The sequence below is a fragment of the Cavia porcellus genome, unplaced genomic scaffold (genome assembly GCF_034190915.1).
Source record: "Cavia porcellus strain 051 isolate PalLab524CR breed Dunkin Hartley unplaced genomic scaffold, mCavPor4.1 scaffold_39, whole genome shotgun sequence".
Taxonomy (NCBI): domain Eukaryota; kingdom Metazoa; phylum Chordata; class Mammalia; order Rodentia; family Caviidae; genus Cavia; species Cavia porcellus.
Genome location: NW_026947522.1, coordinates 1,874,265 through 2,018,443, shown reverse-complemented (window position 1 = coordinate 2,018,443; position 144,179 = coordinate 1,874,265). Strand labels below are relative to the sequence as shown.

General features: G+C 38.6%; 1 protein-coding gene and 1 long non-coding RNA gene across 2 annotated transcripts; one reads left to right on the top strand and one right to left on the bottom strand.

Moving 5' to 3' along the window:
• Positions 1–9,816: 9,816 nt before the first annotated feature.
• On the bottom strand, positions 9,817–30,618 carry LOC134474820 (uncharacterized). Its single transcript, XM_063243615.1, has 7 exons — positions 30,598–30,618; positions 21,631–22,052; positions 19,864–19,903; positions 18,503–18,686; positions 16,894–17,067; positions 11,939–12,168; positions 9,817–11,146 (listed from the first exon to the last, which is right to left on the bottom strand). The coding sequence occupies exons 1-5, from the start codon at positions 30,616–30,618 to the stop codon at positions 17,042–17,044; spliced, it is 693 nt and encodes a 230-aa protein (XP_063099685.1). The 3' UTR covers positions 9,817–11,146; positions 11,939–12,168; positions 16,894–17,041.
• Positions 30,619–36,271: 5,653 nt separating this feature from the next.
• Positions 36,272–127,815, top strand: LOC134474823 (uncharacterized). The gene is made up of 7 exons (XR_010045702.1): positions 36,272–37,346; positions 40,139–40,308; positions 61,413–65,945; positions 75,384–75,557; positions 76,956–96,198; positions 102,253–102,439; positions 124,764–127,815. It is a non-coding gene; the product is annotated as an uncharacterized LOC134474823 (long non-coding RNA).
• The last annotated feature ends 16,364 nt before the right edge of the window (positions 127,816–144,179 follow it).

The window sequence follows — 144,179 nt, the reverse complement described above, 5'->3', positions numbered from 1 at the left end:
GAATCTTATTGCCTTCAAAGTAGTTGCCTATACCCTCAAACTTGATACTATCATACAGAATGGAACAGAGTGTAACCAGTCAAAACAAGGTAGTGGGAGTATTACTGGACTTCAAAACAAGTTAATAGGAAATCAAATAAAGTTACTATTATATATCCTGCTAATTTTTTTTTAAATTTTTCCCCTTAATTAAAAAAACCATAAAAATATCTAAATAATTTTTTAATGAATAAGGGAGAGATTGAGATAAAAGAGGACATAACAATATAACAATACAGGTCAAAGCATGACAGTTTCAGCAACCTAGTGCTTCACCACCAAATAACCAAACTTAATAGTAGTTACCATAGTGTCTGTCTTTTTCCTTGAAACATTTGAATAAAACTTCACATACTATAGCTTCAAATATTTCCATATCAAGAAGCCCAGAATAAAGCCTTTCCAAATAATAAGTGAAAACTTTATAAGGCTTCAAGGCCACATAATGGGGAATCATGATTATCACGTATTATATATTTGAATCATTAATTACATTAGGGAAACTATTCAGTATTCACACATGCGAGATTGATTTATTTCACTTATGAGTATGGTCTCAAGCTGCACCCATTTATTGATAAATAACTCAATGTGACCTTGTTTATAGATGAGTAATACTCCATTGTATAGAAATACCACAACTTTTTTATCCATTCCTCAGTTGATGGGCACTTGGGTTGTTTCCAAGATCTGGCAATTACAAATTGTGCTGCTATAAACATAGGTGCACATATATCACTGTTGTATGATGCTTTCACTTCTTCTGGGAATATGCCTAGAAGTGGAATAGCTGGAATAAAAGAGACTTCCAATACCAGCTTTTTGAGAAATCTCCAGACTGACCTCCACAAAGGCTGTACCAGTCTACACTCCCACCAAAAGTGTAGGAGAGTTCCTTTTTCCCCACAGCCTCTCCAGCATTTGTTGTTGTTGGTTTTCTGGATCCTGGCCATTCTTTCAGGAGTGAGATGATATCTCAGTGTGGTTTTAATTTGCATTTCTCTAATGACCAATGATGATGAACATTTTTTCATGTATTTCTTTGCCATTTGTATTTCTTCATCTGAGAAGTGAGTATTCATCTCAGATGCCCATTTTTGGACTGGATCTTTGAATTTTGGGGGTCTGAGTTTTTTTAATTCTTTATGTGTTTTAGACAAGAGTCCCTTGTCTGAGAGAGAGTTCACTAAAATCTTTTCCCAGTTTGTGGGTTTTCTTTTTATTGTGCTGGAGATTTCTTTTGACATGCAGAAACTTTTTAATAAGAAGTGTCCCAGTTATTGATTCTGGGAAGTATTTCCCGTGCGGTTTGAGTCCTGTTCATGAATTCTCTACCTACCGCTATGTTTCTACCCATTTTGTCTCCCAATAGATTTAGTGTTTCTGTTTTAATATTCAGATCTTTGACCAATTTAGATTTTAAGTTAGTACATGGTGGTAGACATGGGTCTAGCTTTAGTTTTCGGCAAATGGAGAGCCAGTTTTTCCAGCACGATTTATTAAAGAGACTGTCGTTCTTCCAGTGAACCTGCTTGGCTCCTTTATCAAAGATAAGGTGGTTGAGTGTGTTTGTAGTTGTGGTTGTATCTTGTAATCTATTCCATTGATCTTTGGCTCTGTTTTGATTCCAATACCATGTTGATTTTACTACTGTTGCTTTGTAGTATAACTTCAAGTCAGAGATTGTGATGCCTCCTGCCTTTCCTTTGCTGCTTAGAATTGCCTTTGCTATTCTAGGTCTCTTCTGGTTCCAGATGAATTTTAGGAGTGATTTCTCTAGATCTATGAGGTAGGATGATGGTATTTTTATTGAGGTTGTATTGAATCTGAATTAGAGTTTTGGGAGAATGTTCATTTTCACAATATTTATTCTTCTTATCCATGAACAAGGGATGTCTTTCCATTTTCTGAGAACATTTTCAGTTTCTTTTTTTAGTGTATTATAATTTTCCCTGTATAGTTCTTTCACTTCTTTTGTAAGATTAATTCCTAAATATTTCATTTTTTTGGTTATTAGTGTGAAGGATGTGGCTTCTCTTATTACTCTGTCAGTGAATTTGTTGTTGGTGTATAGAAATGCTATTGATTTTTCAGAATTGATTTTGTATCCAGCTACATTACTGAATTTATTTATTATATTTAAGCATCTTTCAATGGAGTTTAGTGTATCTTCTATGTAGAGTATCATTTCATCTGCAAAACAATGATAATTTAACTTCTTCTTATCCTATCTTTACCCCTTTTATTTTTTGCTCTTGCCTAATTGCTGTGGCTAGTACTTCCAGTACTATATTAAGCAGGAGTGGTGATAAAGGACATCCTTGTCTTGTGCCTGATTTTAAAGTAAAGGCTTTCAATTTTTGGCCATTTAGTATGATGCTGGCTGTTGGTTTGTCATAAATGGCCTTTATTATATTGAGGTAAAGACCATCTTTTCCAATTTTCTGTGAAGTTCTTATCATGAATGAATGTTGGACCTTATCAAAGGCTTTTTCTGCATCTATAGAAATGATCATGTGATTCTTACTTTTGGCTTTATTGATATGGTGGATTACATTTATTGATTTACGTATGTTGAACCATCCTTGCATTACTGGGATGAATCGCACTTGGCCATGATGTATAATCTTCTTGATGATTTGCTGCATCCTATTTGCCAATATTTTATTGAGGATTTTTGCATCTGTGTTCATTTGGGAGATCGGTCTATAGTTCTCTTTTTAGTTGGGTCTTTCTCAGGTTTTGGTACTAGAGTAATATTTGCTTCCAGGAATGACTTAGGAAGGATTGCTTCTCTTTAAATTTCATTGAATAGTTTGAGGAGTGTCGGTATTAGGTCTTCTTTGTATTTCTTGTAGAATTCTGCAGTGAATCCATCTGGGCCTGGGCTCTTCTTTGTAGGTAAGGACTTAATTACGTTTTCAATTTCAGTAACAGAGATTGGATTATTCAACAGTTTTACATCCTCTTCATCTAGCTTTAGTACCTCATATGTTTCTAAAAATCTGTCTATTTCTTCTGTGTTATCAAACCTTTGAGAGTAGAGGTTTTTGAAATAGGTTTTGATGATCTCCTGTATTTCTATTGGGTCTGTAGTGATTTCACCTTTTTCATTTCTTATTGCATGAAATTGAGCTTTTTCCTCCCGTTTTTAAATAAGGTTGACTAGGGGCTTATCGATTTTATTTATTCTTTCAAAGAACCAACTCTTTGACAAGTTGATTCTTTGGATTGTTTTCTTAGTCTCTATTGCATTGATTTCTGCTCTGATTTTTATAATTTCCTCTCTTCTTTTGGCTTTGGGCTTGAATTGCTCTTCTTTTTCTAGCTGTTTGAGGTGTAGCATCACGTTATTTATTTGTATTTGTTCTGATTTCCTGATGTGGGAACTCAGTGCAATACATTTTCCTCTCAGGACAGCTTTCATTGCATCCCACAAATTCCGGTAAGTTGTATCTGCATTTTCATTTTCTTTTAGGTATTGTTTAATTTCTTCTGTGACCTACTGTTTACTCAAGAGTGTGTTATTCAGTTTCCATGTGTTTGCAGGATTTTTGCAGTATCTTTTATCATTAATTTCTAATTTCAGAGCGCCATGATCCGATAACATGCAAGGGATGATTTCAACTCTTTTGCATTTGTTTAAATATGTTCTTTGAGCTAATATATGGTCTATTTTAGAGAATGATCCATGTACTGCTGAGAAGAATGTGTATTCTGATGTTGTTGGGTAGAACATTCTGTATATGTCTATCAAATCCATTTGTTCACAGGTGTGATTCAGTTCTGTTATTTCTTTGCTCATTTTCTGTCTGGTTGATCTGTCCCTTGGTGTCAATGGTGTATTAAGGTCTCCTGTTACAATTGTGTTACTGATAATTTGAGTTTTCATTTCTGTTAATAGTTGTTTTATTTAACTGGGTGCTCTGGAGTTTGGTGCATATATATTTAAGATAGTTATCTCTTCCTCTTGGAGTTTTCCCCTAAGGAGTATGTAGTGATCTTCTTTGTCCTTTATGGTCATTGTTGGTTTAAAGTTCACGTTGTCTGCAAACAGAATGGCTACTCCTGCTTTTTTTTGGATTCCTACTGCATGAAGTATTGATTTTCATCCTTTGACTTTCAGTCTGTAAGTATCCTTCTGGGTTAGATGGGTTTCCTGTAAATAGCATATGGTTGGATTTTGTTTCTTGATCCATTCTGCTAGTCAGTTTCTTTTGATTGGTGCATTGAGACCATTTAAATTAATGGTTATTACTGTTAAATGCTGGTTTATTGTTGACATGTTATTTCTGCTGTTGCATCTTTATCTTTCTGTTCTGTTTAATTATCTGCTTTGCTTAGTGGGTTTTTTCTTTTTGTTTCTAAACTGTCTTTAAATATTTTTTGCAGGGTTGGTTTGGTGTTCATGAAGTTCTTCAGCTGTTCTTTGTAATGGAAGTATCATATTTCACCATCAATTTTGAATGATAGTTTTTCAGGATACATCAGTCTAGGTTGGAAATCATTTTGCTTTAGGATCTGGAATACTTCACTCCATGCTCTTCTTGACTTTATTGTTTGTGCTGAGAAGTCTGCTGTGATTCTGATAGGTTTTCCTTTATAAGTGATCTGTCTTTTCCCTCTGACAGCTTTTAATAATCTATTCTAGTGTTGGATTTCTGGGACGGTGATTATTATATGTCTGGGTGTAGTTTTATTTTGGTTATGACTATTTGGAGTTCTATATGCTTCACTGATCCTGATGTCGGTTTCTGATCGCATGCTTGGGAAATTTTCAGCTATTACTTCTCTAAATATCCTCTTGACATCCTTTATGTTGTCTCCTTCTTTTTCATTAATCCCTATCATTTTTATGTTATTTTTCTTTGCATCATCTTGCAGTTGTTGAATTGTTGTTTCCTGATTCCTTGTTATTTTTAAAAGATCTTTCCTTTCCTATTCACTAGCTGCAATCCTGTCTTCAAGGTCTGAAATTCTATCTTCACTTTCATTGAGGCGGTTTACAACTTTCAGTGGAGTTTTTTATTTCCTGTATATCTCTGTGCATCTGCATTATGTATTCTCTTTGTTTCTTATATTGCTCATCTAGGGACTCTATCTTTTTGTTTAGTTCCTCCAATTTTTTAACTGTGTTTTCTTTAGATATATTCAGAATCTCTTTCATTTCTTTTATCATTTCTTTTATCATTTTACCTGGAAGATTATTTCGAGTTTGAATTTCTTTAAAGCTTCCTGGAGTTATTTGTTAATTTCAGTAGCTATTGTGTCCGATATTTGAGGTGAATGGCATACATTTTCTTCTATATACATTGCTCCTAGGATTTCTTGAGATGGGCTGCAGGTTTGAGGTTGTAATTTGGTCTTTTGTTTTTTCATTTTCCTATATTTCTGTGTTTCATGTGTTATTTGAAAGCTTACTCAAGGTCTGTTGGAAATCCCCTTCTATGTTCGCAGCTCCTGAGACTCTGGCAGCCCATTACCCTAAGTCACTCGGCCTGTAGAACCAATGGCCCTCTTCTGCCTGTTTAGAACTCCATAGTTCCAGATAAGTTGGGCTTCAGGGACACTGTGCGCCCACCTGCTTGTTGGAAGCTCCACAGTTCTCCAAGCGCAACATGGATGGGGAGGCGGATGTAGATGCCTCAAACCCACTTTTCTACTTCACTGCACCCAGAAGCCTGGAGGGTCCCCAACATTCTGGGCTTTGGGCAGAGTGCGCTTAGCACTCACCACAGGTCGCGGGGCCTCTGGAACCTGTGATGCTCCCCTGCTTGCTGAGATATCCACACTCCTCCAGACACATGGGGAGGCAGATGCAGGCGCCCCAGATCCGCCCAGCCACTCCTGTGCACACCGATGGTGAGGTGCAGGAGTCCCAAATAGGCTGGGCTCCAGGGATAGCATGCGCCCGCCTATTTGTTGGAAGCTCCACAGTTTTCTGAGTGCTGCCAGGATGGGGAGGCGGATGTAGATGCCTCAAACCCACTTATCTACTTCACTGCACCCGGAAGCCTGGAGGGTCCTGAACAGACTGGGCTTTGGGCAGAGTGCGCTTACCACAGGCCGCGGGGCCTCTGGAACCTGTGATGCTCCCCTGCTTGCTGAGATATCCACAGTCCTCCAGACACATGGGGAGGCGGATGCAAGCACCCCAGATCTGCCCAGTTCCTCCTCTGCACACCAATGGTGAGGTGCAGGAGTCCCAAATAGGCTGGGCTCAGGGGATAGCATGCGCCCGCCTACTTGTTGGAAGCTCCACAGTTCTCCAAGCACAGCCGGGATGGGGAGGCTGAGAAGTGTTTTTTAAAAGCAATTTTATTTCACTATAATTGACATACAATTAACTTACTGGTTTAAACTACAAAATTCAATGAATCTTGACATGGAACAAGGATATAGCTCAGTGGCAAAGGGCTCCCTGGCAAGTACAAGATCCTGTGTTTGGTTCCTGGTACCCAAAACAAAACTAAAGCTAAAAAAACAAACAAACAAAAAAAACCCTAAGAATCTTGACCTTCATGAGCCCCTTGAAACCCCTCACCCCAGTGGAGATGCATACATCATTTTCACATTTTCTTTGTGGCTCAGTGTAATTGCTTCCTTCCATCCTAAGCAATGCATCTACTTTTTGTCTCTGGGAACCAGTTTTTTTTTTTAGAGGTGCCAGGTCTGTAACCACCCAGGATTGCGGGGGGGGGTGTTATTTGATTTTGTTTTTGTTTTTGTTTTGGGGGGAGCTGGTAGGGTTTTCAATCCTCATAACCATGTTAGGTTTCCTGTGTGCTTATCCTTGTCAGTGGCTGAGCCATCACATCACACTGTGTAGATGAACCACAAATCCTCATGTGTCCATCAGCTGAGGCCCTGTGTGGTGTTTCCAGCTTTGACCTTAAAAATGAAGTTGCTGCAGTCATTCTTGTGTTTGGATGGAGATAGCACTCATTTCCCCTGGGAAGGTACTTAGGTGTGAGGTTGCATCTTACAATTCTTCATGTTCAGCTCAGAAATTGTGTATCTATCTTTCAAAGTAGTTGTTCAAAGCAGAGTTAAGATTTCTGGATCTTCCTGTATTTTGTTTGTATATTTTTCAGTCTTTTTGACTGGATTTTATAAAACTAACCTAAGGAATGGTTTTTTTTATTATTTCTAAAAGAATTTATTAATTCTAGAATTCTATTCAACATAAAATTCAGCACTTTTTTGACTTTGGATAGAATTTTAAAGGTGGAAAACCCCCAAAATACTGTATATACGCACATATATAAATCACCTATAATCTTAGCATCACAAATCTTTTGCTATGTGATGATTAATCTTCATTGTCAACTTGATGGGCTTGAGAGCTGTCCAAGTGACTGGTAACGTGTACTTCTGGGCTCATCTGTACGAGTCATGGAGGAGTGACCCTAGGTACTACATCTGGTCTCTGGTACCTTCCTTCCTGGCACTGTCCCTCCACTCTGCTTCCTGGCCACCATGAACTGAGCATCTTTGCTCCAGCACACCCTCCTGCTGTAGTGTCCCTGCCTTGGAACCATCCAGGACTGAATCCCCTGAAACCATAAGCCAGATTAAACTTCTCCTCTTCTTAGTTGTGGGTCTTGGATTCTGTGTCCCACTAATGGGAAAGCTTGACCAGGACAATTGTTTTTATTTTCATATATATACTTCAACCTATGCAGCTTTTGTAGAATTGACCATAATTAACCCTTACTCTGAGGTCAGATGTTTGAACTGTTTTCAATTTTTTTACCCCTTTAAATGAAATGTTTACAAACATACTGTTAAATGTATTGTTTCATGATTTAGAATTTTTGTGACTAATGGAATTAGATTATCCTAAAATGTAAATATTTACTTATTTTTTATGTTTGCTTTTATATAAATACCCAGAACACACAAATCCTTAGAAAGCACAATAGTGGTCCATGGCTGAGCATGGGGAATGGAGAATGACAGTTTAAGGAACCTGGGTTACCACTGGGGATGGTGGAGGTATTCTTTGCCAGGCATGATGAGGGTCTCATAGGCCTGAGTCATGAAATGCCACTGAACTGGGTGCTCCAGGACAGATGCTGAATTGTAGACTTGAATCTTGCCTTAATAAAGAAAGAAGCACAGAAGAGGAGTCTCCCTACCCCCACCACAGACATGCAGAGTGGGAGCCCCCTGAGGACAGTACTGGTCATGGAGAACTTTCCCAAACGCTTCTTCTCCTCTCTCTTCTGCTCAGAATGAAGGGATCAGGGACTTGTTACTGAGTGTAGGTAAAGAATCAAATGTGCAGTCAGGAAACAGGAGGCTTCATCTGTAAATTCTGTCCTTTGAGTGATATATTGGATGTATGTTATGATCAGGACCTGGGAGAGCATTACTCATCAAAAAATGAACAGAGAATTACAGAATTGTCCCTGAATCCACCCATCCCTTCTGGCCCCTTTATCACCTCTTATCTACCATCTAAAATATGTTAAAATATGCACGATACAAAATCCATTACCTTAGCCAGTGACCAGTTCAGTGTCATTAAGAGCATTTACCTTGTGCAGTCATGAGCACCATCCTGCTCCAGAACTTTATTTCCAAACTGCAACTGTGAACCCTCCCAGCAATAACTTCATTTCCCGTCTTTAAACCCCTGGAAACACCATTCTACTATCTGTCTTATGAATTGGACTCTGCTGGATAATCACATACATGTAATCAGATAATATTTTCCTTTTCTTTCTGTTTTATTTCACTTAACACAATATTGTAGGATACATATATAGTACCTGTTCATCCATCCTTTGGGGATTATTTCCATATTTTGTTTCATGGGAATAATCCTATTGTGAACATGGGAATGCAAATATCTGCTTGAGCTCCTGATTTCTATTAAGGTCTATAAGTAGATGTAGAATTGTTGAATCACAGGATAATTCTATACAATTTGGAGAGGACAGCTATGCTGTTCCCTACAGCACTGAGTCCATTTTACAACCACACAAACAGGTCATGAGGTTTTAGTTTCTCACTTTGATCCTCTGTACCAGGGACTGGGCACAGACTTTAATCAAGTTGCTGGCACTGATCATGCATCTGGGAAGCCTCAGACTACACTTCACTTGATGGGTTTGTGTGGTACATGGGGCAGTATGAACAGAGAGGGACTGGACCCAACCTGCACCCAGGTTAGGGTCAGTTCTGCAGTGATGAGAACTCTTTAGAGACTGTCCCCTTCTACACCATGGAAACCAGTAACCTAGTGACCCACGCCTTGCAGCTCCCCACTACCCAATGAAGCCCAGATGCCCCACAAAGCTGGCCTTTGCAGGGTGAGTGTGTGGATGCTCCACTTTCTGTGTTTTAGGGGAAAGAGCTAGATGAATCAGCTCTTGCTCCTACGTGACCAGTGGAGCAATATTTGGCTGAGTCCTGAACTTAGTTGCTGACTTTCACAGTTCCCAGGGAACTGATGTTCAGTCTGGGATCTGCCTTGGGTGAGCTGGAAGAACTAGACTGTGTTCAAATGCCCTGTTCATGCCTGGGGCCCCAGTGAGTGCCAGAGGCTAGATGGGAGAGCTGGGGATGTAATCCTCACCCCTCAGTTCTCCTGGATCAGTGATAGGAAACCTTTTAGAGACCAAGGGCCCAAAATGCAACCAAAAGCTCACTCATTTATTATAGTGCCAACACTGCAATTAGACCTGAGTACTGACCTGAGGTTTTAGTTAGGAAAAAGAACTCATCCATTGACACATTTTGCCTTTAAAGAAAAACACAATCACAAAGTTTTCTATGACACAAACAAGTTTTTACTTAAAAGTGACAGTTAACATTTGGTATGCTTTCACAAAATTAATGATATCTTTGCTGGTGTATGCATACTGATAATTTGTCAAAGGTTGGCTCATTCTGCATTAGTTTCAGAGGAACACATGCAATTCTCAAGTCATCTGTTAATCTGTTTCATGTATCAGATTTAATAAGCTGAAAACAGTGGCCCACAAGCATAAGATGATCCAGAGTAACACAAGAATTCACCAGTGCTTTCATTGACTTAATTTTTTTTTGCTCTTTTTGAGACAGGATCTCACTATGTAGTTTAGTTTAGACTGCTCCCCAGCTCACTTTACAGCCCAGGCTGGTCTCAAACTTGCACCAGTCCTTCTGCCTCAACTTCCTGATTCCTGGAATTACAGGCATGCACCACCATGCATGGCCGATTTTAAATTATTTGGCAGAAAGTTCCACACTTCAAGGATTTTGTTTTTCACTTTAAAGATAGTAAAAATCAAACAAACCAAACAAAACAGAATAAACTCAATCAAAACAAAGCAAAAAACAAAGCAGTGAAATTGGCACAGAACTTCAAAGCAAGATATTAGGAAAACAATAATGGCTACCACAGTTCATCTCATTATCTTCACAATTGCTGTCCATTCCACAAGATATAGCAAAATCAAACCAAAAGAAAACAATAAAACCCATCAAACTGGAACACTGAAAAAAGCAAAACAATCAGAATGAAACAAAACAATGAGAAAAATATTGGATTTCAAAGATAAGATAGAAGAAAACCTCCCATATTTGCTATATTTCATTATGTTATCCTCCCAATAGATGCTCAGACCTTTGGTCCCAGACCTGCAAAGTCAAGCAAGCAATACAAGCATTCAGGTGCTTTTTGGACCTCAGTTGCTATCAGCTCAACATGTCCGCAGAACCAGCCAGTTGCTTATGGGAGAGAGCGATGCTGATTCTCAGCCCATGTGCCTGTGGTCTCACAGGAGGAGCTGACTTTTCTCTTCCTGGACCCCGCATGGCTTTTAAAGCTTGCCAGAGAGCTTGGCTGGTTGTTTTCTTGGTGGGCTCCTCCTAGGCCCATTATGGCCCATTCTCGGGAGAAGCTGAGTTTTTTCCTCAGGATTTCGTTTTCAGAACTGCCAACTGTGCTGTCCTTTGTCATTCTTTCACACTCTGTCTTCTCAAGTGTTGCTCATTTGTCATAGAAATTATTTGTCCAACAGGTTTTTCTTGAAATTCCAATAATTGTATTTCCATATTTCCAAATCTAACCAGTGTTACGATGAACAATCAAGTTCTTCAAATTTGGCTTTATCTGGAGAAGAAAGAAAACACAGGGTGAGCTGGCTGTGTTGGCGCATGCCTATAATCCCTGCACTGAGGAGGTGAGGCAAGAGGATCTCTGCAAATTCAAAACTAGCCTGGGCTACAAAGTGAGCACAAGGTCAGCCTGAGCTGCACAGCAAGACACAGTTTCAAAAAACAAAAGCAAACAAACAAACAAAAAACTCCAGTGTTGTCTCCATGTCACAGAACTGTGAAAGTCTGGTACTAAGATTCTCCTTTGAAGCTACTACAATGGTAGCAAATTCTTTGTAGGTTTCCTGATGGCTTGTGGGATTGTCAGCAAATGTTGTAGAATTTTCTAAATGCATACTTAGAATTAGAAAATAATTCAGCTGCCTACTTTCAAGATCTCTTTCAAAAACCTGCAGTGTTGGATCAAATGTGTTGATATTACGATACATTTTTTCACCTGTTTTTCTAAACTTTGTAGTTTTTTGTTTAGTACACAGAAGTGTAGCATAAAATCTATGAAAACCGTGAGACTTTTATGTGAGGCCACATCAGTGACCTGTGGATATTTCTGCCATTTTTCATCCTAAACAGCCTTATTTCATCCAAGCAGCTGCAGATCTCCCCGGACACGTCAGCTGCTCAGCCATGGGACACCATTGTACCTAAGTAAATCAATACACTGAGCCATATTTTGCTATGCACAATAAAATTTAAAATCAGGCATCTACAGGAATATTTGTTTTAGAATGATAATTACAAGAACTAAGAGACTGGGAATAGTTCCAGTTTTCCTTCTAGAAACTCTCACCTTTCAGTTTCACCAAGTTTAGCAACACTTTTGTGGTTGGTGTCAAAGCGTCATCTGACACTTGATGTACAGTACCCAGCAGTTTCACCACACAGAGTGCACAGTGCTGTCCCACTGTGTGCAGTCACTCCAATGACTCTCTTCAGGCCTCCTGGGGTGATCTCTGCCATGTATTTTCAGTTTTGTGCTTTTTTTCCTCTTAGTCATTTTTTGGTTTTTAAACTTCATGTCTATGAAAAACATAAAAGTTTTTTAAAGGTAAAGCACCAAATACAAACCTACCCCTACAACAAAAATAGCTAATACTATTAGTTAACACTAAAGAATTGGGTGTTACCTGAATTCACAATCTATATCAGTGATTCTCAGTTGGGGTTCCTCTTGAATTTTCTGGCCATCAGCACAAGGAAGCAATGTTTTACTGACCAGCATCTTTTGGCCTGCCCTAAAAAAGGCATCTGAGTGCGTTGCCTACCTTGTGGGCTTTTGCTAGCATCACACCCAGGCCAAGCAAATATATCCTTGACTTTTTTTCATAAATTAGTCACACACAACTAAACATGATGCTGTTTATATATGCCAGGGGGACGGCATAACATTAAAAGTGTCTCTGTCTCTTAATTACAACCTCTTCATTAAAACTTAGATATTAAGTTTCAAATTTTCATAAGAAAACTCAAAGCTAAAATCTTGCATTAGTAAAAATAGATGTACTAAAACTCACACTTAATACGAGCAGAGTCAAAGGCCAAGGGTAAAGTGCCCTGTGTTGACAGGCAGAGAAAGATGTGGGGCAGGTACATGTCAAGAGGTGCCAAGGAGACCAGCAGTCACCAGAAGAGCTGAAGAACAAGACTCCCTTTGTGACCTCAAAGGGAGAATGACCATGTTAACACCTTGATTTCTGATTTTGAGTTCCCAGGCCTTTAAAGAACACATTTCTGCTGTTTTAAATCATTTGGTGTGTGGTACTCTAAGCTTTCCCTGGGAAGCTAATATAACAATTCACTGTGTGTGAGGCACTGCACCAAGTACTCCAGGTGACAGTGGGAAAGTAGCAAAGACCCTTCAGTGGGGGAGGCAGACTGTCCCCCTCTGTCCTTGGTGTGAAGTGAAAGCTTGTTTTCCCAGTCAGTGCCTGGTCAGGCATCATAGCTCGGCTCTTTGCTCATCTCTCTGTCAGCTTTCACACTTTGACAGCCCTCTACCCGGTTTGCAGTTAGATTTGGAAAACCTGAGATCTTTTGGGTCACCACACAGGCCATGGTGATCAATGCCTATGCTGAATCACGATCACTGTGGTCAGTTACACACCTGCACACCTATCTTCCCTCTAGGTTGTGAGGACCAGATGTCATGGGTTACTAAGTCTAGCGCCCTGCACATGCTAGACAAGAGCTCTACCACTGAGCGATGTGCCCAACACTGTCAGGGATTTTTAACATCACTTGTATTATTTAGCAAAGTGCCTGGCACAAGTGCCTAAAGACTACTAAAGAAACAGGTTAAGAACAAAGCTAACTTGGCATGCTACTACATGCCTGGAGAGCCAGCTGCTCAGAAAGCTTAGGCAGGAATACCATTTGACCTTATGAGTTTAAGGCTTGCCTCTCAAAAAAAAACAAGTCTCAAATAAGCAAAACAGATCACTCTGAGGTTATGAATATATCTATCTATCTATATATATAGATAGATAGATAGATAGATAGATAGATAGATAGATATATCCACTTAAAGAGATGTTAGGAGTTTCATAGCCACAGAACTGTAATTGCCCTCAAACTAGCAATTACCCAAAAATACATCAACCTGTGAGTAGAAGAGACTGGCCAGGAGAAGGGACAAATCAAGGTGAGACTCAGAGTCGTGAGAACAAATACATCTGTAACTACATGAAACAGGTCATAGATGTAATGGCTTGTGGATGGATCAATGTGTAAAACTCACAAACATAAAGATAAGTGAAAAAGTCACACACACCCTCAGAAAACACAAACTGTAAGAGCACATACAGGGATATAAATGCACATGCATATGTATAACTGATAAAAACAGGACAAATTATTCTCTGGATAGTATTTATCTTGGGGGAGGAGAGGAGAAGCAGCCAGAAAAGAGGATAAGAGGTGGATGTTAATTTCATTTATGAACATTCATTGAATTCAACATTTTCCTTTCTTATTCCTTGTTACCAAAGCTTCACTTTCCTAGCTGCCTTCCTACGAAACTTGTCAAAGTTGACTCGCTGCTCCGTCTCCACCTCCTGGCCATTCTGTGAACTACAATGCTCTGCTAGAGAGAGTTCCTGACGCAGCCAGGCTGAGTGAGAGGGATTCTGGTTAATACTTTGGGCAGAAGACAAAGCCAGCCAATCAGCCAAGCCCTTCTAGTGTGCAAAAACCAGTTTAGGGGCCTTTTGTTCAAGCACACAACATCTCTCAGACCCAACACCCACATGTGCACTCAAATAGAGTGGGACAAATCCATCAACCTAGTCACCTCCTTCTGATTGCCATCTCTCCTAGGCACCACAGATCTCACTTACAAGTGCAGTTTGCAGGTCGTAAATATGAGGAGATATCTTTATCGCACTTTACATCTTAAAAACACCCTACACTCTTGGGAAAACAAATGTATTTAATATACTATGAGGTTAGCAATAATTAATAGCAACACTATGTAGAAACTTTAACATGTATTTACTTAGATTTTACTCATAAGGCAAAGTTTAGATTTTTTAATAAAATACAGAATTTGAGGATTAAAGGACGTCTATAGAAATCTCGTAAATATAGGAAGCTATGTTAATGACCATATATATATATAGACTTATTACCCAATACAATTGTATCTCATTCATGTAGTAGCAAAATGCTTATTTAATAAATCCCAGTAGATGTAGATCAAGCTTTAAGTGCCAGGACCAACTTTAAAGAGATGTCTAGATATTTAACGGCTGCTTAACCTTTACATGTACACTGTGTGACAGAGAGCACCTGCTATTTTTGTATGCACTAAACGTATGCAGCCTTAACTCTGTACCTGACATTCTCCTGATCTCAACAACAATTTTCCTGGGATGGGGACAGAACAACCAACCACCAAAGCAGTGGTGCAGCTGCTCCCAGAGCTTTTCTTGTCTTGGTTCATTTAGGAAGTTGCCACAGTCCTCTGGGTCGCTCTTTGGGCCCTGTTTGTGTTTTCAAGAACTTTCTGACAATATGGGGACCATCGTAAGAGAGGCAGGAGCCACTGTGAGGGGTTTAAGAGTGGAGGAGAAAGAACTCCACATGCACCTTGGAAAATTAGTGATGCACAGCTGCAGAACAGGGTCAGGTCAGGGCGTTGGCAACACTAAGAGTGAGCAGCAGATGGAAGGGAGCTGCTTCCTGACCCAGGCTAACAGGATGCTTGCAGAGGGCAGGCCAGGCTCAACAGGCATGAGCTGTGAGATGGTGGAGGATGAGGACCCAATCAGATGTTAAGGGTGATCAGAAATCAGGGATGGAGGCTTATGGCCAGCTGAATTAGCAGGACACTTCCTAAGATTGGATAATGCAGATACCTGAGCCTGTCACAGAGTACATAGCAATTCTCCTCCATGACAAGACAGGAAACTCTACACAAGGCCCAGCATGAGTAGAGGTCCCCATCTCCTCTTTGTGAAGACTCCTCAGACCCTGTCAGGATCCTGACTAGGGTTTGGGCAAGGAGAGAATATTTGTCAGACACAAATGCAAGTGACACATGCCACTACCCAATACAATTCTTAAAAGTCAGGGCTGTGAAACAAAATAAAACAAAACCAGAAAGCTAAGATTAAGACTTCCTGAGGTAAGTCAGGAAATAGCTGTAGGAGAGTAGGCAAACCAGCTGAAGGTGATACTGCAGAATGTTCCTAGATTTAGAGAACAACTGAAGCTCTTCACCTCCTCCTCCAACACCCCTCACCCAGGAATGTCTTTGTTAACTAACAGTCAGATGCATGTGTGACTCAGGTGTCTGCCTAGGCAGGGAGCTGTCTCTGAAAATAACTCTGTGGGAATCCCCTGCAACAAACTTCACTGCATCTGCCTTATGGGGCTGCCTTGAGGAAGTGCACCTGAATTGCAACACTGTTTCCCATGTACTATTTTTTTAGACTTCTATTTTTCACAGCTGACACTGAATAACTAGTAAACATTCTTTTCCCTCTGCTGTTAAGAACGGCAGTGTCCCACTGAGGGGAAGGAAGTGCAGGCAATGTGAGTTAGACACCACTGTTGGCCCATGAGAGATGCACACATGAAAATTGCTTTTTGTTTGTGTCTGTGATAGTTTGGATTGTAATTGTCCCTCAGAGATCCTTGTGGTAGAGGTTTGGTCATCAGCCTGTGGCACTACTGGGAAGCCAGCATGAAAGAATGTAAACACAACAACATATACAGAGCCTGGATGATAAAGATACAATTGTTCTCTCTGCTTGCTGCCTGCTGCTGCTGATGGGCCGATGTCTGCCTTCCTGCTGTCTCTGGGGACCTCACAAGCAATTTACCCCTTAGCCTCCTCAACTCTGATAGCTATAAAGGCAAGGGAGTAAAGTTCCCTCCAGCAAGGAGGGGGTTCTGAGTAGGATACCCACGAGGCAGTCTTTGTCTAGAAGTTTTAATGGGTTTAGAAAAGAGCTACCCTATGGAAGACTACCTACTTTTCAGGGTTCAATCTATGCAGTGTTGTGAGGAATCACTCAGAATGCTTCACATTTCAGGGATATCTAAAGACAACTGAGGACCTGACCCTGGTTGTCTGCATAGGCACACAGTGGGATATAGTTATGTGACCATGACTTAGCACAGGTGAACTTGTATGCACTGGATAGAACTCTACACAAGAATGTAAATATGAGATAACAACCTGGGTAAGAATTATACAATAAAAAAACACAGTGGTTCTCTGCTGTGCTCCACGCTGCCTACCTTTGTTGCTGATGTCTTGAACATGTACATTCTCTAATCTTGGGACCTCACGCATGAACATCTTCCTTGAGTCACCGAAGCAGGCCAACCAGTGTTCACACAGTGCCCATGCACAGGCCATGTACCCTCCAGCCAATGGCCTGCCAGATTATGCTCTGGAAAGGTCTGGAACAGCTGAAGGACAGTCAACAGATGTTTCGGTAAGGTCCCTGGAGGATCACAACTCAGCAGGCTCCATTTTGGACTTCAAGATTCTGTTTTGGGGCTGCTGGCCTTAAGGCCTAGTAGAATCCTAACTCCTATTTCAGTAATTCCTGTTACAATGATGTCAACCTAAATCAGTCACCCTGGAACCATGTCTACAATAAATCATTAATAGGAAAAGGGACGCTAAAAATGTACAAACAATAGTTACCTTTCTACACAGAAAAAGTGCAAATATTTCTAATTTTTTCTCCTTGTTTGTTGGACTTTTTGAAATGTGTGAATATTATCATAATTATCAAAACAATGATTAAGGGGCAAACAGAAAAAGAAAAATTAGAGGATGGGGAGAGGATTCAATGGTGAAACTTTCAAAGCCCCATTGCGTGGTGACCTGATTTAGGCCTCTGCTCCCTCCCACTGCAGGACAAGCCATTGTCCTCTTGTTTTTCTTAGGGAAACACAACAGCCTTGTTCTTCTTCCTTGATGGCCAGGGATGCATGGCTGAAGAATCAGCTGCAAACAGTTTCTCCTGGCCACCTCTGACTCAAGAACACCATGGAAATGCTGTTTCTCACCTCCAGTCTCTGTACAGCTGCTAAAATAAGTGATTGCTTTTAAGTGAGAAAATTAAGCATGGAAAAGTGACTGGATCTGTTTAAGGTCATTTCTGCAATTGTAGAGTCAGCATGCAGACCCTGTTCCTGGTATTTGACAGTCAGCTCCTGCCACCTGAGGCAAGGGATCATTCTGCTACAGTACATTGCTTGGGGACAAAAAAACTTCCATCAAATAATAGCAAGATTCTTAGCCTTGGACCTCTTGATTCATATTCCACATGCAAGAGTCTGAGCCTTGAAAATATCTTCAATCAGCTTGGACCTAAAACTACAGTTCCCTGGTCAGTCATTTGGACTGAACATCCACCATAGTACATTCCCATAGCTTAAATTCCAGGATAAGAAAGGGAGGGCTGGAATGTATCTTGAGGTAGAGACTTGCCTAGCAGGTAGAAGGTCTTGAGTTCCATGCCCAGCATGAGATTGTATAACTGCTTACAAGTGATTTTTAAGACCAGAGGGAGAATGAAAACTGGACAGAGGAACACTATTTGCTATAATAAAGCAAAAGAAATGACAAGCTTAGTGCCTACACTAAGGAAATCTGATGAGACCTCATTTCACTATAGAGCCTTATAAGTAGTGAAATTCTGTGTGATACAAATCTAAAATTGTGTGCTACTGCTTGTTTTCTTTCTGTCAACAAAAGTGCACCATTTTTGTGTCAGACATTGAGGTGAGTACTGAGAAACAATGATTACCTGTTGTTTTAGTTACTTTTCACTGGTTGTTGAGACAAAATACCTGATGCCCAACATGAAAGAATGAAGGGTTTATTTCTTACAGATTGGAGGTTTCAGTCCATCCTCAGTTGGCTCCAAGGCAAAATGACATGGCTGAGAGGCAGCAGTTTGTGGTGGATACAAACAGCAAGCATGAACAGCAAAAGAGAAAGGCAGGCCTTCTTCCCACAGGTACACTGTATGTTCGCTCCACCCCTGTGTAGATGTAGCACTCATACCACCAATCTAAGTGTTAGACAATGAACCATTCAGAAATGCTAGATTTGGCCACATCCATGATTGCATGAGGCTTGAATGGTCACTGACATAAACCATGACACCAGTAGAGACAAAGAGCCTGCTCTCATACTCTCACCACAAAGCTTACAGTCTATTGATATTTATCAAATCACTATCCAAATATGGGCTGAGCATTCCTAATATGAAATCTGAAGTCTGAAATGCTTCAAAGTCCAAAACTTTTTACTACTGATACAGTGCCAAAAGTAGAAAATTCCACAGCAAGAAATTTTGTTTTCAAACACAAAATGTTTTTTAATTAAGATTATTGGCACATTTTAGGTGTAAATTATGATCATGTTAACCACGGGAAATTTGTAGCATACATGATATGAATCTTTTTTCTCCATTCCCCTACCTTTCCTTCAAGTCTCTTCCCCTCCTTATTTATGAAAGGTTTGTTTCTTTCTTTTCTCATTAATTTTTTTTGCCTTCCTTCCTTTCGCCCTCCTCCATCCCTAATTCCCCATCTCATTAGATAACATTCACAATATGTATTTTATTTTGGTTCTTATCTACATTTTCAATTTCCCACAACAGGAAAACAACTCAGTACACATGTTAAACACGACATTATTAAAAATATAATGTAAAATTATCTTCAAGCTATGAATATGAAGTATATATGATCTATAAATAAATTTCATGTTTAGACTTGGATCCCATCCTCAAGATAACTTATTATATATATGCAAATTCTCCAATAAACCAAAAATTCACAAATTCCAAACACATCTGGTCCCAATCATTTTGTATTAGGGACAGTGAATATGCAGATGTTTAATTAACAATCTTATGGAAGAAGTACAAGGGCTGATCAAGATATACTAATTATAAAAATAAAACAAATAAACAGCTAATATTAAAAATTTTTAAATTTACTACAATAAAAGATATGTGCCCATTAATTCTCCTTTAAAAAATACCTCCTTAAAATAAATAAAATACACCTCCTTGCTTCAAAGACACTTCTTCATTTGTTCTTGCTTTTTTGAAGCAGTTTTGGAAGTCCACTTATACAATTGTCTACAAATTGAGATAAATAATATAGTGACTGATGCTGCTGAGTGCCATCCAATGGAAAGGACAGCTCATAAATATATTTTGGTGTGTCCTCACCCACCTGATTCATCAGATCTGGACCCTTGTGACTTCTGACTTTTCTGCAAAATCAAAATGACCATGAAAAGTAAATAGTTTGAATTGATTCAAGACATTGAAGCAGCCACAACAGCAAAGCTAAGATCCTTATAAGAGGACATCCAGAATTGATTCAGAAGAAAAAGGCAAGAATGATGGAATAAGTGCATTCAAATGAAGGAGGAACTGGGTGTGGTGGTGCACACCTGTAAACTCAGCACTTGGGAGGCTGAGGCAGCAAAATCTGAGTTTGAGACTAGCTTGGGCAACACAGTGAGTTCAAGGACAGCCTGAGCTGCATAGCAAAATCCTGTCTCAAAAAACCAAAAAACAACAAAAAAGAACACCTAGCTGATTGGTTTAGCACAGTTTTGTGTTTGTGTTTAGATTACTGACTTACTAAAGATGGAAGACCTTCCCTGTGTATGGTGGGCAACCAATAGGCCTGCATCCTGGATGCAGTAAAAAGAGAAAGTAAAATGTCTGGCTCTGCCTCTTCAGAAGAGTTCGAGTGCTTGCCATCACCTTAGGTGTCATTTCCAGTCTCCTAGCACAGATTCTTTTGCTTCCTGCCAGGGACTCTTCCAGGACTCTGCAGTGAGGTCCAGGACTCAGACTATTGACTGGATCTTTTGCATCTCCAAGGAGAACATGGCCCTTTTGTGTTCTCCACCTGACTCTGCAGATGGCCTTCCTCAGACTCCTCTGTAAATCCTTTAAGTGTCACACACACACAAATTAAATCTGACCCTCTAGTGAACCCTGACAAAAACTGCCTCTACTACCTGTGCAACCTCCCATGAACAATTTGCTGCCTCACTCATGTGAAAAATACAAGGCAGAACTGTAGTGGTGCTGTGCTAACTATGGGTTAGTTAATGGAGGGGTTGGTGTGAGGTCTCTTGGGTTAAAATTCTATCCACTGCTTTGTCATTGGAAAAGGTATTAAATATTGGTGTCTAGGCTCACACAGCTATGAAAATGAAGATAATTGCTAACTCACACTCTTGTAAGAATTAACATATGTAAAGTGCCTCAGAGAGGCCCTGGCCTGACACAATAACTGGTACATATGCTTGTTATTATGTTATATTAACATGTAAACATACTTTTAAGTTATGAAGACATTAGACGACAGATACCGAAAGCACTCCTTTCTCTGCAATAAAAGAAAGGCAACAAAGCAAATAACAATGGCATCTGAGCACTTGCTATATGCTAGGAACCATGGGAAGATCTCTGCAGGGTTTCATTGGATCTTTACAGCAGTGCCAAGGAATGACTACTGCCATTCATCACGGTTCGTTTTTTGAATAAAGTAAACCCCACAATATTTCACAACAAAATAATAGGAGAATAACAATAGTGGAAATTGAGGCTGTGAGAAGCATAGCAGTGTGCCTAATGTATCAGGGCCAGAAGTTTTGAGTCCAGACATCTATAAATTCCAAGCCTCAGACTCAGTCCACTCCTCTGCTTTGTCTCACAGTGGGCCTGGGGTTCAGGGTCTCCCAGAAGCCTCATCAGAGACCTCCACCTGCAGCCAAACCCTGCTTCAGTGGGGACCTAACCCCCACTGCCAGGTCCACTGCCTCATTCTAGTCCCACTGGCAGGCTTGCACCTACTTGGCCCCAGCTTCTGGCCCCGCCCCTCACACCGCTTCGCCCTACCCCCCAGCCTTGAGTGAAGGTTCCGCTGCCCCCGCCCCTCCCCCAGGGGGCCGCGCCCTGGACGCCCGGATCCGTGCACCTCCACATCCCGCTCTGTCTCGCCCATCCCCCAGCCTCGCCCTCGCAGCTATTGCTGGTCTTGTGTGTGGAGTCGCCATTTTGCTGGTAGAGATGCCATCTGGAGACCGCAGCGCTCCTCTTTCCTCGGCCTAGGCTGCTGTGGGGCGGGGGATGGGGCCTGGGGCCTGGGCCAGGTAGGCGGGCGTGAGCCGGCGGCGAGCGGCGGTGCGGCCTGGTGGCCCCGACGTTAGCGGCGCAGTGAGTCCTGCCGGCGGGTTCGCGGGCCGGGGCGGCAGCGGGACCGGCGCTCGGGGCGACCCAGCCTGGGTCCTGAAGGGCCCCTAGCTTCCTTTCTCCCTCCTCTCCGTCAGGGTTAGAATGGCCAGGCCTCGCGTGCAGCCCCGGGGTCTTGGCCCAGCCAGGCGCTGTTGGGAGCCCAGCCTAGCTGTGGGAACTGAGGCAGGCAGCTCAGGTCTCACATGGCCTCTGCTGTCAGTGAGCCAGGCCATGCTGAGCCACTGATATTTACCCCCAAAATGACGATTTTATTCCACTCGGAGCTCCTCCCTGCAGAGACAGAGAGGACCTAGATGTTACAGAAAGGTAGCAGTTATTATTCTACCTGGACATGCTTTGGCTCAAGTCCCTTCCATTGATAGGGGGGTTTCTGCTTCTTTTCAAATTGGCGCCACTTGGGTGTTTAGGCTTTGTGAGGAGTCTGAATGTGGCATGGGGCTTTGAGGGATGAGCCAGTGTGATCAGCAGTTCAAAAATTTAAATCCACAAATAAAACTAATTCACCAACATTGTTGAACCTGCTGCAGGATACCCATCTTGTCCATATTCGGCTGTCTCTAACCATTACTCCCCTGTTCTGCTCACAGCATTTATGTATTTGCATAGTGTTGAATATTTATATTATATGCATAGGTAGAGTTGCACTTAGTTATCCTGTTACTGACCATGTATACAAATCTAGTTCCTCTTAGAAAAATTGGTGTTGAGCGTGTATCTTTTTTCTTGGGATAAATTCCGGAAATTGGAAATAGTAAATCAAAGTTCTGTGTTCTTTCCCTGGCGCTTGATATGAATTGCTTCCTAAACAAGACATGTTTAAATAGACGACTTTCAAAATCTAGGTATTTGTCCAGTTATCTGGACAAATTTGGTGTTCAGCAAGGTGTTGAGTTCTTTTCTGTGCTGGCTAAGAAACAGGCCACACAACCTACTGTTTGATTTTGTTTTTAAGTCATGTATCATGTTCATCCTTTTGTTTTGATTGACTATTTTTTTATTTGGTTTTATTCCCTTTAAAATAAATTTTTAAAAAAATTTTCTTGCTATGCATGGTGGCGCATGCCTGTAATCTCAGCACTCTCAAGGGTTACACAAGAGGATCACAGAGAGTTCCAGGCTAGCCTGAAATACATGGTGAGTTCAGGGTCAGCCTGCAGTACGTAGCAAGATGTTGTCTCAAAACAAAACAAACTAATAAGTACTTTTTTCCTCTTTTCTTATTTTATATAGCACAAGTAGATGGTAAAACAGAAAATATGAAAACATTTATAGATTAAAATTTTCATAACAGAATAGTTATACAATAATGATTCTTATACTGTGTTCAGTGATCCCAGGGAATTCTCCATGAGCTGTATGCCCATATACTTTAGTTTTTTTTTTAATTTTTGAGACAGACTTTAAATAATTTACTCAATTCCCCAGATTGAGTTTAAACTTGTGGTCCTCCTACCTTAGCCTCCCAGAATGCTGAGAGTGCAGGTATAAGGTATCTTCACTTGGCAATTCACAATAATTATGTATGTTTGTGGGATGACATGCACTTGTGATCTATGGCTCCTTTGTAGAAAGAATCAATCAAGTTAATGTGTCTACCACCTTACCTACAGATTGTTTCACAGTGAATGGGACTGCCAATCTCATTGTTTAGCAGTTTTGAAAGCTATACTTCTTATTAACTGTGGTCACCATTCAGTTTATTGTAAAATTGAACATTTCTTCTCCATTGTGACTGAGACTTTGTATTCTTGGGTGAATATCCTCCTTTCCCCCTCCTTCATGGAATTGATCATTTTTTTAAATCAATGTGCCCAAGAAAGGTGTGGAGGCTCAAGATAGTTGGGGCACACTGCTCTCCAGAAGACCAGGTGATGGTGCTCTACAGCCCCTCACATCGCTCCCAGTTTGTCTGTGTTTTTTCCTTAACATAATTCTGTGAATTATAGCGCATGGCCATGCACTGAACTACACTAAATTCTGTTTTAAAATTCTTTTTTATATTGAGCCAGGGTTTCCATAAGTAGCTACACTGCTGAGACACCATTCTTGAACATAGATTCTTACATGTCTGTGTGTGGACGCACATTGATGTCAGAGACATTGCATTTTCAAAGTCAGTATCCTCTGACTTTGAACACACATCCTTCTCTCATCCATGTATTATTTCATGATCAGATTCCTTGTCCTCTTACCCTGTGGCCCAGAGAGATCAAGCTCAGCATCTGCACAGCTTTTCCTGGTTCTCCTGACCCACACTGATGCCCCGCACCTTCTACGTTGAGGGTAGCAAGGATCACATTTTCCTCCTGCTTCAAGCAGTGTTGTGAACAACAGTCTTGAAAAGAAAGCTTGAAAAGTTATACAGATCTCTGTGTAGGATAAATCTCTATTTTTAGACCTCAAAGTCTGGGGACACCTGTGAGAGCTGTGATGGGAGCTTCTGGACAGGGCTCTGCCCCACCCACCATGTTCTTCTCAGTACTGTTCAGCACTTGCCTTAAAGTCTGCCATCAGATGGGATCACAGCACATGTCAGGGATGTATTCCTGAATGAATCACCCTTGTGGGGCCCAGCGTCTTCTCCATTTGTTGGCCACACTTGGTGGTTCTCTTTTGAGTTAGAAGAATTTTTCATCTCTCACAGAATGGACTCATAGACACCTCTTTGACACCTCTAATACAAACTCTCTGCCTATTGCTTGTAAGGAAAGATTTCTTATTGTGGATTCTACATTATTCTTTTTCTGTTTTTCAAATGCAGTGAATCAGATCTTTCTCTCTCCCTTCTATCATGGGAAAGCTTTTCCAACATGAAAAGATCAGTAGATTTCTTACATTTTCGCTGTAGATTTTGGTTATTTGGGATTTTCTCTTCTATGAAAAAGCAATGGTAGCCAGTCTCCTCCAGTAATGTTTGGCCAAACATAATCTGATGCTTGAATATTAACGACCCAGAGTAGCAAATCACAGTGAGAGAAAAATCAGAGGTGGGTTGGGACTAGTAGAAGAGTACAGGCATATGGATGAGTCCAACACTGAACAGAAAGCTAGAAATCAATAGATGTAGAAATTGTACAAGTTGATGATGTCCTTATGTGCTACTGAATTGAACATGTTGAAACTAATGACATCTTAACTTTTAATTAAAATTATCTTAGACTTTAATGTTGAGAACAATTATAGATAATAAGACTAAAATGAAAGCTGAAAGAAATACAAGGGGTACAAAGGAAGGAAGGGGAAGGGAACAGAGGTTCTCTGCAGCACTTGGCTGGAAGTGGAGCTCAGGATTCTTGCCATGGAGCTAGTAAAAGCGCCAGTTCTGAAATTCCTTAAGAAAGGGTGCCTAACCTTAGTTTTCACTTTGATCCCAGAGCTGGCGAGGTCACTGGAGTCCAGCTGGCACAAACTCTGCAAGTCTGACTTCAGGTCATCAGGTACTAGCCTTGCATCAACAGAAGGAGAACAATCACCAACTGTCCTTGTTCCTTGCAGGCCCGAGAACTTCACAGTGCCTGTCACAGACAGCTCTGTGCACAAATCCACCCCAGCAAAGTTTCTCATTCTTCCTTGACCCACTCACTTGTACATGCCTCAGGCTTGCCAGAGATCCCAAGTCTGGCAGTCTTTCTCCATGTAAAGTGTCTTATGCAATCCCCAGAGGCCCACAGACCCAGGCCAATCCCTCCTGAAGGCAGGGCTCAGCTTCAGTGAGCTCAGGTTGGTCCAATTCAGCTGGGGCATCTTGTGGAGTTGAACACCAGCCTCCTGCTCCAGTTGCAGAGAGACCAGCCCAACCTTCTCTCTGCCTTGAATTGGGCAGTGCTGGCTCAGGAAGCCTTCACCTGCTGAAAGAAGTCCCTAATAGTGCTGAGACCACCTGTCCTCTGTTCTTGAGGAAAGCATGAAATGCATCTTCCTTTCCCACCCTCATGGTGTGTTGTCTCTGTGAGAAAAAGAATGGTATCTGCAGTGTTACTCTACTCGTGCTTACTCTACAGGGTTGGTGCACTTTAAATATCAGTGAAGTGAGTGAACAGAGGGAGTGTGTTCTGCCTGCCATCATCTTCAGTTCATATAGTGATGTATCATCCCATTCTGTGTACCTTCTTGGGACACCCCTTCCCCTAATATGTGTTCAAATGTACAGAGGCCAGGAAGTTAGGCACATTTACGGTAATGTGGATAGTACCTGATCTGTTCTTCAGAGGGACTTGTGTCCTGGATAACATGGAATCACAAGAGAGCAGTGGTTACATTTGCTCTGGTCACTGCATCATGGTCACAGCTTAGTAAATTGATGATTAAAGGCACTCACCAGCTCCCTCCATGATGTCTGTGTGGAATTGTGCCCCCTGGTATTCCCCAGAGATTCCTGCTATGGATACTATGGTAGCCAATAGAATGACACTCTGGTGTCCTTTATAATGAAGAGAACAGCTTCAATCAAGTGACAGGCCCTTGGTAGTAGGCAAAGCTTCCCTAAGGCTAAGAAAAAAGACAGTGCAGGCAGGGTCACAGCTCTGAGGGGAAAGACCTGGGTTTAGACCCAACTCCTCCTTCTGACTTCCTAAGACAAGACACCGTGCCTCTCAGAACCTTCACAGAGTGTCCTCCTGCACTACAGAGGTTACCCTGGCATCTACTTCCTAGGGACCTTATTGGCAATGTGAGATGACAATTGTAATGCCTTTGGGCTGATATCACATAGACATACTGTACAGAATTAGAGGTTAAATCCAGGAAGGGGTGCAATGGATGTGGAATACAGTGCACATAGGCCTGGCCCCCACTGCCTGGTGGCAGAAATGACACACAACTTCTGGACGTATTCCCTGGTAGTATTGTGAAGGGGCGGAATTTCATTGATTCAGTCATCTTTATGTTCCCTAAATATCGCAATTTCTTCTACGTATTGGTGTTATGCCCTCAAGTTAGGAACTCACACAGGCTAAGCAAGAACTATGGATGGAGTTGCACCCCAAAATCTACTGGCAGTGCTTCTATATTCACACCTATGTGAGTCACCACACCCATGACTGGTCCTACTCAATAGGTGACAGCTAACTTTCTGATGGCTACAACGTGAGTAATCCATTCCCTACCTAATGGGCCTCACTTAGTTATTTACTATTATTAGTGTTATTGTTTTGCATTAGCACTGAAATTGAGCCCAGGGCTGCATGCATTGTCAGCAAGTATTGTACACTGAGCTGTCTCACCAGCTCCTGACTCATTCTTAAATAACCAAATATGGTAGACATCATGTGATGCAAATATTAAGGTTCACACATAAAATAACTGTGATCCACCTCCTGTTCTTTCCCTCTTATGTTCTCTCCTCCTTTCCAGTATTTATTTTTCTCCCTCTCTGGATCTCTGGCTTGGGGGAAGCCACTGCTCGCTCTGCAGCTTCTCTGGAGAAGGTTTAGATTCATCTCCTGAAGGGAGAGATGTTGGCGAAGTGGAAGCGTGTAAAGTGACTTCACCTTGGGTGGTTGTTTTATCAATTTGAGGGGCTTGGCAATGCTGTGTAAGTAGCTCCAAGATTAGGTTCCAGTAGGCAAAGGCTGTAACTGGGACCTTTTCAGGGCCAAAGACCCGATAGTAATCCTTTAATGCATCTCCTACTCTTTCCCATCTTTTTGCATCAATAGAGCCCTCTAAAGGAAACCAAGGGCAAACCTTATGAATAAATTGAAAATACTGCAATAAGTCTTTTTCTTTAGCCTTTATCCCTCTTGTCTTTAAAGCTTTACTTAAACTTGATACAAAGCATTTATGGTCGCTTAATGCCTGACCCATGCCAGAGAAAAGGGAAAAGGATTGCTGTCCACTTACCATGACTCTAGCGGTGCAACAGGCTCCTGCGTAGCGTTGGTCACAAAACTTTTAGTTTCACTTCAATGCGTGTGTCTCAGGATGGCTCCCTCATTGAGCCCTTCATGCCAAGAGCCCCATGACAGGCGCCACTTGACCCGGCCTGCAGGTCAATTCAGATCTGTGGGGCAGTTTCCTGGAGAAGGGATGGGGATTAACACAGACAGGGCCAGACACAGAGTGTCAGAGACAAGTCAAGGGAGTCCAATTAAGTCTCATTTATTAATAAAGTGGTCACTGGTTTTATATGGCAGGGGTGGGCTGGTGGGACACGAAGAGGCTATGGGGTAATCTCTGATGGGTCATCATCATGTCTGTGTATGTGACGTAAGTAGGAGAGGACTATGGTTAATATAGGCAGGTGCATTATGTGCCCATAGGAGGGAGAGGCGGGGAGACAGCAGTGGGGCAGTTGCACCACTCCCTACAACAAATAAATAACCTAATGCTACATCTCAAGTTTCTAGAAAAGGAGGAGCAAGTCAAACCCAAAGCTCATACAAGAGAGACAATTGTAAAGATTAGAGCAGAAATTAATGCAATTGAAACTAAAAAAAATGCAGAAAATTAACGAATCAATGAGTTGGTTTTTTTTTTTTTTGAGAGAGAATAAACAAAACTGATAACCTTCTTATTAAGAAAAAGAAAAAATTCAAATCCACACAATAAGGACTGAAAAGATGGAAATTAGTACAGATGCCATGGAAATTCAAAAGATCATGAACACATACTTTGAAAATCTCTACTCACATAGAGTCAAAAACACAGAGGAAATGGACAGATTTCTAGAAACATGAATTATTGAGGCTCAATCAAGAAGATATAACAATTCTGAGTAAATCAGTATCAGCTACTGAAATTGAAAATGATTTATCAACTTACCAACAAAGGAATATCTAGGTCCTGATATATTAACGGCTGAATTTCATAAGGAATTTAGAGAATACCTGACTCCAATATTTCTTAAACTCTTCAATGAAATTGAAAGAGAAGCAGTCCTCCCTAACTCATTCTTGGAGTCAAGTATCACTATGATACCATTAGAGAAAGACACAACCAAAGCGGAAAAATACAGACCAATCTCACTAATGAACACTGATTCAAAGATTCTCTATAAAATATTGGCAAATAGAATGCAGCAAATCATTGAGAGGATTATGTAGCATGACCAACTGGGATTGATTCCAAGATGGCAGGCATGGTTCAAAATATGCTAATCAATAAATGTAATACTCCACATCAACAGAGCCAAAAATAAAAATCACGTGAACTTCTCAATAGATGCAGAAAAATCTTTTGATAAAATCCAACACTTGTTCATGATGAAAACCCTACAGAAAGTCAGAATAGATGGTATCTACCTCAGTCTCATAAAGACCATTTATGACAAACCTACAGCCAATGTTATGCTAAGTGGACAAAAACTGAAAGCCTTCACACTAAAATCAGGAACAAAAAAATGATGTGCACTATCACCACTCCTATTCAATATAGTTCTGGAACTATTAGCAGAGCAATCAGACAAGATGGAGAAATAAAGGGAATAAAAATAGGAAAAGAAGAAGTTAAGTTATTATTTGCAGATGACATGATACTTTGCATAGAAGACCCCCAAAAATCTATTAAAAGCCTATTAAGATGATAAACAGCAGCATACCTGGATAGAAAGTCAATACTCAAAAATCAATAGTATTCCTGTACACAAAATCTCCAAGAGAGAGAAATTATGAAATATCACCTTTCACAATAGCATCAAAAAAATGAAATACTTAGGAATCAACCTATCCAAGAATGTAAAAGACCTATATGATGAAAATTATACTACTCTAAAAAAGGAGATTGAAGAGGATATTAGAAAATGAAAGGATATTCCTTGATCATAGTTAGGAACAACCAACATTGTGAAAATGGTGAAACTCTCCAAACTGTTATATATATTCAATGCAATCCCAATCAAAATATCATTAACACACCTTACAGATCTAGAGGAAATATTCCCCCAAATTCATCTGGAAACAGAAGAAACCTAGAATAGCAAAGGCAATACTGGACAACAAAGACAAAGAAGGAGGCATCTCAATTCCTGACTTGAAACTATACTGCAAAGCCATGGTGATAAAATCAGCATGCTGTTGGCAAGGAAATAGACCATAGGATCAGTGGAACAGATAGAAGATATAAACACTGCCACAGAGACACTCAGCCACCTTATATTTGACAAAGGAGCTAAACATGTTCACTGCAAGAAAGATAGCCTTTTTAATAAATGGTGTGGGAAAAATTGGCTTTCCACATGCTGAAGACTAAAACTAGACCCATGCCTATCACTATACATTTAACTAAAGTCAAAATGGATCAAGGATCTAAAAGTTAAAAAAGAAACACTAAATCTACTGGAGGACAAGTTAGGTAGAAATCTTGGAGACATAGGGCTAGGCAGAGAATTCATGAATAAAACACAAGCTGTATGGGAAATACTTCAAAAAATCAACAACCAGGATCTCATATTATTAAAATGTTTTTGAACTTCAAAGGAAATCACCAACAAAGTGAACAGAAATCCCACAGAATGGGAAATAATTTTAACTAACTATCCTTCAGACAAGGGATTCATATCCAGAACATATAAAGAATTGAAAAACATCAAATCCCCCAGATTCCAAGACCCTCTCCAAAAATGGGCATCAGAGATGAATATACAGTTTTCAGATGAAGGTATACAAATGGCAAATAAATATATAAAGAAATGTTCACCATCATTGGTTGTTCAAGAATTCCAAATTAAGACAGCATTGAGATTTCATCTCACTCTGGAAAGAATGGCCGCCATCGAGAAATCAACTGATAACAAATCTTGGTGAAGTGCACCACTGCACTTCTCCACTGTTGGTGTAAGTGCCGACTCTTGCAGCCACTGTGGAAATCAGTATGGAGATTCCTCAAAAACCTAGGATTTGAAGTTCCATTCAATCCTGCTTTTCTTCTAGGAATTTTCAAAGAAAAATTGAAAATGTCATGTCACAGTGATATATGTGCACTCATGTTCATTGCACAATTTGTGATAGGTAAATCTTGTAAACAACCAAAATGCTCATTAACTGCAGAGTGGATGAAAAGAATGTATTTTTACACAATTGATAACTACTCAGCTATAGAAAAGGATGATCTTGAGGCCTTTATTGGTAAATGTAGGCAAGTTGACAATGTGCTCATTAGTGAAATTAAAAGACTCACATTAGTAAATATCACATTATCTCTATGGTGTTAAAAGTAATAAAAAAAACTGACCAAGTAATGAGATCCAAAAAGTATAAAATATTGCAAAGGAGAAAGGGAAAATAGTGTTCTAAAGGAAATAATGATATGTATAATGTGTAAGATAGATGCCCATATTACTACATTTCTGTGAGATATTGAAAAGAAGGGTTTGTACTGCCTATGTTTAAGTAGTTAGCCACTTTTTACACTTTGTTTTTGTAACTTTAACAACTATTTTTAAGGTGACAATATATAATGTATCATCCAATGGTTTTATGATGTTAAATTTTAAAAATTTCTCTATTCTACTTTTTTTTCTATTTTGTTTCTTTTCATTTTCTTTAAATAAAAAATTTTTTAAAAAAGAAATGAATCTGGTATTCTCTACCCTCCAGGCCTTGCAGCAGGATCTGCTCATGCAGTGATGGGAATCCTTGGGATCCACCTGACTCTGCATGGCCATAAGCTGCACTGTGGTGGGATTAGTGGTATTATGCTTTACATTTATTGTTGTCGTGGTCTTTGTGTGCATGAGTCCACCCTAGGGGTCACTTACAATAAACACATTTTCCCTCATCTTTCAATTGGTGGAATATGGGAAACCACTTCACAGTGCTTCAGCCCCAAAGACTTTGAGGACATGTATGGACCTCACCTAACTAATTAGCATATGAACAGCATGAACACAATTCTATAAGCATGACTTATCATAGACAGCCATGGATATGCTGAAGCTTGTAACAGTACACAAGAATGCATTCCCTGATACGGATGGAGATATATATATAGAGAGACACTTGCTTACTGCTATTGCTAATGTTGGCTCAGGTGGTTTATTTTCTCTGGGCATCTTACCCACTAAAATACCCATTCACCTCCCTAACTCTGAGAAAATCCCATACCACAGACACAGGGAACTTTAATACCCCACAATACTAAAGTTGTGTGTGATTAACAGCCCCTGTGCCCTGTTCCAAGGCATTCATCACATCCTGAGGTGCAAATCTCTGTGGGGTACAACTTTAGAAAGAGATCGAGTTTCATGCCTGTGCCTTGGAGATCATTTTTTGATCTATGTGATAGACATTTGCCCCACTTCCATACCTACTCTGTACCCCACAAGGCATTAAAGTTCTCAAATGTTCTGACCTGGACCTGGAACGTAGCTCCCCAAAGAGCAGACATGCAGTTCTCCAGCAGACTGGTTGGAGCATGGTCTCAGGTGAGTCAGTCCCAGGCTGGAGGCCAAGGACAATAGTGTCTGTTGGCCCCACTCTCACACAATGGAGCTTCTTACCAGAATGTCTTAGCCTCCCTTGATCCCTGAACCCGTGGGGACTCACTTTTTCTATGTGTTATAGTGTGTTAAAACCAGGCACAGCATTAAGGCATGGTAGTGACAACACATGTCTAGCACAACCCCTCCTGAAGGTGGCTCCCCATGGACTCTGCAAGCCATCTATTCTCAACATATTGTACCATCTTGGAGCTGATCACACTGAGGAAGTGCACAGAACAAGGGCAGGAGCAGGTGCTGGATCCCACAGAGGTAGGCAGCCCTTCTCTGTGTGTGGACCTCAGTGCCTGTCAGGGCATCGGGATGGCCCTCTTGAATGAATTAGGGAGATCCCTGCCTGGTGGTATTGAGTCAGGGTGGCAGTGGACACTGGCTGTGTCTGGCAGCCAAATGGGGCAACGCAGAGTGTATACCACTGCCACCTGCTCAAGACATCCTTCCACACTAATTCTTTTGTGGTTCCCCTGCCAGACTTTTTCTACCCTCCTTTTCCACTCCAATCTTCCTTGGAACTTTGAATGGAATCAAAGGAGGAGGCACTGCATGTGTAGCTGCCCAAAGTCTAGATGTCACTGTTCTCTGCTGTCACCCAAAAGGTATGGTGGTTGACAAAATCAGGTGTCCATCATTGAGAAACTTGGGGCCTTTTTCTGCTCTTCCATCTTCTATTCCCTAATTCCTCAGGCATCCATCCCTCCTCCTGTTATATATCATTCTCCTAAGAGCACACAGCTAGGCTTGTGCTAACCCTGGTTGGCCTGGGGGCTGCTCTGTGCCCCTTCCATCCCTTTTTGTCCCAGAGAGAATCCTGTACCCACAGGTATGGCTGATGGGTTATCACTTAGAGCAAGCTTAATCCATCCTGTGTTGTGCTTGGTCCAGGGCCTAGGATTGAGGTTACTATGAGCCCCTAATGTTGGTTCCCAGATCTAGAAGTTCTTCTTAGAACATGGTGCTTAGAATTTAGGTCTCAAGGTCAGTCTGAAAACCCCTATCTGTGGAGCATCTAAGGAGCTGACCTAAGCATTGGGTTACCATGTGATGCATGCGTATCTGGATATGTGGGGAGACAAATGCAGATACTCCTATCTGGCCGAATCGAGGTAGAAACAGTAACTTTGAAATGGCTCCTGTGGGGTGGGCAGAATTGGATCTGGCCAGGGACTAAAGGCTTAGTGCACCAGACTTTGAAGCAGGGACCAAAGATCTGGACCACACATTGGAAGGGAGGGAAATAAGGGTGCCCAAGCCCAACTGTGTCTGGGGACAAATTCCGCCCCACTGTTACCATGAGTCTCTGTCCTTTGCCAAGACCAACTGACTGTGTTATAAGGCCTGGCAGTGTCATCACTCTGCTACTAGTATGTCTCTGGTTCTCTCAGGAGTGAACAGCACCTGGACAGGAGATGGCCCAAGGCTTACATGTGTATAACGTGCCACTGTCTCAGGGACTGACTCTCAGGTAAGGTGGTCATGGCCATTGCCATTTCTGTCTTGCCTGCTAGTTGCCAGGTGCTGCTGTGTTCTCACTTTTCTGCCATTGACTCCAGAGGCAAATACCTAGTGTTCAGGTCCAGGTGTCAGGGAGGCTTTACCCAAGTGTAGTGGGAGGAGGCAAACATCCTTGAGATGCACAATGGGCCGGCTGAGGTCTGAGTGGCTGCAGAGTGGGGTGAGAATCCCATATATTTCCTTCCCCACCATATTGATGCTAGGGTCTTGGTGTACAGTGCAAAGTTCCTTCCAGGTAACTGTCACTTTTTGCTAAATCTTTCTGTCTCACAACTCATCATGAGATCCTTAATTATTTTTATTAGTATATTTTTATTAATAGCTGTTTACAGTGTTTACTGATTATTTTGATGATAGGTCCATGGCACATGTGATGGGTGGAATGGAAATTAGGCCCTACCTTGTGCATAATGGTACAATCTGTCAACCAGTGACTGTTCTCAAGCTGTGTGTGTATGACAAAGTATGTCATATATAAAAAGTATGCTGATAAAAGAATGTTGAAGGCTCTGCTAATCTTCTCCACCCAGACTGCCTGGCACTAGCTCAGCCTTCAAAACTTGGTGGGAGAGGCAGGAGAGAAAGGTAGAGGAAGATAAGGTGCTTTCTCCTCCAAGACAGCAGATATACAGAGGTAAGGGGCACTTTCAGCTGTCACTGTTAGACCCACTTCTGAGCCTGTATCCTGAGGCCAGAGAGGAGACAGCAGTTTTGATTGCTTTGCTAGAAATGAGGAGTCTGAGCAGAGCTACAGAGACAGGGCTTGGGAGCCACACTGAGGGCTCCTCCAGATTTGTCTGCATTTGGTTTTCACTTTCTGTTCCATGACTCAGTCATCACCAGCTTTTGGCAGTGTGGGTTCACTTGTCTCCCCAAGAATGAACTGCTTCTGGGGATCTCGGGCAGCCAGCACACATCTAGATTTCTATGTGTCTATGTTAGGTTGGGCATAGAGCAAAGTATAAAAGTACATGTTCCTATGATAGTAAGATTGGTGCCAGAGACTCCATTACCAAGGACTTAAAGCTCATGCTTTGCTCTTCAGGTTTGCATCTGCATGAAGCACCCATTGCTTGCCAGCTAGAGTGCATCTTTCCTGTGTCAGGCTTCTCATCTGTTGCTCTTTTTTTCCCACATGTCAGAAGTGGATTTTCTTGCTTTGTGTTTGGTTTATAAATCATTGTATACTTTATTAGTACCTGTTTACAGTGTATACTGTTTATGTTGGTTATAGGTCTATGGCTCATATGATATGTAGAATGGAAATTAGGCCCTACTTTGTGTATAATGGTACAATCCATCGACCAGTGACTGTTCTCAAAGTTGCCTGCACTGAGCATACATCTCAGGGCCAAGACATGGTGAGCACAAGGTGCTGCTTTGTCTGGATTTTCTTTTCTTTATATCAATGCAATGGGCAATGATGTAATATTTGGGAGCTTAGCCCAACCCTAACCCTTACACTAACCTGAACCGTAATCCTAACTCTAAGCCTAAAAAGTCACTGCCAACATTCTCTGGCCAAAGAAAACTTGATGTGGGACAAGACAGCAGATATACAGAGGTAAGGGGCACTTTCCTGTGGGAAATGTAACATAGATTAATTATGAGGATGTAAGATCAGTTGGGGTTCGGACAGAGCAGAAGGGGAAAGAAAAGAAAACATCTTTGGGTAAAAAAATTTGAAGAATATATTCTGGAATTGAACAGTGGTGAAATTTGCACAACATTGAGAATGCACTGATTACTTTAAACCATACTAAAATCTTACATTTTATTTATATTTGTTCTAACACATATCTCTGGGAAATAAGTGTAGCAGTGAATAGAATGATAAATAAATCTGGAAGAGATGGGAATGGCAGGTCTGGGTCAAGAGCTGCAAGGAGGTAGAGTTCAAGAAAAAAGCCCTGCTGTGGAGCCACCAGGAGGTCCAGCTCTGTAGCTGGTGGACAAGGGAATCCAGGTGCCTGCTCTTGCTGTGGGGCCAGAGCTTGTGAGGGAGCTGCAGGTAGAGCTGGCACAAGGTCAGCAGGTTCAAGTTCTGCATGGCCTGAAACTGGCTCAACAGTTCCAAGAAGAGAAAAGATGACCAACTGTCGATGGGTTTCTTGGGGCAAAACCTTCCCACTGGCTGTCAGAGGGAGCCATGTGCACCAACATAGCCCAAGCAACACAGTTGTAGATTACATCCCCCCACTGACTGCTGAGAGTCTCATGCTCCTTGGTCCCCAGCATCTGTGTGCTTTGCTGAGTTCCAAGGCCCATCCCCTCCCACAAGCCCACATCCCACATCCCAGGGTTACTTACCCTAGGGTCTCAGCCTTGGGGGGTTCAGGAGTCTCTAGCTGGTCTAGGAGAAGCTCAGCCTGGGGATCCACATGTGAGTAGAGTTCCAATGCAGAGTCAAGCACAGAAGAGGTGGACCTGGTACAGGGAAGAAAGGAGCAGAGTGAGAGGCCTGGTCTTTCCTCCAGCACTACATGCATAACTCACCTGTAGGGAGGTTGTATGAGCCTCCTGCCCAGGCTGTACAGGATCCAGCCACACCCTCTCCCACCCACAGTGAGGCAGTATAGGCCTAAGGAGACCTTAGTGGCTGAAAGAAATCTCCATGGGAGGGAGCCCTTGCTTAGTTGTATCACATGTCTACTTTCTTCAGGGAAGCCTGACAGTGCTTCCCTGCCCTTCCCCAGTGCAGGTCAGCTTGGTGAAGGTGAGAACTGGAACCTTCCCTGTCTTTGCACTCAAGGGCTCAGGGCTGCCACTCCATGAATATCTGATAAGTGAGGAGTAAGTTGGTGTCTCTCCTGCCTCTCTGCCATCTCTAGCTCAGGCAGTGATCTATTGTCCAGTTCTCTTTGCCTCTGTATAACTCCTTGAGCATGGTCTATACCCTCATCTGGGAGACGTGGGGACCAAAACAATGGCCTTGAGGTGAGCAGTATCTGTTCTGTTGCCAAGGGTGACTCTGGACTCCAAAGAACATCAAAACTCAAAAGGCAGTTGTTGCACCTGCTCTGATTACAGGATTATGGTCAATACCCAGAAAAACGTCTGCACACAGTGTGTCTTCATGTACATTTGTGGGTTGATTACACTTGTCTTTCATGACATCTGATAACCATGGATGCTTTGCTATACTCAAGATTTCCTGCTTTGAACAATCCCTGAAGCCCAGACAGTGAATCTCCAGTCTCCTTTCCAATGAAAAGAACTGCTTCCCCCAAGTGTTGGTCAGTGAGAGGGATAGAAGATCATCCATGGGAATCAGCACAGCCTCTAAAATAGGTCTTCAGCACAGCCTCTACAATAGCCAAGGCCACAGCTAAGCACTTACTGTGGAACCCCCATTTCATCCTCAGTGAACCCTGATGTCTTGATCCACTCAGCACACCACCATTCAGTATTGAAAACTGGGGTTGAGTGAGTCCCTTGTACATGGCCAGGACCTGAATCCGCAGGTGGTCAAGTCTCTCTGGGCTGCTAAGGTAAGAACTCACCTCAGCTTTGGTGCCTCTGGGGCTGAGAATTCAGCCCTAGAAAAGTCCAGAGAGAAGTGGCTGGAGCTGGGCCAGCTGTCCAGGAAAGCTGGCTCCAGAGGCTTCCTCAGGCTGTGAGGCCCATCTGCCTGCACCAGGCTTGCCATACAGACCTCTGCCAGGTTCTCTGGTGACTGAGTTCCCATCTGTGGTGAGATAGTGGGGAGACATGGAATTGATGTCCTGCGCATGGCATCTCGGGGGTTTGCGGCTGAAGCAAAGCCCACACTCTAAATGGTCCACAGGGCTTCATGGTACAAGGCTCACAGGAGGACCCCAACAGAAAGGGGAATTTCATATTGAAAGTTACCTTTCATGAGGGACACTTAGGAATACTAGCATGCTCAGTTCACCTTGATAGAGGAGAGGCTGAATAGAACTCTATGCATGAACAAAACTATGAGTAATAAGATGGTCCCCATTTTAGACATGAGAAAACAGAGGCTCATTCTGGATGTCCAAGTTCACTAATGAGGCCCACAGAATGCTCCTCAGGTTTCTGATGAAATGTCCCATGAAGGAATTAAGTTCCTCTTCCATAGCCATGGAAGGTGAGCAGCTGTGTTCACTGCTCTCTTGTTCTCATTTAGCCCAGAGGCTCCTGCAATAGGAACTGCGGTGCCTGAAAAAAATTCTGTGACACAAGTGCCAGATAAATCAACAGAGTGGACTGACGTTTGAGGTGAACACGTCTCTGATGAGGTGATGATATGTAAGAGCTTGAGACAGGGTGGAAAGACAGCCAGCTAATGGTCCATGGACACCAGGCCCAGGACTGACAATGAGGTGCAATGGTAGAATTCAATCATGACAATAAATGAAGTGACTTTGTTTCTATGTCCCTTTCTCCTGCTTCTACCAACATGTGGAGAGTGATCTTGTCTGTGACAAGGTAGAGACTGAGTAGAGAGGATATGGTAGCTGAGCACTGGGAGTCCAGCTTCCTTGGTAGCAGGACTATGGACCCAGTGTTTGACAAGCCCTGGAGCGATGTGCCCAAAGTTCCTCTCAGTCATCTGTGGGCCTCCTTACAGTCCCTTCTGCTCACACACCCTGCACCGGAGCCCATACCTATTGTAATTGTGGGTCCCAGTATCTGGAGCAGGGACATGGCACACAGGGCCCAGGGAAGAGCTCCAGGCCAATGGTCTGTGTGCAGCACTGTAGCAGCAGTGCCCAGCAGCCTGGAGGAAGCCTGAGGCTCTGAGACACCACAGGTTTTATGTTGTTAATCTAGATAATCTTATGTTCCTCAAAGACAGACAGCTCTGTCCCAGACTTCTACCCAGAACCATAGGAGATGTTTATGGAGGCTGTGGATAAACATGGGCACTGCCCTTTTCCTCCTGCCAGCCTTGTTCTATGGGTAAGAACATGACAGTGACCCATGCTCAGAGATTCCCAGTACCTGCCCCTACCCAGGAGAATCTGCCCTCAGTGCCTCTCCTCAACCTCCCTCAGACTGATGACCTAGGCAGGAATTGTTTAGGGGGACTCACAGTGGTGGCCAGGCCTAAAGAGACATGTCTGGATTCAGTATATCTGAGTGGCTGGTGGCCAAGCCTAGGGACATCTGTCCTGGGGTCCCTCTTGTGTCTGGGCACCAGGGGCCTTGGGCCAGTGAGCCCTGCCCAGTGCTGACTTGTCTGTTGGGCAGTTCTCTGAGAGCATCCTGAAGCATCTGGGCCAAGTGAACCATCCTTTCACTTATTCCCAGGTGATTTTCTCATGTGGGGTCCGGCTGAGGCTTCTAGGCATGGGAAAGCATCACAGCATATACACTGGTCACTCTATTGAGCTTTCTTTCAGTGAGTAGGACTGAAAATCACATTAACAATGGTTGTGGATTCTCTGCTTTTCCAACTGTGATCAGCATGCGCTTCAGGAGATCACTTCAAATGACTTCTGCACTGGGACTGAGGCTTGGTGTCCTTGAAACACATTCTCTGTTTCTCTGGTCCCTCATGGAAATTAATGATTGACATCAAATTCCAAGGAAGGTGTGAAAGTTAAGGCTACTTGGGGCACACTGCCCTCCAGAAATCCAGGCCAGTGTAAAACATTTACCCTCCCATTCTACTTTCCAAGGTTTTGTTTTGGTTATGGTTTTGGTTTTTCATTCAGTTTCTAGAGATTGAGTACAGATCTTTTGCATTTAGCTCCATTACCTTCCACTTTTAAAAATCTTCCTTTTTTTTCAGGAGTTTCTCAATAAGTTGCTAAGTTGGTGGGTCTATCCTTGAATTTGTGATATTTCTGCCTCAGCCTTCCAGGCAGCTGGCATTACAAGCCACACACCAGACCTGGTCTCATTATAGTGTTGTTAAAAACTCATTTGATGAGCAAGGAATGGTGAAAATGCCTGCAATGTCAGAACTCAGGCCACTGAGGCAGCAGGATTCCTGGGATTTCCACACAAGACTGCAACACACTCTGAGTTCAGCTCAGGCCACAATGACACAGGGAGACCCTGACCAGAAAAAGAAAATAAACATGTGGGAACAGACAGGAAAGGAAAGAAGAAATAAAACAAAATTCCTGGTGACTATGAATTGGTTTGTCTCTGGGCTATGCATTTTAATCTGCCGTCCTGTTCTTGCAGTATAAGATCCTTTGACTGCCTTCAATTTACAATATACCTGGAAACCAGGTATTTTGATGCCTTTCCTTTTAGTGTTCTTTCCTAGGCTGTAGGATGACTCTTTGTAATTCCTTGTGAATTTTCATTTTTTTTTTTCTAGGAAAGTATTAGTGATACTTTGACATGAATGGCACTGAAACAGCTGGTTGCTCTGGGTATCCTGAACATTGTAACAACATGAATTCTTCCCATCCACCATCACAGTGTGTCTTTTCTTCTGTTAGTGCCATTTCACTCATTGCATCAGTTTCTACAGTTTTTAAAGAAAAGGTGAGTTTGGTTAATTTTTTCCTAAGCATTAACTCTTTTTGATGAATTATGCAATAAATTGTGTTCTATGTATTTGAGGCTACAGTTTGTATGAAGTGCATAAAAATGAATTGATTAGGACATGTGGATCTTGTATCTCGCAATTTAAGTGATTTATAAATTTAACCCTAAAAGGTTTTCAGTGGAGTTTTAAGTTTCTTATATGCAAGGTTGTGTCCTCAGGAAACAGAGCCAACTCTTAATTCTTACTTTCTGATTTGAAAGGCATTGCTTTGTTATTCTTAACTAAATTCTAGGGTTAGGACTTCAAATATTATGTTGAAAAGATTTGCAAGTCTTGTCTTGTTCCTGATCTGAGTAGAAAATCTTGCAGTTTGTCTGCCTCTGAGCACCATGTCAGGGATGGACTTCTCATAATAAAGATCATCATACCTGCATAGCCTATGCTGCACTGAGGCCCATTCTTCCTACACATGGTGTGTGTGAGTAGTTCTTCCCATGACAGAATGTTCAACTTTGGAATTTTTGAAAGCTATTTTTCCAAGTCTATTGAGGGGTTAGCTGTGCCCCATTCTGTGAAAGAGACAAGTGACACTGAATGGTTTTTGCAGTGGAACCATTCCTGCAGCACTGGGATTGATCTTGGTGTTGATTGTGGTGCTTCACTTTTCCATGTTCTGGTAAATTTCCTGGAAGAATCCAAAAATGATTACTACTTATTCTTTATTACACATTTGAAAAATTTTTGAGGGACATTTATCTTAGCCTGGCTTTTGTTGTTGGTATTAATCAGTTTTGATTGTTGATCCATTGCCTATGTTATTTTTTCCTCTGTTCATCAGTGTGTTTGCTCCTGATGTGTGTGGGTCAGTGACTCCAGTGGAGACCACATTCCCATTAAGGTCACGTGTCATTTTACTTAGGGATGCCGCCATTTATTTTGTATTTTCAAGCTCTCCCTGTAGTATGTATTTTTGTCAGTCACTCCTTTCATTTACTTAGTCTTTTAATGCAAACTGTTCTCCTCGGGTGGCTATTGCTGGGGGAAACTGGAGCTGGTCAGGTGCCCGTATCTTATTTCAGGCCTCATACCCTAGCCTGCCTGCAGTGTCCCCATCTCCTGACCTGCTCACTGTAAATACCTGTCCCACTTCACAGCTATGATGAGTCCACATGCAGCAGTTCAGATCTGGCTTGGGTGGAAGACATTCAGCCAATGTGGGCTCTGTAACAGGCTGACCTTTTCATAGAGATCTCACCTGTGTGAGACAGGGGGCCTGAGGTCTGCAGGTAGGAGCTCTGGCAGCAGGGCCTTTCCTGCCCTCTTCTGTCCAGTGTGCACTGTGTGCTTCTTTGCTGAGATGCTGACTTGTGGATCAAGAAGCCCAGAACTGGACCTTTCTTGCCCCTGGTGCAGCGGTGTCCTGTACCTCTGCCTGGTCCATTTTCTCCTGACATCAGATCTCCACAGAGATCTGAGCACCCCTAGACTTCCTCTTCCAGACTCCGACTCAAAGTGGAGACTTCAGGTATGAAATATTTGATTATGAAATTCAACCTGTATACATTTAACCTAGAAATTCCACTGCTAAGTCTTCATTATAAAAAATGAGATTGGCAGTCACATGTATTCTCTTCTTACTCATAGTGTGAAAAGTTAGAAACCATGAATTTACCACAACAAAGCTGCCAAGTGAATTACAAACTAACAGGCACTGAAAATGCTGAAAGAAAGCCATGTCCTAGGCCATGGCCCTGGTCTTCCCTGATATGACAGAGAGCTTGTGGCCTGGCCCTCTCTCCACTCAGCAGTGAAGAGACACAGGCACACATGGCAGGCAAGGACTGGAGAGAGGAGCTAGTGGAGGGCAGACCATGATCCTGGGAGGGAAGCCTTTGTGGTTTTTCCATTTTCCATTTCCACTGCATTATTGACAGTGCTCCACTCAATATTTCTTCTCTTATGCTCAACTTAGTTAAGAATAAGTAGTGTTTAATTTCTTGAACAGATGAGTGAGAATGGAAGATTTAATTTTCATTTATATATAATGAAGGATATGCACAGTACAGAAACTTCAAACATAAGAATAAGGATTCTTGGTATTCAGAAAATCAACACATTGTTTATGACTAATTTTTAAAACCATAACACATGAGATCATGCAGAGCCCCTCCATGGTGGGGAGGTGCTGCCCTCCCCACCCTAGAAGCTACCATGTTCACCTGTGCCAGTGACTCTCAGAGGACAGCAAGAGTTTTTCTTCAGAGTCTCTTTTTCCAGCGAGGAGGAATTGAATTTTCTTGCTGCCCAGAGGCGCAGGGAGTGTGCAACATGCAGAAGAGCCCAGCACTGCCTGCCTTACAGCCTTTCCCCCACTGCATCCATGCTGCAGCCCTGCAGGCATGGGAGGGAAGAACCCCCAGGATGGAGGAAAGACTCTCCCACCTCAGCCATAGGGGCCTCAGTGACTGGGTCCCGGCCTCTGCTTCCACCAGGTGCCTGATACTGCCCTGGTTGGTGCTCTCATAGTGGATCTAACACACCCTCAGCCTCCTAGGCCAAGTGCATTTCCCACAGTGATCCTTCCAGTCTGCAAATTTTGCTCCTCTCCTTTCTGACTGTGTCTGGAGCATTAGAACAAAACACAGCATTAGCATTACCTTTTCTCTTTCTTTCTTTCTTGTTTTTTTTTTTTTTTTTTTTTTTTTTTTGTTTTTTGGTTTCTTAAATTATTTAAGCATATATTTAAAACTGCATTTTGCCAAAAAGCTTTTCTTCAGTTTTTACTCCTCAGTTGTCTGGGGTTTTACATTTTTGTACTGCAGTTCAAACCCTAGATGTTTGGATGCTCAGAATCCACTCTGCAGCTTGGTAGAATGAGGGAAGCAAAGCAGAACTTGAACTTGGGGACATTTCTGTCCCTTGTAGCATCTTGTAGAGCAAACCCTACCTAATGTCTTTTTACCCCCGAACTATAGGCTTCAGTAGCAACTGAATCTTCCACTGACAAAATGTGTGCCCTACATTTTTCCAAATAATGTCATTTCCTCTCAAATGGCTATGCAAATAGTATAAGGTTTCTTATGCCCAAACTTGAAAAATAATTTCCAGTAGAGAAGAGGCTGCCACCCCTCCTGAAATCATGATGGGATATTATGTAAATGCATATTCTGATCCACACCCTGGCAGCCATAAGCTGAGAGAGGTGGAGATGGCTTGTGCAGATAGGAATCACCTTGAAATTGTCAAGCAGCAGCAGCAGCAGCAAAAAGCAGGGGCCAGAGCTGATGAGACCTCACAGTAGGGTGATGAAATCTTGTGGTGGGTTTGCCCTGGGTTTACTGAGGCAGCTCAGTAACTCTAGGTTACTGCCAGGGTCCATCTTCCTGCAGTGCAATACAAAGGGGAAGTCATGTGCATGCAGCATTAACTGGGAGATTTTCTTTTGCAGTTAAGAAACTGTATGCATGAGATGTCCCCTCTGCCATAGGAGACCCCTCCCCGGAGTATTATTTCCATGTCTCCTAAAGGGTCAGTTTATTTACACAACATGCAGAGTGCTGTTCTGAGTCTTACCTGCACCTCTGGGACCTGGGGCCAGGGCAGGGTTCCCTCCAGCAGCCAGGCACAGCATGCTCCACACAGCTCTCCTATGTCCACCTCACTTGTGGTCCATGTCTTGTGGGAGGGGTCCCCCCCAGACACTTCACTGTAGTGCTACTGAGGACTGCAGACATGCCCAGAGCCATCGGAGCCTGTGACACAATCTTCAATTCCTCTTCATTGGGGGATGAGAGAAATTGAATCTCTCCTTCTGTCAACTCTATTTCTGCACTGAAGGATTTTTACTGAGGGGAATCAACAGCAAGTATGTTGATATCTGTGAAGCAGCTCAGTGGTGCATGACTTCCTGCCTTTCCCACAGAACTAGCCAATGTACAAACAGCTTATATGTAAATACCTTTTAAAAATGTAATGTGGTTCTATTGTATGTGTCTTTCATGGCTCCTTTTTCAGAAACTCTTCTCACCTGATAGTTGTGTTGTTTTCTTGTTTTTTTTTTTTTTTTTTTTTTTTTTTTTTTTTTTTTTTTTTAACTGAGGAAGAAAAGCAAAGACTGAGTGGCCCTGGTCCGGATACTGTGACCTCTCCTACAGCTGAGTCTTGGTCCTCTTCCAACCCATCCTTGTACTCTGTGCTGTCTCCACGCCCTCCCCCCACACCCTGGGAAGAAAGGGCACCTCTGTTTGGTTTAAGTGAGGCTTCTCAGGTGACATTTCTTCAACTAAGGAAAAACCTCTTTTCCACCTTTATATGGACCTTCTGCCCCTTTTTCTGTCTTCTGAGGCTGCTAATGACAAGTCCAAGGAGGACTCTGTACTGGAGAACTATGTTTGTGTCATTAATATATGCTTTTATAAATGCCAGATTTAGAAAAAGAAAAAAGAAATTTTGGTTACATTTATCTGTTTCACAGGTTCTTGATAGATTCCTGTGCTACTTCCCCTCACAAAGATGACATTGTCCAATAAGGACTTTGAGAGTAAAACCAAGAAAATCATTCACATTTCTGGCCTCTGTAGCTCTGCTTCACTAAGTGATGGGCAAATCTCCCAGACTCTGCCTTGCTCTGCCTCTGTCACTCTGTCTGTCTCATGCACATCTCTGTGTATACACACATTGATGTCAGAGATACTACATTGTAAAACCTGAGACCATCCACACACACACATCCATCTTGCATCCATGTGTTATTTCATAATGAGATTCCTTGACCTCTTTCCCTGTGAGCCCAGAGAGACTGAGCTCAGCATCCCTGTAGCTTTCCCTGGTTCCCATGGCCCACACTGATGGCCTGCACCCTCTACATGGAGGGTAGAAAGGGTCCCAGTATCTTGCTGCTTCTAACAGTGCTGTGAACAAGTCTTGAAAAGAAAACTTAAAAGGTAGTGCATCTTTTTCTTTATTTTTTGTGTTGTGAAGCTCTCTGTGTGGGAGAAACTTCTATGCTTAGCTCTGTGAGGTTCATGGACCCTGTTAGAGCTGTGATGGGAGGTGGGGAAAGGGGCTCTGCTCTGCCCCCAGTGTTCTCCACAGTGCTGTTCAGCACCTGCTTTAAAACCTGCCACTGGATGGGGACACAGCACGTCTCAGTGACCCATACTTGAATGTATCTGTAGTGGGATACTGTACATTTTATACACTTGCTGGCAATATGAGCTGATTCCCTCTTGAACTGCAAGAGTTTGTCTCTTATCTCACAAAACAAATGAAAAGGCAATTCCAACCTCAAAGATTAATGTGTTTAATTTTTAATTATAAACTGTAGTCTATCTGGGATTGTCCCCTTTATCAAAGAGAAATATCAGTTAGTCTCTTCCAGTACTGCTTGACCAAACAGAGTTGTGTTGAAGTGATGTAAAAACTTGGAGTAGTAAATCACAGAGGCAGAAAGATCAGTGGTGGCTGGGACTGGCAGGGAAGAGAGAGAATGGTGTCCAAATGGGAATGAAGTTTTGGGAAATGTTCTGGAACTATACAGAAATGAAGGTGGTGCACACTGAGAATGTGTACATGCCACTGCACTGAGGATGTTGATTAAAACAAATGAAATCATATCCTTTATTTAAAATTAATTTATGCCATAATATATAAAAGGATTATAGAGGTAAAGGCATGAAAATGGAAAAAAATCATGGAGAAGATGGGAAAGTCAGGTTTTCATCAAGAGCTGGCCTCAGGGTGAGGTTGAGGAGCTGCCAGCTGCTGACGGGCCCTGATAGCCTCAGCATTGGAGCTGACAGAGATCAGCTTCCTCTTGCTGGCTCTTCCTGTGGTCCCAGAGTTGGTGAGGGTACTGTAGTTGTGTCAGGCAGAAAGTCTGCACCTGGTCCTTGAGCTTGGTGCCCAGCCCACCATTCAACAGCAAGAGGAGAAAAGATCATCAGTTGCCCACATTCCTTGCACAGCCATCAGACTTCCAGTGACTGTCAGAGACAGCTCTGTGCACAAATCCACTACTAGGCAGTCTTCCCACACTGCATCTACCCACTGACTTCTGTGTCTCAGGGCTTCAAGGTGGTCCCTTAGCCTTGTCCCTTCTCATTTGTTCACAGGCCTGTACCCAGTCCTCCTCACTGTTGTTCTCTGCCTCACTGGGCTCACAGTGCTCCAGTTCAGGCAGGAGAAGTAACTTTGGAAGATCCATGTTGGTTTGCAGCTGCTGCTTGGAGCCAAGAAGCAGGCCTAAGGTCCTGGGGGTGCAAGGTGTGGGCAGCTGAGTGTGAGCTGGGTGTTCCCACCATAACTACTCTCCCAAGGCACCCTGCTGAGTTGGATACCTGGCTGCTGCTCCAGCTGTGGAGAGCCCAGTTCCACCCTATCTCCACCACTAGTGGAGCAGTGCTGCCCCAGACAGCTCTGGGGGACTGACAGATGACTCCATGGGAGAGCCTGTGAACAGTGTTGTGACCCCCTCTCTGTTCTTCAGGAAAGCTGTACACACATCTGTCTAGTGCTCCCCAGTGGTATGTTGCCTTCACAAGGGGATGGAAAAGTGTCTACTATGGTACTGGGATTGTGCTTCATACATATGTGAGAAGTGAGGGAACAGAAGGGATGGGTAGTGTTCCACCTTTCCTCAGCTGTTAGATTGCACAGAGACTTGCCACCCAGTACTCTGTGCTTCCTCTTGAGACCCTTCCACTGATGTGTTTCCATATCTAGGGAAGCCCAGAGGAAATCTCATGTACCATAAATTTAGTAGTATATGATCTGCCATCCAGGGTGACTGTGTTGCTCCCACTAGTGTGGAAGGTCAAGAGGGCAGTAGCTACATCTTTGTTGGTCATTGGATCATGGTCAGTGCCTGGCAAAGTGTCTGTTCACAGTGTAGCTCTATGTATATTCATGTACTCATGGCACCTACTGGTTCTGGTGATGTCATCTGAATGGGCCTGGGGCCTCTGCAAGGCCCAAGAGAATCTGGCTATGAATAATACATCCTAAACCCCATAGAGCATCCTAGGAATCAGATTTTGCATAATGGCAAGTTCATGTTCAAATTTAACAATTTAATCATCAGTGAAAATCTCTTAAAGTAAATAAAAAAGCTAGAGATTTTGTGTTAATACCTGTGGTTCATTCCTACAATGGAAAAGAAAAACGTGTAGTGTATAATCAGTCAAATCACAAGAATTATTGCTTTGTCCTCCAGAAACTAATGTGGGTGTGAAAGAAACAGACACACACCACGATGTTCAGATGCATGAAAAACACCACAGTGGAGGGAAACCCTGGGTATCCAAACAATATGGGAAAGCTTTAACCACACATAGAAATAGTAAGGAACATGAAAGAATTCACACTGGAGAGACCTCATGTATGTAAGCAATGTGGGAAAGCTTTTACAACCAGTGGACATTGTAAGCAACATGAAACAATTCACACTGGAGAGAAACCTTATGTATGTAAGCAATAAGCAAAAGCTTTTATCAAATGTGGACATCGTAAACAAGATGAAAGAACACTTGAGAAAAACCCTATATATGTAAGCAATGTGGGAAAGCTGTTACCTCACCTAGAGATTTTAAAAGTCATGAAAGAATTCACACTTGAGAAAAACTCTATATATGAAAGCAATGTGGGAAAGCTTTTACCTCACCTGGAGATTTTAAAAATCATGAATTCACACTGGTGAAAACCGTATGTATGTAAGCATTGTGGGAAAGCTTTTACCAACATGGACATTGTAAGCAACATGAACGAATTCACACTGGAGAGAAACCCTATATATGTCAGCAATGTGGGAAAGCTTTTAGCCAATGTGGACTTTGTAAGCAGCATGAAAGTTCACACTCGATAGAAACCCAATATATGTGAGCACAGTGAGAAAGCTTTCAGTACAACTACATATTGTGTACTGCATGAAAATCTTCACACTGGCCAGAAACCATATATATGTAAAGAATACTGGAAAGCTTTCAGCAAAATGCTCATTGTCAAAACACATGAAAATATACCCTCTGGGGAGAAACTACATACATAAAGAATGTGGGAAAGCTTTCACCTCACATGGATATTGTAAAACACATCAACAACTTCACACTGGCGACAATACCTATGTATGTAAACAATGTGGGAGAGCTTTTACCACATATAGTCATTGGAGAACGCATGAAAGAATTCACACTGGTTGCTGGGGGTTTAGCTCAGCGGCATAAGTGCCTGCCTTGCAAGCAGGCAGTCATGAGTTTGATCCCCGGTACCGATAAAAAGAAAAAAGACCAAAAAAAAAAAAAAAAGAATTCACACTGGGAAGAAACACTGGCTATGTAAGCAATGTGGGGATGATTTCAGGAGCCAGAGTGAATGTGAAAATCAGGAGGAAACCCACACTGGGAATTCATTGTATACATTATGGGAATACTCTCAGCAAACATGATAATAGTTACATATCTGAAAGAGCTCACTGGGCAGAAATCCTATGTGGACTAGCAATGTGAGAAATATGTCAGTCAACACACTTTGTTAAATACATAGAAAAAGCCTCACTGATCTGAATTTTTAGATCTAAGTTTAGTTTTAAAATCCCAAGGAGTCCTGAAGAAATAATTAATACAAAAGTTTGATGTCCACATTTCTTCACAAATTTTCCAGAAATGACAAATCTGAGGTGGAGCTCTCCTCAAGTACATGTTATGTGATTTTTAGTTAATCACTTGTACTTATCTAGATTTTTTAAAGTGCATTTGTGCTTAAACATAGTGTCTTTTAATTAAACATGGTAAACTGAAATTACTTTTTCTGTTCAAATATGCGTAGTGTCTATGTACTTAATGTTTTGTCTTTAAAACTTAATTTTTGTATTTTTTGGTAAATTGTAATATTGATGCTGCATTTGTTGTAATCTTTTGCTTCATTTTCTGTGGCATAAATGATATTTCTGAAATTGATGCTATATTTGACATTAAGATATAAATTTAAAGAGGCTTGGAGCATATGTTTTTGACAAAGTTGTGTTCTTTTCACATGACTTGTACATTAATGAATGTTATGTTTTTCATGCTGTGACAAGATACTTGCTTATATCCTAACATCACTGGATTTATACCATGTACATTATGTTGCCTGTTTCTCTTTTTCCCTGGAGCAAATATTGTCCTTTATGTAAATCTTTGTTTTTCTAACCATTAGAATATTACCTGTTATATTTATATTGCATCTTTTGTATTATTAAGTTTTCTACCACATTTACCAAAAGTAAACCATACTGCTGTGAATTTCTAATTGCCCCACACTGACAGAACCATAACTTGTCTCCAAAAGCATATAACAAATTATATTAATGTCTCCAGAAAGTAAAAAATGTGGTATGATTTGTCAGTAACCACATTTTGAAAGGAATTTTTTAACTGTGGACTTGTTTTGGGGAAAAAGGTTGCTATTGAATGTTTCATGCAAATGCCTTTATTTTACTCTTTGGTGTTGTGAACGTATTATCTATTTTGTAATTATTACTGATATTTCCTAAAGCACTGAAGTAATGGCATGAAGGGAAATCTAAATTTTGAGCTGTCAGCACAGTGAAAAATAAATTTGCTAAATTATAATTCAGATTGCGTTCTGTTTTTTACTGAATTGTGAATTTATACAATTGCATGTCTCATTATTTATAAGGACAACTGCCTGATGTTTGTGGTTTGTGCTGATCATATTTAAACACATACAATGGGCCATGAGTCCCAGTTGGTATTCTGTGAACTGTGGTTTTCACTTCCATTTTATCAGTCATGTAATTTGTAAAGTGTTTAATTCAGTGTTGTTGAATATAAAATCTACTTAGGTTCCATTGGAATTATGCTGTTAAAAACTGGTGTCATGGAAACACAAGTGAGCACTGCATTAAATACCCCTAATCCAATGAAGATAGCTTGCCCTAATATCAGTTATGCTTGGACACATAAATTACTCTCTTGTTGTATAATCACCACTAAAACTATGTCTGTTTTATATCTGAAGTCTCTGACATGCTTTATGAAGTAAAAGAAATGTAAAATACATCATTAGCCTCTATGCACTACAGCATATGGCCAGATTCCCTGCAGCACATTTCTGCTTACCATCACCAGGAAGATGTGGAGTATGTATTTCTAGTAATAGAATATTGAATCTATAAGACATATATCCTGAGTACATTCACTTTCTCATTTTACCATGAAAATAAATCTTGGAGGTCCTGTTGATTCATGCTTGTAATCCTAGCAACTCAGGTGACTTAAATTAGTGGAAAAGAAATTTGAGTCCAGGCTACACAATTTAGTATGACCTGTCTCAAACTATATCTTCAAGTTCTGCAGATGTGGTCTAGTGCTTTAGTACTCGCCCCATGTCAACATTATTTTGATACTCACAGTTATACATCAGTGGTCCTTTTATCACTGGGCCACCTAGCAGTTATCCCCAAGCATCACATGGGAAGCAAATTTGTTTATGCACTGACTATGCTGAGCATCATTGGGGCAGTTGTAATTTTAATCCATTGATTCCTGTATTAAATATATTACTACTGTCACTTTTATATTTCTTGTTATTTTATAAAAACTAAAAAAAATTATGCAACTTTTGATCATCTTGTATTTAAATAATTGCACTTTTAAGGAGTTATGTATAAAGATCTAGGTTAAATGTGATTCATTTAGTCCCAGCATCAGTAGATGATGAGAAGAGAAGGTAATAGCTTAGAAGCTGACTTTGGGTGGCAACTTTGTTAGAAGATTTAGCAGAGTGCATAGCAGTTGTTTTTATACCTGCAACTGAGGTTTAAGGAAACAAGTAAGTGGAGGTCAAGAATATAAATTTAGGGATAGGATAAAAGAATCACAACTGCAAATCATGATTTTTCTTTCACTTAGGAAATGTACTTTTTATGGTAATCTGTGCAGCAGTCTCAAATATGCCTCTATTAGAGTAAAATATAGTAAACATGAATGAGCCATGCATTCCATGTTCTGAATGTAGAGGCATTAAAAAGAAACTTTTTTAACTTAATGCTATTGCTGGTGTTTTGTATTGAAAATAAGATAGGGTGAAAAAACAATCAAAAAGGATTATACAAGATTTCATAGTCCTGCACAAACATAGAAGCCAAAAAAAAAAAAGAAAGAAATCAAATAAAAAAGGATGAAGAAATAATCTACAGAATGAGAGAAGTTTTGCATGTTACTCCCTGACAGCTAGCATGTAAAGTCAATAGGAACATGAAATGAATACACACTTTTTAGAGTAGATATAAATTGCCAAGAAATACCTGAAGAACTATTACGTGTTTTTGCACAAAGGAGAAATGCAAATAGGGACACCTTCATTGCAGAGAGAGCAAATCACCACAAGATCAAAAGAATGATCATGAGACCACAGGAGAAAAGGAACTATTTAACCTTGTCGGTAGAAATGTAAATAAGTAGTTCAATCATTACTGATGTCAGTGTTCAAAGTATTCAAATACTGAAGGTAGTAAGTCCAATCAGTGCAGTTTCCTTTAGTGCATCTCTTCCCCAAAGAGATAAGGACATATTGCAGTGATGCATGCAGATTCCTTTTTACTGCAGCAACAGTCACTTTTTCTATAGAGAACAGCAGTCCTCAGAGGAAAATTTATTACACTGACTTCCCACATCAGGAAAACAGAATGAATACAAATAAACAGCTTGATGCTACACCTCAAATATCTACAAATACAAGAGCAAGTGAAGCCCAAAGCCAAAAGAAGGGAGAACATTATAAAAATCAGAGAACAAATCAATGCAGTAAGAACTAAGAACACAATCCAAAGAATCAATGAATCAAAGAGTTTGTTTTGTGAAAGAATAAATAAAATTGATAAGCACCTAGCCTGCTACATTATTTAAAAATGGGAAGAAAAGGCTCAAATTCATGCAATATGGAATGAAAAAGACAAAATCACTACAGACTCTTGGGAAATACAGAAGATCATCAACACCTATTTTAAAATTTCTACTCACATTTGTTTAATAACACAAAAGAAATGGACAGATCCTAGAAACATATGAAGTACCAAACCTGGATCAAGAAGATATAAAACTGATGAATAACCCAATTTCTATTAATGAAATTGAAAATATAATAATATAATTCTCCTTATGTACAAAGAGGAGCCCAGGCCCAGACAGATTCACTGTGGAATTCTACAAGAAATACAAAGAACCTTAATGCCAGCACTCCTCACATACTTCAATGAAATCAAAAGGAAAGCAACTCTTCCTTAATCATTCCTGGAAGCAAATATTATTCTATTACCAAAATCCGAGAAAGACCCAACTAAAAAGGCCAATCTCCCTATATGAACACAGAAGCAAAAACCCTTAATAAAATATTGGCAAACAGCATGCAGAAAATCATCAAGATTATACACCACAACCAAGTGCGATTCATCCTAAGCATGCAGGGATAGTTCATCATATGTAAATCAATCAATGTAATCCACCATATCAATAAAACCAAAAGTAAGAATCACATGAGCATTTCTATAAATACAGAAAAAGCTTTTCATAAGGTGCAACTTCCATTCATGATAAGAACCTTACAGAAAATTGGAATAGATGATCTTTACCTCAGTATGATAAAGGCCATCTATGACAAACCAACAGCCAGCACCATATTAAGGGGCCAAAAACTGAAGGCTTAAAATAAGCACAAGACAAGGATGTCCCCCATCACCATTCATATTCAACTTAGTACTGGAAATACTAGTCAGAGCAATTAGATAAGAGATAGAAAAAAAGGGGTACAGATAGGAAAGAGGAAATTAAATTATTATTATTTGCAGATGACATGATACTCTACATAGAAGACCCCAAAACTACACTGGACGTCTCCTAGATATAATAAATATATTCATCAATTTAGCTGTATACAAAGTAATATTCAAAAAGTCAATAGCATTCCTATACACTAGAAACAAAATCATTGAGAGAGCAGTAAAGAAGTCACACCCTTCACACTACCATCCAAAAAAAAAAAAATGAATTACTTTGGAATTGATCTCATGAAGAAGTAAAAACATATGTGTGTGTGTGTGTGTGTGTGTGTGTGTGTGTGTGTGTGTGTGTGAGGAAAATTATAATATCCTGAAAAAGAAATCAAAGATGATCACATAAAATGGAAAGATATCCCTTGTACATGGATAGGAAGACTAAATATTGTGAAAATGGACTTTCTCTCAAAACTGTTACACAGATTCGCTGTGATCCCAACGAACATAACATCAACATAGCTCTTAGATTTGTAGAAATCACTCCTAAAATTAATCTGGAACCAAAAGAGACCTAGAATAGCAAAAATAATTCTAACAGCAAAGAAAACATAGGAGACATCACAATCCCTGAGTCAAAGTTATTTTACAAAACAATTATAATAAAATCAACATGTTATTGGAATAAAAACATTATAAAGATCAATGGAATAAGAAGATACAACAACAACTACAAACACAACTTACGTTTGATATAGGGATCAAACATGTACCCTGGAAGAATGACACTCTTCAATAAATTGTGCTTGAAAAACTGGGTCTTCATAGGCTGAAAACTAAAACTAGACCCATGGCTATCACCAAGTACTTGAATACATAGGAGTAGGTAGAGAATTCATGGACAGGAATCAAAATACATGGGAAATACTTCCCAGAATCAATAACTGGGATCACATCTTATTAAAAAGTTTCTACACGTGAAAAGAAATCTCCAACATAGTGAAAAGAAAACCCACAAACTGGAAAAAATCTTAGTGAACTGTCCCTCAGACAAAGGACTTCTGTCTAAAACATGTAATGAATTAAAAAAATCAGACCCCCAGAATTCAAAGATCCAATCCAAAAATAGCAACTGAGATGAATACACAATTCTCAGACAAAGAAATACAAATGGCAAATAAATATATGACAAAATGATGCTCATCATTTTTCACTAGAGAAATGCAAATTAAAACCACACTGAGGTTCCATCTCACTCCAGAAAGAATGGCCAGGATCAAGAAAACAGACAACAAATGCTGGAGAGGCTGTGAGGAAAAAGGAACTCTCCTGCACTGTTAGTGGGAGTTTAGTAGACTGTTGAAACCATTGTGGAGGTCAGTCTGGAAATTTCTCAAAAAGCTGGGATTGGAAGTCCCACTGGATCTAGCTATTCCACTTCTAGGCATATTCCCAGAAGAACTGAAAACATCATACCTCAGTGATATATATGCACTCATTTTTATAGCAGCACAATTTGTAATAGTTGGATCTTGGAAACAACCTAGGTGTCTGTCAACTGAGAAATGGATAAAAAAGCTGTGGTATTTTTACACAGTGGAGTACTACTCAGCTATAAAGAATAATCACATTGAGATATTTATAAATATATCAATGCAACTTGAGACCTTACTCTTATGTGAAATAAGTCAAACTAATGTATAAATACTGTATAGTCTCCCTAATGTAAGAAATCATAAGAGTACATAAGAGTTTATGGTGATCATGATTCCCCATTACATTGCTTTGGAGACTTATAATGTTCCCATTCAGTAGTTGGAATTGTTTTATCCTGGGTTGTTTGATTTTATTATCTGTGATGGTATGAACAGCTATTATGAAAACAACAAGATATTATAATGGGCACTGCTAATTTAATATCATCTTACTTTGAAGTGCAACCATGCTTTTGTTCTTCCATTTCCATTGGTTCCATCATGTTGTGTCTTATTGGATTTTATTATGTGTCATAGTATAAATAAATTTTTCATGGACAATGACATAATATGGTAACAATTTTTTCATTTTCTGTTATTTTGTTCTGAATGCCCTGTAATACTTTCATTCTCTTTAATGGTTTTATACTATTTTGTTATGTTTGATATTATTGTATATGAAGGTATACTCACCTCTTTCAAGGAAAGAGAGTTATGGTAGTTACTGATATATTGGGTGGTTTTGTGATGAAATACCGCATTGCATAAATTGTTCTGTTCTGAAAAAAGTAATTTGCAAGTCTTTCATATCCTTTACTGATTTTGCTGATGTGAAGAAAAATATTGGATGCACAATCCGAGTTCCTAATCATCAATTATTACAGCTCTATAGACCTATCTGAACTCATGGAAATTCAAATATGGGCTCCCCTTATTCCATCTAGAACTGGCATTGAACCTAAGTGGTTCTGCAGCATTTTACTAGACTTCTACAAGCACAAGACAGATAAGTTTCTCAGAGCCTCCCTCCTCCTTTTTGGTTTACATTTAGACAGTGTGTAACAATGCCATGTCTCTATGGTCAGCAGACCCTCATGTCTTTGCTTCAAAGTACTGTTTCTACCATCAATGCTATTTTAACATTATCTGTTTAACCTATTTGTGTTATTGACACAACTCTAGATAAAATGCAATTTTACTCTTCAGTTGAGCTAAAGAACTTCAAATTGCCTTTTCTCATTTTCTTACAGCATCTGGAATGTTAATGTTTCATTATTATCACCACTGTGAGTTTCTTACTCATTTGTTTTGAAAATATTATGCATGCGGAGAAACAGTATTGACCAAAAGCAAAGTGTTACACTGTCCTCAGCATCTCATGGCTCAGACTGACATATTCTCCTCTGTTGAGCATGGTGACTAAGCATAAATGCGATGAGATAGGGCAAATGTCTATCAGTATTCAGTAAAATTGAAAGGCCATGTCTGGGAGTGCAAGAAAGTGGCAGTGTTTGAATGAGACCTGAGTGATATGCACTTGTGAGTCATGCAATTATATGGAAAAATGTTGGGGCCATTGAAGCTGAATACATGTGTAGGCCTGTGGCATGGCCTGGGCATGATTGAACTGAGAATGAGGCGACATCACAGGGAGCAAGGTAGGGCAAGATAGTTTTCCTAAATTAGCATCGTTTGTAGCTCTGAGGGATCCTTGAGCCCCTCCCAATGTCCTGCTCAGCTTTCCTCACTTTTGTGCTCAAATCCTTGCTTGTTATAATTAAATATGTGCTTCCCAGCCTCAGTCAGCCAGCCACCTAGCAGAGCTATGAGCTCTGCGAAGGATTTAAGCCCTTCTGCAGCCCTAAAGATTTTGTCACTTGTTTCCTTTTTTGGGCCTTTGCCATGCATCTATTTGTGGGTTTGGGGGGTCTAGGCACTGACCCCAACAATTGGTGCCTGAATAGGGACTCTACAGTGGAGATGTCTGCTGTGGAGTGTTACTTACCTTTGCTGTGTTCCTGGGGCAGAAAATGGCCCTGAAAGCATGTCTATTTTATTTTGTTTGGAAATTCCTTTCATTTTCTTTGAAAAAAAAATTCCTTCACCAGGTAAGTCATGGGGATTTCTGTGTCTGAAGTGCAACAGAAACATAATTCAGAACTGCTTTTCCTTAGGAATGTGGGCCATGTTTGGTGCAACTCTTGTGGTCTATTTATGATAATTGTCCTTGGTATTCTGAGGTTGGTGTGGTCACTATGGCAGATTGGGAAAAGTATATATAAATTGCTGCATTGAGGACCTTGAGCTCTGATCTCTGTCTTGCACTTGGTATCTTTGCTGGGATGTGGTGACATTTGGCAGGCAGGTACATGGAACATCGCACCGTTGGCTTCCCAGTTTTCCTGGATGCCTCACTTATACTGCTTCTCCACCTCCTCTTGCTGCTGCCTCCACAAGATGCAAACCCCATAAAACCTCTGGGCAACTCTTCACCTGTTTGACCTCCCAGGCCAAAGATGGCCCAAGAAGCTAAACAACATGGGGAATTAATTGCTTGACCTGTTTTATATCAACAGGAAAAGAGCCCCACTTTGAAAGTTTGCAGTACTCTATTTAAAGAGTTAAAAGGGGCAAGGGATAATCTCAGTGGCCTAAGTGGCTGCCTGACACCCACAAGGTTGTGAGCTCAATTCCATGTTCCAAAAAAGAAAAACAAAGATAAAGAATTTAAAATGGCTAAGGAATATGGACTAAAAGTACTTTTATAATTGGCATTATTGAGGGTATTGTTCATGGTTTTGAAATGACCCCTTTGGAGTGGAAAGTCTCAGTGCATACTATTTTCACCCCAACCCAACATCAGGTGTGGCTCTAAGAACATACTGGTGCTGTAAACATGCAAGCTATAAATAATTTTGATTACTATATTCCTGTAGGAGCTGCTGAATTATGGGGGGAGAGAGATTTTTCAGATGTTTGCCAACAAGTTCATTACCACCATCAGGTTATTATTCTCAAATGGCTCAAATTGCTTTAAAACCTTGAAAAGAATCCCTTAAGCAGAGGGTTACAAGATTCCTTTAGTAATATTAAACAGGAGGCCACTGAACCTTGCCTTGCCTTCATAGAAAGACTATATAAAGCTATTGAATGCCAGGTGAACAACACAGCAGCAGCCTCTATCTTGTTAAAGCAATTAACATACAAAAATGCAAACCAAGACTACAAAAATGCTTTAAAGATGTTTCTGCGAAACCTGACCCTAGCTTGGAATTCCCTGATATGTTTTAGAAGTTTTGTACTACTTTTCATGATCCTTTACCTCCTGGGACAGTTGGCCTAGTTCTTTCCTGTTCACATGCATCAAAAAGAAGCACTTCTGTGATTCCTGGCCTCATTGATGCTGATTATGTGGGCATATTGTTGCTTCAGTTGTGTTCTCTCTTACACATTCTACTAATTTTTTTGAATCTGTAGCCCAACTAATTGTCTTGCCTTGTCTCCTCTAAAACTTGTGATGTTACTCATGGAAATTAAGCATTTGGCTCTACATTGGAGGCTACTGCTTATCCCCTGGGAGATGAATGCTGAAGCCTCGCTTTAACTATTCAGGTTTGCTACACACTGGAGCTAATGGAAATGCTTTATTTCTTGTTGTCCGTGCTGTTATGTCTCATCTCTTGAGGATGTACTGGAACACCTATAGGCCTTGGAATTGATTTAATCAATACTGTCTTACCACTTACCAAGGCTGACTTTTCCTCTTTGCTGTCCTCTGCGGTTCCCTCTGCAAGATGCAGAGCTGGGAATTTAGCTCAGTGGCATGAGTGCCTGCCTTGCAAGTGCAGTCATGAGTTCAATCCTTGGTACAAAAAAAAAAAAAAAAAAAAAGCAAAGCCTCTGCAAGTGGCTTTGGCTGTCTATGTTGGTTCTATTTTTATTGATATGCCCCTTGATCATTGTTTGTCTCTAATTACCCTACTTTCCTTTTCTCTTCAGACGTACTTGGTTAGTACCCATTTAAATAGTGCCCTCACTGTCTTCACTGATGGACGCCCCAATCATGAAGCTGTAACATATTTTGTTTATAATACTTGGAAACACCTGTATTCACTACCACAAACCTCTTGTCAATGTAATGAGCTGTCTGTGTTATCCTTGCTTTGCAAATTTTTTCATCCCAAGTCCTTAACTTAGTTACTGACATTTTATATGTACTTAATGCCAACCCACATTTATCTTCTCTTGTTATCTTTCCTGTAGCAATAGACTCACACTCAATGTCTCTTTTTTACATCTACAGGCTCCTCTTGCCTTCACCATGCACCTCTTTTTCTTTTACATGTAGTTAGTCATTAACCCCTACCTGGCATTTTATATGATAATGTTATTTCTGATCAAGTACTGCATATTCTGTTCCCTCTTTTTTTGGGCAGAGTCTTTTTGACATAGTGCCTCTATATGCAGTTCAGGCTGACCTTGAAGTTACTTTGTAGTCTACACTCATTTGATAACACTAAAGAATGTCCTGCCTTTTTGCACCAATCAGCTTCTTCCTTGCACAAATTGTTTCATATTCCACCTTCTGAAGCTAGAGCTTTTATTTCCACAGGTTTCCATTGTGCTGCCATGTCTCACCCTTTTCCCTGTGATGCTGTCAACTCTCTCGTGGCCTCTATTCCAGTGAACTTTGGTAAACATGCCACACACTGTTCCTCCTTAAATCTTTTTTCATTTCTTTATGTTTCTGTTGATACATTTTCTGGTTTTATTTGTGCTTCGCCGTTGCATGGTGAATCTGCTTCACATGTAATTTGACACCTCCAGGCTGTATTTGCAGTCATGGTTGTATCTTCCTTCATTAAAACTGACAACAGTCCAGCCTATACCTCACAGGGTTTGCTTCCTTTTGTTCCACATGGAACATATGTCATGTAACTTGTATCCACTATAATGTCACTGACCAAGCAATCACTTAACAAGCTCATATCCTCAAATCTCTTCTCTTGAAACAAAGGAGAATAGTGCACTTCCTGCACAGGTTGTTACTATTCTTGTGTCCATGGTGCTATTTACTATAAGTGACTTCTCTTTCCCAGCAAGTCTTTCTTCTTCCGTCATTCAAATAGGTGTTTACCAGGATATATCTCTGACAAAGCCTTTTGTATTATTCAAAACAACTTCAGACTCAAGTGGGCAGGGGCTGGTGGCCCTGCTGATCTGGGGAAGAGGGGATGTTTCTGTGTTATTGCCAAGACCTTGTGTGGATTCCAGATCATTGTGTTTGCCCTGCATAGAATGAGTTGGCACCACAGGATACACAACATAATTCCACCATTTCACCTCTCCCTGAATCAAGTCTTGGATCCTTTTATACAGGCTCTCAGCTAGTTGGTCTATAAAAAATTCAACTGGTTGATTTATAGTTGTAGACTCTAACTTTGTAAGAAGGTATTGTAAATGGGCTTAAGGATATGCTCAAGTGCACTCTGATTTTCTGAGATGTTTGTCAGTCTGTCCATATATCAGTTGTCTATTTGTTTAGTTTGTTTGTAAGCAGTTGCTGGGAGTTGCTGAGCTAGTGATTGTTCAAACCTGTAAAGCAGAAAGCAAAAATGCCCATACAGGAGTGCTCATGTGGCCCAGAAAATCTGGGAAAGACCCTGAGTGCTGGAGGTGTACAGGTGTTCCAGCACTGGGAGCACAGGGAGTAAGAGATGAGCTAGTTTAACAAAGGGGTATGGTACAAGTATACAAATGGCCTATGAGGAACATAAAGAGATCTCACTGACCCCCCCCCCATAAGCTCTGTGCTTATTTCTGTGTTTGTCTGAATCTGCACAGATTGTCTGTCTAGGTTTATCAACTTGTCCACTCTGTGAAAAGCTGTTCCTTTCATTTTGTGCTCAGTAATCTTTCTCTTTTTCCATATCTGGATCACATAATCAAAGATTTATTTGTTTACTAATTTATAAAGTATGCTTTTACCTTGGTTGGCCGCTCATCCAAATGTCACAAAGACTGGGTATATGAATGGAATATGTTGTTATTTATCATTGACTTGATAGTCTCATTATTTAGAAATTATATTGTTAAGATGAATAAACAAAGTCAGTCCCTTAGGACTGAGATTTCTGGGCAGGGCTCTGATTGATAAATCAGAAATCAGCTGCCTGGTAACATTTTAAACCAGTGCTTGTTTATTGTTCAGAGACCTCAATATTCTCCATAGCTTTATAGGAGACACTTTAGCTAAAGTTGTGAAATGTATTCCTAAATGTTCACATTGGTCATTATCAAAATAAGTAATACATTTTTTGCATTGAAGATGCCTTTGTAAAGGTTTCACATGTTATGACAGTTGACTGTTATCAAATTCAACATGTATTAGATATATTCATATTTCTGGAGGCATAGGCCTCCAAGATAGTAAAATGTAGATTTCTTATAGTAGCAGACTTTTGTTTCATGTTCATACCCCTGCTAATATGAAAGACTTGTGAGATTCACATTCCACTAAAGGTCAATAAGTTTGTCAATAATACACAAGAAGCTTCTTGTGCATTAGATAAGTGTGACTGACTAAAATGGATATTTTATGTCAAAAGACAAATTCAGATTATTGCAAGGATGTCATAATATAATAATATGTATGGTTCTCATTCCTGATTTACGATGTAAAATATGTCACTGTTAGCATTAAAGGTATTCAAATGTTAAAATGTCCATAGGTAGTACAAAATATATTTCATTTAGTGTGCTAAGGTTTTCCATGTTTAGATAAAATAGTAATGTTAAGCTTACTGCCTCTAATATACTGTATTGTTATCAATCTTTTCTTCTGGATGTCCATCAGCCAAGGTCTAGAGACCAAAAATGAGAGACACAGATGGCCTAAATGGATACTCAATATTTTGGCCCCAGCAATTCAAGCTTGGAGGAGACCCAGGATGTAAAAGAAATTCTGCTTGCATCATCAGAAGATACTCAGTGAGTACCTCGTATTCTGATCAGGAAGATGATGAGACCAAAGAAGAAAGTGAACTTTGATGCAAGGTATGCCTAAGGAGAGTCACGAGTCACCAGAAAAATCTCCAAAGCTTTCACAGAAATCGACATGGTCAAGCAATGTCCATGACTCTTCCAGGTGGCTGACACTGACAGAAGAGATATGAGGAGCTATGCATGGCTATAAGATTGTTCTTCAAGAGACCTAACTGGCCTTGATAGGATGTAAAGAACCAATTGTCCTTAGCGCAGTCCTTATGTTAGCTTGGTCTTGAACCTTTTGCAGAAAAGTCTGGCCTCTGGAGGTACAGTGCAATGTAAAACATTGTCTGTGTGTGAATCTCAGTTCATTAACATCCTCTGACAATTGCTGGCTATGCTGGTAACTGACTACCATTATGAATGGATGGACTATGCAGTGGTAGAAGCTCTAAAATAGCTTCTCCATCTTCAGCTGGTCACCCATCTGTGTATCAACCAAACAAAAAAGAGGTATATGTTGGAGCCACTGAAACTGAATACTCATGCAGGGCTGTGATGTGGCACAGGCATGATTGAACTGAGAATGAAGAGATGCCTCAGGGGACAAGATAGGCCACAGCTGAGGCCACCTAGACACTTTCTGTGGGATAGTTCTCTGCAGTTAGCATCATCTGTTGCTCTGAGAGTGTCTTGAACCTCTCCCAAGATTCTTATCAGGTTTCCTCCATTGTCCACTCAACTCCTGCCAGCATGAGTTGGACAGCTGGCTAGCAGAGTGATGAGCTCTGTCAAGGATCTCTCTCCTCCTGCAGCTCTGAAGACCATGCTGTGTTTCTCATTTCTTAGGGCCTTTTTGGTACACCATTTTGGCGTCTTGGTGTCTAGGAAAAGACCCCAGCATGAAACATAAAATGTATCTATTTTAAAGACTCAGCACTGAAATCTGGTAATGTTGGGTGATGACAGGACCAAGTATCAAATTGTTTAAGACAATTCAGGTATACAGAAGCTGTTCTTTCCACTGTATTTTTTTGGCTCACCAATGCCAAATCCTCTTACATGACACAACTTTCCTCAAGACATTTCCACTCCAATCAATGACCTACATATGAATTATTTTCTGTAGGACATACACATAGATATGCAGGTTTTATGATATGTCTCCACCAAGTCATCCTGATGAAAATATTAATAATCCAGAGCCATCCTGGGCCTGAGGGGAGAAATAGAAAGCTAATTTTTCCTTCCTGTGAGCTAGTGGAAGTCATATGGGGAATGGTAGGGGAAACTAGCCAATGTGCCCATGTTGTGATTCTGTGGAAGCTATTCTAGTTCTCCAAAGAAAAGCAAGAAAGTAACTTACACTTCCTATGATCTAACCCCTGCATTGGCTTGGAGAGGAGCACCACAATCACCTCCTCTCACCACCAACCATCTTATTGGTTTAGAGGACATGCTGAATTGATAGCAATTGAGGTATAACAACAACTTAATCCTTGTATTACTTGATTGACTTTGCAGCCTAAAGCTAGTATTCTTAAGCATGTGTTTAAATTGGGAAATAATGGTAAAAGAAGTTGCAAAACTTCATGAGTATATGGAACTTAAATAACAGTCTCCTAAACAACCAATGGGTAACAGATGAAATAAAGGATGAAACTTAAAAATACCTACAACCTAACAAGAATATAGATGCAAAATTCTGTACCTTATGGGATTCAATAAAAGCAGTCCAAATAGGGAAATTTATAGTAGTCAAATCTCACATTAGGAAATAGAAAGAACATAAACAAATAATGAAATGTTGCATCTCAGTCTTCCAGAAGAAGAATGGCAAGACAAACACAAATCCCATACAAGGGAGGAAATTATAAGACCAGACAAGAAATTTATGCAATGCAGAACAAGAAACCAATTCAAAGAATTAATGAATCAAAGAGGTGATTCACTGAAATAATAAACAAAATTGATAAACCCTTGGACAACCATATCAAAAAAGAGAAAAATAAAGACTGAAAACCATGCATTGAGGAATCAGAAGAATAAAATAACTACAGATCCTGTGAAAATTCAGAAGATCATCAGTACCTACTTCAAAAGCTTATACTTTCATAGGTTAGAAAATATAGAAATGCACTGATTCCTAGATACATATGAAATGCCAAATCTGATTTAAGAAGATATAAATAGAGAAAACACAGTATCAGTTAATGACAATGAAGATCTAGTTAAAAATTTATCAGCTTCTGGGCATGGTGATGCATTCCTGTAATCCCAGAACTTGGGAGGCTGAGGTACAAGGCTTGTTGTGAGTTCAAGACTAAACAACACTACAAAATGAGCTCATGGCCAACCTAAACTGAATAATGAGTGCCTGTCTCATGAGCACTTTTTAAAAAAAAAGAAAAACAATGACAACAGAAAAGCAAATGACCAACATAAAAAGTTTAGGTCCTGAGGGATTTACTGCTGAATTCGACAAGAAATGTAGAAAAAAATTTAAGGCCACTGCTGTTTAATGATATGGAAAGAGAAGCTGTTCTCCCTAACTCATTCCTGGGAGGCAAGTATTACCCTGATACTAACACCAGAGAAAGACCCAACCAGAAAAATAAAACTGTAGGACAGTTTTCCTAATGAACATAGATGCAAAAATCCTTAACACGATACTAGCAAAATGAATGTAGCAAATCATCAAGAAGATTTGAAAACCTGACCAACTTGGATTCATTCCAAGAAGGCAGGGATGTTTCAGTACATGAAAATTAACAAATTTAAATGTCATAGCAACACAGTCAAAAACTAAAGTCACATGGTGATCATCTCAATAAATGCACAATAAGCTTTTGCTAAAGTCAAGCACTGATTTGTGATAAAAACCCTACAGTAAATAACAACAAATGACCTTTACCTAAAGCTGATAAAATCAAACAATGACAGGGGCTGGGAATTTAGCTCAGTGGCATAAGCACCTGCCTTGCAGTTGTGTGGTCATGAGTATGATCAACAGTACCGATAAAAAAGAAAAAGACAAAAAAAAAATATCAGACAATGACAAAGAAAATGCAGCATCATAGTAAATGGAGAATAACTGAAAACTTTCATTCTACAGTTATGAAATGGACACAGATGACTACTATGACCACTTCTGTTTAATATAGCTCTGGAAACAGAACAATTAAATAAAAGAGAGAAATCAGAATAAGTATATAATAGAAAGTAGTTAAACTATTATTGTTCACAGATGATATGATACAGTAAATAGAAGATGCCAAAAACTTGACCAAAACAGTCCTAGAGTTAATAACCAAATTCAATAATATAGCTGGAGACAAAGTTGACAATCAAAAATCAGTAGCATTCTTGTACACAACCAGCAAACTCACCAAGAGAGAAGTTACAGAAACCACACCATTTAAAATAGCCTCCAAGTAAATGAAATACTTGGAAAGAACCTAACAAAGAAAGCAAAGGACTTACATATTGAAAATTATAGTACTTTGGAAAAGGATATTGAAGAGACTATCAGAAAATAGAAAAATATCCCCTGCCCATTCTGTGCATTGTCTTTTCACTCTTTTAGTGCTTTCTTTTGATGTACAAATATTTTTTAATAAGATAGGGTCCTGGTGGTTGATTCTTTAAAATTTTTATTTTGTTCACGAAGCCTCATTAGTGTTTCTGTTTTAATATTTAGATCTTTGATCTAGTTTGACTTATATTTATTTCATGGTGATAGAAATGTCTCCCGTTTAAGTCTTCAGTATGAAGAAAGTCATTTTCTTCAGGACCATTTATTGAAGAGGCTGTCCCTCTTCCACCGAACATATTTAGCTCCTTTGTCAAAGACAAGGTAGCAGAGTGTGTTTGTAGTTCTATTTGCATTTTCTAGTCCTTTTATCAGGTCATTTTTCTGCCAGAACTATGCTGATTTTCTGATAGTAGCTTTCTAGTATAATAGCAAGTCAGGAATTGTGATGCTTCCTGACTTGCCTTTGTTGCCCAGCAATGTCTTTTGCGATCTAGAGCATTTCTGTTTCCAAATGAATTTTAGAAATGTTTTCTGTACATTTGTGAGCTATCTTAATCGTAGTTTGGTAGGCAATGCATTACATCTATATGACAGTTTGCAATATGATTTTTTGAGTTTTCTCCATATCCTTGAAGGTAGTTTTACTGGTCTCTTATACTCACCAGATGAAACCTAACAGGTATGATTCTAAGAGTTTCAAACTGTTGAGTTCTTCTTCCCAAGGATATCCACAATAATATGATTTTTTTTCTGTTTGTTTGAGACAGGATTTCCCTATGCAGTTCAGGCTGACTGTGAACTCACTTCTTGGTCCAGTTAACTTAAACCGATTGTCCTACTTCAGCCTCTTAAGTCCTGGGATTACAGGTGTGAAACTAACGCTTGAAAAAATTACTGGTGTTAGGTGTTATTTGAAACATGAAGAAACAGTCATGAGATACACATGTATTCATTAACTGCCATTCCCTTAAAGGAAAAGTGTCCAATTTAATACATAACATAATTGGAGTGCAGGGAATCACAAGATGTGTTTCTATCTCTTATGGGCTGGGGATGCCAGGCTAGACTACTGCAGAAACAGGAGATGTCACAGGTAGGAATATGAATCAAATGTGAGCATTAGTATTAAGAACTGAGAGAGTCTTGTATTTAAGGATGATGAAGAAAAGACCAGTGAAAAGCAATGAGAGACCTGGTGAGCTTAGCTTGTCCTGACTTTAGATCATGCTTTATTATAAGAATGAATATCACAAATTATGAAATATTCAAACATTATGTGCTTTTTACCCTAGAAAATATTGAGGCTTGGCACTGAGGCTCAGCTGTTTTGCAGCTTGGCATAACATGCCATTTTGTACCCTGCATTTATCTAGTGCCTTGTATTTGACCCAGGAAAATTAAAAATCACTCAGGGTATAAGTTCCATGAGAAAAGCAAAAGGAGCTGTACCCAAAGAAAAAAAAGTAACCTGCTAAAAAAAGAAGCAGGATACAGGTGTCAAATAAAAATTCATTTAAGATTCTAGCTAAATTGTTTCCAAACAGGATGTCTTTTGTGATTCTCTCTTTTAAAAATGCTTAACTTTCTAGTTCAGGGCCACTTGTTTGGATTCTGAAATGGGGAAGCGGGTCTGTATACAAGTGGTGGATTCTGATCTCAGCTACTTAAATTCCAACTTTATACTTTGGATGCTTGTATTCCTCCTGCATTGTTAACAAACTCTGCTCAAGATGCAGAAAGATTTACTGACACAAGCAAACATCTGGTTTAAATGTCAGTGCCCCTGAAATGAAAGAATAATAGTGAAAAGGAATGAAGAAAATGACAAACACCATGTTTTATGATGCCCACCTCTTTTCCACAGCATTAAAGAGGCTGAAACAGGAGAATGGCCATGTATTCAAGGCCAACCTAAGCTACATGGTGACTGAAAGTCCAGCCAGAACTACAAAGTGAGATTACATCTTTAAAAACAAAAAATAAAAATGAAAAATATAAAAAAAAACCAAGGGAGACAGAAAGACTGTTAAAGGAAAACAAAAACAATAGAGCTGACTGAAAGCTGACATAAATTGGCAATTATGGAATGATGCTGCAGAGGAAAGCTGGCCATGTAGTAGCATCTGGGCAGCAGTGACAAATAGAGTTAGAAATGGTGCCTATAGTGCTACAGCACAACAGTGATATCCTTCCTCCAATAAATCTGCAATTTGCTAGAATGAAGCGGTCCAAAAGCTCATGGAAATCTTAAACTCACAGCAAGCAAGTAGCTTCACACAAAGGCTTTGGAACATGGCCTTTAGCAGATATTTCATATTCAAATTGAAATAGGACAAGTACAATCCTGCCCTGTTTGTTGTCAAATGCACCAAGTTGGTTGGCTCACAACACTGAGGAATGAAGTCACAAACCAAAAGAAGTTCAGAAAGTTTTCTGGGAAAAAAGACAGAAGAATAGCCCTGGATTTTCAGGAATGTTCTTCAGTGTTTAAGTCACAGACCTATTGTCAGGGGTCATTTATACAGGAAAGTCACAATGTGGGTACAGTGTGGGTCTCAAACTACAATCAACCTCTAAGCTTATAGCTGCTTAACTAATATTATTCATCAGGGGAACAAAGTCCACCAGAAAAGGTATGTTGAAAGAGCCAAGGCATTTGGTGGGAACAATAGTCCAGTTGTTCTGGTCATTGAGTATGGTAATTGAGGCCCATCAGGATTTCCTGGATCAGACGATTATGGAAAGTATGTGGAAGTGACCAGCAGGACACAGTGTGCAAATAGCAGGACATACAACAGAGGGGGTCTTCACTAAAAGTCAGGTATTTCTTAGGGTAAGCATGAAGTTAAAGTTGGCTTATGATATCTTCCTTGAGGTGAATAACAACAGCTCTGGTAACAATCAGTATTCCACATCCCTGTCAACCCATGAGTTCTCTGTTATTCACTTGAGATCTAGTTTTGATTGTCTCAAATTATGACCCAGTATCATGAAGGTGAAATTTGAATTTTTTTTTGTACCAAGGATCGAACTCATGATCTCAAGCTTTCCAGTTAGGTTTCATGCTGCTGAGCTAAATAACCAGCTCTGAAAGTGTTTTCTGTATATTATGGATGATATCAAGCTTGTTCCTCAGAAAATGTTGAATATTGTGGAATTTTTCTATATTGTATGGCTATAATTTTTTGAAGCAAACCAAAGGTGTCTTATGCAGTCACTTTTCAAGTTTTACATTGTCTGTGGGGTGTCTCAGTCAGGGTTTCTCTGTTTCAGACAGCTCTGTAACTTAGGCCAGCCCCAAACTCAAGCAGTTCTCCTGCATCAGCCTCCCGAGATATATTTCTTATATCTGAATGGAAAGTGATCACTTGTTGACACTGAGTTATAATTTGAAACTTGTACCTGGTTTCATTGTTTATACATTGTTTACATACAGCAGTTTTCCATGAACATTTGAGTTATTATTTATGTACCATATTTGATGTTATTTATGTTTTGTTCTGTGAAACCAAATTCAAATATCAAAATGCAGCTTAAGTATATTAAGAACAAAGGACTCTGTGGCCTAACTGATTAGAAGAGATACCATTTGTAGTACATCAAAGTGATTGATGAGATATTTGTCTGCCTCTGTGCTTTATGGATGCTGGTCTTGCAGGCTCTCACTATGAGCTCTGCATTAAAGACAGTGCACAGCGACTCTTGCAGTCATAAGAATAAGTGCATAAGCATCAGTGCTCCTATTTGGCTGTTACATTAGTTGTGCATTGCAATATAGCATGAAATTTACTGTCTCAAAAATGTGTATATAAAAAATTAATCCCCAAAATACGGAATTCAGATTTGAAGAAATCAGTCTCCATTCAGCTGTTTCATTTGGTTTATTTGTTTAATTTAGTTTTGTTTTCTCTACGTATATCAGCTAGATTTGAACCCCTTATGGAGTGCAGAATTGCCCTAACCTCAAAGCAGCACTTCTGTGTCAGCCTCTTGAGTGCTGGGATTATAGATATGTGTGTTTTTACCCTAGAAAATATTGAGGCTTGTAACTTAGCTGTGTTGTAGCTTGGCATAGTAGATGTCATCTTGAGCTTTGCATTTAACTAGTGCCCTGTATTTCACCCAGAAAAATGGAAAATCACTCAGGGTAGAAGTCCCAGGAGAAAAGCAACATGAGCTGTACCCAAAGAAAAAAATTAACCTGCTCAACAAAAGAAGCAGAATACAGTTGTCATCCAAAACTTATTATAAGATTCTAGCTAAACGATTTCCAACAGGATCTTTTTTGTGATTCTATCTTTTAAAACATCTCTAACTTTCCAGTTCAAAGCCTCATGTTTAGATCTTGAAATGGAGGTGGGGGCTCTGTATACAAGCAGTCCTGAGACCAGCTAATAAAGTTCCACATTTATCAATTGGGTTGCTTGGCTTCCTATATTGTTGTTCACATACTCAACTCAAGCTGCCAAAACCGTTACTGACACAAGCAAACACCAGGGTTAAATGACAGTGCCACTGAAATGAAAGAATAAAAGAGAAAAGGAGAGGAGAAAATGGACAAATGCCATGTGTTATAATGCCCACCAATTTTCCCCAGCAATGAATAGGCTGAAACAGGTGAATGGCCATGTATTCAAAGACAGGCTAACCTACATAGTGAGTGCAAGGCGGGGCGGAACTCCAAAGTGAGATTATGTCTTTAAATCAAAAAACTAAAGTGAAAAAAATAAACAACCAAGGAGACGGAAGGACTATTTAAAAAAAAAAAAAAACAATAATAGGGCTGAGTGAAAGTTGACTTATGCAAAATGGGAATTATTGAATGATGATACAGAGGAAGGAAGGCCATGGAGTGACATCCAGGAGGCAGTGACAAACACAGACTTAGGAATGGCACCTATTGTGCTACAGCACAACAGTGACCTCCTTCCTCCAATACATTTGCAGTTCACTAGACTGAGGACTTCTCAAAGTTCATGGAAATGTTAAGCTCATGGCAAACAAGCAGCTTGAAATCCAGGCTTTAGAATATGGCCTTTAGCAGACATTTCATATTTAAATTGAAATAAGAGAAATATAATCCTGCCCTGTTTTATGTCAAATGCACCAAGTTTAATTGCTCACAACATTGAGAAAGGAAGTCACAAACCAAAAGAAGTTAAAAAATTTTCTTAGAAATAAAGAGAGAAGAATAGCCCTGAATTTTCAAGAGTGGTCTTCAGTGTTTTGGCCACAGACCTATTGACAGGGGTCATTTATACAGGAAAGTCACAATGTGAGTACAGTGGGTGTCTCAGACTACAATCAACCTATAAGCTTATAGCTGCTTACCAATATTATTCATCAGGGGAACAAGTCAGTCAGAAAAGGTATGTGGAAAGAGCCAAGGCATTTTGTGGGAACAATAGTCCAGTTGTTCTGGTCATTGAGTATGGTAATTGATGCCTGTCAGGACTTCCTGGAGGAGGTGGTGGTAACTGTAGTACATTTCAAAGGTGCTGTTTTTCTCTTCAGCAGCATGTAGACCTGGTCACTGCATCTTCACCTTCAGTTCTGGTTTTCTTCAGCTGTGCCTGTAGCAGTGATTGTGGGAGTTAGTTTTTTACATTGACTCTTTGAGGTTCCAGTTTCTCTCTGATTGTATATCAATTTCTGTCTACATTGACATCCTTTGCTAAAATCACAATACTATTTGAATGAATAAAGTGATGTTTATACATTTAAAAATATTCATTAATACAGGCCAGGGATTTAGCTCAGCAGGCAGAAACCCCTGCCTGGAAACTGCTAGGTTGTAACTTTGATCCCTGGTACCTATAAACAAAAGTAATTTGAACTGCAAGGAAGGAAAATAATTTCATTTGTGAAAATGTAAATTTACAAAATTTATAACTAAGTATGTCAATGGCAAATTAAACATTGTTTATAGTCATATTTAGTATCTAAATTTGTTGGGGCTGGTGATTGAGCACAATGATATAAGGAGCTGCCTGGAGAGCACAAGGTCATGAGTTCAATCCCTCATACAAAAATAATTCACAGTTGTCAATGATGCAGTGCTATGAGTACATTTTTTGAAACTGATACTTTTTAACTAATAGGCTCAATGTTTCTTTTGTGGTCTATGACATACTTGCAGATAACATGGCAATTACAGTGAATGATGTACTGTCCCCTATAGGTTGCTATATTCTGAGTTGTTTTTATTTTTTGTTTTCCCACATACTTGAAAATTGAAAATGTTGGCTGATGCTAGCTAGAAAAACTGTGATAATCATTTTTTTCAATTTAATGATATATTTTCTTATATCCATTAAGAATATTTTATTTGCTACAATTACTCCAAGTCAAATTGATAAACAATTCTTAAAGTTACAGTCAGCTGAGTTAGTTAGAAATACAGGCAGTCATATTGTGATATAGTGGGATGAAATTCCTGACCTTCTATATCTGGTATGAGTTTGTGTTCTCTAAAATGCAAGAATGAATTTTAGGAACAACAGATTTGAAGAGCAGAATATATTTATTGAGAGAAAGAAAGTGAAAGTTTTGGGCTCTAAATAAGATATTTTGGAAGTGGGAGGAGGAAGCAGGGCACTTTTACCTTGAAGTTACTTTCTTCTCCACTATTCAACCTACCTGTGGCCAGAAAAGAATCTCAATCAGCTACTTGCATATCAGCAATGCCACATTTAAGCACCATCCAAGTCAATCACTATATGTATGCCACCCACACATTTCCAGACGAAAAAGCCAGACCCCCAGTGGTCATGGGATTCTCCCCATATTCTTAGAATAAAGGCCATTTTGATTTTATATTGTCTTCTTTACTACACCAAAAATCCTATCAGAAAGCTTCTGTCTGAGAGAAACAGGAAGGATTCTGAGCCCGTAGCAAAGGACTCTGGCTTTTCTAGGGACTTTATAGAATAAAATCATGTTGTGAGATAGGTTTAAAGTGGGTTAGATTACTGAGGTAACTGAGGAGGTAAATTAGCACAATAGAGAAGCAGAATATAAGAAATGTTAAAGTGGCCTTTTATTTAAATAATGTGGTGAGGAGCCCACAGCCACCAAGGGTGTGGCTGTTTTTTTTCCCCCCCGACTGACTATTGGGATATGGGGTATATGTGACTTTTGAATGGATGTTGTGCTTGGAGGGGACATTGATGTCATGCCAAGAGCTGATGGGAGTTTTCTCTAGGCCTCTGGGAAAGAAAGAGGAAGTGGTAATCAAGGAGAAAAGAGGAAGTGGCCATATGAGTAAGCATCCCTGCCAAAATTACAGATCAGTTCACTTTCAGAAAAAGAAGCAGCATTTAAAGGCAGGGATAAACCCTTCAATGCAAGTATCCCTGGCAAGGTGAGATCAACATGGTGTGATACAAACAACTACTGATTTCTCTGACTTCACAAAAGAGAAAAGTTTGTACTGATATTGCTATAGCAGAATGAATCTCCCGGTCTACTATGTCTTATATGAGGTTTTTGTTCTGTAAAGTCAAAGAATGAATTTTAGGAACAACAGAGATTAAGAGAAGAATATACTTATTGAGAGAAAGAAAGCTGCCTGAGAGAGAGAAGGTGTCCTGAGCAGGTTGCCAAACACTGTCCATTCTAGGGACCTTTATAGAGTAAAATCATGTGATGAAATAAGTTTTAGGTGGGGAAAACTAGGAACTCACAATGCTGATGGGCATAAGATGGGACAGAGCTATGGTAGCTAATAAGATTATAAATTCAGGTAAAGTTGATTTAATTGGGAACAAAGGGGGAATGGAGTCACACAGAAGCAGGCATTATTAGGCAGCTGTGACTTCCCTTAGGGGTTTGCGAGGGTGACTCCTGACTTCATGATAAAAACTATTTAGAATATCATTCTTTAGGATAAGGATTCATTTCTTTGAATGGTGACTCCTGACTTCCTCAGAGTGCTAGAAAACTATTTAGAATATCAATCCTTAGGATATGGATGAATTAGCTTATCATTTGTCTTGAGCCTTGGCCCATAGCATGAGGTGTCAGTCTTCCCCATAGTTGGAAGGTATCTGGTTCCTGCATGAGCTCCTTTGGGGACCTAACCCTGTCTCATGCCAATAGTATTTATATAACTCAGGTACCTATAACAGTACTGTTTGGAAACTTGATTACAGATGTCTGGTGGTCTGGGTGAATGATCTGGTGATGACAATGTGCAATATATATACCAGTGTTGCCCCCTGATTAACATGTTTTAAAATTTAATTTTAATTGATGTGTTCTTTTTTCCTTGAAAAAAAATGGATTTGAAAATTAAAAGCCTGAGGTAAAGCTCTTTAGTACAAACACTCCTCTGTTGAGCTGAGTTCACCACTGTAGAAGAATGGCAGCTCCAGAAGTCTCTGCACTACAGTCTATCATTTGGGGTCCTCTGTCACCAGCCTCCCAAGATATATTTCTTATATCTGAATTGAAAGTGATCACTTGGTGACAGTGAGCTATAATTTACAGCTTGGGCCTGGTTTCATTTTTTATACATATTTTGAAAATATAGCTGTTTTCCACTAACATTTCAGTTATTATTTATGTACCATATTTGGTGTTATTTATGTTTTGTTCTATGAATCCAAATTCATATTTCAAAATGCTGCTTAACTATATTAAGAACAAAGTACTCACTGGCCTAAATGAGATTTGAAGATACATCATCTGCAGTCTATCAAAGTGACTGATGAGACTTTTTTTCTTTTTTTAAATTTTGAAATAGGTAAAATACAACAGAACAAGGCAGAATAAGACCAACTAAGATCATACAGTGAAATTGGTATACAACTTCACTACAGGTTACTGGGGTAACAGAAATAGGTATCACAGTATATTTCGTTATCTTTATAATAGTTTTTCTTTTAAACACGTATATCAAAATGAGATGAAATACAGAACATAGAACTTATCAAAACAGAATATGGAATAGAGCACTACCATTAATCAGAATAGAGCCAAACAGTAATAAAAATATTTGCCTTCAAAGAGATAGTAGAAGGAAGTCCCCCTTATTTGGTCAACTTCCAAGGAGATGCTCAGATTTCTGGTTCATTTGCTAATGGGGGTAGGGGGGTGGGGTTATGACAGGATAGAGGAGTTGGGGAAATGGGATATTTGACTCTAGGTGGTGCATCAGTAGGTTCACTATTGCTTAGTAGGGAGACAGGCTGGTGCTTGGTTTCACAGCGTCCTAAGTTCCAATAATGCATGGATCTCAGGAGCTAATGCTGGTTATCCCCTGGAAGGGCTGCAGTTTGCCAGACTGCCACCACTCACCAGGGAGTGGTGGTGCTTGCTTGGCTTCCCAGTGTCCTAAGTTCCAACATGGCATGGATCTCAGGAGCTGCTGCTTGTTCTCCCCTGGAAGGGCTGCAGTCTGCCAAACCACCACCGCTGACCAGGGAGAGGAATTGCTTGCTTAGCTTCCAAGTCGATTGATGAGATATTTATCTGCCTATGTGCTTTGTGGTTGCTGGTCCTACAGGCTTCTCACTGTGAGGTCTACTTTAGAGACAGTGCACAGGGAATCTTGCAGTGACTCTGCACAAGAATCAGTGCTCCTATTTGCCTGTTATATTAGCAGTGAGTTGAAATCTAGCATCAAATTTGCTGTCTTCAAAAATGTGTATATACACAAAATTAATGACAAACACATGGATTTAAATTTGAAGAAATCAGTCTTCATTCAGCTGTATTTTTGGTTTTATTAGTTTAGTTTAGTTTTGTTTTATAGAGAGAAGCTTTCTGTATGTATATCAGCTGGATTTGAACACCCTATGGAGCTTAGAATTGCCCTGACCTCACCGAAGCCGTCCTGTCTCAGTCTTTTGAGTGCTGGGATTGTAGATATGGACCACCACACTTTGCTTTTGAATCAGATTTGTAGGAGAGAGTTTAAGATATACCAAATCTGGGGTCTCAATCTTCCTTTGAGGAATATATGAATGATCCTTCAGCGGGGGTGAACTTTGAGGATGTGGTCGTGAATTTCAGCAATGAGAATTGGAGTTTGCTGATTCCATTGCAAAAGAACCTCTACAAAGATGTGATGGGTGAAACTTTTAGGAACATGATTGCGATAGGTAAGGATGAAATCTTTTTGTCAGTCATGCTGTCCAAATATTGTTTGTTGCTCATCAGTGCTGTTTCATTAAAAAGAATGTGAAAATATTTTAAAAACTATCTCAGATTTGGACATGTTATATCATATATTTAAACAAAACCTATTAATTTGTATGTATTACTCAACTGAGTCCTGGTATTTCTATGTCTACAATTCAGGAGGACTTGGGGATATCCAGGAAGCTGAAAAAGAATGCAAAATTTACTGTAGATACTTAAGGTAATCCACACTCACAAGGAGAAGGAATGTTCCTGAGTAATTAGTGAGTCAGCAGAAAAATGACCACTATTCAATTAAATGTCAGTAATATTCTCCGAAGATGTATAAACTAGGTATGTATAATGAGTGAATTAAATCATAGAAATGTATGACATTGCATGTAGATGTATACGAAAGGCATACACTTTGAGTTATGATATTCTGCCTTCAGTTTTTCTACTGATATATAATGTGAATGCAACATATTCATTATCTAAAAATTGCTGAGATTGCAATAGAATTTGAAATAAAACTGAGTGCTTGTGTTTCCAAGCCATGTTCTAGAGAATCAGCCATTCTAATTAAAATTCTTTGTAGGCTGGTGGAATATTAGCGCACTCATTTTGAATATCAGTATGCAGTTGTCTCTGGAAATTGATCCCCTCATACTTTTCCTGGATATAGTTTTAAAATCTCAAAATCCGCATAAAATACTGATACAGGCTTACTCATATACAAAGCAGATCAAGTTATAATAGATCAGGCCTTGAAGAAGCTTAGCTATCTATCACTGGATTTGTGAAGAAGGAAAATATTAATAGACTCTCTGTGATTGTGCATTCTTGTAAACCCAGCACACTATGAATAAGATTTTGCAGAATGGCAAATTCAAGTTCAAACTTCACAGCTTAATAATCAGTGAAAATCTCTTAAAACAGATTTTAAAAATCTATAGATTTTATGCTAATACCTGTTGTCCATTTCCAGCCTGGAAAAGAAAAAATGTGTTATATAATGTCAAAAAATAAATAATATAATGTCATTTGCCATAAGAAAGAGGTGGGCCTTTCACCCATCAATGGACTGAAATAACTCAGCTATAAAACCTAAAAGTTCACAGGGTTTCTTTTAGATAAGTAACCAAAATAAAAATTGTGGAATGAAGTGAAAGAGAGTTAATAGAGAAAAGTAAGACTGAACTACAGGTTAAGGACAGAAGGGTGATTGTGATGGGGAAACATATCAGAATGATCTGTCTGTGATACACATAAGTACCCATGACAGAAGAGAAGGTAAATATTCTGCATTTCAAAATGTACCACCTTTTGAGATTTACAAATGTGTACCGGTCTTTTGGGGATGGTTGTTTTCAACATATCTTACAAGGCCATTCTGTTGCTTCAAGGTCGGAATTTCTTAGCAGGCATTAAAAACAGAACTTGGCATTAATGCAGTCATTAAACAGAGACACATTTCACTGTGAATTTTTCTTTTTTTTAAATTTAATGTAAGGAAAGATTAAACAAAACAAAGTAAGTAGAAATAGTACTACTTTCAAAGTGAAAATGAACAGTAAGAAATCGCAAGAAGATGATTACATATGCTGTTCATAGAAATAGTTAATCAAATACAAAGTGAAACATATGAAATAGGGATTCAAACAACAAGACTGCAAACAGTTTTGTTCAATTCTCCAACAAAAGCTTAGTAATATGGTTATCAATCCCATATGTGATTTTTTTTCTTTACAGAAATGTCAAGCTAAGGAAATCCTATGGACATACATCTTGGAATCAATGTAAAGAAGTATTCCTTTGTACTGAAGGAGGTAATGTGAATGTGAAAGAAACAGAAACATACCACAATGTTCAGATCCATGAAAAATATTGCAGTGGAGGGAAGCCCTATGTATGCGAGCAATGCGGGAAAGGTTTTACCACACATGGAATTTGTAAGAAACATGAAAGAATTCACAGAGGAGAAAGACCCTACATATGTAAGGAGTGTGGGAAAGCTTGTACAACACATACATATTGTCAAGTACATAAAAGTCTTCACTCCGGAGAAAAATGTTATAAATGTAAGCACTGTGTGAAAGCTTTCAGCACACGTGCTTATTGTGCAATACATGAAAAACTTCGCACTGGGTAGAAACTGTATATATGTAAGAAATGTGGGAAAGATTTTAGCAGTAACATTCATTGTCAAATATATGGAAATGTTCACACTGGAGAGAAACCCTATTTATGTAACAATGTGGGAAAGCTTTTTACAAACATGCATATTGTAAGGTTCATGAAAGGATTCACACTGGAGAGAAACCTTATGTATGTCAGCAATGTGGGAAAGCTTTTAAAACACGTGCATATTGTAAGTTTCATGAAAGAATTCACACTGGAGAGAGACCATATGTATGTAAGCAATGTGGGAAAGCTTTTAACACACGTGCACATTGTAAGGTTCATGAAAGAATTCACACTGGAGAGAAACCCTATGTATATAAGCAATGTGGAAAAGGTTTTACCAATTCTGGAAATTGTAAGCAACATGAACAAATTCACACTGGAGAGAAACCATCTGTATAATTAATGTGGGAAAGATTTACCCTACATGGACATTGTAAGCAACATGAAAGTTCACACTCAAGATAAAACCAGTATATATAAGCATCATGAGAATGGTTTGAGCACACATACATATTGCATAATGCATGAAAAACTTCACACTGGGCAGAAAACTTATATATGTAAGGAATGTGGGAAAGGTTTCAGCAGAAATGCTCATTGTCCAATACATTATACAATTTACACTCTTGAGAAACCCTGTGTATGTGAAGAATGTGGGAAAGCTTTCACCACACATGGATACTGTAAAATACATCAATGACTTCACACTGGTGAGAAACCCTGTTTATATAACAATGTGGCAAAGCTTTTACCGCATACAGTCATTGCAAAACACATGAAGGAATTCACACTGGGAAGAAGCACTAGCTATGTAAGCAAATGGAGACACTTCAGCAGCCAGATTTTAAGTGAAATACGTGAAGAAACTTACACAAGAGATAAATCATATGTGTTATGGGAATACTCTCAGCACACATGATCATTGTTACATATCTGAAAGAGCTCACTGGGCAAGGATCCTGTGTGGATTATCAATGTGAGAAATACAGCAATGCAAGTTTGTTGTTAAATACATAGAAAAACTGTCACTATTCAGACAGTTTAGATCTAAGTTTATTTTAAAAATCCCGAGGAGACCTGAAGAAATAATCAATACAGAAGTTTGATGTCAATATTTGTTCATAAATTTTCCAGAAACAACAAATCTGAGGTGGAGCTCTACTCAATCACTTGTACCTCTCTAGATTTTTTAAAGTGTCTTTGTGCTTCAACATGGCATCTTGTAATTAAACATGATAAACTGAAACGAGCTTTTCACTTTCAAGTATGTATAGTGTCTATGTACTTAATATTTTGTCTTTAAATCTTAATTTTTATATTTTGGTGAATTATGATGTTTATTTAAAGAAAAAACAAAAAGTGTAGAAATAATACAGAGTTTCAGAAAAATAAACAATAAGAAATCACTAGTTGATTAGTTACATATTGTCATCTTAGAAGTAGTTGTTCAAGTTACAGAATTAAAGCCTACAAAGTTATATTCAAATAATGACACTGCGAACAGTTCACCTCAATGATCCAACAAAAACTTATTAATATGCTTATCTGTCCTACACACTTGTTTTTTTCTTAAAGAGGGTAAGATTAAACATGACGAAACAGAAGACAACAGTTCATAAAGAAACAAGGTAAGGAAACAGATTTCAAAACAAGTCCACTGGAGATGTTCACTGTCTATCTTACTGTCTAGTTTTCTTCCAAATAGTTGTTCCCATTTTCACACACATTGAATATATACTGAACATTATAGAACTAATCAAATAATTACAGGATGATGCAAGATTTTTTCGGTCTTTAAGACTGATTTTGGGGACGTCAATAATGACTACCATAATGTCTGTCATTCTCTTTGTAGTAGATGTCTTTATCTTTATGTATGCTGAAACTGAACATAAGAGACTAGACTAATGTCACTCTGAACAGTGCATAGTAGTATTCAGAGAAGGAGAAGCATGAGGAATTGCCTAAAAGAAAAGGCAGAGGACACTGTTAAAAGTGTATCAGGATTTAAAAGCTACAGTAGTCTTATTGCTCTGTTTAGTTTGATTATATTTTGTTCTGGTCTGTTACTCATATTAGATTTGAGGGCACAGAGAGATAACCCAAAAATAGCAGGTTATACCATGGTAACTATCCTTAATTTCCAATTAACTTAAACTGAAAGCCTGTATTACTTACATTATCTTCTATGACTGATCTTATTTGAAACTGGTTTGTTTGAATGCTATTTGGCCTTGACTGTTTTTATTCACATTTGGTATGCTTGCTGGTATCAAGTCCAAGAGTAGAGGCAACTACTGTGAAGATGACAAGATGTAAAAGATATCTATTGGGGGGCTGGGGATTTAGCTCAGTGGTTTAAGCACCTACCTGGCAAGTGTGAGGTCGTGAGTTTGATCCCCAGTACCAAAAAAATAAATAAAAGATATCCATTCCAGGTTTGATTATTAACTGCTTTCACGTCCTACAATGTCTTCAAAGTTGTATTTTTATACAAATAGCTATGTAATGTTTTGCTGAACTATATAGTGCCTGATGATGTGGACAATTCTATTGAAAAGAATAAGAGAAAGCATAGTAATACTGTACATCACCTCATATTGTGGTCTTATATATCTTTTACATATCATGATTTTCTAGGAATTGGTTTTGTTGTCTTGTTTTGATCTGTTTTTCCCCATAATACAGAAAAGATAGATATACACATAGAGATTCACACATGGGAGTAATTTCTAACCTATTTATGGGAACAAATAATATAATACACAATGTAATGAACAGATACTCTGAAGAAGAAGAGACACTAAGAAACCCAATGCTAATTCTGTAGCATTATGATATAAAATCGTGTAATACTATTATTCACTGTTCAGAGTGATATTAGTCTAGTCTCCTATTTTTTGGTGAATTATAATTTTAGCACAGATTTTGCTTTAATCTTTTGATGCACATGCTTCATTTTCTCTTTCATAAATGATGTTTCTGAAGTTGATGCAATCTTTGGCATTAAGATATACATTTATAGAGGCTTGGAGCATATGTTTTTGACAAAGTTGTGTTCTTTTCACATAAGTTGTACATTAATGTATGTTATGTTTTCCATGTTGTGATGAGACAAGATACCTGCTGATTTCCTAACATCACTGGATATCATACCATGCACATTATGTTGCCTGATTTTCTTTCTCAGTGGAGCCAATATTTGTCATTTAAGTAAACCTTTGTTTTTCTAACCATCAGAATTTTACCTGTTATGTTTATATTACATCTTTTCTTTGCTAGTAATGTTTCCCCACATGTACCAAAAGTGAACCATACTACTGTGAATTTCTGATTGCCACATACTGATAGAACCATAACTTGTCTCCAATAACATATCACAAAATGTATTAATGTCTCCAGAATTTATAAAATTTGGCTGATTTATGAGTAACCATACTTTGAAATCATTTTTTCTTACATGTGGAGTTGTTTTGGGGGAAAAGGTTGTTATTGGATATATCATGAAAATGCCTTTATTTTATTCCTTGATGCTGTGAATGCATTATACATTTTGTCATTATTACTGCTTTTTACTAAAACACTGAAGTAATGGCATAAAGGGAAACCTAAATTTTGAGCTGTCAACACAGTAAAAAGTATATTTGCAAATTAAGATTCAGATTGTGTTCTGTTTTACTAAATTGTGAATTTATACAATGGCATATTTTTTTATTTATAAGGACTAGTGCCCGATGTTTGTGGTGTGTGCCGATTATCTTTAAACACATATCTTTAAACACTGGGCCATAAGACCCAGTTGGTTTCCTGTGGCCTGTGGTTTTCACTTCCATTTTAACATTCATGTAATTTGTAAAGTGATACTGCAGTGTTGTTGAATAAAAAATCTGCTTAGGTTCCAATAGAATTCTGTTGTTAAAAACTGAGGTTTCATGCAAACACAAGTGAACATTGCATTAAATACCCCTAATCCAGTGAAGATGGCTTGCCCAAGTCTCAGTTATCATTGAGAAAATAAATTGCCTGTTGTGCAATCACCACTAAAATTATATCTATTTTGTACCTGAAGAACCTGATGTACTTCACAAAGTAAAAGATACTGTGAAGTACATTGTCAGCCTCTATGCGCTATAGCATGTGGCTGGATTCCCTGCAGCACATTTCTGCTTACCATCAATGGGAAAATTTGGAGTTTGTATTACAGCTAATAATAGTATACTGAATCTATAAGACATATATCCTGAGTACATGCACTTTCTCATTTTATCATGAAAGTAAGTCTTACTGGTCCTGTTGATGCATGCTTGTAATCCTAGCACTGCAGTTGGCTTAAATTAGTGGAAGAGGAAGTTGAGTCCAACGTACAAATTAGTGTGAACTTATCTCAACATATATCTTCAAGTTCTGCAGATGTAGCTTAATGCTTTAGATCTCCTCTCTTTCTGTGAGTATTTTTTAATACTCACAATTACACATCATTAGTTGTCCTTTTATCACTTGGCCACCTAGCAGTTATCCCTGAGAATCACTTGGGAAGCACATTTGTTTATGCAGTTTATCCTGAGCATCATTGGGGTCAGTTGTCAATGTAACCCATTCATTCTTGAATACAGTATGAATACATTCATTCTATTGGCCTGTGTACAGTATGAATACATGCATTCTATTGAATACAGTAGAATTGTCACTTTTATATTCCTTGTTATTTTATAAAAACTAACAAAAAGTATGCAATTTTTGATCATTTTGTATTTAAATAATTGCATTGGTAAGGAGTTACCTATAAAGATTAGGCTAAAGGTGATTTCTTTAGTCCCAGCATCAGGAGAGAATGAGGTGGGATGATCTTGGCTTTGAAGCTGACTTTGGGAGGCAACTGCTAGATGATTTAGCAGAATGTGAAGCAAATTGTTTTTATCCCTGCATTTGAAGTTTAAGGAAACAAGTAAGTCAAGGTCAAGAATATAAATGTACAATAGGATAAAAGAATCACTACTGCAAATTGTGATTTTTCTTTCACTCAGGAAATGTACTTTTTTTGGTAATATGTGCAGCAGTCTCAAATATGCCTCTATTAGAGTAAAACATAGTGAAACAAGAAAGGACCAGACATTCCATGTTCTGAATGTAGAAGTATTAAAAAACATTTTTATTAATACTATTGCTGCTATTTTGTGTAGAAAATAAGGTAGGGTGACAAAACAAGCAAAAAGGACTTTGTAAGATTTTAATCCTCCTGCATGAACATAGAAATCACAAAAAAAGTGAAACCAAAAGGATGAAGAAGTAAACTAAAGAATGAGAGAAATTTTGCCTGTGACTCCCTGACAGCTAACATGTAATACCAATAGGAACATAAAAGGAACACACATTTTTCAGAATATGTACAAATTGCCAAGAAATACCTGAAGAACTATTGAGCACTTTTGCACAATAGAGAAATGCAAATAGGGACATCATCTCATTGCAAAGAGAACTAATCACCACAAGATCTAAAGAACATTCATGAGACTAAAGGAGAAAAGGAACTGTTTAACCTTGTTGGTGGAAATGTAGGTAAGTAGTTCAACTACTACTGAAGTCAGTTTTTAAAGTATTCAAAAGACTAAAATTAGTAATTCTCATTAGTGCAGTGCTTCCTTTAGTGGGTCTCTTCCTCAAAGAGTTAAGGACATATTGCAGTGATGCATGCAGATTCCTGTTACTGCAGCAATAGTCATTTTCCTGTGAAGAGCAGCAGCAATCACTGCTCCATCACCACCAAATACCAATGATGAACAACAAATACTCACCAGTGTACTCCGTTTGATAAGTGATGTGATATTTTATTGTGAATTGTGCTGTAACTTAGGTTTTCCTAGTAGACTACAGGTCATCATAAATATGATAGTCATGCTAATGTCACAAGGCCATCACTAGGACACTATTACATTCATTAGATTTGATGTATTTATCTTTTTGAGGAAGCATGTTGCTATGAAGTTCAGACTGGCTTTGAGGTCACATTATAACCCAGAGTGGTCTCAAACAATTCTCCTTTCTCAGTGTCTCAAGTACTGGGCTCCACACAAGAGCCACCAAGCCTAGTTTAGAATTGGTATATTAAGTGCATATTCAGGATATTTTATTTCAACTCTTTTTGTTATTAAAGCATTTCCATATTTTACCTCCAGTGTCTGAATAAACATCGGCCTTATTGAGATGGTGATGTGCATACCACCAGCCTCCTGACATTCTCTGCTGGGTTCAGCTTCCAAGGACCTGCACCTGCCCAGGAGGATCTGCCCTCAAGGCGTGTCATCAGACCCAGTCACAATGTTGACTTAGGGCAGGAATTGTGTAGGGAGACTCATAGTGGTGGCCAGGCTTTAATGTACCTCTGCTGGACTCCGTGTGTCTGAGTGGCTGGTGGCTGAGTCTAGTGACACCTCTCCTGGGCTCCCTCCTGCCTCTGGGCCCTGAAGGCTGGGGACAGTGAGCCCAGTTGTTTAATGCCCTTGTCATTTGGCATTTGCCAGCAATCATCCTGAAGGCTGTGGAATGAGTGAACCACTTTTTCAGTCATTCCCACATGTTCTACCTATGCGAGATCCTAAGGCTGGGGTCTTGTGTCCTGGGAAAGCAGCATAACATGCTCCCTGTTCACTCTCTAGAGCCAACTGTCTGTGAAGACAAATTCACCAGACCAACGTGCTTGCTGGCCTGAGCCTTCAGAGTTCTGTTTGGACCTGTCTCCAAGGAAGTAAGGTCATGCACTGGGGTCCAGAGTTTGGCCTTCCTCTGTGATATCACCTTTCTTTTTGTTGTGGAACAAATCTATGTCCTCCTTAGAAACAAGAAGTTAAAATGCTAGAAAAACTGTGTATACTTTTAGACTTTATTACACTTTGAAGATTTTAATGCAGCAAACATGTAGATGCTTCAGATGTGTCAGGCTGGGTGCCAAACACAAATTTCCATCCAAAGGGTCCATTGTCTCAGAGGATGAAGGACTCATTGTCTTCTGTTAAAGATTTGTCAAATGTTAGGATGACTTCCTTTCCTGGGCTTGTGTTAGTTTCCTTTCAGTTCCATTAGGGAGCAGAAAACCCATAATAATTTTACCAAAGAATGTGAAGATCTCATAACCCCCATGTGTCCAGGGGAGGAGGATTCATAGCCAGTTCTACTCTCACATGCTTATGAATGATTATTTATCCATCCTTAGATGTTTAACTCAGCCATACACTGTAGTACTCCACACTCTGACCTCCTGTGAGGGGGGGCAGCAGGTGGTGCATACAAGAGGAGGTGACATCATCATCCCGTACTGATGAAGGACACATGTGCATAGCTCCTGGGGAACTTGTCTCATAGCTGCTGCTATCAATTCCTTTCCTCCCATCCCAATCAGACCATAGGCTTTGTGTCGCTGATGGGTAGTTTGCCTTTCCTAGAGGTGATGGCACTGAGCCTTTTCAGTTGCAGTACTCTTTGGTTGGTCTCCTTGAAGCAGTGTATCCATGCTGTCACCCTGTGCTGCCACCTCCCACTATTATGGGGCTGAACCAAGCAAATTTGACTTTTCATGTACCTGTCACCCATCCTGTGATGGCCATTTGTTATGTTTCCGGGTTGGACAAAGAAAGCAAGCTGCCACACCCATTCTTACACAAGTATTTGAGTGGATACCAACATTTATTTCAAAGAAAATGCAACATATTGCTGGTGTATGGATAACTTAGAAATTCTTACTGTATCTTTGGAAGCAGATGTTTAAAGTAGAGTTATGTGCTTCCTTTTATTATTTTATTTTGTGTTATTATGCTGTACTATGCTATGCTCTGTTGTGTTATGTTAGATGTTGGTAAGGATTTCAAAACTCCCTCAGTGTTTTCAGTGCTTTCTGATTTGATTTTGTGTAACCAACCTGATGAACTTTGAGAATATCACATAAGTCTGAGCAATTTTGTTTTGGAGAAAATTTAAAAAGGAAAGCACAATCAGAGGTGTTGGTGCACACCTGTCATTCCAGGACTCCAAAGGCTGAGGCAGGAAGATTGTGAGTTTGAGATCATCCAGGACTACAAGGGAAGATCAAAGCCAGACTGAACTGCATAGCAAAACCCTGTCTGAAGAAAAAAGGAAAGAAGAAAGAGAGAGTGAAAAAAATATAAAAATGAAAAGTCAAAAATCGCCTTTCTAGTGAGAAATCAAATCTTTGTGAGGTTCTTTTGCACGTGTACTTTGGTCAGCACACCTAGCATAAGGTTTACCATCATGGATACATTGATGTGCTTCCTGCTGTTTATACTCTTTCAATTTTTTAATGCTTTTTACTTAGATGACTGCAGATATGCTGCTGAATATATCCTCTTAAGATTTGGGTAGTTCAGTATGAAGAGATTTTGATCATTCTGGTTTTTTTTTCTGTCCTAAATTTATATTTAGAACCAGAATTTGAGCAAGTGATTACTATTTTTATTTTGAAATAATAATAAGAATCATATAAAGATACACTTTTTAAGTCTATAAAAGATAAAATAAGTATAGATTAATAGTGGTTAATGTACTTTGTTCAGTGACTTCTGAGATTTCTTAATGATCAATATTTTCCTACATTTGTAAAAGCTTTTGTTTTGTACAAATTTTAAGACATGGTCTCACTAATTTTCTAAGTGTCCCAGGCTAGGCTTAAAACTTTCCTCATCTTTCCTCCCCCTCCCAGAGTGCTGGGATTACAGGTGTATATTATCCTGAGTTGGCAATTGGTAGCAATGTTGTGTATTCATGGAATAAAATGTTCGGCTTTGGTCTTCAGACACTTCATAGAAAGAGTCACTCTAGTTAAGCTGCCTGCCACCTTCCTAGCCTGCAGTTTCTTTCACAGTAAGTAGGACTCAAAATCCCATTAACACTGTTAGTAGATTCTCGGATTTTCTAACTGTGGTCAGCATGCACTTGAGAAGATCACTCCAAATGAATTTTTTGGGGCACCTGGGAAAGGAATGAGGAAGCTGTAATTAGGGAAAAAGTAGAAGTAGCCATATGGGTAAGCATCCCTGATTTGGCCATTCACCCTGATGACCTACCACCATGATGTCCTGTGATTTATTCTAGGGCAAAACACTTTCGAGTACATCCTTCACTTTGAAGAAATGAAAATAAAGTATTTTGGCTATGTGTCTTCTTCCATGGATGTTGGTAAACAACACACAAGAAAAGTTTTTAGTCTTTTCCTTAATGCATTGTATATACCATAAACAAAACTACAGATTAGTTCTCTTTCAGAAAACAGAAGAAGCACGGAAAGGAAGGTATAAACTCCTTCAATGCAAGTGTCCCTTAAAAGGTCAGATGAACATTTAAGAAGACAACTATTACTGTTTCTCTGACTTCAAGAAAGAGAAAAATTTATACGGTGTTACTATAGGAGAATGAGACATCTGAGCTACTATGTCTGGTATGAGTTTGTATTCTTTGAAATCAATAACTGAATTTTAGGAACAACAGATGTTAAGAGTAGAATATACTTATTGGGAGAAAGAAAGCTGTCTGAGAAAGACAAGTGTTTCTGAGTGGTTTGGTAAAAACTGTCTTTGTAGGAACTTTTATAGAGTAAATTCATGTGGTGAGATGGGTTGAAGGTGTGGAAAACTGGGAACTCACAATGCAGATGGACATAAGATGGGACAGATCTATGGCAGCCAATAAGATTAATAGTTCTGATAAAGCTGATTAAATGGGAACAAATGGGGAAAGGAGTCACATAGAAAGCAGGCATTCTTAGACAGCAGTGACTCTTCCCTTAGGAGGTTGGGATGGTGACTCCCAACATCCCCAGGATCATAGGAACTATTTAGAATATCAGTCTTTGAGATAGAGATACATTTATTTGAATGGTGACTCCTCACTCCCTCAGAGTCATAGGGAACTATTTAGAATATCAGTCCTTAGGGTATGGATGAATTTGCGTGATTTTCTGTCTTGAGGCTTGGCCCATAGCAGGAGGTGTCCATCTTCTCCATAGTTGCAAGTTGTCTGCGCTTCTGCATGGGCTCATTGGAGGACCTAACCCTGTCTCACTGCCAGTGGTATTTGACTAACGCAGTTTCCCATAACACTATTGTTCAGAAAATTGAATACAGATGTCTTGTGCTCTGGGTGAACGATTTGGGGATGACAGTGTACAATGTATATACCATTGTTTTCCCCTGTTTGACATGTTTTGAAATTCGTTTTAGTTTATGTTTTCTTTTTATCCTTGAAACCAAATGGGTTTGGAAATAAAAAGCCTGAGGTAAAGCTCTTTGACAGAAATATTGCACTATCGAGCTGCGATCAACACCGTAGTAGACAGCCAACTCCAGAAATCTCTGCACTATAGTCTATCATTTGAGGTCCTCTCTTGCAAGGAGGGGCTCCTTTCACTGTTTATTTTGACTCAGAAGGAGGGCAGTAGATCAGGAGTCAATCAGTGATGAAGAGGCGGGCTATATGAAAAGTCCAACCAGGCAGGACATGGTAGGTGGTCTCTTAGGTTTCTTCCAGTGTCTAGGCATTATCTACTTGTTCTGAGCACAAAACTGGGAGCAGAATGCTTGCTGGATCTCATTTAGTGCTTTCAATATCCTGTGGCCTGATTAGCAAAGAACCTTGGAGACCCTCTAGCCACAGGATGCAGAGGTTGTGGATGGGAACACAGAAATAGGGTGGAATTGGGCAAAATCAGTTACAAGGGGTTAGAAGCAGTTCTGGTGTCTGGAGCCTCAGATATTTAGTTAACTTCACCTCCTGAGGTCCTCCAGCATTGGCCATGGGTCATCCACTGTCCCTTTTGACTCTTACTGGGGGTAAGGGTGATTCTGCATCCCCAGAACCCTGACCTCACTATGACAGCAACAGACTCTAGTATCATCTTTGAAATTCTCTACTGCCCTGGCACCTCCACGATAGTGGACAGGGTAAGGATATTAGAGAGACACTGACTCTGATGCGTTTTGTAATTGGTGTAATGGTACTGAACTTGGTCTCTGTTCTCATTTTAGGTAGCAGCAAATCTTAATTGTCTGAAGTTTATAAATGTCTGTAATGCAGGGCCTCATAGCCACAAAAGCATTCCTTAAACTTGTGCTTTTTTGTATCTATAGTGATCACGTAAATTTATAGTATGTTCTCATATTTCCATTCTTATGACAGGTTTTGGAAAGGGTCCTGAGAATTCAGAGATTTGTAGTGGTGTGCCTCAGTGGAGGAAGGCTTCCCAAGCACCTGGTGAACTCCTGTGTATTATACAGAACAATGCAAAGAATTTCTGAACATAGTTAAATATTTAGGTGACACCCCTGCTCAAAGACAAGGTTTGTGAGAACAGCCATACAGTTTTGAATTCTGTGAAAAATGATGTAGATATGAAAGTGTTATCAAGGGCAGGGTAAAATGTTCTTGCTAAGGACAAATTCCAAAATGGGATGCCTGTTAAATCCTTATTGAAAATGCCTAAGTTTAAGACATTTGCATGGATGTGATATCCTTCTGAATGGAAAGGAATATGGGTGTCATCTCTGAATTAACAGCTGATTTAATAGCTTGGTTGATCATAGACATTGTTTAAATATGGAAATGCTCTGCAATGGACTTTACTAAGTGACGTAAAGGAGATGCTCTAAATTGAAATTTTGCAGGGATATCAATAGTTAGGCATGAAGCGTTTTCTGCTTAGGGTGGATCAGAGGAGCATCGAAAGGATGTGGAAGTGATTGGTATGATGCAGGGTGCCAATAGCAGGACATACAACAGGGAGGGTCTTCACTGAAAATCAGGTAGTTCTTAGGATAAGCATGAAGTTGAAGTTGGGTTCTGATTGCTTCCTTGAGGTGAATAACACCAGCTCTGGCAACAATCAGTATTCTACATCCTTGAAACCCATGAATTCTGTGTTCCATACTTGAGATGTAATTTTGATTATCTCTACTTATGCCTCAGTGTCATGAAGGTGAAATTTGATTTTTTTTTTTTGAAACACAGATTGAACTCATGACCTCATACTTGCCAGGCAGGATTTCATGTTACTAAGCTAAATAGCCAGCAATGAATATGTTTTCTGTATACTATGGAACATGTCAAAATTATTCCTCAGAAAGTGTTGAATGTTGTTGGAATTTTACTATAATGTACAGCTATAGTTTTTGAAATCAAACCAAAAGTGTCTTATGCAGTCAGTTTTCAAGTTTCACTTTGTGGGATTTTACAGTCAGGACCTCTCTATTTCATACAGTTCTGTAACTGAGGTTGGCCTCAATCTCAAGGCATTACTCCTGAATCATCCTCCCCAGATATATTTCTTATATCTGAGTGAAAGGTAATCACTTGGTGACACTAAGCTATAATTTACAACTTGTGCCTGGTTCCATTGTTTATACATTGTTTACATAAACAATTTTCCATTAACATTTGAGTTATAATTTAGGTACCACATTTCATTTTATTTATGTTTTGTTCTATGAAATGTATTTCAAATTTCAAAATGCTTCTTAAGTATATTAAGAACAAATAACTCAGTGGCCTAAATAAGATTTGAAGAGATATCATCTGTAATCTATCAAAGTTATTGATGAGATATTTGTCTGCCTTTGTGCTTTGTGAATGCTGGTCCTGCAGCCTCCCATTGTGAGCTCTGCTTTAGAGACAGTGCACAGGGACTCTTGCAGTGACTCAGCCCAAAATCAATGCTCCTTTTTAACTGTTACATTAAAAATGAGTTGCAATCTAGCATCAAAATTACTGTCTCAAACAATGTGTATATGCACAAAATTAATGACAGAGACATGGAATTAAGATTTGTTAAGTTTAGTTTTATTGAGACAGGCTTTCACTATGTATATCAGCTGTATTTGGACCCCCTATGTAGGCTAGAATTGCCTTGAACTCACAGCAGCCTTCCTGTTTCAGCCTATTTATTGCTGGGATTAAAGATATGCATGACCATACTTAGTTTTTGATTCACATTTTTATGAGAGAATTTAAGATGTCCCAGGCTTGAGTCTCAAACTTCTTTTGAGAAATACATGTGTATTTCTCATGTGGCTGTGAACTTCAGCAGTGAGGAGTGGACTTTGCTGAGTCCATCCCAAAAGAAAGTCTACAGAGATGTGATGGAGGAAACCTTTGAAAATGTATAAAATTGCATATAAATGAGTATAAAAAACATACACTTTGAGTTTTGATAGGATCCGACCTTCAGTTTACCTACCCATGTATACATTTGAGTACAAAACAATCATTATCAAAAAATTGCTAAAACTGCAGCACAATTTGAAATATAAATGAATGCTCATGTTTCAAAGCCATTCTCAAGAGAATCAGTCCCTTCTAATTAAAATTCTTAGTAGACTGGTGTTATGTTAAGTGAAGTTACACTGAAAATCATTATGCAGTAGTCTCTAGAAGTTGATCCCATCATACTTCTCCTGAATTGTATTTTCAAAAGAGTCAAAACAAACATAAAATACAGATACATGCTTATTCATATGCAAAGCAGATCAAGTTATAACAGATGAGGCCTTGAAGCAGCTTAGCTATCACTGGATTTGTGGAGAAGGAAAATATTAATAGTTTCTGTGTGAGTGTGCATTCTTGTAAACCCAGCACCCTGGGAATAAGATTTTGCAGAATGGCAAATTCAAGTTCAAACTTAAAAGCTTAATCATCAGTGAAAATCTCTTAAAATAAAGAAGCTAGACATTTAGTGCTGACACCTGTGGCTGATTTTGAGTATGGAAAACAATAAAATATGTGCTATGTAATCAGTGAAAAATAAATAATGTAATGTCATTTGCCATAAAAATAATTGGTTGCTCCTCCCATCAAGTTCAGTGAAATAGCTCAGCTACAAAATGTAAAAGGTCACAGTGTTTCTGTTAGATGAGACACCAAAATATAAATTGTGGGGTGAAATGAAAGAGAGTTGATACAGAAAGGTAAGCCTGATCATTTGGATAAGGGAACTACAGGCTAAGGACAGAAAGGAGATGGCTATTGGGGAAAAATCAGAATGATCAATATGTGATACACATATAGACCCATGCCCAAAGTGAAGCTAAATGTTTTGCATTTCAAAATATACAAACTTTTAAGATTCCCAAATGTATACCACTCTTTTGGAAATGGTTGTTTTCCAAATATCTTGCAAGGCATTCAGTTACTTCATTGCCAGAATTTCTTAGCAGGCATCAAAACTGAACTTGTCATTAAGGCAGTCATTAGTACAGAGACCCATTTCAGTGTGATTTTTTTCCTATTTTAAATTTTATTTAAAGAAAGACTAAATACAGAAAATGGGTAGAAATTATACTACTCTCAAAGAAAAAAAATAAATAAGAAGTAACATGTTGATGATTACATGATATCCACTTGTAAGTAGTTGCTTAAGACACAAAATTGAAGCATATAAAGTGGGGTCTCAAACAGCTAGACTGCAAAGAGTTCTATTTAAATACCCAACAAAAACTTAGTAATATAGTTATCAGTCCTATATGTAATTTATTTCTTTACAGAAATGACAAGGTAGGAAAATACTATGGACTTACATCTTGCAATCAGTATAAAGAAGTATTCCTTTGTACTCCAGAAAATATGGTTGTGAAAGAAACAGACACAAACTATGATATTCAGATCCATGAAAAATATCAAAATAGAGGGAAACATATGTATGTGAGCAATGTGGGAAACTTTTGCAACATGTGGAGATTATAAGAAACATAAAAGAATTCACACTGGAGAGAAACCATATGTATGTAATTTATGTGGGAAAACTTTTTATACAGGTGGAGATTGTAAGAATCATGAAAAAAATTCACACTGGAGAGAAACCTTTGTATGTAAGCAATGTGGGAAAGCTTTTACCGCACATGGACAGTGTAAGAAACATGAAAGAATTCACAGTGAAGAAAAACCCTATGTATGTAAGTAATGTGGGAAAGCTTTTACCCAACATGAAAATAGTAAGAAACATGAAAGAATTCACACTGGAGAAAAATTTCTTTTATGTCAGCAATGTGGGAAAGGTTTTACCACATGTGGACAGTGTAAGAACCATGAAAGAATTCACACTGGAAAGAAACACTCTGTATGTGAGCAATGTGGGAAAGGTTTTACCACAAGTGGGCAATGTAAGGAACATGAAAGAATTCACACTGGAGAAAAACCATATATATGTAAGCAGCGTGGGAAACTTTTTACCCAATGTGGACGTTGTAAGCAACATGAAAGTATTCACACTGGAGAGAAACCCTATGTATGTCACCAATGTGGGAAAGCCTTTATGCATTTTCACACCCAAGATAAACACATAGTTAAATTATATAAAAACAATTATAATTATATAAAAAACACAGTACAGCTTACCAGAATCTGGGAGATGCAATGAAGGCTGTCCTCAGAGGAATATTTATTGCACTGAGTTCCCACATCAGGAAAACAAGGAATATAAATAAACAACCTGATGCTACACCTCAAACATCTAGAAAGACAAGAGCAAGTGGAGCCCAAAGCCAAAAGAAGGGAGGAAATTTTAAAAATTAGAGCAGAAATTAATGTCATTTAGACTAAGAAAACAATCCAAAAATCAATGAATCACAGAGGTGGTTCTTTGAAACAACAAATAAAATTGGTAAGATCATACCCAACCTTATAATAAAAATGAAAGGAAAAGCTCAAACTCAGGCACTAAGGAATGAGAAAGGTGAAATCACCACAGACTCTGTGGAAATACAGAAGATCATCAACACCTATTTCAAAACCTCGACTCTCATAGGTTCATCAACAAAGAAGAAATGGACAGATGTCTTAGAACATATGAATTACCCAAGCTGGGTGAAGATGTAAAACTTCTGAATAACCCAATTTCTATTTATGAAATTGAAAATGTATATTAAGTTCTTATCTACAAAGAAGAGCCCAAGTCCAGTCGGATTCACTGCAGAATTCTACAAGAAATACAAAGAAGACTGAATGCTGACACTTCTCAAAATCTTCAATGAAATTGAAAGGGAAGCAATTCTTCCTAAGTCATTCCTGGAAGCAAATATTACTCTAGGACCAAAACCTGAGAAAGGCCAAGCTAAGAAAGAGAATGAAAACCCAACTTCCCTAATGAGCAAAGATGCCAAAATCCTTAATAAAATATTGGCAAACAGGATGCAGCAAATCATCATGAAGATTATACATCATGACCACAAGGGATTCATCACAGGAATGCAGGGTTGGTTCAACATGTATAAATTAATAAATGTAATCTAACATATCAATTAAGCCAAACATAAGAGTCACCTGATCATTTCTATAGATGGAGAAAAAAGCTTTTGTAAAATTCATTCATGATAAGAACCTTACAGAAAACTGGAAAAGATGGTCTTTACCTCAATATGATAAAGGCCATCGATGAGAAACCAACAGCCAGTATCATATTAAATGGCCAAAAATTGAATGCCTTTACCTTAAAATAAGGCACAAGACAAGGATGTCCCTTATCACTGCTTCTATTCAACATAGTACTGGAAATACTAGGCATAGCAATTAGAAAAGAGAGAAATAAATTGGGTAAAGATAGGGAAAGAGGAAGTTAAATAATCATTATTTGCAGATAACATGATATTCTACATAGAAGACCCCCAAAACTCCATTGAAAGTCTCCTAGATATAATAAATTCAGCAATGTAGCTGGATACAAAGTCTGTACCAAAAATCAATAGCATTCCTATACACAAACAAATAAATCATTGAGAGAAAAATGAGAAGCCACACCATTCACACTAGCATCCAAAAAAAAAAAAAAAGAGAGAAATTCTTAGGAATTAATCTCAGAAATGAAGTAAAATACCTATATAGGGTAAATTATAATACCCTGAAAAAGAAATCAAAGTTGGTCTCAGAAAATGGAAAGACAACCCTTGCTCAAGGATAGGAAGAATAAATATAGTGAAAATGGCCATTCTCCCAAAACTGTTATAAAGATTCAGTGCAATCCCAATAAAAATACCATCAACAAACCACATAGATCTAGAAAAATCACTCCTAAAATTTATCTTGAACCAGAAGAGAACTGGAATGGCAAAAGCAGTTCTAAGCAACAAAGGCAAGGCAGGAGGCATCACAATCCCTAACTTGAAGTTATATGACAAAACTACTGTAATAAACTCAACATGGTTTTGGAATAAAAACAGATCTGACGATCAATAGAATAGATTAGATTATACAATCACAACTACCGACACACTCAACTACTTTATCTTTAATAAAGTGGCCTAACATGTTCACTGGAAGATCAATAGTCTTTTTAATAAATGGTGCTGGAAAAACTGGCTTTCCATATGCTGAAAACTAAAACTATTCCCATGGCTATCACCATGTACTAAACTAAATTCTAAATAGATCAAAGATCTGACAGAAACACTAAATCTGTTGGAAGACAAATTAGGTAAAAATCTTGACGACATTGGGGTAGATAGAAAATTCAAGAACAGGAATCAAAGTGCATGGGAAATACTTCGCAGAATCAATAACTGGGATCACATATTATTAACATGTTTCTGCATATTAAAAGAAATATTCAGCAGAGTGAAAAGAAAACCCACAAACTGGGAAAAAAATCTTAGTGAACTGTCCCTCAGATAAAGGATTTCTCTCTAAAACATGTTAAGAAATTTTAAAAAAAAATCAGACTCCAAAAATTCAAAGACCCAATCCAAAAATGGCATCTGAGATGAATACTCAGTTCTCAGATGAAGAAATACAAATGGCAAATAAATACATGAAAAAATGTTCATCATCATTGATCATTAGAGAAATGCCAATTAAAACCACACTGACATTCCATCTCATTCCAGAAAGAATGGCCAGGATCAAGAAAACTACCAACAACAAATGCTGGAGTGACTGTGGGGGAAAAGGAACTGGTTTAGACTGGTGCAATCATTATGGAGATCAGTCTGGAGATTCTTCAAGAATCTGGAATTGGAATTCCCATTCGACCCAGCTATTCCACTTCTAGGCATATTCCCAGAGGAACTGAAAATATCATACAACAGTGATATATGTGTACCCATGTTGATAGCAGCACAATTTGTAATAACCAGATCTGGAAACAACCTAATTGTCCATTAACTGAAGAATGGATAAAAAAGGTTGTGGTATTTTTTATGCAATGGAGTACTCCTGGGCTATAAAGAATGATCACATTGAGATATTTATAAATAAATGGACGCAACTTGAGACCATACTCATAAGTCACACTCACAACAAAGACCAGGGCTATCCTGAAAGGCACCACAGGTGTCCTCAGTGACACGGAGGCCCTGGGCTCCTCCGAGGACAAGCACTGTCAGGTATGTGCCAGGAAGCAGCATGACAAATTCATCCTGGAGGCCAAGCAGCATATGTCTCCCCCTCCAAAGCCAGGAAGCAATGCTCGATTGGACCAAACCTCTCCAAGGGAACCAACAGCTCAGACAGCAAATCGTAGGAGAACCCACAATGGCTCCCTAACACCTCAACCCTCATCTCCCTTCTTCTACACCTATTTATCCTGAAAACTTTCCTCAGGTGGAGCAACTTCATTCAGTGCCATGCTGATATAATCCAGCTGGCATTAAGTTGACCACCAGTTCTCAATCCATAGCATTGATTTTACTATGGTTTCTTTGTAGTATAACTTCAAGTCAGGGATTGTGATGCCTCCTGACTTGTCTTTGTTGCTGAGAACTTTCTTTGCTATTCTAGGTCTCTTCTCACTCCAGATGAATTTTAGGAGTGATTTCTCTAGATCTATGAGGTAGGTTGATGGTATTTTTATTGAGGTTGTATTGAATCTGAATTAGAGTTTTGGGAGAATGTTCATTTTCACAATATTTATTTTTCTTATCCATGAACAAGGGATGTATTTCCATTTTCTGAGAACATTTTCAGTTTCTTTTTTCAGTGTATTATAATTTTCCCTGTATAGTTCTTTCACTTCTTTTGTAAGATTAATTCCTAAATATTTCATTTTTTGGTTGTTAGTGTGAAGGATGTGGCTTCTCTTATTACTCTGTCAGTGAATTTGTTGTTGGTGTATAGAAATGCTATTGATTTTTCAGAATTGATTTGTATCCAGCTACATTACTTAATTTATTTATTATATTTAAGAGTCTTTCAATGGAGTTTAGGGGGTCTTCTATGTAGAGTATCATGTCATCTACAAACAATGATAATTTAACTTCCTCTTTCCCTATCTTTACCCCTTTTATTTCTCTCTCTTGTCTAATTGTTCTGCCTTGTATTTCCAGTACTATGTTAAATAGGACTGGTGATAAAGGACATCCTTGTCTTGTGCCTGATTTTAAACTAATGGCCTTCAATTTTTGGCCATTTAATATGATACTGGCTGTTGGTTTGTCATAGATCGCATTTATTATATTGAGGTCAAGACCATCTAATCCAATTTTCTGGAAGATTCTTATTGTAAATGAATGTTGGACCTTATCGAAAGCTTTTTCTGCATCTATAGAAATGATCATGTGATTCTTACTTTTGGCTTTGTTGATATGGTGCATTACAGTTTTTGATTTATGTATGTTGAACCATCCCAGCATGCCTGGGATGAATCCCACTTGGTGATGATATATAATCTTCTTGATGATTTGCTGCATCCTATTTGCCTATATTTTATTGAGGATTTTTGCATGTGTGTTCATTATGGAGATTGGTCTATAGTTCTCTTTTTTAGCTGGGTCTTTCTCAGGTTTTGGTACTAGAGTAATATTTGCTTCCAGGAATGACTTAGGAAGGATTGCTTCTCCTTCAATTTCATTGAAGAGTTTGCGGAGTGTTGGCTTTAGGTCTTCTTTGTATTTCTTGTAACATTCTGCAGTGAATCCATCTGGGCCTGGGCTCCTCTTTGTAGGTAGGGACTTAATTACATTTTCAATTTCATTAATAGACATTGGGTTTTCAGCAGTTTTACATCCTCTTGACTTAGCTTTTGTACTTCATATGTTGCTAGGACTCTGTCTACTTTTTGTGTTTTATCAAACCTTTGAGAGAACAGGTTTTCCAAATTGGTGTTGATAATCTTCTGTATTTTTATAGAGTCTGTAGGGATTTCACCTTTTTCATTTCTTATTGCATTAAATTGAGGTTTTTTTCCCTTTTTAAAATAAGGTTGTCGAGGGGCTTATCAATTTTATTTATTCTTTCAAAGAACCAACTCTTTGATTTATTCATTCTTTGGATTTTTTTTTTTTTAGTCTTTATTGCATTGATTTCTGCTCTGATTTTTATAAATTCCTCTCTTCTTTTGGCTTTGGGCTTGATTTGCTCTTCTTTTTCTAGCTGTTTGAGGTGTAGTATCAGGTTATTAATTTGTATTCATTCTGTTTTCCTGATGTGGGAACTGAGTGCAATAAATTTTCCTCTGAGAATGGCTTTCATGGCATCCCACAGATTCCAGTATGTTGTATTTGTATTTTCATTTTCTTGTAGATATTTTTTAATTTCTTCTTTAGTTTCTCCTGTGACCCACTGATTATTCAAGAGTGTGTTATTCAGTTTCCTTATATTTGTGGGATTTTTGCATTATCTTTTATCATTAATTTCTAATTTCAAAGCGGTATGATCCGATAACATGCAAGGTATAATTTCAGCTGTTTGCATTTATTTAAATGTGTTCTGTGAGTTAATATATGGTCTATTTTAGAGAATGACCCATGTACTGCTGAGAAGAATGTGTATTCTGATGTTGTTGGATGGAACACTGTACATTTCTATCAAGTCCATTTGTTCACATGTGTGATTCAGTTCTGTTATTTCTTTGCTGATTTTCTGTCTGGTTGATCTGTCCTTTGGTGTCAATGGTGTGTTAAGGCCTCCTATTACATTTGTGTTACTGATAATTTGATTTTTCATTTCTGTTAATACTTGTTTTATAAAACTGGGTGCTTTGGAATTTTGTGCATACATATCTAAGATAGTTATCTCTTCCTCTTGAAGTTTTCCCCTAACGAGTATGTAGTGACCTTCTTTGTCCTTTTTGATCATTATTGGTTTAAAGTTCACTGTGTCTTCAAACAGAATGGCTATTCCTGCTCTTTCTTGGTTTCTTGTTGCATGAAGTATTGTTTTCCATCCTTTGACTTTCAGTCTGAGAATATCCTTCTGTGTTAGATGGGTTTCTTGTAGACAGCATATGGTTGGATTTTGTTTCTTGATCCATTCTCCCCGTCTGTTTCTTTTAATTGGTGCATTGAGACCATTTACATTAATGGTTATTACTGTTATATGTTGGTTTATTGTTGACATGTTATCTTCTGCTGTTGCATCTTTATCTTTCTATTCTGTTTTAATTATCTGCTTTGCTTAGTGGATTTTCCTAAGTGTATCTAAACTGTCTTTCAATATTTTTTGCAGGGTTGGCTTGGTGATCATTAAGTTCTTCAGCTATTCTTTGTCATGGAAGTATCTTATTCCACCATCGATTTTGAAGGATAATTTTTCAGGGTACATCCATCTAGGTTGGAAATCATTTTCCTTTAGGATCTGGACTACTTCACTCCTTGCTCTTCTTGACTTTATTGTTTGTGTTGAGAAGTCTGTTTTAATTCTGATAGATTTTCCTTTATAAGTGATCTGTCTTTTCTCTCTGACAGCTTTTAATAATCTATTCTTGTGTTGGATTTCTGGGATGGTGATTATTATATGTCTGGCTGTAGTTTTACTTTGGTTATGACTATTTGGAATTCTTTATGCTTCACTGAACCTGATGTCAGTTTCTGATCTCATGCTTGGGAAATTTTCAGCTATTACTTCTCTAAATATCCTCTTGGCATGCTTTGTGTCATCCCCTTCTTTTTCATTAATCCCTATCAATCTTATTTTGTTTTTCATTGTGCTGTCTTGCAGTTGTTGAATTGTTACTTCCTGATTCTTTGTTGTTTTTAAAAGATCTTTCCTTTCCTGTTCATTAGCTACAATCTTGTCATCGGGGTCTGAAATTCTATCTTTACTTTCTTTGAGGCAGCTTTTACAGCTTTCAGTGGAGTTTTTGATTTGCTGTATATCTCTGTGCATCTGATTTGTGTACTCTGTTTGTTTCTTATATTGCTCATCTTGGAATTCTATCTTTTTGTTTAGTTCCTCCAATTTTTAAACTGTGTTTTCTTTAGATATATTCAACATCTCTTTCATTTCTTTTGTCACTTCTTGTTTTACTTGGGAGATTATTTCTTGTTTGAATTCCTTTAAAGCTTCCCAGAGCTTCTTGTTTATTTCAGTTGCTATTATGTCTAATATTTGAGGTGTGTGGCATATATTTTCTTCTGTATACATCACTCCTAAAGTTTCTTGAGATAGCCTGGAGGTTTGAGATAGTAATTTGGTCTTTTGTTTTGTCACTTTCCCATATTTCTGTGTTTCAAGTATTATTTGAAAGCTTCCTCAGGGTCTGTTGGAAATCCACTTCTATGCCCTCAGCTCCTGGGACTCGGGCACCACATTCCCCCAGGCTACTGGGCCTCTGGAACTGGTGGCGCTCATCTGCTTGCTTAGAACTCCACAGTTCTCCAAGCACAGCCAAAACGGGGAGGCTATTGCAGCCACCCCAGAGCTGCCTAGCAGTTCCAGTGCACCTGGAAGGCTCAAGGGTCCCTATCAAGCTGGGATCAGGGGAAAGTGTGCAGGGCACTTACCCAGGACACTGGGCCTCTGGAACTGGTGACATTGCCTGGTTGCTTAGAACTCCACAGTCCTCCAAGCACATGGGGAGGCAGATGCAGGTACCCCAGACCTGCCTAGCAGTTCCAGTGCACCCAGAAGATGCGAGGGTACCAAACAAGCTGGGCTGGGGGGAAAGTGCAAGGGGCACTTACCCCAGGACACCAGGCCTCTCTGTCTTATTTTATTTAATATCTTATTTTGATTGGTTTTATTCTCATATTGTTTGATCTTATGATGCTAAGGGCAGTAGTTTCTTTTTTGGTACTAGGGATTGAACTCATGGCCTCACACTTGCCAGTGGCATTTAAACCCTGTGCTAATCCCCAGCACCTATGGGCAGCAATTTTGAAGATAACAAGAGCCATTGTGAACCATTGTTGATTTCATATTATCCTGTTTTGAAATCCTGTATCACTATCAGTGTTTTGCTTTCTTTGACTTTTTACTGGGTTATTTGGTTTTATTTTCTTTGAAATAAAAAAGATTAATAATCCAAATGCAAGAAAATCTGAGTAAAATTTATATTAATACATAGTTGTACTGTATCTTTACATTGGTTATCAGAATATTGTACATGCATTCAGCCTATCTGAACTTTTTATTTCACTTCACTTTTTATTTCACTTTTATTTCACCTGATCTCCCTTTTCCCCTTCCATCATTTCCTTATCCTGTTTCCACTTGTCAAATATCTCTCATTTTCCAATTACTGATCTTTTGTTTTTGTTAATAAATGTAAAATTATACACAGTATTTGTGTAGGTAAAGTCAGTCAACTATATATAGCAGCTTCCTGAATATACAAGTACATATAGATTTCATCATCCTTCCTGTGTTTCTACTAAACTCACAGATTTTGATTCCAATAAACAGAATCCCAAATTATGGTTGTGAAGTTACATTGTAACTGTGAAAATGGAAAGCCACAAGTGCACTGGGCAAACATGTGTTGATCACAAGCATATGAGTCAATGCCTGAAAAAAAATGTATCAGGTTCATCTACCAAAAAATTTGACTAAGGGGTGCCTGTATTTTGAGGTTTCAGATTTGCTCTGGCATATTCAGTAGGTCTGTTGAGTGATATGGAAGCAGCCAAGGTAATCATACTCGCTATTTATGCACATGTTAATTCTGTCAGTGCAGCAGGAGCTAATATTAAAAATTCCAAACCAAGTATTACAAGGTTAAAATCTTGTGCCATTGACAGTACCACTAAATTTCATGCCCCTATGATCCATTGTTAGTCTCAATTTATCTCATAGCTACTGTGTGATGTCACATCATGAAAAGAAACATGAATACAGTAGCAAGAGCAACATTCATAGAAAGACAGCACATTCACTGGGCACCAGTTACACTATAATTCAAATTACCATTACAGCATCAAGTAAAATTCCTTGCATAACTTATCATTTAAACTTCGATAGGTATGTATGTATATAATATGCTGTGTGTGTGTTTCATTACTATCTACTGTTGGAAGCATACATTAGGCACATGGAATCATGTTCATCAAATAAGGGACATTACACTTTTAGTTTAATAGAAAGGCACATTGCTCCTACATTACAGGCTTGTAACAACAGACGAAAAGTCAGAAATAGTCTGGAGAAGTCACATGACAGAACACTTTGTCAAATGACAAAATGCATGTACACTGTCCAAGAATATCTACTCTTCCATTCGAAAGTCTATATCACATGTTTTCTTAAAATTTTTTTAACTTACTCTCAGATCACTACATTGGTTTCATATGGGATATGATTGAACCTGAGAAGGAATAAACCTGGAAGAAGGATACATTTTTGAAAGGAAAATGCCTTTTTAAGATGTTCAGTATATGCTCTGGAAAAGAATATGTGGGTTTATGGTAATGGTTATGAGGCAGAAAAACAGCGTCTAATGGCAAAGACAACAGAAGTATCACCAGACAGAGAGCACTACTACACAAGCATCACCTGAACCTTTAGAAAACTACTGATAAGGAAGCAGATGAGTTTATGTTTGAGATATTGTACTCCAAACCGGTTTGATGACATATCACTTTTTGTGGATCTCTTCATAGTCTCAAAACTGTATCTACTTGTCCTTTTAAAGCCCATGTATAGTATCAGTATTTTATTTCTAATTTATTAGGTAACAAAACATGAATCATGGATGGACACAGAGTGATATTCAAAGATTTGAGTTCAACATGCTTGCCTTAATCTGTAAATATTGATGTGATATGCATTGATTACATCTTCAACATGAGGTTATAGTGGAGCTGACAGAGAAGAAGCAATGAATGTCCCTTGGTGCAGACTGGACAGTCATATTCCAGGTAGGTGGCCTCCAGCTGGAGATAACAACAACAGAACACTAAAAAATGCAAAGAATGAAATGCTTCAGACTGTTGGAATGTTAGACTCATACATAAAAGTCATGAAGAAGGCAGAAGCCACAGCCATTGAGGTTGTGAACCTAATTTCCTTGGGCTTTCTCCATTTTTGTTTTTGACATGCATAGACATATGGGTGTAAATCTCTAATTTGTATACATGAAATATTTGTTGTCAGGCTCAGAATTAGATTCTTTCTTGTAGATTCTGGAGAAAGGTGTGATGAATTTTGCAGTTTAGTGAGAACCTTAAAGAGACTTCAGGTAAGGGTCTTCTTCTAGTAAATATTAGTGTATAAGATGTTACATTTTGCCAGTGGGAAAAGAGAGCAGCTGGCCATGGTCAGATCCCAGATTTGAAATTTTACTACTTCTTGCATGGTCACCAGGATTCACTGTGGCACACCATTTCAGCAGTCAATATCATCCTCTATATGGAAAAGTTATTTACCTGTGTGAATGTGAATGTGTCCTTTGATCATTGGTGCAGCAGGTGGCTTTCTTCTCACTTTTGATTCTTGTGTAGAACACTGGTGCTCAAGGAATGTAATAGATATGTTAATAATTAGTATCTTGCTTTTATGTTTTCCTAGTTTTTTAGTTAAATGTGCCATAGAGAGATGTGGTGGTGCACTCCTGTAATTTTAGCATTCAGGGGAGCTTACACAAAGGAGTTGCACATTTACAAGTTTGCAGCATTGCTGGGCAATAGCAACATACTGAAACATTTCTCAAGAAAATATGGTTGGATATCGTGAGTATCTAGTGTACTCTGGACTCCGGGAAAGGCAAACACGCAAACATGCCTGACCGGGACATGGGGGGTGCAGCGCTCGGAAAGGAAAACAGAAGAGACACGGCACTTTTACTGCCTGCACCGCGTTGCACTGCACTGCACACACAATCTTTATTTTAAGATTCCTATATAGTAAACCGGATCAGTTCACAGAGCCCAGACAATTAAGTAGTGAAAAGGCATTCTTTGTGACAAGCTACAATGTGACAGACTACAATGTTTATTCTAAACTATCTAAGTGAAGTAAACAACCACAACCAGTTCTCCTAACTCCTCTAGCCCAGAAGGAAATTCATTAGCCCAAGAATGATGTTAATTTTGTTTGCTGCTAGTGTCACAAAGGGTGGCCAGCCACTTCCTCAAGACTTCTGCAAAGCAAAGCCAGCTCACACAGTATGGTTTCCAGAGGGTGAGAGATCTCACTGAGAACAGGCATTCCTGTCCTACCTCTGTCTCGCATACTGGGGGCTATTGTTTACTGCAGGTTTGAGGGGGTTGGGGCCTTCAAAGTGACACCTCATCCCCCACAGCTGGAGATGTGTATATGTGCTCTGATATGAACTCTAACCTGTAAAAAGTAAAATGGCCTAGTTGGCTAAAAATTCTGAGAAAATTTTAACAATGAATCTATCTGCCCCATTCCATACTGCTCAATGATGATATCACATACATTATGCTCTACTAGTGGATTGACCATACATACTGTAAAATGCCCTCCCTCTCTGAGTTCTGCTGTCCCCAGGTGAAGCAGTGTAGAAATCTGAGCACACTTATTGATGTATTTCCAGGTGAGAACTGTAGCAATGTCTGACTTATTTATGTCTGACTTGGAAAGTCTACACCTGCTCTAGAAAGGCAAGAGCAAGTTTACCTTAAGGAAATCAACCCAATGGAACTGCAGCTATAACCCTTCTCTCCTTTCTTTTTTGTTTTCTTCAATTGATTCTCTTTCTCTTTTTCCTCAATTAGTCTTGAATTTAAACTTTCAAGTGAGTTATATTGTCCCTGCCTTTCTTGGTTACTTTTCTCTCATTGTTGAGACAAAATTCCTGATGTTCAAAATTAAGTAAATTTTAGTTAACTACAAATTTTGGAGATAACAATTCACACTTAGCTGGCTTTAAAGGCAGAGTGGCATGGTTGGGGTCAGCTGTTCATGTTGGCTGAAAATGACAAAAGCTAAAGGACAAAAGAGGAAAACACATGTCTCCTTCCTTCTTTTACATTGTGTTCTGAAAAGACTTCCCACACCTGGGCAGGTGGAGCACTCACACCAAATTCCCAGCACTAGGACAATGAACCAATCACAAATACTAGATTTGCCTCCATGATTGCATGACGCTTGAGGAGGTCTATCCAAACACAAACCATAACTGTGTCTTTTCTGATTATTCTCTCACTTTCTATTTCATTTGTTTCCTTAAATTTCCCAAAACTTAGGTAATCATTCTTGACCTCCAGCTTTGACTGTGCTGTGTATGACCTCATTCATCACTTTAGACAACCTCTATCCACATAAATGCTCTATTCCCCTATAAAATGGTAAAATAACTACACTAACGTGAAAACAAAAGCATAAAAGTGCATGGTGTATTTTTGATTTCATTAAATATTCACAGAGTTTCATCCTGTGGAGTTAGCCAGGTATGGTTGCCATAGTTAGTAGTTAAGCTGAAGTTGAGACAAGTGCTATTATTAACTGTACTATTTTAGCTAGTTAGTAATATATTATAAACAGTTCTCTCATGTAGGATAACACTGTGATTGCAGGGAGTCATAATCAGCTTCACAGTCCACCAACAAAAATTAGGGGCTAAACTTCAGGTGAATTTTGCATCCTATATACATTAGGATGATGCATTCTTGGGATAGCTATAAAAATGCAACCATATATGAAGGATATCCTTGAAATAAGCCTCAATATTAGTAATAAAGCAATATATCATATGAGATTGGAGCACATAGAAAAGAAAATGAAAGAGAAAATAGAAAATGACAAGATACAGAAGCAAAATCGAACCCTAGTCTTTCACCCCACTTGTTATTAGCCCAAAGCACAATGAGATAGATAAAATTGCATGTCAAAAGCTGGAGCTATCTGCCATGATAACAACAGAATTGTAAATACCAAAAAGTTTACAGAGAAATTCTATCAGATTAAAAATAATGCTTTAAGTCAAATTTGTTAGAGAACACACAACTAAAAGAATGTGTAAACTTAGAAAAATGATGAAAAACAAAAATTGCCATACATAGCAAAAAAAATTGAATCCATGAAACAGATTCAATCAGAAATTCAAGAGATTAAAATGTATGTGATATATAAACCTGTAAGAGATTAAAAGTATATGCAAAAGACTGAACAAAAGAGAGTGTTAGAATTTCAGATTTTGAAGACAAAATTGTTGCTAGTGGTCATGAAAAGAATGCTATCATAAAACTAGGAAGAGACTATGAGAAATCAACAGGTACAAAATGAAGCAAAAAAGAATAATATGAGATTGATTGGGGTCAACGAGAAAGCTGGACACAGGACAAATACTATAAACAACTTCAGAAAAATAATGGCAGAAAACAGCCCAAGTACGGAGAAAGTATGTGACATATAGGGCAAGGGATTTAGCTCACTGACATAAGTGCTTGCTTGGAAGAGGTTGTGAGTTCAATGCCAAGCACAAAAAAAAAAAAAAAAAAAAAAAAAAAAAAAAAGAAAGAAAGAAAGAAAAAAATTTGACACATTCAAATGAAGCGTATAGAACTCCAAATAGATGTAACCAAACTGAAACTACACCAAGATATATTCAAGATTCTAGATTTCAGCACATGAACACAATATTAAAAGTGGGTAGGGAAAAATCACAGATCACTAATAATTGAAAGCCCATCAGAATCACAGTAGTCTTCATTGTAGCTTGGCATTACTGACACCATCATGAGCTCTGCATTTCACTAGTGCACTGTATTTGATGCAGGAGGATGGAAAATTACTTGGTGTACATGTCTTATGAGAAAAGCAGAATGAGCTGCACCTACAGGAAACAATTAACCTGCTCAAAAAAAAAGAAGCAGGATACAGGTGTAAACCAAAGATCAATGGAAGATTCTCCTTCAATAGTTTCCAATAGGATGTCACATTGTTGGTTTTCCCTGTTTAAAAGTTTGTAAGTTTCCGGTTCAGGGCCAATTGTTTGGGCTCTGAAATGGGCAGGGTCTGTATATGACTAGTCCAGAGTTCAGTTAATTAAATTCCAAATATATCAGTTGGGCTGCTCGGAATCCTATATTTTTATTCATGAACCTACCTCAGTATTCTCAACACAAATATCCAAGTGAAGAAGAGTTTGGACAGAAGTAAAAGTCTTGAAAGAAAAATCTTCCAATCTACATTTGATGTATGCTGGAAAACTTTCAAAATTAGTGGAAACATAAGATACTTCCATCACAAAGAACAACTTTCAAATTGAACTGAGAAAAAATAATGAAAGTTACATAGAGAGGTAAAAATGGCCACAATTCCAAGAAAAGCACAAAAACCACCAGGCAGGACAAGTAATTAAACCTAGGAGAAAAGCAGAAAACCAACAGCAGAACAACATTAAAACAAAGACAAACCAATACATATCACTGTAAATGGCCTCAACTCACCTACCAAAAGAAGTAAATGGGGAGAATGGATCAAGAAACAAGATCCAAAAATATGCTGTATGCAAAAGACTTGTTTAAGGCAAAAAGAAATTCAGAAATTCAAAGTCAAAGGATGGAAAACAATCTTTCATGTAACAAGGACCCAGAAAAAAGCATGAGTAGCTATTCTCTTTGGAGACAATATGAACTTCAAACCAAGAATGACCAAAAAGATAAAGAACCTCACTCCATACTTGTTAAGGGAAAAATTTGAAAAGGATAAGATAACATTCACAAATATGTATGCATCTAATACAGGAGCACTTAACTACATAAGACAATTATTAAAAGACATGAAAAATCAAATAATTCACACAATTGATACAGGAAGATTCAATACCCTACTATCACAAACAGATAGATGAACTAGTCAAAAAACCAGCAAATAAATATGAAAGCTGAACCAAATCTGTGAACAAATGAGCTGAATAGATGTTTACCAACTATGTGACCCAACATAATCAGAAAAAGCTTTCTTGTCAGCTGTGCATGGGAGGTTCTCTAAAACAGACCATATATACTAGTCCACAGAACATGTTGAAGTAAATATGAAGGAAATGAAGTTACACCATGCATTTTACCTCACCATAGTGCAAGAAAATTGGGCAATAATGGTAAAATAAATTGGAAAAAACTTCATAAATATATGGAAATTAAATAACACCCTCCTAAAAAAACAATTGGTCACAGATGAAATAAAAGAAGAAACTTAAAAATATCTACAACTCAACAAGAATATAGATGCAAAGTCCTGGATCTTATGGGATTCAATGAAAGCAGTCCTGACAGGGAAATTTATAGTAGTGAAATCACACATCAAGAAATAGAAAGAGCACAAAAAAATAATCTGATGTTTTCTCATTTCCAGAAAAAGAATGGCAAGACAAAACCAAAACCCACACAAGGGAGGAAACTACAAAGATCAGAGAAGAAATTAATGCAATGTAGACCAAGAAAATAATAAAAGAATGAATGAATCAAAGGGTTGGTTCATTGAAAGAATAAACAAAAATGATAAACCCTTAGCCAACCTTATCAAAAAAGAAAAGAAAACCTGAAAACCATGCATTGAGGAATGAAAACAGTAAAATAACTACAGATCCTGTGAAAATTCAGAAGATCATCAGTATCTCCTTAAAAAGCTTATGTTTTCCTATGTTGGATATTATAGAAATGGTTCGATTCCTAGATATATATGAATTGCCAAAGCTGACCAAAGAAGAAATAAAAATTCTTGTTAATGCAGTTTCAGTTAATGAGACTGAAAATCTAATTAAAATTTTATCAGCAGCTGGGCATGGTGGTGCTTGCCTATAATCCCAGACTTGGGAGGCTGAGGTAGAAGGATTGTTGTGAGTTTCAACCTAACCAGGGCTACAAAGTGAGCAGAATGTCACCAACTGCATAATGAGACCTTGACTCACGAACATGTAAAAAAAGAAAAACAGTGACAACAGCAGTGCATGCAAATCAACAAATTTTAATATCATATCAACACAGGCAAAGACAAAAGTCAAATGAAATGTTTTCTCTGAATTTGTGAGTTTTCCTAATAGTATTTTGATGGGAATTTCAATAAATCTATATTACAGTTTGCAATAAGATTTTTTTGAATTTTCTCCAAATCCTTGAAGGTAGTTTTACTGGATTCTTATACTCGCCTGATGCATGCTAATAGATATGGTCCTAAGAGTTTCAAACTATTGAGTTCCCATTCTCAAAGATATCCATATTAATATGACAATTTTTCTGTTTGATTGAGACAGGGTTTCCTTATGCCATTCAGACTGACTGTGGACTCACTTCTTAGTCAACTAAATTCACACTAATTAGCCCTCCTCAGCCTCCCAAGTTTTGGTAGTATAGGTGTGCACCTAAAACCTGAAAAAAACAAGGGAGAGAGAAAGATTGTTAAAAGAAAACAAAAATAACAGAGCTGAATGAAAACTGACTTATCTAAAATGGGAATTATGGAATGATGTGGCAGAGGAAAGCTAGTCATGTGGTGGCATCCAGGAAGTAATAACAAATACAGAGTTAGGAATGGTACCTATTGTGCTACAGCACAACAGTGACCTCCTTCCTCCAATACATATGCAATTTACTAGACTGAGGAGGTCCAAAAGCTCATGTGAATGCAAAACTAAGAGCAAATAAGCAGCTTATAACCAAGGTTTTGGGACATGGCATTTAGCAGATGTCTCACATTCAAATTGAAATAGAAGAAATATAATCCTACCCTGTTTGATGTCAAATGCACCAAGTTGGTTCTCTCACAACATTGAGAAATGAAGTCACAAACCAAAAGAAGTTCAAGAAGTTTTCTTGGAAAAAAAATTAGCCCTGGATTTTCAGGAGTGGTCTTCTGTGTTTTGGCCACAGACCTATTGTCAAGGTTCATTTATACAGCAAAGTCACAATGTGGTGCAATGTGGGTCTCAAACTACAATCAATCTATAAGCTTATAGCTGCTTAACTAATATTATCCAGCAGGGAAACAAGTTATCCAGAAAAGCTATGTAGAAAGAGATAAGCATTTTGTGGGAACAATAGTCCAGTGTTTCTGGTCATTGAGTAAGGTAACTGATGCCTATCTGGACATCCTGGAGGAAGTCGTGGTAACTGTAGTACATTTCAAGCTATTATTTTTCTCTTCAGGAGGCATGTAGACATGGTCACTGCATCTTCTCATTCAGGTCTGGCTTTCTTCAGCTGTGCCTCTAGCAGTGATACTTGTGTTTAGGTTGTTACATTGACTCCTTAGAGGTTCCCAATTCCTCTCTGACTGTATATCAATTTCTATCTACCTTGACCTCCTTTGAAAAAATCACAATACTATTTGAATGGATAAAGTGATGTTTATACATTTAAAAAATATTATTTACCAGTTATTTAGCTCAGCAGGCAGAAGCACATGCCTGGCAAGTGCTAGCATGTGAGTTTGATACCCAGTTCAGAAAACAAAATATAACTTAAAATGCAAGGAATAAAATAATTTCACATGTGAAGATGTAGATTAACAAGATTTTTTGTTAAATATGTCAATGGCAAATAAATTTTGCTAAAATTCATATTTAGTATCTAAGGCTATTGGGCCAGGATATTGAGTTCAGAGTTGCAAGCACCTGCCTGGCAAGCTCAAGGTCTTGAGTTCATTCCCTGGTACCATAAAAAATATCTACATCTTTCAACCATGCAGTGCTATGAGCACAATTGTTGAAATTGATAGTTAAAAGGCTCAATGTTTCTTTTGTGGTTAAGAAATACCTACAGATAACATGGTAAATAAAGTGAATGATATACTGTCCCCTATACTATAGCAATTTTCTTAAAGTTGTTTTTATTGTTTGTTTTACCACATGCTTGATGTTATACATGAACAAACAGAGCTTCGTTATATTTGTGTTGTGTTTGCCAATACCCAAGTTGTATGACCAAATTGCCTGTTGGTTACCTTTGCAAACGCAACTATTTTCTACAACTTGTAGTGCCATCATACTTTTCTGTGTGTGCCATCTTCCTGGGTGAACTAATAGATATGTTAAACATGGTTACCCTCTGCAAAGGACAGATGTTATCTAAAATTAGTTGACAAAGGATTGCAAATTGTTTTGAGACCTCTCTATCCTCTGCAAAGTGAAACAAATTTCTTCCACATTCCTTAGTGGATCAAGGATTTCTCATTCCTTCATCCACACCCATAAACCATTCACTTTGTAATTCTTTTTTCTACAATAAGCCTGAAAAAGTTTTAAGTGAGTTACACAGCTTTGCAAACTCCAGCTGTACTGTGTCCCTGGTACCAGGCAAAATAATTCAGCTTGCATTTTTTTGAAAAACATGTCTTGCCCCATTTTTGGACACCATTTGGATGGGCTCATTTTTGTACTGCAAGACTTAAAAGGTGAAAATATTTGGCTAAGTAGAGAAACTGTGATAATCATTTTTTCAATTTAATCGTATATTTCACTATTTTCATTAAGTATATTTTATTTGCTAAAATTATGCTAAGTGAAATTGATAAACAATTCTTAATGTTACAGGGAGCTGAGTTAGTTAGAAATATAGGCAACCAGACAGTAATATAGGGGAATGAAACTCCTCACTGACTATGTCTGCTATGAGATTGCGTTCTTCAAAACCAAAGAATGAATTTTGGAAACAACAAAAGTGAAGAGCAGAATATATTTATTAAATGTAAGAAAGTGAAGGATTTGTTCTCCTCACCCAAAGAATCACTACTGTAAATCGTGATTTTTTTTCACTCAGGAAATGTACATTTTATGATAATTTGTGCAGCAGTCTCAAATGTGCCTCTATTAGAGTAAAACATAGTGAAAGAAGAATGAGCCAGGCATTCCATGTTCTGAATGTAGAGGCATTAAAAAAAAGTTTTTTACTTAATGCTATTGCTGATGTTTTGTATAGAAAATAAGATAGGGTGACAAAAACAAGCAAAAATGATTATGTAAGATTTTATACTCCTGCACAAAAATAGAAGCCAAAAACAGAATTCAAATAAAAAAGGATGAAAATATAATCTACAGAATGGGAGAAGTTTTGCATGTTACTCCTTGACAGCTAGCATATAGTCAATAGGAACATAAAATGAATACACACTTTTCATAATGGGCACAAATTGCCAAGAAATACCTGAAGAACTATTGAGCATTTTTATACAAAGGAGAAATGCAAATAGGATCACCATCTCATTGCAGGGAGAACAAATCACCACAAGACCAAAAGAATGTACATGTGACTGCAGGAGAAAAGGAACTATTTAACTTTGTTGGTGGAAGTGTAGGTGAATTGATCTTCCACTACTGAAGTTAGTGTTCAAAGTATTCAAAAGACCAAATGTAGTAAGTCTGCTCAGTGCAGTGCTTCCTTAGTGGGTCTCTTTCCCAGAGAGTTAAGGACATATTGCAGTGATTCATGCAGTCTTGTTTCCTGCAGCAATAGTCACTTTTTTCTGCGGAGTGCAGCAGCAAGCACTGCTCTGTCAGCCACCAAATACCAACGATAAATAACAAATATTCATCAGTGTGCTCCATTCAGTAAGTGATATGATATTTTATTATGAAATGGGCCCTAAATTAGCTTTTTCCTAGTAGACTACAGGTCAGTATAAGCATGTAATGTAACAAGGCCATCACAATTACTCTGTGCTCATTAGATTTGATATATTTTTCTTTTTGAGGCAGCATGCTGCTATGCTGTTCAGGCTGGCTTTGAGATCATTTTATAACCCAGAGTGGCCTCAAACAATTCTCTTGCCACAGCCTCTCAAGTACTGGGCTTACACGCACAAGCCACCAGGTCCAGTTTAGATTTGGTATATTAAATACAATGCATATTCAGTACATTTCATTCCAACTATTTTGTTTGTTAATATATTGGCACATTTAGGCCCATTATCTGTAGCCACCGTAACCTTATTGAGGTGGTGATGTGCATAACACCAGACTCATGACATTCTGTCCTACGTTCAGTGCTGTCAGTGTCCTGCAGTGAAACATACGTGTACACGTGTATATATTGGTTTGTTTTTCTACTTGTCTTAAATAAGATTTTTAAAATTTCCTTGTATAATCAGAGAGTTGATAACCCTATCTACATTTTCACACAAATTCCCGCAGTTAATTAGAGTACAACAAATGCAGACGGGACATGGACCAAATAGTTTCTGTGTGAGTATGTGAAGGCACATGTGAAGAATACATTGTGAAGGTTTGTGTTCCTTAATATTTCATTTCAATGAACTTCACATGTTCTCACTGTTGCTTATGTGAGGTGGACCAGATGAATACTTTAAGATATGAAGTGGTACAAAGTCCTTTTTCTTTTTGTACTGAGGATCAAACTCATGACCTTGCACTTGCCAAGCAGATGCTCATGCCGCTGAGATAAGTCCTCATCCCCCATAAAGTCTGTTTTAGAATTTAAGTATCTAAATAAGTATTTAAGAAAGGGAAGAAAAGGCTCAAGTTCATGCAATAAGGGAGGAAATTATAAAAATCAGAAAAGAAATTAATGCAATAGAGACTAAGAACACAATACAAATAATCAGTGAAACAAAGAGTTGGTTCTGTGAAAGAATACATAAAATGGATAAGCACCTTGCCTACCTTATTTAAGAAAGGGAAGAAAAGGCTCAAGTTCATGCAATAAGGAATGAAAAAGACAAGTATCTAAATAAGTGGTGGTTTGGTCACTTAGTAATGGTCAACTTGGACCAGCCAGTGAACTGAGTCATCATGGTTTTGGGAACAGAGCATGCATTGAAGAATTGTTGCAAACAGCATCAAAGGAGAAATGAAAGGAAGGTGCTAGGCTGTTCATTCTCATGGAGAAGCTGGTAGCAGTGATTCTCCAGATATGAACTCAGCCATCATCATCATTAGAGGAGTCAGGGCCCCATTTTACTTTGCATAGCTACTGTTCTCTTTTACAGAACTCTGGCCCTTATCATGAGCTTTATATCTTGGCTCCAGTACTGATCACTCAGCCTGATGGCACAGATCTTGCACCCAAGGACACAGAATTTGTAGCTTCCAGCGCTGAGCTTTGACCCTTCCTAGTACACTACCTTGATATAGACATGCACGAGAAATTGGCAGTGACTCTAGATCTCCAGGTAAACTTGTGACAGTCCTTGACATGGGTTCTTTATGTCTTAGAATCATTCCTGGTTTGAAGAAGGTCACCACATACTAGTTAGGGGAAAACATCAAAAGAAAGAGATAACTATTGTAAATATATATGCACCAAATTCTAGAACACACAATTATGCAAAAGCAGCTATTTACAGAAATGAAAAATCAAATAAGCAATAATACATTTATAACAGGAGACTTTAACACACCTTGGACACCAAGGGACAGATGAGCCAGACAAAAATTCAGCAAACAAATAACACAACAGAATCACATCTGTAAACTAACAGACCTGATGGACATATACAGAGTGTACCAGCCAACACCATCAGAACATATATTCATCTCAGCAGTACATGGGACATTCTCTAAAACAGACTATATAATAGCCCACAGAATATTTTTAAATAAATGCAAAAGACTTGAAATTATCCCATGCATGTAATCAGATCATTGTGCCATAAAACTAGGAACTGCAAAAATCACACACACACACATGGAAATTGAATAATATACTCTTGAGCAATCAGTGGGTCACAGGGGAAACTAAAGAACAATTTAAACAATGTCTAAAAGCAAACAAAAATGCACATACAACTTACTGGAATGTGTGGGACTCAATGAAAGCTGTCCTCAGAGGAAAATTTATTACACTGACTTCGCATATCAGGAAACCACAAGAATACAAATAAACAATCTGATGCTACACATCAAATATCTAGAAAGTCCAAAGCAAATGGAGTTCAAAGCCAAAAGAAAGGAGGAAATTATAAAAATCAGAAAAGAAATTAATGCAATAGAGACTAAGAACACAATACAAATAATCAGTGAAACAAAGAGTTGGTTCTGTGAAAGAATACATAAAATGGATAAGCACCTTGCCTACCTTATTTAAGAAAGGGAAGAAAAGGCTCAAGTTCATGCAATAAGGAATGAAAAAGACAAAATCACTACAGACTCTTGGGGAATATAAAACATCATCAACACCTACATTAAAATCATCCACTCTCATTGTTTTAATAACACAGAAGAAATAGACACATTCCTAGAAACATATGAAGTACCAAAGTTGGATCAAGAAGATGTAAAAATGCTGAATAATCCAATCTCTATTAATGAAATTGAAAATATAATAGTTCTGCTTATGCATAGAAAGAGCCCAGGCCCAGACTGATTCACTGTGTAATTCTACAAGAAATACCAGAAGACTTAATTCTGACACACCTCAAATTCTTCAATGAAGTCACAATGGAAGTAATTCTTCCTAAGTCATTCCTGGAAGTAAATATTACTCTAGTACCAAAACCTGAGAAAGACCCAAGTAAAAAAGAGAACTCCAGGCCAATCTCCCTAATGAACACAGATGCAAAATGCTCAATAAAATATTGGCAAACAGGATGCAGCAAGTCATCAAGATTATACACCACGACCAAGTGTGATTCATTCCAGGCAAGCAGGGATGGTTCAACATATGTAAATCAATCAATGTAATCCACCATATCAACAAAACCAAAAGTAAGAATCACATGAGCAATTCTATAGATGCAGTAAAAGCTTTTCCTAAGGTGCAACTTCCATTCACAATAAGAACCTTACAGAAAATTGGAATAGATGATCTTTACCTCAATATGATAAAGGCCATCTATGACAAACCAACAGCCAGTATCATATTAAGTGGCCAAAAACTGAAGGCCTTTACCTTAAATCAGGCACAAGACAATTATGTCCCTCATCACCATTTGTATTCAACATAGTACTGGTAATACTAGCCAGAGCAACTAGAAAAGAGACAGATATAAATGGAGTAAAGATAGGAAAAGAGGAAGTTAACTTATGACATGATACTCTACATAGAAGACCCCCAAAACTCCATTGGAAATCTCCTAGATATAATCAATAAATTCAGCTATGTAGCTGGATACAAAGTCAATACTCAAAAATCTATAGCATTCCTACACATTAACAACAAATTCATTGACAGAGCAATAAGAAAAGCCACACCCTTCACACTGCCATCCAAAAAAATGAAATACTTTGGAATTAATCTCACGAAAGAATTTTAAAAATCTATATAAGGAAAATTATAATGTCCTGAAAAAGAAATCAAAGAGGATCCCAGAAAATGGAATGACATCCCTTGTTCATGGATGGGAAAACAAAATATTGTGAAAATGGCCTTTCTTCCAAAACTGTAATACAGATTTACTGCAATCCCAATGAACATAATATCAACATACCTCATAGATCTAGAGAAATCACTCCTAAAATTAATCTGGAACCAGAAGAGACCTAGAATAGCAAAGAAAATTCTAAGCAGTAAAGAAAAGGTGGGAGGCATCACAGTCCCTGAGTCGGTTATACTACAAAGCAATTATAATAAAATCAACATGGTATTGGAATAAACTCTCAACTATAGATCAATGGAATAAATTAGAAGGTACAAACACAACAACAAACACACTCAGCCATCTTATCTTTGATACAGGAATCAAACATTTTCACTGGAAGAACGACAGTCTCTTTAATAAATTATGCCTGAAAAACTGGCTCGCCATAGGCTGAAAGCTAAAACTAGACCCATGCCTATCACTATGTACTAAACCAAAATGTAAATGGATCAAATATATTAACATTATAACAGAAACAGTAAATCTGTTGGAAGATAAATAGGATATAAATATTGAAGACATAGGGGTAGGGAGAGAATTCATGAAAGGGGAATTGGAAGTCCCACTTGATCCAGCTATTTCACTTCTAGGCACATTCCCAAAAGAACTGAAAACATCATACCTCAGTGGTATATGTGCACCCATTTTTATGACAGGACAATTTGTAATAGCCAGATCTTGGAAACAACCTAAGTGTCCATCAACTGAGAAATGGATAAAAATGATATGCTATTTTTACACAATGGAGTACTACTCAGCTATTAAGAATGATCACATTGAGATATTCATAAATAAATGGATGCAACTTGAGACCTTACTCATACCTGAAATAAATCAAACTCACATGTATAAATACTGTATAGTCTCCCTACTGTAAAAAATGGTAAAAGTACATAAGAGTTTAAGGTAATCATGAGTCCCCATTACATTGCTTTGGAGACATATAATGTTCCCATTCTTTAGTTGGAATGGTTTTATCCTGGGTTGTTTTATTTTATTATCTGTGATGGCATGAACAGCTATTTTGAAGACAACAAGATATTGTAATAGGCACTGCTAATTTAATATCATCTTGCTTTGAAGTGCTACCATTCTTTTGTCCTTCTGTTTCCATTGGTTCCATCATGTATTTTATTGGATTTTATTGTGTGTGATAGTATAAACAAATCTTTTATGGCCAATGAGATAATATGGTAATGAGTTTTTATTTTCTATTATTTGGTTGAATACCCTGTAATACTTTCATTCTCTTTAAAGGTGTTATACTATTTTGTCGTGTTTGTTACTATTGTATCTGAAGGTATATTCAACCCTTTCAAGGAAAGAGAATTATGGTAGCTACTGATATATTGGGTTGTTTTGTGGTGAAATTCTATGTTGCATAAATTTTTCATTCTGCAAAAACTAATTTGCAAGTCTCTCAGATCTTTTACTGATTTTGCTGATGTGAAGAAAAATGTAGGATGCATAATTTGATTTCCCAATAATCAATTATCACAGCTCTATAGACCTATCTGAGCTCATGGAATTTCAAATGTAGGCTAGCCTTATTCCATCTAGAACTAGCTTTGAACCTAAGTGGTTCAGCAACATTTTAGTAGACTTCTACAAGCACAAGAGGGATAAGTTTCTCAGAGCCTCCCTCCTTTTTGGTTACATTTAGACAGTGTGTAACAATGCCATGTCTCTATGGTCAGCAGGCCCTCATGTCTTTGCATCAAACTATTGTTTCTGCCATCAATGCTATTTTAACATTATCTGTTTAACCTATTTGTGTTATTCAAACAACTCTAGGTAAAATGCAATTTTACTCTTCAATTGAGTTAATGAGTCTTTTCTCATTTTCTTACAGCATCTTGCACTGTTAATTGTTCCTTATTATTACCACCATGAGTTTCTTACTCATTTATCATGAAAATATTATGCATGCTGAGAAACAGTATTGACCAAAAGAAAAGTGTTACTCTGTCCTCAGCATCTCATGGCTCAGAATGATATATTCTCTTCTGTTGAGCATGGTGACTAAGCATAAATGTGATGAGACAGGACAAAGTCTATCACTATTCAGTACAATTGAAAGGCCATGTCTGGGAGTGAGAGAAAATGGCAGTGTTAGAATGAGACTGGCATGACATGCACTTGTGAATCCTGCAAATTTATGTAAAAATGTTGGGGCCATTGAAGCTGAATACCTGTGGAGGCCTGTGGCATGGCCTGGGCATGATTGAATTGAGAAGGAGGAGACATTTAAGGGAGCAAGATAAGGCTAGATAGTTTTCCTAAATTAGCATCATTTGTTGCTCTGAGTGATCCTTGAGCCTCTCCCAAGATCCTGCTCAGCTTTACTCAATTGTCCACTCAACTCCTTGCTTGCTCTGATTAAATAGGTCCTTCCCAGCCATCAGTCAGCCATACACCTAACAGATTTTTGAGGTCTGACAAGGATTTTAGTCCTCCTGCAGCCCTAAAGATTGTGTCACTTGTTTCCCTCTTTTGGGCCATGCATCTGTTTGGGGGTGTGGGGGGTCTAGGCACAGACCCCAACAATTACTGCCTGAACAGGGACTCTACAGTGGGGATGTCTGCTGTGGAATGTCACTTCACATTGCTGTGTTCCTGGGGCATAAAATGGACCCAAAAGCATGTCTATTTTATTTTGTTTGGAAATTACTTTTATTTTCTTTGAAAAAAATCCCTTCACCATTTAAGTCATGGGGACTTCTGTGTCTGAAGTGCAACAGAAACATAATGCAAAACTGCTTTTCCTTAGGAAGATGGGCCATGTTTGGTGCAAATCTTGTGGGCTATTCATGATCATTGTCCTTGGTGTTCTGAGGTTGGTGTGGTTACTGTGACAGATTGGGAAAAAATACACAAACTGCTGCACTGAGGAGCCTTGAGCTCTGATTTCTGTCTTGCACACTTGGTATTTTTGCTGGGATGCTGTGACATTTGGCAGGGAGGAACGGCTGGTTTCCCAGTTTTCTTGGATGGCTCACTTGTGCTGCTTCGCCTCTTCCACTTGCTGCTGCCTTCACAAGATGCAAACCCTGTAAAACCTCTAGGCAAATTTTCATCTGTTCGACCTCCCATGCAGAAGATGGCCCAAGAAGGTAAACATGGCAAATTAATTGCTTGACCTGTTTTGTATCAACAGGAAAAGAGCCCCACTTTGAAAGATTGCAGTATTCTATTTAAAGACTTAAAAGGGACAGGGGGTAATTTTAGTGGCCTAAGAGGCTGCCTGACACCCATAAGTTTGTGAGTTCAATACCATGTTCCTAAAAAAAAAAAAAAAAAAAAAAACCAAGAAAAATAAAGAGTTTAAAATGGCTGTCAAGGAATATGGACTTAAAACTACTTTTGTAATTGGCATTATTGAGGATATCGTTCATGGTTGTGAAATGACCCCTTTGAACTGGAAACTCTCAGTGCATACTATTATCACTCTAGCCAAACATCAGGTGTGGCTTAAGAGCATACTGGTGCTGAGGACATGCAAGTTATGAATAATTTTGATTGCTATATTCATATAGGAGCTGCTGAGTTTTGAGGCGAGAGAGATTTTTCAGATATATGCCAACAAGTTAATTGCCACCCTCAGGCTATTATCCTCAATTGCTTTAAAAGCTTGAAAAAGACTCCCTGAAGCAGTGGACACACAAGGTTCCTTTAGTACTATTAAACAGGAGGACACTGAACCTTTCCTTGACTTTATGAAGATTAAATAAAGCTATTGAAAGCCAGGTGGACAACAAGGCAGTAGCCTCTATCTTGTTAAAGCAATTAACATACAAAAATGCAAATCAAGGCTACAAAAATGCTTTAAAAGATGTTTCTGTGATACTTGACACTAGCTTGGAATTCCCTGGTATGCTTTAGAAGTTCCTACTACTTTTCATGATCCTTTACCTCCTGGACAGCTGGCCAGTTCTTTCCTATTCACCTGCATCAAAAAAGAGGCATTTTGTTATCCTTGGCCTCAGTAATGCTGGTTATACGGGCATATTGTTGCTTCAGTTGTGATCTCTCTTACACATTCAACTAATTTTTTTGAATCTGTAACCCAGCTAATTGCCTTGCCTTGTCTTCTCTAAAACTTATGATGTTACTCATGGAAATCAAGCACTTGGCTCCACTGTGGTGGCTACTGCTATTCCCCTGGGAGATGAATGCTGAGGCCTCTGTTTAACTATTGACAACCTTTTCTTTTCAGGATTGCTACACACTGGAGCTGATGGTTTTGTTTTACTCCACTCACCTGGCAATACTTTATTTCCCATTGTCAGTGCTATTCCCTCTCATCACTTGAGGATGTACTGGAACACCTATAGTCCTTGGAATTGATTTAATCAATACTGTCTTACCACTTACCAAGGCTAACTTTTCCTTTTTGCTGTCCTCTGCTGTTCCCTCTGCAAGACTCATGTCTGGGAATTTAGCTCAGTGGCATGAGTGCCTGCCTTACAAGTGCACAGTCATGAGTTTGATCCCTGGGACCAAAAAAAAAAAAAATCTGCAAGTGGCTTTGCTGTCTATGTTGGTTCCGTTTCTTTTGATATGCCCCAGGATCATTGTTTGTCTCTATTTACTCTACTTCCCTTTTCTCTTCAAACTTATTGCATTAGCAGCCCTTTAAATAGTGCTCTCACTGTCTTCACTGATGGAACCCCCCATCATGAAGCTGTAACATATGTTTTTGTAATAATTGAAAACACCTTTTTTCACTGCCACAAACCTCTTGTCAATGCAGTGAGCTCTCTGTGTTATCCTTCCTTTGCAAATTTTTTCAACCCATGTCCTTAACTTAGTTACTGCCTCTCATAATACTATCTCACACTTATCTTCTTCTCTTGTTGTCTCTCCTGTAGCAATAGACTCACACTTATTGTCTCTTTTTTACATCTCACAGGCTCCTCTTTGCCTTTAACATGCCACTCTTTTTTTTTACATATATGTAGTCATTAAGCCCTACCTGTTGTTTGATATGATAATGCTATTACTGATCAAGCACTGAATATTCTATTCTCTCTTTTTTTGGGCAAGGTCTTTTCAACAGTGTCTTTATAAGCATTTCAGCCTGATCTTGAGATAAATTTGTAGTCTATCCTCATTTGATAACAATAAAGAGAGCCCCACCTTTTTTCACCAATCAGTTTGTTCTTTCCACAAATTGTTTCACATTCCATCTTCTGCAACTAGAGCTTCTATTTCCACTGGTTTCCATTGTGCTGCCATGCCTCCCCCTTTTCCCTGTGATGCTGTCAACTCTAATGGCCTCTGCTCCAGTGACTTATGGTAACATGCTACACAGTGTTCCTCCTTAAAACTTTTTCATTTCTTCAAGTTTTTCTTGATACATTTTCTGTTTTTATTTGTGCTTCACAACTGCATGGTGAATCTGCCCAACATGTAATTCAACATCTCCTGGCTGCATTAGCAGTCAAGGGTGTATCTTCCTTTTTTAAACTGACAATGATCCAGCCTATACCTCACAGGCTTTTGCTTCCTTTTGTTCCATATGGCAAATTTGTTATGTAAATTGTATCCCCTATAATCCCAGTGGCCACACTATCATTGAAGAAGCTCATTATTCACTGAAATCTCTTCTCTTAAAATAATTAAAGGAGAAAAATGCACTTCCTGCACAAATTTTTACTATTCTGTCCATGGTGCTATTTACTGTAAGTGACTTCTCTTTGCCAACAAGGTTTTCTTCTTCCCTAATTCAAATATGTTTTTACCAGGCTATATCTCTGACAAAGCCTTTTGTATCATACAAAACACCTCCAGACTCAAGGGTCTGGTGCCCCTGCTGAACTGGGTAAGATAGGATACTTCTATGTTATTGCCAAGGCCTTGTGTGGATTTCTGCTTATTGTGTTTGCCCTACATGGAATGAGTTGTCACCACAGGACAGGCTACACAACATAATTCCACCATTTCACCTCTCCCTGAATCAAGCCTTGGATCCTTTTATGCCAGATCTCTGCTAGTTGGTGTATTACAAATCCAACTGGTTGATTTGTAGCTGTAAATTCTAAATTTTTAAGAAAGTATTATAATTTGGCTTGATTAAGGATATGCTCAAGCGTGCTCTGACTTTATGTTTGTCAGTCTGTCCACATATCAGTTGCGTGTTTGTCCAGTTGGTTTGCAAGCAGGTCCTGAAAGTTTCTGAGCTTCTGATTGTTCATACCAGTAAAGCAGAAAGCAAAAGTGCCCATACAGGAGTGCTCAAGGTGCACAGAACATCTGGGAAATGTCCTGAGGGCATGGAGTGCTGGAGGTGAACAGGTGTTCCAGCACGGGGAGCGTGGAGTGTAAGAATTGAGCTAGTTTTCTTCTGTTTTATTCCTTCTGTTTTTATCTCACTTATCTTGTTTTTATCTCTCCTGTGGCCATGGGCTCACACTTAGTATCTTCTTTTTACATGTACAAATTATTTGCCCTCACAATGCTGCACTTTTTCCTTTACATAAATGTGGTCATTAAGCCCTACCTGGCTTTTTAAAAGGTAATGCGATTTCTGATCAAGGATTGCATATACTCTACAGCCCCCCCCCACTCCTTTGGCCTTTTTGAGGAAGGTTCTCTCTATACAGTTCAGTCTGGCCTTGGGTTTACTCTATAGTCTATCCTCTTTTTGATAACACTAAACAAAGCCTTGTCGTTTTTCACCAATACACTTGTTCCTTGCATAAATTGTTTGACATTGTACCTTCTGAAGCTAAAGCTTTTATTTCCACTGGTTTCCATTGTGCTGCCATACCTCACCCTTTTCCCTGTGATGCTGTCAACTCTCATGGCCTCTGCTGCAATGAACCTTGGTAAACATGCCACACACTGTTTCTTGATTTCCTTTTCATTTCTTCATGTTTCTGTTGACCCGTTTTCTAGTATTATTTGTGCTTCACCACTGCATGGTGAATCTGCCCAACATGTAATTCAACATCTCCTGGCTACATTTGCAGTCATGGGTGTATCTTCCTTCCTTAAACCTGAATATGGTCCAGCCTATACCTCACAGGCTTTTGCTTCCTTTTGTTCCTCATGGAACATTTCTCATGTAATTTTATCCCCTATAATGCCACTGGCCAAGCAATCATTTAACAAGCTCATTATAACCTCAAATCTCTTCTTGAAACAATTAAAGGAGAATAATGCACTTCCTGCACAGGTTCTTACTATTCTGTCCATGGTGCTATTTACTGTAAGTCACTTCTCTTTCCCAAAAAGGCTTATTACTTAATTCAAATATGTTTTTACCAGGCTATATCTCTGACAAAGCCTTTTGTATTATACAGAACATCTCCAGACTCAAGTGGGCAGGGGCTGGTGCCCCTGCTGATCTGGGGAAGAGGGAACATTTCTGTGTTATTGCCAAGGCCTTGTATGGAATTCTGCTCTTTGTGTTTGCTCTGCATGGAATGAGTTGTCACCACAGGCTACACAACATAGTTCCACCATTTCACCTCTCCCTGAATCAAGCCTTGGATACTTTTTACAGGATCTCAGCTAGTTGGTCTATAAAAAGGTGAACTAGTTGATTTATAGTTGTAGACTCTAACCTTGTAGGAAGGTTTTGTTATTGGGCTTAAGGATATGCTCAAGTACACTCTGATTTTATAAGATGTTTGTCCATCTGTCCATGTATCAGTTGTGTATTTGTTTAGTCTGTTTGTAAGCTGTTGTTGGGAGTCCCTGAGCTAATGATTGTTCAAGCTTATAAAGCAGAAAGCAAACATGCCCATACAAGAGTGATCAAGTGGCCCAAAACCTCTGGGAAGGACCCCGAGTGCTTGGGGTGTACAGGTGTTCCAGCACTGGGAGCACTGGGTATAAGAGATGAGCTAGTTTAACAAAGGAGTATTGAACAAGTACACAAATGGCCTCTGAGGAACTTAAGTTGTTCTCAAAAACCTCCACAAGCTCTTTGCTTATTTCTGTGTTTGTTTGAATCAGCACAGATTGTCTGTGTACGTTTATCCACTTGTCCACTCGGTGAACAACTGTTCCTTTCATTTGGAGCTCAGTAATCTTTCTCTTTTTCCATATCTGGATCACATAATCAAAGATTTGTTTCTTTACTGATTTATAAAATATGCTTGTACCTTGTTGCCAGCTATTCCAAATGTCACAAAGACTGGGTATATGAATGAAATATGTTGTTATTTACCATTGACTTGATAGTCTCATTACTTAAAATTGATATTATTAGGATGAATAAACAAAGTCCCTTATGACTGAGATTGCTGGACAGGGCTCTAATTGATAAATCAGAAAGTGGCTGCCTGGTAAAGTTTTTAACCAGTTCTTGTTTATTCATCAGAGACCTCAATGATCTCCATAGCCTTATAGGAGACACTTTAACTAAAGTCATGAAATGTACTCCTCAATGTTCACATTGGTCAATATCAAAAGAATTAATGCATTTTTTGATTTAAGATGCCTGAGTAAACTTTTCACATTGTTATGACAGTTGATTGTCACCAAATTCATGATATATTAGATATATTTATGTTTATGGAGGCATAGACCTCTAAGATTGTAAAATGGGGATTACTTATGGTAGCAGACTTTTGATTCATGTTTATACTTCAGCTAATAACAAAGACTTGTAAGATTCATATTCCACTAAAGGTCAATAAATTGGTCAATAATACATAAGAAACTTCTTGGGTATTAGATAAGGGTGATTGACTAAAACATATTTTATGTCAAAATAGAAATTCAGATTATTGCAAGGATGTCATGATACAACAATATGTATGGTTCTGATTTCTGATTTCCTATGTAAAATATATCAATGTTAACACTGTAGGTATTCAAATGTTAAAATATCCATGGATAGTAGAAAATACATTTCATTTAACATTCTAAGGTGTTTCATGTTTAGATAAAATAGTAATGTTAAGCTTACTGCCTCTAATATACTGTATTGTTATCAATCTTTTCTTCTAGATGTCCAACAGCTAAGGTTTAACCAAACAAAAAGGAGGGATATGTTAGAGCCATTGAAGCTGAATACTCATGCAGGGCTGTGATGTGGCCCAGGCATGATTAAACTGAGAATGAAGAGATGCCTCCTGGGACAAGACAGGCCACAGCTGAGGCCACCTAGATATTTTCTGTGGGATAGTTCTCTGCAGTTGGCATCATCTGTTTCTCTGAGGGGTCTTGAACCTCTACCAAGATCCTTATCAGGTTTCCTCCATTGTCCACTCAACTCCTGCCAGCATGAGTTGGCCAGCTGGCTAGCAGAGTGATGAGCTCTGCCATGGATCACTCTTCTCATGCAGCCCTGAAGACCATGTCGTGTTTCTCATTTCTTAGAGCCTTCTTGGGACCCTTTATTGCCATCTTGGTGCCTAAGAAAAGACCCCAACATGAAATATAAAATGTATCTGTTTTAAAGACTCAGCACTGAAATCTGGTATTGTTGGATGATGACAGGACCAAGTATCAAACCTGTTTAAGACAATTCAAGTATATAGAAGTTGTTCTTTTGCACTGTATTTTTTTTTGGTTCACCAATGCCAAATCCTCTTACATGACACAACTTTCCTCAAGACATTTCCAATCCAATCAATGACCTACATCTGAATTATTTTCTGTAGGACACACACATAGATATGCAGGTTTTATGATATGTCTCCACCCAGTCATCCTGATGAGAAAATTAACATTCTGGAGCCATCTCAGGCCAGAGAGGAGAAACAGAAATCTAATTTTCCCTTCCTGTGAGCTGGTGGAAGTCATAAGGGGAATGGTGGAAAACTAGCCAACATGCCCATGTTGTGATTCTGTGGAAGCTATTCCATTTCTCAGAAGAAAAGCAAGAAACTTACACTTCCTGTGAGCTAACTACTGTATTGGCTGGGAGAGGAGCACCACAATCACCTCCTCCCACCACCATCTGACTGGTTTAGAGGACATGCTGAGTTGATAGCAATGGAGGTATAAAAACAACTTAATCCTTGTATTACTTGATTGACTTTGCAGCCTAAGGATAGTATTCTTAAGCATGTATTTAAATTGTGAAATAATGGTAAAAAAAAGTTGCAACAACTTCATAAGTATATGAAACTTAACACTCTCCTAAACACCCAATGGGTAACAGATGAAAAAAGGAAGAAACTTAAAAATATCTACAACCTAACAAGAATATAGATGCAAAATCCTGTACCTTATGGGATTCAATGAAAGCAGTCCAAATAAGGAAATTTATAGTAGTCAAATCTCACATCAGGAAATAGAAAGAACACAAACAAATAATGAAGTGTTGCATCTCAATCTTCCAGAAGAAGAATGGCAAGACAAACACAAATCCCATACAAGGGAGGAAATTATAAGACCAGACAAGAAAGTCATGCAATGCAGAACAAGAAAAATATTCAAAGGATTAACAAATCAAACAGGTGGTTCACTGGAAGAATAAACAAAATTGATTAACCCTTGGACAATCATATCAAAAAAGAAAAAAATAAAGATTGAAAAACCATGCACTGAGGAATCAGAAGGATAAAATAACTACAGATCTTGTGAAAATTCAGAAGATCATCAAAATCTACTGGAAAAATGTATACTTTCATAGGTTAGAAAATATAGAAATGCACCGATACCTAGATAAATATGAAATGCCAATTCTGTTCCAAGAAGATATAAAAATTCTGAAAAACACAGTATCAGTTAATGAGAATGAAGATTTAATAAAAATTTATCAGCTGCTGGGCATGGTGGTACAGAACTTTGGAGGCTAAGGTACAAGTATTGTTTTGAGTTTGAGACTAAACAAGGCTACAAAGTGAGCTCAAGGCCAACTTGAACTGAATGAGAGCTGGTCTCATGAGCACATTGAAAAATAAGAAAAACAATGACAACAGAAAAGCAAATGATCAACATAAAAAAAGTCTAGGTCCTGGTGGATTTACTGCTGGATTCTACAATAAATGTAGAAAAAAAATTTAAGGCCACGGCTGTTTAATGATATTGAAAGAGAAGCTCTTCTCCCTAACTCATGCCTTGAGGCAAGTATTACCCCGATACTAACACCAGAGGAAGACCCAACCAAAAGAAGAAAACTATGGGACAGTTTTCCTAATGAACATAGAAGCAAAAGTCCTTAACAAGACACTAGCAAAGTGAATGTAGCAAATAATAAAGAAGATTTTAAAACCTGACCAACTTGGATTCATCCCAGGAAGGCAGGGATGTTTCAGTACATGCGAATCAACAAATTTAAATGTCATATCAACACAGGCAAAAACAAAAGTCACATGGTGATCATCTCAATAAATGCACAATAAGCTTTTGATAAAGTCAAGCACTGAACTGTGATAAAACCCTACAGTAAATAACAACAGATGACCTTTACCTCAAGCTGATAAAATAAAATAATGACGGGGCTGGGGATTTAGCTCAGTGGCATAAGCACCTGCCTTGCAATTGTGTCGTCATGAGTACAATTACCAGTACCAATAAAAAAGAAAATGACAAAAAATTCAGACAATGACAAAGAAAACCCCGCATCATACTAAATGGAGAATAACTGAAAACTTTCATTCTACAGTTATAAAAGGACATGGAAGACTACTATGACCACTCCTATTCAATATAGCTCTGGAAACACTAGACAAAACAATTAGACATAAGAGAGAAATAAGAATAAGTATATAATAGAAAATAGTTAAATTATCATTATTCAAAGATGATATGATATTCTAAATAGAAGATGCTGAAAACTCCACCAAAACAGTCCTAGAATTAATAAGCAAATTCAAAAATGTAGCTGGAGACAAAGTTGACAATCAAAAATCAATAGATTCCTGTACACAATCAACAAACTCACCAAGAGAGAAGTTACAGAAACCACACCATTTAAAATATCCTCCAAGTAAATGAAATACTTGGAAAGAACCTAACAAAGAAAGTAAAGTACTTACATATTGAAAATTATAGTACTTTGGAAATGATATTGAAGATTATCAGAAAATAGAAAAATATCCCCTGCCCATTCTGAGCATTGTCTTTTCATTCTGTTAGTGATTTCTTTTGATGTACAAATAATTTTTAATAAGATGGGGTCACCGTAGTTGATTCTTTAAAATGTGTTTTTTGTTCAGGAAGCCTCATTAGTGTTTCTGTTTTAATATTTAGATCTTTGATCTAGTTTAACATATTTATTTCATAATGATAGACATTTCTCCAGTTTAAGTCTTCAGTAGGAGGAAAGTCATTTTCTTCAGCACCATTTATTGAGGAGGCTGTCTCTCTTCCACTGAACATATTTGGCTCCTTTGTCAAAGACAAGGTAGCAGAGTGTGTTTGTAGTTCTATTTGCATTTTCTAGACTTTTTGGATGATTCTCAGGTCTGTTTTTCTGCCAGAACAATTCTGATTTTCTGATAGTAACTTTCTAGTATTATAGCAAGTCAGGAATTGTGATGCTTCTTGAATTGCCTTTGTTGCCCAGCAATGTCTTTGGTGACCTAGAGCATTTCTGTTTCCAAATGAATTTTAGAAATGTTTTCTCTACATTTGTGAGCTATCTTAATGGTATTTTTTTTTTTTTGGCAATGCATTACATCTATATGACAGTTTGAAGTAAGATTTTTTGAGTTTTCTCTATATCCTTGAAGGTAGTTTTACTGGTCTCTTATACTCACCAGATGAAACCTAACAGGTATGATTCTAAGAGTTTCAAACTGTTGAGTTCTTCTTCCCAAGGATATCCACAATAATATGATATTTTTGTCTGTTTGTTTGAGACAGGATTTCCCTATGCAGTTCAGGATGACTGTGGACTCACTTCTTAGTCCTGTAAATTCAAACAGATTGTCCTACTTCAGCCTCTTAAGTCCTGGGATTACAGGTGTGCACCGAACGCTTGAAAGAATTAATGCTGTTATTTGAAACATGAAGAAACAGTCATGAGATACTCATGTATTCATTAACTGCCATTCTCTTAAAGGAAATATGTCCAATTTAACACATAACCTCATTGGAATATAGGGAATCACAAGATAAGTTTCTATCTCTTATGGGCTGGTGATGCCAGTCTAGACTACTGCAGAAACAGGAGATGTCACAGGTAGGAATATGAATCAAATGTGAGTATTAGTATTAAGAACTCAGAGAGTCTTGTATTTAGGGATGATGAGGAAAAGACCAGTGGAAAACAATGAGTGACCAAGTGAGATTAGCTTGTCCTGACTGTAGATCACATTTTATTATAAGGATTAACATCACAAGTTATGACATATTCAAACATTATGTGCTTTTTACTCTAGAAAATAGTAAGGCTTGGCACTGTAGCTCAGCTGTATTGTAGCTTGGTATAACAGATGCCATCCTGCACCCTGCATTTATCTAGTGCCCTGTATTTGACCCAGGAAAATTAAAAAAGCACTCAGGGTATAAGTTCCATGAGAAAAACAAAAGGAGCTGTATCCAAAGAAAAAAAGTAACCTCCTAAAAAAAGAAGCAGGATACAGGTGTCAAATAAAAATTCATTTAAGATTCTAGCTAAATTGTTTCAAAGCAGGATGTCTTTTGTGATTCTCTCTTTTAAAAATGCTTAACAATCCAGTTCAGGGCCACTTGTTTTGATTCTGAAATGGGGAAGGGGTCTGTATACAAGTTGTGTGTTCTGATCTCAGCTACTTAAATCCCAAATTTATCCTTTGGATGATTGAGTTCCTATACTGTTGTTCACAAACTCACCTCAAGATGCAGAAAGATTTACTGACACAAGCAAGCATCTGGATTAAATGTCAGTGCCCCTGAAATGAAAGAATAATAGTGAAAAGAGGGAAGAAAATGAGAAACACCATGTGTTATAATGCCCACCTCTTTTCCACAGCATTAAAGAGGCTGAAACAGGAGAATGGCCATGTATTCAAGGACAATCTAACCTACACAGTGAGAGTGAAAGGCCAGCCAGAACTACAAAGTAAGACTATGTCTTTAAAAACAAAAAATAATAATGAAAAATGTAGAAAACCAAGAGAGAGAGAGAGACTATTAAATAAAAACAAAAACAATAGAGCTGAATGAAAGCTGACATAAATTGGCAATTATGGAATGATGTTACTTTGGAAAGCTGGCCATGTAGTAGCATCTGGGCAGCAGTGAAAAATAAAGAGTTCGAAATGGTGCCTATAGTGCTACAGCACAACAGTGACCACCTTCGACCAACAAATCTGCAATTTGCTAGAATGAAGAGGTCCAAAAGCTCATGGAAATCTTAAACTCAGAGTGAGCAAGTAGCTTCACACAAAGACTTTGGAACATGGCCTTTAGCAGATATTTCATATTCAAATTGAAATAGGACAAATATAATCCTGCCCTGTTTGATGTCAAATGCACCAAGTTGGTTGGCTCACAACACTGAGGACTGAAGGCACAAAACAAAAGATGTTCAAAAAGTTTTCTCAGAAAAAAGAGAGGAGGATAGTCCTGGATTTTCAGGAATGTTCTTCAGTGTCTAAATCACAGACATATTGTCAGGGGTCATTTATACAGGAAACTCACAATCTGGGTACAGTGTGGGTCTCAAACTACAATCAACCTATAAGCTTGTAGTGGCTTAACTAATATTATTCAAACTTGGAAGAAGTCACCCAGAAAAAGCATGTTAAAAATGCCAAGGGATTTTCTGGGAACAATAGTCCAGCTGTTCTGGTCATTGAGTATGGTAATTGATGCCTCTCTGGACTTCCTGGAGGAGGTGGTGGTAACTGTAGTAAATTTCAAGCTATTGTTTTTCTCTTCAGGAGGCATGTAGACATGGTCACTACATCTTCCCTTTCTGGCTTTCTTCAGTTTTGCCTCTAGCAGGGATTATTGTGTTTAGTTTTTACACTGACTTCTTTGAGGTTCCATTTCCTCTCTGACTGTATATCAATTCCTCTCTACTTTGGTCTCCTCTAGTAAAATAACAATACTATTTGAATGGATAAAGTAATATTTATATATTTAATAAAATATTATTTAATGGGAGCCTGGAATTTAGCTCAGCAGGCAGAATTGCCCGCCTTGGAAGTGCTAGGTTGTGTGTTTCACCCCTGGTACCTAAAAAAAAGTGTTTTAAACTGCAAAGAAAGAAAATAATTTTACTTGTGAAGATGTAGGTTAACAAGATTTTTAATTAAATATGTCAATGGCAAATTAAACAATGTTATTAGTCATATTTAGAATCTAAAGATGTTGGGCTGGTTATAGAGCTAAGTGGTCAAAGCACCTGCCTGGCAAGCACAAGGTCAGGAGTTCAATGCCTGGTACCAAAGAAAAATCTACAGTTTTCAACCATGTAGGGCTATAAGTACAACTATTGAAATTGATAGTTGTTCATTAAAAAGCTCAATGTTTCTGTTGCCATCTATGAAGTACCTAAAATAACATGGTAACTACAATGAGTAATAAACTGGGCACTATACCATTGCTATTTGCTGAGAGCTGCTTTTATTTTTTCCCCACATAGTTGAAAGATGAAAATGATTGGTGATGATAGATAGAGAAACTGTGATAATATTTTTTTCAATTTTATTGGATATTTCACTACATCAATTAAGTACATTTTATTTGCTACAATTATGCTAAGTGAAATAAATAAATAATTCTTAATGTTACAGGCATCTGTGCTATTTAGAAATATAGGCAGTCAGATAGTGATATAATGGAATGAATCTCCTGACCTTCTGTGCCTGGTAGGAGTTTGTGTTCTATAAAATAGAAGAATGAATTTTAGGAACAATGGAGGTGAAGAGCAGAATAAACTATTGAGAGAAAAAATTGAAAGATTTTTGCTCTAGATAGGATATTACAGCAGTGGGAAGCAGGCCAGGGGACATTTACCCTGAAGTCACTTACCCCTCCCTTAGGCAACTTACCTGTGGCATGAAAAGAGGCCCAATCAGCTACTGGCACATCAGCAATGCCACCTTTATGCACCACCGAAGTCAAAAAGTAGATATAATCCCCCTCACCATGTATCCAGCAGAAAAAGGCAGATGTCTAGTGATCATGCTGTACTCTCCACTTTCTTAGAATAAAGGCCATTTTTAATTTATATTCTCTCCTTTACCACAGTGAAAACACTATCAGAAAGCTCCTGTCTGAGAGAACAGGAGGGGTCATAAGTGGGTTGTCTGTATCTTCTAGGAACTTTATAGAATAAAATCATGGGGTGAGATGGGTTTAAGGTGAGGAAAATTGGCAACTCACAAGGCAGGTGGTCAAAACTTTGGACAGAGGTATATTTAGCCAATATAATTAATAGTTCTGGTAAAATCATTTACACTGCAGACAAATGGGGAAGTGAGGTCATAGAAAGCAGGCATTTTACAGAGCAGTAACTCTCCTCTATGGGACTGGGAGGGTGACTCCTGACTTCAGTAGGGTGACAGGGAACTATTTAGAAAATCAATTCTTATGATATGGATGCATTTGCTTGGTATTTTCTCTTGAGGCCTGTCCCATAACAGGAGGTATCTGTCTCCCCCATAGCTGCAAGATATGTGGGCTTCTGAGCTGGCTACATCTAGGACCTGATCCTGCCTCCCTGGCTATATATTTCTAACTAACTCAGCTGCCTATAACAACAGAGCTGGCCCCTCAAAGGAGCCAGAAAATAAGTTCACATTGCTTGCAGGATTGGAAGAGACAATCACTTCCTGCTGTGGGCCAAATCTTAAAACAAAAGGTATATTAAATACAACGAAGTGCTGAGGACCAACAGTCCAAACAGTTCTCTGATCACCCTGAGGAACTCAAGAGTCACCATCCCAACCCTCTACAAGAAGAGTCTCTGCTCTTAAACATGCCCACTTACTACGACTTGCTCTCCCATTTGCTCCCAATTTAATCAATTTTACTTGAGCAATTAACCTTATTGGTTGACCACATTTCCACTTCGCCTTATGCTTAACTTTCAGATTCCCATTTTTCCCCTGCCCTGGACCCATCTAACCTCGTGATTTCACTCTATACAAGTGCCTCAAAAAGACAAAGACTTTGGCAACCCACTGAGACCCTTCCTGTCTCTCAGACAAAAGATTTCCTTCTCCCAGTAAATATATTCCATTCTTAAACACCATCATTCCTAAAATTCATTCTTTAATTTTAAAGAACACAAACTCACACCGGATATATAGTAGGTAAGAAGTTTCATTCCCCTATACCATTATCATGAGCCAAATTAACATGACTATACTTTTGTAATGTCTGAAATTTGTTTCTTTTCCTGCAGTTTCAAGTGATTAATACAACTCACAGTGATTATAGTCCTGGCAATATCTAAAATTGTATACAACAGTCATTATAAGTGTAAAATAATAGCTTTGACTGTATTATTTAGCAAGACCTAGACTTTGCCATGGCACTAGGTTATATCTTATAAAAGAGAAGGTTCACCTATAATTGTTCAGAAAAATTTCTACATGTTTGGCTGCTTAAACAATTTTTAATTAGATAAAATGTGTATTTTTTTCAGTTTCTAGAAGGCTTTTATTATATTATTGAAAGTGATCTGTAGGCCTCTAGGACCTTGGCTATAATTTGATGCTTAATTCTGTTTTGAAAATTGTATGAAGGTTTATTTTTATCTTAGGAGTAAACTCACACTGCATTGACACTGATAGAGTGAATCAAAAGCCCACTGCATTAATTTCCATTGGATACTCGTAGCATAGAGCATGTGAATTACTGAGGAGGTAAATTAGCTCCATACATAGACAAGAATCAGTACTGTTAGGATTTTATGGCCCAATAGAGAAGCAGAATGATAGGATTATTTCCAAAAGATGAAAAATATTTCCAAAAGAAGAGAAATATAAACAAAAAGAGGCCTTTATTCTGAGAACATGGAGAGGGATGACCGGCAACCCCCACGGCGGGAGTCCAGTGATCTCTCTAGTGGACATGTGGTGGGGTTATGTAAGTAGCCTCAATGTGGGGTGGAACCTAAGGAGGACTTTAGGGATGCACAGGTAGCCCATTGGTCTTAGGTTTGGCACCATAGGTAAATTTCCATTGGCGGGAAGATGGTGTCACTGGTAAATTCCTAGGGGTGAGAGAGATAGGGGCTTCCTGCTTTCCGCTGAGGCTTTCCTGGCTACAGAGTCCTGTCTGGGCCAAAACCTTTCACAGAATACAAGAAAAAGTAGCAGTGTCCTTTCTATTTAAAGAATGTGGAGAGGAGCCTACAGCCACCAAGGGTTTGCCTTTTTTTTCCGGTGGATTATCGGATTATAGAGTATATGGGAAATTTGGTGGTGGTGGTACTGACATTGATATCATGTAGGGAGCTGATTGGAATTTTCTTTTGGCCCCTGGGAAAGGAATGAGGAAGTTGTATACAGGGAAAAACGAGGAAGTAGCCATATGGGTAAGCATCCCTAATTTGACATTTCACCCTGATGAACTACCACCATGATGCCCTATAATTTATTCTAGGGCAAAACGGTTTAAAGTACATTCTGCAGTTTAAGAAATGAAAATAAAGTATTTTTGCTACATGTCTTCTTCCATGTTTAGTGGTAAACAATTCACAGGGAAAATTTCCAGTCATTTCCTTAATGCATTGTGGGTAGCATAAACAAAACTACAGATCAGTTCACTTTCAGAAAACAGAAGCAGCACTAACTAAAAGGCAGGAATAAAGCCCTTCAGTGCAAATGTCCCTTAAGAGGTGAGATCAACATTTAAGAATACAATCATCTACTGATTTCTCTGACTTCAAGAAAGAGAAAAATTTATACTGGTATTGCCATAGGGGAATGAAACTCCCAGTCTACTATGTCTGGTATGAGTATGTGTTCTCTGAAGTCAAAAAATGAATTTTAGAAAAAACAGAAGTCAAGATAATATAATTATTGGAGAAAGAAAGCTGGTGAGAGAGAGCAAGTGCGTCCTAACTGGATTGGCAAAGACTGTCTTTTTCCAAGGACTTTTATAGAGTAAAATCTTATGTTGAGATGGGTTGAAGGTGGGGAAAACTGGGAACTCACAATGCAGATGGGCATAAGATGGGACAGAGCTGTGGTAGCCAATAAGATAAATAGTTCAGGTAAAGTTGATTAAATTGGGAACAAAGGGGGAAGGGAGTCATGTAGAAAGCAGGCATTATTAGTCAGCAGTGAATCTTCCCTTAGGGGTATGGGAGGGTGACTCCTTAGTTCATCAGGATGATAGGAACTATTTAGAATGTCAGTCTTTAGGGTAAAGATACATTTCTTTGAATGGTGACTCCTGACTTCCTCAGAGTGCTAGGGAACTATTTAGAATATCAGTCCATAGGATATGGATGAATTAGTTGATCTTCTGCCTTGAGGCTTAGCCCATAGCAGGAGTTGTCCATCTTCTCCATAGTTGCACTGTATCTGGGTTTCTGGATGGGCTCCTTGGAGGACCTAGCCCTGTCTCACTGCTAATCATAATTATCTAACACAGCTCCTGATAACAATATTTTAGGAAAATTGAATACAGGTGTCTTGTGCTCTGGGTGAATGATCTGGGGGTGACAGTGTTCAATGTATAGACCAGTGTTGCCCCCTGATTCACATATTTTGAAATTTAGTTTTAGTTTATTTTTTCTTTTTATCCTTGAAATGAAATGGATTTGGAAATGAAAAGCCTGAGGTACGGCACTTTGGTACACATATTACTCTGTGTAGCTGAGATCAACTCTGTTGAAGACAACCAGCTACAGAAGTCTCTGACTACTGTCTATAATTTGGGATCCTCTCTTGCAGGAAGGAGTTCCTTTCCCTGTTTATTTTTGACTTAGAAGGAGGACAGTAGAGCAGCAGTGAATCAGTGATGAAGAGGCGGGCTGTATGAAATGTCCAATCAAGCGAGCCATGGCAGGAGGTCTCTTGGGTCTCTTCCAGTGCGTAGACATTGTTTACCAGTTTGGAACACAAAACTGGGAGCAGAATGCTTGCTGGATCTCATTTACTTGTTTCAATGTCCTGAGGCCTGATTAGCAAAGAACCTGTGAGACCCTCTAAGTCACGGAACGGTGAGGCTTTGGATGGGAGCCCAGAAATTGGGTGGAATTGGAAGAAACCAGTTACAAGTGGTTAGAAGAAGTTCTGGTGTCTGTAGACTCAGGCATTTAGTTAGCTTCAGCTCCTGAGGTCTTCTAGCATTGGCCTTGGGTCGTCCACTTTCCCTTTTTCTCCTGCTGGGAGCAAGGATGATTCTGTGTCCCCAGAACCCTGAATTAACTATGATAGCACCAGACTGGAGGATCATCTTTGAAATTTTCTACTGCCCTGGCACCTCCACCATAGGGAGCAGAAGAAGGAGCTTGGGAAGCCCCTGACTCTGATGCATTTTGTAGCTGGAGCAGCAGTACTGAGCTTGGTCTCTGCTCTCATTCCAGGGATCAGCAATCTTGATTTTCTAAAGTTTCTAAATGTATGCAATGCAGGGCCTCATATCCACAATGGCACTCCTTAAACTTGTACTTTTTTGTATTTATAGGGACTGCCTAAATTTATGCTATGTTCTCGCATTTCCAACCCCATGACAGGTGTTGGCAAACATTATGAAAATTCAGAGATGTGTAGTGATGTGCTTCAGTGGGGAAGGCTTTCCAAACACTTGGTGAACTACTGTGTATGATAAATAACAGTCCAAAGAATTTCTGAACATACTTTATGTGACACATGTGCTCATAGACTATGTTTGTGAGAACAGAGGTAGAGGTTTGAATTTGGAGAAAAATGAAGCAGATATAAAATGTCACCAAGGGCACGGTAAAGTGTGCTTTCTAAGGACAAATTCCAGAAAGGGCTGCCTATTAAATTCTCATTGAAAAATGCCTAAATGTAGTCGTTTGCATGAACATATACACGTGATATCCTTCTAAATGGAAAGGAATATGGGTGTCATCTCTGAATTAAGAGCTGATTTATTAGCTTGGTTGATCATATACATTGTTTAAATATGGAAATGCTCTGTAATGGACTTTACTAATTTGTGTAAATAGATGCCCTAAATTGAAGTTGTGCAGGGATATCAATAGTTAAGGCTTGAAGGGTTTTCTGCTTAGGGTGGATCAGACGAGCATGGAAAGGATGTGGAAGTGACCGGCAGGACACAGTGTGCAAATAGCAGGACATACAACAGAGAGGGTCTTCACTGAAAGTCAGGTAGTTCTTAGGCTAAGCATGAAGTTAAAGTTGAATTATGATATCTTCCTTGAGGTGAATAACACCAGCTCTGGTAACAATCAGTATTCCACATCCCTGTCAACCCATGAGTTCTCTGTTATTCACTTGAGATCTAGTTTTGATTATCTTAAATTATGACCCAGTAACTTGAAGGTAAAATTTGAAATTTTTTTGTAGCAAGGATCGAACTCATGATCTCAAGCTTTCCAGTTAGGTTTTCATGCTGCTAGCTAAATACCCAGCTCTGAAAGTGTTTTCTGTATATTATGGATGATATCAACATTGTTCCTCAGAAAATGTTGAATATTGTGGAATTTTTCTGTATTGTATGGCTATAAATTTTTGAAGCAAACCAAAGGTGTCTTATGCAGTCACTTTTCATGTTTCACATTGTCTGTGGGAGGTCTCAGTCAGGGTTTCTCTATTTCAGACAGCTCTGTAACTTAGGCTAGCCCCAAACTCAAGGCAGTTCTCCTGCATCAGCCTCCCAAGATATATTTCTTATATCTGAATGGAAAGTGATCACTTGTTGACACTGAGCTATAATTTGAAGCTTGCACCTGGTTTCATTGTTTATACTTTTTTTACATACAGCAGTTTTCCATGAACATTTGAGTTACTATTTATGTACCATATTTAATGTTATTTATGTTTTGTTCTGTTAAACAAATTCAAATATCAAAATGCTGCTTAAGTATATTAAGAACAAAGGACTCAGTGGCCTAACTGAGATTTGAAGAGATATCATTGGTCTAACATCAAAGTGATTGATGAGATATTTGTCTGCCTCTGTGCTTTATGGACGCTGATCCTGCAGGCTCTCACTATGAGCTCTGCATTAGAGACCATGCACAGTGTCTCTCCCAGTGAATCAGCATAAGAATCAGTGCTCCTATTTGGCTGTTACATTAGCTGTGAGTTGCAAATTTGCTGTCTCAAAAAATTTGTATATATAAAAAATTAATCCCAAGGATATGGAGCTAAGATTTGAAGAATTCAGTCTCCATTCAGCTGTTTTGTTTGGTTTTATTTGTTTAGTTTAGTTTTGTTTTATTGAGACAGGTTTTCTCTATGTATATCAGCTAGATTTGAACACCTTATGGACTGTAGAATTGCCCTAACCTCAAAGCAGCACTCCTGCTTCAGCCTCTTGAGTGCTGGGATTTTAGATATGTGTGTTTTTACCCTAAAAAACATTGAGGCTTGTAACTTAGCTGTGTTGTAGCTTGGCATAATAAATGCCATCTTGAGCTTTGCATTTAACTAGTGCCAAGAAAAAATTTCACCCAGAAAAAAATGGAAAATCACTCAGGATAGAAGTCCCAGGAGAAAAGCAAAATGAGCTGTACCCCAAGAAAAAAATTAACCTGCTCAACAAAAGAAGCAGAATACAGTTGTCATCCAAAAATTATTATAAGATTCTAGCTAAATGATTTCCAACAGGATCTTTTTGTGATTCTATCTTTTAAAATATCTGTAACTTTCCAGTTCAGAGCCTCTTGTTTTGATCTTGAAATTGGGGTGGGGTTTTGTATACAAGTGGTTCTGAGACCAGCTAATGAAATTCCACATTTCTCAATTGGTTTGCTTGTCTTCCTATATTGTTGTTCACAAACTGAACTCAAGGTGCAGAAACCTTTACTGACATAAACAAACACCAGGATTAAATGACAGTGCCACTGCAATGAAAGAATAATAGTGAAAAGGAGAGGAGAAAAAGACAAATGCCATGTGTTATAATGCCCATCTTTTTTCCCTAGCCATGAAGAGACTGAAACAGGGGAATGGCCATGTATTCAAAGACAGGCTAACCTACATAGTGAGTGCAAGGCTGGCCAGAACTCCAAAGTGAGACCATGTCTTTAAATCAAAAAAACTAAAATGAAATAAATAACCAACCAAGGAGGCAGAAAGACTATTTAAAAAAAACAATAATAGAGCTGAGTGAAAGTTGACTTATGGAAAATAGGAATTATTGAATGATGCAGCAGAAGAAGGAAGGCTATGTAGTGGCATCCAGGAGGCAGTGACAAACACAGATTTAGGAATGGCACGTATTGTGCGACAGCACAACAGTTACCTCCTTCCTCCAATACATTTGCATTTCACTAGACTGAGGACTTCTAAAAGCTCATGGAAATGTTAAGTTCATGGCAAACAAGCAGCTTGAAATCCAGGCTTTGGAACATGGCCTTTCGCAGAACTTCGTATTTAAATTGAAATAAGAAAAATATAATCCCGCCCTGTTTGATGTCCAATGCACCAAGTTTAATGGCTCACAACATTGAGAAACGAAGCCAAAATCCAAAAGAAGTTCAAAAATTTTCTTCCAAAAAAAGAGAGAAGAATAGCCCTGAATTTTCAGGAGTGGTCTTCAGTGTTTTGGCCACAGACTTATTGTCAGGGGTCATTTATACAGGAAAGTCACAATGTGGGTACAGTGTGGGTCTCAGACTACAATCAACCTTTAAGCTTATAGCTGCTTAATTAATATTATTCAACAGGGGAACAAGTCATGCAGAAAAGGTATGTGGAAAGAGCCAAGGCATTTTGTGGGAACAATAGTCCAGTTGTTCTGGTCATTGAGTATGGTAATTGATGCCTATCAGGACTTCCTAGAGGAGGTGGTGGTAACTGTAGTACATTTCAAGCTGTTGTTTTTCTCTTTAGGAGCATGTAGACATGGTCACTGCATGTTCACCTTCAGTTCTGGCTTTCTTCAGCTGTGCCTGTAACAGTGATTGTATTTAGTTTTTTGCATTGACTCTCTGAGGTTCCAGTTCCTCTCTGATTGTATATCAATTTCTGTCTACATTGACATCCTTTGCTAAAATCACAATAGTATTTGAATGAATAAAGTGATGTTTATACATTTAAAAATATTCATTAATACAGGGCAGGGATTTAAGCTCAGCAGGCAGAAACATCTGCCTGGAAAATGCTAGGTTGTAATTTTGATCGCCGGTACCTATAAACAAAAGTAATTTAAACTGAAAAGAAAGAAAATAATTTCATTTGTGAAAATGTAGGTTTACAAAATTTATAACTAAATATATCAATGGCAAATTAAACATTGTTAATAGTCATATTTAGTATCTAAATTTGTGGGCCTGGGGATTGAGTTCAGTGATACAAGGAGCTGCCTGGAGACACAAGGTCATGAGTTTAATCCCTCTTCACAGTTGTCAGTGATGCAGTGCTATGAGCACATTTATTGGAACTGATACTTGTTAATTAATAGGCTTAATGTTTCCTTTATGGTCTATGAAATACATGCAGATAAAATGGAAATTACATTAAATGATGTACTGTCCCCTATAGGTTGCTATTTTCTGAGTTGTTTCTATTTTTTGTTTTCCCACATACTTGAAAGTTGAAAATGTTGGCTGATGCTAGCTAGAAAAGCTGTGATAATCATTTTTTCAACTTAATGATATATTTCCCTGTATCCATTAAGAACATTTTGTTTGATACAATTACTCTAAGTCAAATTGATAAACAATTCTGAAAGTTACAGGCAGCTGAGTTAGTTAGAAATACAGGCAACCATACCATGATATAGTGGAATGAAATTCCTGACCTTCTATGTCTGGTATGAGTTTGTGTTGTCTAAAATGCAAGAAGGAGAGAGCACAAATAGCTATTTTGAAGAAAGCAACACAACATAAAAGCTAGTGCTGATTTAATATTGTCTTGTTTTAATGTCCCATCAAGCTATAGTACATCTGTTACCATTGGTTTTAACATGTTATATCTTACTATATTTCACTATAAGCTGTAGTATAAACAAAACTATAGGCAAAGAGATAATATAGAAACCATTGTTTGTTTTCTCTTAGCAGGTTCTAAATACCCTGTAATTATTGCATTCTCTTGAAAGGCTTCACACTGTCTTGATATTATAGCATGCAAAGTTACACTCAAATAATTTCAGGAAAGAGGCACTGTTGTGACTACTATCATGTTAGATTATCTGGTGGTGAAGTACAATGATTCTTGAATTGCTCGGTTCTGCCCTGCATTGTTCTATTACAATATCCTCTCTTATCTCAATCTTCCCCATATTTTAAATTAATCTATTTTCTCTCTCTTTTTTCTTTAATTAAGGGAAAACTAAAATAAAGAATAACGGGACATATTATAGTAATATTTTGTTGTCCTATTAACCTGATTTGAACCCCAGTATTGCTCTCTCCATCTTGTTCTGCCTGATTATTATATATTCTATTTTGTTTGATAGTATCAAGATTGATGGTATAGGCAATCACTTTGAAGGCAATAAGATATACTATGATGCCCAATATGGATTGATTATCATCCTTTTTTTTTTTTTAAATCCTGTAAGGTCCTCAGTGTAGATTTTATTGGTTTTGTTCCATATTGTTTTGATCAATTCTATTATACCTGATGATGTAGACAACTCAATTTGAAAATAGCAAGAGGCACAATGGTAACCACTTTTGATCAGATGCTATTCTATTTTTGCATCACGTGCTATGCCCACCCTTCTGTTCTGACTCTGTTTTGCTTAATTACATTTGTTTTTATTCTCTTGAAAAAAGTAATAAGAACCATGAGAGTAATAAAACCCTAAAAGTCTAATTGTTACTGTAAAACAGAGAGGAAAGTAAGGTGGACTAAGGGATATAACCGCAGGTATGTTCGAGAGCATAGGACAGAAAACCACGTAACTGAGCTTTTGTTGGATCATTGAATGGAACTGTCTCCAATTCCACTGTATGAATGTTCACTTCATATGCTTTAATTCAGTGATATGGAAAACTGTTTCTCAGAAGATAATGTGTAGACTGTTAACTGGTGATTTCGTAATGTATATATTTTTTTCTAGAAATACTGTATTATTTGTACCCTTTACCTGCATTGTTTTTTTATGTCCTTTCTTTTTTTTTCTTCTCTCTTTAAATAAAAAAAATGGGCAATTGAAATGAATAGACATTTCTCAGAAGCATAGAAAATAAATATATCAAAAACTTTTCAACAAAAAAAATAAATAAAATGCAAGAATGAATTTCAGGAACAACAGAGTTGAAGAGCAGAATACATTTATTGAGAGAAACAAAGTGAAAGATTTTGCTCTAAATAGAATATTTTGGAAGTGGGAGGTGGAACCAGGGGACTTTTACCTTGAAGTCACTTTCTGTTGTAACGTGGGCCCCAGTATAAAGTCTACGGAAACAAGAGTCCAAAACTTAAGTGGCAAAGGCTTTATTGAGCCAGTCCTGGCGGCACAGTCTCTCCTGGATCGACCCAAAGACTGCGCGCCCAAGACTGGGGAAAGGGGTTTTTAAAAGTAAGGGAAAGTGAGGAGGAAACCTGTAAGGCCATTAAACCTGTTGACCCGCATCTGGAAACTGTATTGGTGTCCACTTAGCTCTGACAGTCCCGGGAGTTCTTGTTGTTGCTCAAATTCCTCCCATCCTGCAGACTGACATTATCTCAGAGTGGCAGGTCTGCAGCAATATTTGGAGAAGAAAGTGGAGAGTTAATTATCCCAGGACAGCTTGTCTTCGCCAGTGAGTGCAAAGGGGTCACGAGTTATGAGATGCTGGAACTTAAGTTTTACAAAGATCTGATATCTAACCCATTGATACATACAGAACAAAAGGAAAGCACCGATCGGGGTTTGGGCCATAGCATTACCCGGTAATTTCTCTTAAGCTAAGCAGTTCCTAAAATTGGGGCCGGCTCATCTTATGACAGATCATCACCGGGTCGGGGAGAGGTCACCAGAAACCCCAAATTCTTTATGGCCCAGATAGGTGGGTGGGGGGAGGCAATAAGGCGCGCTACAGAACAGGAAAATGGCGAGTATCTATCTTGTGGGAAGAGTAACTAAGGTTAGGTAAAAAGGTTAAACTCATGGGCAAATCTCCCTGCATATAAACAAGCTACTTCAAACAATGTGTAAATTAATGGGCCTTCTTGCCTTTTTTAGTTCTTTAGCGAAGAATAGAGGTGCCTAACCGTGATTAACAGCCCTTGTTAGCTTGTTTTAGCACCACTCTTCTTGTTTGTAGAGGGCTGCTCTGGTTAACATCTCAATTAAGTGAAATTCTTGCAATTCTTTACAGGGGAGAGTATTGCTCAACATATCAATTGGGTCACTTAACATATCAGTTAAGAAAAAAAAACATTTAGTAAGCCACGGTACAGGTTTGCTATAATACACAAAATGATGAAGCTACTTTCTTAGAGTACAATATTCCCCTCTGATGTTGTGACTTCTGGGCCAAATCCTTGGCCGTACTTAAGGTCTGCTGGGGACAAGCTCATATGCTTGTTGCCTGACCATCATTAATTTTATACTTTGTACCTGACGCTTGATATATGCAGTCAGCCTATTTACTATGCAGGGGCCCAAAGTAGCTAGCACTAGAATCACAATGATAGGACCGGCTACGGTCGCTATTATGTTGGTCATCCACGGTGGGAAGGAGAACATTTGCTCTGCCCACCCTAGAGCTCCTCGTCTTAGTCTCTCTCTTTCTTGTATGCCTCTTTGGAGTTCCGCTAAGTTTTGTCTAACTACCCCGGACTTATTGGCGTACAAGCAGCATTGCTCTCCCAGGGCCAAGCACAGTCCTCCTTTTTCAGCTAGCAAGAGGTCTAGTCCTCTGCGATTTTGGAGAGCTACTTCAGCTAATGAGTCCATTGAACTCTCTAAGGCCTCAATAGCATTTTGGACTCTTTTTATTTCTTTATCTACCTGTTGGGATAGCATATTGTATTGGTGTATGCTAGCTCCCATGGACGCAGCACTCATCCCGAGGGCTGAGAATACACTAATCCCAGCCATAATAGGGAGGGCTGGACTTCTCTTATTGATCTGGGGACTGGCTTGGATGAGAACCCGGTTTCCTTCTTCCTCGGAGTGCCAGTAGATTCTAGGCAGAACCTGGGTTAGTACACACACCTCATCCTGGTCAACAACAAACTTTTTTGAAATCATACAAGGGAACCATCCTGAAGTACAAGCCCACCAATGGCTGGCCGGGGCTATTAGGGGAGTAGCGTCACCAGCTCCTGTGATGCGATAGGAGTGAGAAAGGTCGCAATACTCAGGGGCTGTGTGGCTAAAATGATATATGCAGGTACCAGTTATCCCCTCTAAATTGGTGCCTTTCCATAACGATTGGGGAAGGAGCATTTTGCATCTAGAGGGATCAGAGGCTAGTTT

Excerpts from the sequence above, each read along its gene's own strand:
- LOC134474820 (XM_063243615.1), bottom strand. The coding sequence starts at position 30,618 with ATGGCGGCCATTCTTTCCAGA. Across the intron at positions 22,053-30,597 it reads TGGCGGCCATTCTTTCCAGA|GCTGGGCTCCCAACAGCGCC; the intron begins GTGAGATGAAAT and ends TCCCACAGCTAG. Across the intron at positions 19,904-21,630 it reads AGACAGAGCGGGATGTGGAG|AAAAGTCAGAAGTCACAAGG; the intron begins GTGCACGGATCC and ends TTGATTTTGCAG.